We start from the raw sequence: 144,179 nt of genomic DNA, 5'->3' as shown, positions 1-144,179 counted from the left end.
TGGCTGCTTGCTAGCGATTAAGACCCCAGACGCCATTCTCCAAAGTGAGATGCAGAATGTTTTCTTAATTTTATTATGCCAGTTGACTTAGATGTCCCCTGAAACCATGGTCTCCAAACCCCCGCCCCTGTTATGCTGGCCTTCAAAGGGTTCAGTTTATTCAGGGTCCTTCTTTTCTTTTGGTTTAGTTCAGTTGTGCTGACCTCACCTGTATTGTGTGTTGTCTTTCCCTTCACCTAAAATAGTTCTTATCTACTACCTAATTAATGAAAAATCCTCTACCTCTCTCCCTCCCCACTCTCATAACCATCAAAGAATATTTTCTTCTCTGTTTAAACTATTTTTTGATTTCTTATAATTGTGGACTCATGCAATATTTGTCCTTTTGCAACTGACTAATTGCACTCAGAATAGTGCCTTCCAGATTCCTCCATGTTATGAAATGTTTCACGGATTCCTCACTGTTCTTTATCAGTGCGTAGTATTCCATTGTGTGAATATACCATAATTTATTTATCCATTCATCTGTTGATGGGCACCTTGGTTGCTTCCATGTTTTTGCTATTGTAAACATTGCTGCAATGAACATGGGTGTGCATATATCTGTTCGTGTAAAGGCTCTTATTTCTCAAGGATGTATTCCAAAGAGTGGGATTGCTGGATCATATGGTAGTTCTATTTCTGGTTTTTTAAGGAAGTACCAAATCGATTTCCAAAGTGGTTGTATCATTTTATATTCCCACCAGCAGTGTATAAGCGTTCCAGTCTCTCCACAACCTCTCCAATATTTACTATTTTGTGTTTTTTGGATTAATGCCAGCCTTGTTGGAGTGAGATGGAATCTCATTGTAGTTTTGATTTGCATTTCTCTAATGGCTAATGATCGTGAGCATTTCCTCATGTTAGCTACCTGAATGCCTTCTTTAGTGAAGTGCCTGTTCGTAACCTTTGCCCATTTTTAAATTTGGTTATTGTCTTTTTGTTGTTGAGTTTTTGCAGTATCATGTAGATTTTAGAGATCACATGCTGATCAGAAATGTCATAGCTAAAAACTTTTTCCCAGTCTGTAGGTGGTCTTTTTACTCTTTTGGTGAAGTCTTTGGATGAGCATAGGTGTTTGATTTTTAGGAGTTCCCAGTTATCTACTTTTGCTTCTGCATTGTTAGTAACGTTTTGTATACTGTTTATGCCGTGTATTAGGGCTCCTAGCATTGCCTCTATGTTTTCTTCCATGATCTTTATCATTTTAGATTTTATATTTAGGTCTTTGATCCAGTTTGAGTTTGTTTTGTGCATGGTGTGAGGTATGGGTCTTGTTTCATTTTTTTGCAGACGGATGTCCAGTTATGCCAGCACCATTTGTTAGACTCTCTTTTCCCCATTTAACTGACTTTGGGCCTTTGTCAAATATCAGCTGTTCATATGTGGATGGATTTATGTCTGGATTCTCAATTCTGTTCCATTGGTCTATGTATCTATTGTTGTACCAGTACCAGGCTGTTTTGACTACTGTGGCGATATAATAGGTTCTAAAATTAGGTAGAACGAGGCCTCCCACTTTGTTCTTCTTTTTCAGTAGTGCTTTACTTATCCGGGGCCTCTTTCCCTTCCATATGAAGTTGGTGATTTGTTTCTCCATCTCATTAAAAAGTCATTGGAATTTGGATCGGAATTGCATTGTATCTATAGACGGCTTTTGGTAGAACAGACATTTTTACAATGTTAAGTCTTCCTATCCATGAGCGAGGTATATTTATCCACTTATGTAGTTCTGTAGTTCTCTTTTGGTTTCTTGCAGTAGTGTCTTGTAGTTTTCTTTGTATAGGTCTTTTACAGCCCTGGTAAGATTTATTTCTAAGTATTTGATCTTCTTGGGGGCTTCTGTAAATGGCATTGATTTGGTGATTTCCTCTTCAACGTTACTTTTGTTGGTATAGAGGAATACAACTAATTTTTGTATGTTTATCTTGTATCCTGATATTCTGCTGAACTCTTCTATTAGTTTCAGTAGTTTTCTTGAGGATTCTTTAGGGTTTTCTGTGTATAAGATCATGTCATCTGCAAATAGAGATACTTTTACTTCCTCCTTATAAATCTGGATGCCCTTTATTTCTTTATCTAGCCTAATTGCTCTGGTTAGGATCTCCAGCACAACATTGAATAAGAGTGGTGATAAAGGGCATCCTTGTCTGGTTCTGGATCTCAGTGGGAATGATTTCAGGCTCTCTCCATTTAGGATGATGTTGGCTGTTGGCTTTGTATAAGTGCCCTTGTTGAGGAATTTTCCTTCTATTCCTATTTTGCTGAGAGTTTTTATCATGAATGGGTGTTGAACTTTGTCAAATGCCTTTTCTGCATCAATTGATATGATCATGTGATTCTTGTCTTTTGTTTTATTTATATGGTGGATTACATTCATTGTTTTTCTAAGCAGGAACCATCCCTGCATCCTTGTTATGAATCCCACTTGGTCATGGTGAATTATTTTTTTGATATGTTGTTGAATTCTGTTGGCTAGAATTTTGTTGAGGATTTTTGTGTCTATGTTCATGAGGGATATAGGTCTGTAATTTTCTTTTTTGTGGTGTCTTTACCTGGTTTTGGTTTCAGGGATATGCTGGCTTCATAAAATGAGTTTGAGGGCATTCCATCCTTTTCTATGCTCTGAGATACCTTTAGTAGTAGTGATGTTAACTCTTTTCTGAAAGTTTGGTAGAACTCTGCAGTGAAGCCGTCCGGGCCAGGGCTTCTTTTTGTTGGGAGTTTTTTGATTACCTTTTGAATCTCTTCTTTTGTTATGGGGCTATTTATTTGTTCTACCTCTGTTTGTGTTAGTTTAGGTAGGTAGTGTGTTTCTAGGAATTCATTCACTTCTTCTAGGTTTTCAAATTTGTTAGAGTACAATTTTTCATGGTAATCTGACATGTTTCTTTTCATTTCAGTTGGATCTGTTGTAATATCACCCATCTCATTTCTTATTTGGGTTATTTGCTTTCTCTCCTGTTTTTCTTTTGTCAGTTTGGCCAATGGTTTATCAATTTTGTTAATTTTTTCAAAGAGCCAGCTTTTGGTCTTGTGAATTCTTTCAATTGTTTTTCTGTTTTCTATTCATTTAATTCTGCTCTGGTTTTTATTCTTTACTTTCTTCTGGTGCCTGAGGGTTTCTTTTGTTGCTCTTTTTCTATTTGTTTAAGTTGTAGGGATAATTCTTTTATTTTGGCCCTTTCTTCTTTTTGTATGTGTGCATTTATTGATATAAATTGACATCTGATCACTGCTTTCGCTACGTCCCAAAGGTTCTGATAGTAAGTGTTTTCATTCTCATTGGATTCTATGAATTTCTTTATTCCATCCTTGATGTTTTCTATAACCCAGTCATATTTGAGGAAGGTATTGTTCAGTTTCCAAATGTTTGATTTCTTTTCCCCGCTTTTTCTGTTATTGATTCCTACTTTTATGGCCTTGTGGTCAGAGAATTTGCTTTGTAATATTTCAGTGTTTTGGATTCTGCTATAGCTTGCTTTATGACCTAATATGTGGTCTATTTTAGAGAATGTTCCATGTGCACCAAAAAAGAAATTATACTTGGCTGCTGTTTGGTGGAGTATTCTGTATATGTCTCTGAGGTCAAGTTGGTTGATTGTGGCATTTAGATCTTCCGTGTCTTTATTGAGCTTCTTTCTGAGTGTTCTATCCTTCACCGAAAGTGGTATGTTGAAGTGTCCTACTCTAATTGTGGAGCTATCTCACTTTTCAATGCTGTTAGAGTTTGTTTTACATATCGTGCAGCCCCGTCATTGGGTGCACAAATATTTAATATGGTTATATCCTCATGTTATATTGTCCCTTTAATCATTATATAGTGTCCTTCCTTGTCCTTTTTGGTGGATTTAACTTTAAAGTCTATTTTGTCAGAAATTAATATTGCCACTCCTGCTCTTTTTTGATTGTTTGCTTGATATATTTTTTCCATCCTGTGAGTTGTAGTTTGTTTGTGTCTCTAAGTCTAAGGCGTGTCTCTTGTAGACAGCATACAGATGGATCTTGTTTTTTTAATCCATTCTGCCACTCTCTGTCTTTTTCTTGGTGCATTTAGTCCATTTACATTCAATGTAATTATGGATAGGTATGAGTTTAGTGCTGTCATTCTGATGTCTTTTTTGTGTGTTGTTTACAGTTTCTTTTTCCCACTTAATTTTTTGTGCTGAATAGTTTATCTTTATATATTGTCTTTTCCTTTTATTTGTTCTTGTTTTGTTTCTGCTGAGTCTCAATTTTTTTTCTTGTATTTTATTTTGATGAGTAGGATTGTTAGCCTCCTTTGTGGTTACCTTGCTATTTATCCCTATTTTTCTATGTCTAAAAATCACTTTATTTCTTTATATTGCCTTGTCTTGCTCTCCATATGAAAGATCTATAACTACATGTCTTAGTCCCTCTTTATTGTTTTAATGTTATCTTCTTTTACATAATGACATCGCTGTTTCCCTGTTTTGAGAGTTTTTTTCGTCTTGATTTATTTTTGTGACTTGCACGTCCGCGTTGACATCTGAGTGCTCTGTCTAGTGTTCAAGTCTTGAGTTGCTATCTGATATTATTGATTTTCTAACCGGAGAACTCTCTTTACTTTTTCTTCTTTTTTTTTTTTTTGGTTTTTACGAATTCCCTAAACTTTTGTTTATCTGGAAATGTCCTAGTTTCGTCTTACTATCTGAGAGACAGTTTTACTGGATATATGAATTTTGGCTGGCAATATTTTTTCCTTCAATGCTTTGTATAAGTCATCCCATTGCCTTCTTGCCTTCATGGTTTCTGCTGAGTAGTCTGAGCTTATTCTTATTGACTCTCCTTTGTAGGTGACTTTTCATTTATCCCTAGCTGCTCTTAAAATTCTCTCTTTATCTTTGGTTTTGGCAAGTTTGTTTATAATATGTCTTGGTGACTTTCTTTTAAGATCTACCTTATGTGGTGTTCAATGAGCATCTTGGATAGATAACTTCACATCTTTCATGATGTCAGGGAAGTTTTCTGCCAATAAATCTTCAACAATTCTCTCTGTATTTTCTGTCATCCGTTTCTGTTCTTGTACTCCAATCACTTGTAGGTTATTTCTCTTGATAGAGTCCCACATGATTCTTAGGGTTTCTTCAATTTTTTAAGTTCTTTTGTATGATTTTTCTTCAAATATATTGGTGCCAAGTCCTTTATCTTCAATCTCATCAATACTGCCTTCCACTTGCTCAATTCTGCTCCTCTGACTTTCTATTGAGTTGTCTAATTCCATCATTTTATTGTTAATCTTCTGAATTTCTGATTGCTGTCTCTCTATGTATTCTTGAAGCTTATTAAATTTTTCATTATATTCTTGAATAACCTTTTTAATTTCTTCAACTGCTTTATCTGTGTGTTCCTTGGCTTGGTCTGCGTATTGCCTGATCTCCTTCCTGATCTCATTCCTGATGTCTTGAAGTGTTCTGTATATTAATCTTTTGTATTCTGCATCTGGTAATTCCAGGAAAGCACCTTCATCCAGAAGATCCCTTGATTCTTTGTTTTCAGATCTTGTTGAAGTAATCATGGTCTGCTTCTTTATGTGATTTGATATTGATTGTTGTCTCCGAGCCATCTATAAGTTATTGTATTAGTTTATTTTATGTTTGCTTACTGTATCCTAGCTTCTTGCTTTATTTTGTTTTGATATGCCCGGATAGTCTGCTTGAGTGAGCTAGCTTGATTATATTCATCTTTGATGCTCTAACATCCTGTCACCAGATGGCTAGAGCTCTTATCAGGTATATCAGCCTAGAAGTCCATTCACTTTTCTTGTATGGATTCAGCTCATGTGTCCAGGTAGTTGGTCATCAAGTGTGTGGTACAGGCTGTGTCTTACAGTCTTAGAGGGGTGGGGCAATTGGTGTAGGTACCTGTATCTGGTTGCAGCAGGGGGTCACACTTTGAATAAGGCGGGGGTCTGAGAACCACTTCTCAAGTGTCTGTGAGGACAGCACATCCGTATTCCCCAGAGCGCAGAGGTGGGTGGGTTCTGCAGACAGATCATGGGCACAAAATGCTTTTGGTTTTAAGGACTTGGAGATACCAGTTATCCTTGGACCCCTGTCACGGGTGGCTGGGTGACCTGAGTGGAGCCACCAATTCTTAGGCCCCTGTTGTGGGTATTTGAGGACCCTATTAATAGCAAAGCGGTGTCAAACCTCAAATGCCCACCTCTTCACCACGCAGCTGGGGTAGTTGCAGTCTTCCAGCAAGTGTTTATTCTCCTGAAATAGGCCCACACATATCCATGCAGGGGGGAAAGTTATTCAAAATCTATGGACCGTTTATGCCTGGACATAAACAGTCTTCTGTCCTGAGATCCCCAGGTTAGTGGAGTGGGCAGATTATCTTTCCCCCCAATTGTGAATTTGTTCCTTCTCCAAGGCTGGGAGAATGGCTCAGAGCATGCAGCAGGACTATCTTGAAAAAAAAATTTATCTCAGGCCCAGGAAAATCAACAGCCACTGAAGCTGGCTTGGGGGCTGGGGGTGCAGTAAAATATATGCAAGTACTTAGCTTTTGCCGAGAGCACTGTTCTTCTCTGGTTCTGGAGGTGTGAGTAGGCTGTGCTGCTGGCTGTTTCTCCCTGAGGAAACTGCGACCAAACGCTACCACCAGCCCACCACAGCTGCTCCCAAGAATGGTGCCTGAGGGTTCCCTGCAATTCAGGTCCAGCAACTCCTCTCCAATTCTGAACCATCTCTCCCTCCCCCTGCTGCTCAGTCTGTTTTCTAACTTTGCCTTTGATGTTCAGGGCTCTGAGCTTGTCATAAATATAATTGTTTTGCTTGTTTTTTTGGATCTTTGTTGTAAGAGGGTTCACCGGAAGTGTCTGGCTACTCCACCATCTTGGCCCCTCTTCTTCTTTATTTTGACTGGTAGGTTTGTTAACTTTCTTTGTTGTTACCTTGAAATATGCCTTTATCTTCCTAAGTTTGAACTAGTGCATTTTTACTTAGTATCGCCTTGCCTTCCTCTCAGTTAGAAAGTTCTATACCTACACCATTTATTCCCTCTTTTATTGTTCTGTCATTGTTGTTATTTACAGATTAATCTCTCTGCTTCCCTGTTACAATTTTTATGGTTTTGGATAGTCCTTGAGAGTTTATTTCCTAGGTTAGTATCTTGTGTCCTAGATTCAGGCTGTGGTCTGATGTTGTTTGTTCTCAGACCAAAGGACTCACTTTAATAATTCTTGTAAGTTTGATTTGGTTTTTACATATTCCCTTAATTTCTGTTTATCTGGAAATGTCCTAATTTCACCATCATATTTGAATGAAAGTTTTGCAAGATATATTATTCGTGGATGGCAATTTTTTTCTTTCAATGTTTTATATATGTCATTCCATTGCCTTCTTGCCTGCATGGTTTCTGCTGCATAATCAGATCTTAGACTTATTGTTTCGTCTCTGTATGTGACTTTTTGTTTCTCTCGAGCTGCTCTTAGGATTTTTTCTTCATCTTTGGTTTTAGCAAGTGTGATTATGATATGCCTTGGTGTTTTTCTTTTGCGGTCTATTCTATATGGGGTTCGTTGAGCTTCTTGGATGTTCAGCTTTTCATCATTCATGATATTAGGGAAGTTTTCTGTCAGCAATTCTTCAATGATCCTCTCTGTGTTTTCTGTTTTCTCTCCCTGTTCTGGAAGTCTGATCACTCACAAATTTTTGCTTTTTGATTGTATCCCAAATAATTCTCAGGGTTTCCTCATTTTTCTTTGTTCTTTTTTTCTGATTTTTCCTAAAAATGTATTGAATCCAAGTGTTTGTATTGAATTTTGCTGATCCTGTCTTCCATTGGGAAACCCTGGTGGCATAGTGATTAAGTGCTACGGCTGCTAACCAAGAGGTCGGCAGTTCGAATCCGCCAGGCACTCCTTGGAAACTCTATGGGGCAGCTCTACTCTGTCCTATGGGGTTGCTATGAGTCAGAATTGACTCAACAGCAGTGGGTTTGGTTTGATTTTTGGTCTTCCATTGTTTCAAACTTGCTCCTCAGCCCTTCTATGATGCTGTCCATTTCTGAAATCCTGTTGTTTATCTTTTGGATTTCTAATTGTTTTTTAATGATTTCTTGTTGTGAATTTATTTTAGCATTTTGTTCCTGTATTATTTTCCTGAATTCTTCTATTTTTTGTCTGTATTTTCCATGAATTTTTCTGTCTCTTCCATGAGTTTGTCTATTTTTTCTTCTTTTTTGTCTGCTGCTTGTTTCAACTCTTGGATAGCTCTGAATATTAGAGATTTGAATTCCCTGTCAGGTAGTTCTAGTGCCTTTTCTTCTACTGATAAGTCATTTGGTGTTTTATTTTGGATGCCTACTGGAACCATTCTGCCCTTTTTTTAAAATATATTTTGATATTGTTTGCTATCTTTGGGATATTCAGTAGTTATTTTCTTCATTTCTTGATCATAGATTTGTTTGTTTCATCTTGCTTTTTTGTTTTATTTGGTTGCGTCTGAGCAGGTGGGTTGTGCATTCTTTGTTGTTTGCTTCTCTGTAGTCACAATAGTTTTCACCTCCTTGTCCAATGGATGGGGCTGGCCATTTAGCTATGGTGCGTCAGGGCAGTTCCAGCTGAAAGGGAGGAGCTGGGATGGGTTATTTGTGGCATGTAGTAGGGCCAACAGGGCAGGCCAGGAATCAGTGCCAGGCAGGTTCTGGTAGGCCATGCCTGTGCTGCCCGGGGGTGTGATGTTCAGCGCACAGTGCAGGTAGGCAGGAACGCGGGGGGGGAGGTAGTGATGTGTGGACCTAATATGGGTATGGGAAAGAGGAGAGAGATACAGGAGCCAAAGACCAACAAACAAAGGAAGAAAAAAAAGATTGCTAAGGGAGCTTGCAATTGGAGTGGAGAGATGAGAAACAGAAATGGAGAAAAGCAAAAAGGAGAAAAAGGGAAAAAAATAACTAGATAAAAATTTGGAATAGAAAAGAAAAGCCCTAGGGGTCCCACCAGTGCAGCTGTGAAGACTGGGGAAGTGGATCCCTGACTGTACAGTATAACCTTGCTAGAATGGGTATAGATGTCACATAACATCAGGTATTCAGGAGACAGGTAAAGAAGGTAAGTATAGACAGACGAGAACTGAGAAATGAAGAAAGAAAGGGGAAATGAGAGAAAGAAAGAAAAAAAGAAACGCCCCAGGGATCCCACCTACACAGCTGCAGAGATTGGGAGTGCAGTGCAGTGCAGCCTGACTAGAAGGGCCTCCCATGTGTGAAAAGATAAAGAAAACAAACAAAACAGAACAAAGCAAAACAAGCCAAAAAAAAAAAAAAAAGCCCCAGGGATCCCTCCAGCATGGTGTCACAGGCCAGGGGAGTTGTTCCCCAGTCGAGCCAGGCTTCACAGCCTTCCAAGAAGAAGCAAAGATGGCACGTGGAGCCAGGTGTTCGAGAGAAAGGAGAGAGAGGTAGTGGAAGGCGTCGAAGAAAGTCTAGAATTGGAAAAAGGCAACACCAGCTCAGGGTCCCGGTCAGTGTGGGCGAGGTGAATCCATGCAGCCTGGGCGGAAGCAGTTGCCTCCCGGCCAAGAGACTGCGGCTGTCAGGAAGCAGAAGAGTCCGAAGGGGGGGAGGGGGAAGAAATCTTTGGCAGGCCCCTATTGGTGAATCACAGTGCAGACCCTTAGGGTTTTGGAGCAAAGCCCTGCCATCCCCTGCAGATAACTACTCTCCTTTTGAGAAACAGCTTTTGGCTTGTTACTGGGCCTTAATAGAGACTGAACGCTTAACCATGGGCCACCAAGTCACCATGCAGTCTGAGCTGCCCATCATGAACTGGGTGTTGTCTGACCCACAAAGTCTTAAAATTGGACATGCACAGCAGCACTCCATCACTAAGTGGAAGTGGTATATACAAGATCGGGCCTGAGCAGGACCTGAAGGCACAAGTAGGTTGCATGAGGAAGTGGCCCAAATGCCCATGGTTTCCATTCCTGTCACATTACCTTCCATCTCCCAGTCTGCACCTATGGCCTCATGGGAGTTCCTTATGATCAGTTGACTGAGGAAGAGAAAACTCATGCCTAGTTTATAGGTGGCTGTGTGCAATATACAGGCACCACTCGAAAGTAGACAGCAGCTGCACTACAGCCCCTTTCTGGGACCTCCCTGAAGGACAGTGGTGGAGGGAAATTGTCCCAATGGGCAGAGCTTTGAGCAGTGCACCTGGTTGTTCACTTTGCTTGGAAGGTGAAATGGCCAGATGTGCGACTATATACTGATTCGTGGGCTGTGACCAATGGTTTGGCTGGATGGTCAGGGTCTTGGAAGGAACATGATTGGAAAATCCGAGATTAGGATTTATGGGGAAGAGGTATGTGGATAAAAAAAAAATAGACCTCTCTAAATGGGCCACAGAAGTGAAGATATTTGTGTCTCATGTGAGTACTCACCAAAGGGTGACCTCAGCAGAGGATGATTTTAACAATCAAGTGGATAGGATGATGCATTCTGTGGAAACCAGTCATCTCCTTTCCCCAACCACTCCCATCATTGCCCAATGGGCTCGTGAACAAAGTGGCCGTGGTGGCAGGGATGGAGGTTATGCATGGGTTCAGCAACACGGACTTCCACTTACCGAGGCCAACTTGGCTACAGCCACGGCTGAGTGCCCAATCTGCCAGCAGCAGAGACCAACACTGAGTTGATCAGCCATCAACCTGGTGGAAGGTTGATTACGTTGGACTGCGTCCATCATAGAAAGGGCAGTGTTTTGTTCTTACTAGAATAGACACTTAATTTGGATATGGATTTGCCTTCCCTGCATGCATGCTTCTGTCAAAACTACCATCTGTGGACTTACAGAATGCCTTACCCACCATCATGGTATTCCTCACAGCATCGCCTTGGATCAAGGGACTCACTTCATAGCAAACAAAGTATAGCAATGGGCCTATGCTCATGGAATTCACTGGTCTTGCCATGTTCCCCCTCATCCTGAAGCAGCTGGCTTGATAGAGTGATGGAATGACCTTCTAAAAACACAGTTACGGTGCCAGCTAGGTGGCAATACCTTGCAGGGTTGGGGCAATGTTCTCCAAGAGGGTGTATATGCTCTAAACCAGCGTCCAATATATGGTGCTGTTTCTCCCATAGCCAGGATTCATGGGTCCAGGAATCAAGGGGTGCAAATGGGAGTGCCGCCACTCCCTATTACCCCTAGTGACCCACTGGTCACATTTTTGCCTCCTGTCCCCGTGACCTTATGCTGTACGTGTCTAGAGGTCTTAGTTCCAAAGAGAAGAATGCTCCTGCCTAGAGGCACGTCATGGATTCCATTGAACTGGAAGTTAAGAATGCCACCTGGCCACTTTGGGCTCCTTATGTCTCTGGATCAACAGGCAAAGAAGGGAGTTACCATATTGGCTGGTGTGATTGATCCTGATTACCAAGAGGAAATCGGATTGATATTACATAATGGAGGTAAAGAAGAGTATGTCTGGAATGCATGAGATCCCTTAGGGCATCTCTTAGTACTACCATGCCCTGTGATTATAGACAATGGAAAACTACAGCAACCCAATTGTGACAAGACTACTAATGGCCCAAACCCTTCAGGAATGTGAGTTTGGTCACCCTACCAGGCAAAGAACCAAGACCAGCTGAGGGCAAAGGGAATATGGAATGGGTGGTGGAAGAATGTAGTTCTATATACCAGTTAGAACCATGTGACCAGTTGCAGAAATGAGGACTGTAATTGTTATGAGTATTTCTGCCTTGTATGTGTGCATCAGGTATTTTTGTTTTCTTCGCTTATAAAATATAAGATGTAAATAGGGCTAGTGCATTTTAGGTTGTATGCATGTTAGTTGCATCATGTTAGGTGCATGTATAACTTTATAATTGTCTTTATTCAGAGATTCTGTATGATTTAAGGACATGTATACTGGTCCCAAGTTGACAAGGGATGGACTGTGGTGGTTAAGGTTGTGTGTCAACTTGGGTGGGCCAGGATTCTCAGTGGTTTGGTAGTCAAGATGTAGTTTTGCAGTTGTATAATGATGTAATCACTTCCATGATGAGATCTGACATAATGTGATCACTTCCATGATGCGATCTGCTGTGAATAGCCAATCAGTTGAAAGTGAGTTTCCTTGGGAGTGTAGCCTGCATTCAATATATGTGGACTTTCTGGCAAAACTTTCTGGCTTTTGCCCTGCTCTGGATCCTACATTTGGCTCATCAGCATCTGATCGCCAGTTCTTGGGACTTGGGGCAGCAGCCTACCATCTTACCTGCCTGTCTTGGATTCATTGGCCTTCGTAGCCGTGACCCAAGTCTGTCCTCATAACCTCCAGACACTAAATTGCTGACCATAGAATCCTCTGGATGGATAGGCCTAATGCTTGTCCCTGCTGTAGGTCCAACCTTAGTTCAGAGGTCAGCCACCAGGGAGCGTGGCTTCTTCTGTTAATGAACACCAGTTGGATTGCTGGGGACTTTTGAGAACTGGCCGTTCCCTCCCAGGGGTGCAAGATTTCCCAAAGAAACCACAGCCTGACTCCAACCAGATCTTGGGCTTTCCCTTAGCCCCTTTTAAGTCACATTTTTTCCCTGGCCACAGGTTTCTCCAATGTATGGGTACAGAAGTACTTTTGCACGATAGTTTACATACTTCCCTTCCCTGTAGGATGCAGGAGGCTAGGGGGAGCTGCTTGCCATGCCCAACTCTCAGGGCTTCCTGGGGGAATGAGTAGGAGGGTAGGAGGAGTCTAGTAGTTAAGAGCCAAACTCTGTAGTTACACTGTTTGAGTTCTTTTCCCAGCTTCCTTAGTTACTGGCTGTGTGATCTTTAACAGGTTAACAGACCTTCACCTTACCTCTCTGAGCCCCAGTTTCCTATCTGTAAACATGAAGGTCCCACCCCCTACCCTGCTGAGATTTCACAAGGCTCGATCGGGATAAAGCATGTGCCGTGCCTAGCACAGTGTCTGGCACATCACATGAGAACTCAGCAGTTTCTCCCACTGGGCCCAAACTTTCCAGCCAGAACAAAGCACTCCCAGCCAGGGCCTAATCCATCAGCCTTGCCCCTGGTAGCTCCATGCCTGTAGCCCAGGTTCTGTGAAAGCCTGCCACTGCCTGGCAGAAGGCCCCCAAACGCCCCTTCCTCTGTGACACTTTTCAGCGGTCCTCAGCTCTTCCTGGCCAATAGTTCTTCCTAACCTGACTCATTTTCCTCTAGTCAGAACAGAAATCCTTTCTCCCACAGACTTAATCCTTTACTGAGCCCTGTTGATTCCACCTCCAGAAAGCACAGGACTCTGGAATCAGACCGGAATTCTGGCTCCACCGCTCACCATTGGTATAACCTTGAACAAGTACTATAACCTCTCAAATCTTGGCTCAGCCATATATTGATTGCGTGACATTGAGCAGATTCCTTGACCTCTCTGAACCTCAGTTTTCTCATCTATAAAATGAGGATAATAATAGTACTTATGTTTTAGGGTTGTTGTAAGGATTAAATGAGTTAATATGTGTAAAGTGCCTGGCACTTAGAAGGTGCCAAGGATTATAAAATGTATGGTTTTTGGGCAAGATTTTTAACCACTCTAAGCTTCGGTTTCCCTAACTGTACCTATCCCTCAGGGTTGTTGTGTTAAAGATGTTAACCCATGCATGGTTCCTAGCCAAGCACAGGTCCATAGTAAGAATTTGATAGTTATCAGCTGTTATAGCTATTATCTTCCTAGTCACTCAGTTGCCTAGTCGCCTCTGAACAGGGAAAGCCCCCTATCCCACCCCAGTGGGTGTTAGCATTCCCCATGCATCATCCCCTTCCTTCAACTACGCCTTTGCCTGGGCAGCTAATGAGCATTTTGTCTTCTTTCCTCCTTAGTCCCTTGCTGTAAAATGGTGGCCTAAGTTCACTGTTTTGACCTGTCAGTGGCCTCATGTTGGTTACTGTATTTCTGGTTTACCCCCAGCTGGCAGGGCCTGTAGCAACCTCTATACAAGCAGACAAATCCAGGTGCAAAAACTCAGCAACGAGTGAGTGCTCAGTAAGCGGTAGTGACAATACTCACTCTTTGCCAGGCACTTGTTTGTTATTCATCTAACATGCTTTATCTAATATGGCAATCACAACAATCCTATCCTCATTATCCCTGTTTGTGGATGAGAAAACTGAGAGTTAGCAAGGCTTTAGCGCCTAGATTTGAGTATGTGCACTGAGGTTGCTACAAGCCCTGGCAACTAGGGGTACACAAAAACTACACTAACCAACATGAGGCCAGTGACAGGTCAAAATAGTGAACTCAGGCCACCTAACGAATTTGTTTGGTGAGAAGGATTAGCAACCATTTTACAACAGGGGACTGAGGGAAAAAGGAGACGAAATGCCCAATACATAACTGGGTGGTGGGGGTGAGGGTGGCGGTAATACCCACTGAGGTGAGGAAAGAAGCTTTCTCTGCCCAAAGACAGAGGAGAATAGGCAACTACTTTAATGAGCATGGAGGGGAGGGCTATGCGTGTCTCTCTGTGTGTGTGTGTGTGTGTGTGTGTGTGTGTGTGTGTATAAGGAGCAGTGAGAGGGCTGAGGGAGCAGAGAGCCAGCTTTAACACAGGAGGTGAGTGGGCCTATAGATACAGCCAGTATGTAGCAGATATGGGATTTGAACCCAGGTACATGCCTTTTACACATCTGCCTGCAAAGCCTAGCTATTAATCATTACAATATTAATGCCTGGCACACAGTATGATTCATACTGCTGCCTTTTTCTGGACAGTTTTCTCCATCTATCTCTACCTGTCTTGGAAGAAGTACAACCAGAATGCTCATTGGAAACAAAGATGGCAAGACTGCATCTCACAAACTTTGGACATGTTAGCAGGAGAGACCAGTCTCTGGAGAAGTACATCATGTTTGGTAAGGTAGAGGGTCAAAGAAAAAGAGTACGACCCTCAATGAGGTGGATTGACACAGTGGCTGCAACAACGGGCTCAAGCATAACAATTGTGAGGATGGTGCAGGTGCTGGCAGTGTTTCGTTCTGTTGTACATGGGGTTGCCATCAGTTGGAACCAACTCTGTGGCACCTAGCAACGACATCTCTACCTGTGCCTCTACCTCAAGGCCCAGCTCAAATGCAGCCTCGCCCTCAACAGATGCGCTCACTCCCTGTTACTATGGGGTGGGGGACATGTGGGACATCAGTGCTGGGGTGGAGCTAGAAGAAGGACTCTGAGTTTTGCAGAGATTTGCTCCTAAGTTTGTGCACTGGAGTTGAATTTGCTACAAGGGCAAAACATAACAAATTTGCTATAAGGCAAAACATAACAAAACAACTCATAATGGGCTCTGATTAGTCAGAACAGTGAATTCCAATCACTTAGCAACAGTGTTTGGGGAGGAGGACTGCAAGCCATTTCAGGGCAGGAGACTGGGAGGAAAGAGAGACAAAATGTCTGCCCACTAAACAACTGTACGTGTGAATTAAGGGGTGGTTGGGAGTTTGGGAAGTGAGAAGAGTTCATTCTGAGTTAAGAGTTTTAGGGCCTTTAAACCTCTGGGGATTTAGGGTTTGTAAATCTGTACCATATGATGCCCTAAAAACAAAGATATTGGGATTCCAAGGATTTTAAGCCCTGTGTTTTTTAACCTATGGTATTTTTATAAGGACTTAAGCAATTTTTGAGCTTTGAAATGCTGGGAGCCTAGGACCCCAAGCCAAGGATTTTAAATAGGACACTGGACATGTTAAAATACTAAGCTCCCTTTGACTTCAAATACATCTACATTTAACCCTTGAGATAGTAGTTTCCAAATTGTCTTTCCCTCAACCTGAGGATCTCTAAAGGTGCCTCACAGAAGGGGGTGGAGAGAGTTTGCAAGATAGAGGACACCAGGGTAGGAATTCTGGGGTCCTCATTATGGCTTCCACCAGAGAAACTCCATTTTTATTTGATTTATATATTGAGCTTCTGTATTCAAATTAATTCAAAAGAAAAGTTTTCCTACCAAAGCACAAAAAAAATAAGTTGTAACGGTTCTGTCCTAGAGAAAAGGGACATGAAGCCTATGAATGTAGAGTGGTCCAGGAAGCCACACTCGGCCTCTTTTTTGTTTGTTTTGATTTGTTTCGAATGGGGACAAACACCAATAAAGATACTTTGACTGGTAAACCCTCAAATGATGTCAGAGAAATCAGGTGGAGATAGCTGAGTAAATCAGTCATTTAGTTGACTGTAGCCTACAAGCTCATTTCTGCTATAAAATCAAAAACTGCAGCTACTATTACTACTACTACGACTATGATTATGACTACTACCATTTATCAAGTGATTTTACTATGTCCCAGGGGCTGTGCTAAGTACTTTACACTTTTTTTATTGACTCCTCGCAACCCTGAAAGGAGATATCATTATTATCCACATTTTACAGACAAAAAGACTGGGGTTCAGATAGGATAAGTAACTTGCACAAGGCCATACAGCTAGCAAATGATAGATCCCACTTTACTTGCAAGCAGAGCCACAGACTGAAATAAAGGAATGAAAATGGTCACAGGTCAACTGCCTGGCAGCCTTAGTTTAGGAACAATCTTAAATTTGACCAATAGATGGCACCAGTGAGTTTGGTGGCCCCCTCAAGGCTGTGTCCCAGTTCATGGAAGTCCCAACTAGGGCTCAGAACTGAAGCAGCCCTTCTTAAGTTGAGGGAACAAGGAAAGAAAGAAAGCCATCATTTTGCTCCTGAATAATATGACGTTGCCCTGCCCTGTTGGTAGTTGAGGAAAGATACATGAAAGCCAGCAGGTAGGGGGATAGAGGTGGTTCTGCCAAGAACTGCTTTAAGAAGACTTGGGAATCTTTTTCTTTCAGTATTTACTGAGCACCTCCTCTGTGCTAGGCAGTCTGCTGTGCGATGAAGACACGCAGGTGTATCAGACACAGCCCCCATCTTACTGCTTAAGAAAGGAGGTAGATGGGAGATAGGGGAAGCACTGGATGTATGAGGGCACCTAACCTGAACTTAAGGAGCCCTGGTGGTGCAATGATTACACACTCGGCTGCTAACTTAACAGTCGGAGATTTGAATGCACCAGCAACTCCTCCAGAGAAAAGAACTAACAATCTGCTCTCTTAAAGATTTTAGCCTGGAAAACTCTATGGGGCAGTTCTACTCTGTCACATGGGGTGGCTATGAGTCTGAATAGACTCGACATCACCTAACAAAAACAACAAACCTGCACTTGGGGGTCTAGGGAGGCTTCCCATTGGAGAGGTGTCTGAACTAGTTCAATTGGATAAAAGAGAGTTTACTAGGCATGCAAAAGTGGAAAGGCATTCCAGACAGAGGTAATAGCATGTTCAAAGACATGCAGGTATAAGACAGCATGACACATTCAAGGACAGGCAGCATAGATTTCAAGTGTTGAGAGATGAGTCTGAAGAGACGGACAAGAACCAGATGATTGGAAGGCCTATAATACCAATTTAAGGACTTGATTTTATGGATATATAACACTTTATATGTCTGTATACATATGTATTTTTCTGAGGAGAAGAGTCATAGATTCTCAAGAGGATCTGTGACCAATTAAAAAAAAAAGTTAAGTACAACCATAGGTGAGGGAAAGTTATGGTTGGGCACTAAGCAGGGGCAGCACATTGTCTGATCTGGTGGCCAGTGTGGAAGGTTAATTACGAAGGGACATGCTGGACGCAAGAAAAATTAGTCGAGGTGTAATTGGGTCAGGGGTAGGTATGAGGGCCTGAGCTGGGGTAGGTGCAATGGGCGCTGAGGAGGTAAAATTGATAGGACTTAGTAGTCTCCCAGCCTCCCTCCCCACATACACACACTCATCTCCAAGGTTCAGCCGAGGCTGCACCTCTCACCATCACCTTATGTCCCCTATCCCAGCTCTCAGCTTTCAAGCTGCCCTTTGGGGGCCTTTTCGTTCCCTTCCCATGCTGTCCTTGAAGTTTAGTCAAGCCTGATTTCACAAGTTGACAGAGAGGGCCTGGCCCCATGCTGGCCCCTCAGCCCTACATCTCCACGGAGAAAACTATCAACTGACCTCAAGTAGAACAATAAATTGGCCTTGAGCTGGGCTCTGACCTTCTGCTCATGGCTTCACAACATGGGCAGAGTTAAGAAATCAGTGCAGTTCCAGGAAAAAGGTGAACACCATCCAGTTTATTTTTCTCCTGATTCATCTCATGCCAACACACAGGCCTCAGAGGATAGCAGGAAATATGGGGGGGTCCCCAGAGCAGGCTGATTCACTAGATGTCCCCTTCCTTTCCTATAAGGCTCATCAGAAAGGCACCACAATTGTGCACAGATCTGGTGTTTGTACCCCCGGAGACAAAGCCAGACATCTGGCTTTCCATGGGGAGACAGGATTATGTGCTGCCTGGAAAGCTGGGGAGTCAAAGGGCTGTAAAGAGTGACTGCTTCCCTCTCCACAAGATTGCCCTATCCTGCTCTGCCTCCTGGGGGCTTTGGAAAACAGCTCTTTCTTCCACCAAAGTTCCTAGGACCCTCCCATTGTCAACACAACAGTAGCCTAGGCAATGAGATATCCAGAGGCCTGGACTCAGTACAGTAGGGTAAAGCCAGGGTGAGCTGGCAGCTCAAAGACCCAACTTTCAGTCCAGGGAGCTGTGCCTGGAGACTCCTGCCTAATCAAAGCTCATGGAGCCTTGCCAGGGGTATTGAACCCCATCAGACTCTGACCAGTTCAGTTTAGACAGGTCGGAGGTGAGGAAAGGGGATGAGCTGTTGCCCTGCAAGGTACTGACGCTAGCACTCTCACACACTCTTCTGCCTTCTCTTTCTCCTCCTCTTCTTCATCCTCTTCTTCTTCCTCCTCCTTCTCATCTTCACTGTCTGAATCCTCATACAGGTTGATGGTTGCCTGGACAGGGAAGTTCTGCAGTAGAATCTCCCCATCACTGTACAGGTAGTCAAAGGAGCGAGACTTAGGCCAGAAGAGCCTGTGGACAGAGAAGAAAAATGGCCCCGAACTTAGGTCTTATCTGTGCAAAGAGGCTAATAGGGCCAAGAAGGATGCCAGCCCCTGAATTCCTTCTCTTAGCTGCAGGAATGAAGTCCAAGGAGAAGGAAGACAGAGAGAGCTTTGTAACTAACAGCCTTCTAAATTGTTACAAAATGGCCCTCGGCAGAAAAATAGCCCCCAGTAAGCCTACCTTTGTGGGAGGCCTCAGCCCCCCAGCATCCATCAAGTCTGGCACTGACACCGCCCCCCGACCCCAGGAGGCCTCTGGCCAAGAACTCTCTAGTGCTGTGTCCCATCTCCTTTTTCTACTAAGGCTTCCTTCACTGACCTCTCCATAGAGGCTCATTCTTAGGGGTCCTTGACAATGCCCCCAGGGAAGGCAAACTTGGTCAAGTTACTTAACCCCTCTGGGCTTCAGTTTCCTAGGCTATAAAACAATGGATCATAGCAGTGCCTCCCTCTTCCTGCTTCGCAGGACTATTCTGAGGATTAAAAGAACTAATGGGTCTGTGTCAAGTTCTGAGCTTGGTGCCAGAAGCTTACCTGACGGGGTGATGGAATTTGGAGTCAGCCTTGGTGACCTCAGCAGCTGTTGCCCCACCAGTGTGCTGCCCAAAGCAAAAGATAGCATGTTGGCTCAAAGTACATGGCCAGATAATTACCTCCACCATATCAGAGATCAGAAACCTGCCGGTAAGATGATCTAGAAGAGACCTTAGACATTGCTGGGGTTCAGCCCCTCCGTGCCCCAACAATGGGGCGTCTTTCTTCGTTCTGATTGAAAAATAAGTAGAGTCCTGGGGGTTGTTTGTTTTCTTCCCCCTGTCCCAACATCTTTTTGGAGGCTGTCCGAGGCACAGAGTTCTACTAGAGCAGCAAAGATTCAGGAGAAAGAATATTGGGGCTGAGCACCAGGAGACTAGGGTTCTAGCACCAGATTCACCACAGACTGGCTGTGAGACCTGTCCAAATCCCTTTCCTACTGAGTCTAAGCCTCTTCCTCTTTCAAATTGCCTCAGAAACTTGGGCCTGCCCTCCTCCAAGAAATGTTGTGAAAATCAAAAATGAGCAAGGCTGTGAAGCTGCTTTCCCACATCTGCAGCTCTGGATCGAGGCCAGGACCTCTCTGGGAAGAGACATGGTTAGTGGGAATGCCTGCAGTTGTGTGTGCACCTGAACACATGCAATGGGGGCTCAAACTCACCAACTCCATCAGTTTCCTCACCTGCCTTGGGAGGTCACTTGTGGGGAACAGCCAAGGCCTCCAAAGACAAGTTCCTCTAGGACAAAGAGGAAAGACCAGTCAGTGGAAGAAGAGACTGGAACTTGAGCTTCCTGAGATAACAAAAGAGTCCTCCAGGAAGTGTGGCTCAAGTGCTATCTACTCCAAGAAGCCTTTTCTCATGCCCCTGAGCCCAGATGGGGCAAGTGCCCCTCCTCTCTTCTTCAACAATCATACCATTGTTCTGTCCTTATCACACTGCTTTGTAACTGTCTGTTTACTTCTCTTTAAGCTTCTTAAGGCAGGGAGTTATGTTTGATCATATCTGAATTCCCAACACCTAGCACATTGCCTGGTATACTGTAGTTGTTCAGTAAATGTTTAATGAATCAATGGGGTTTAGGTAGATAAATATCTTGTCCCCTAACTCCTCCCACACAGAGCAGAGCTCAGAGCCTTACCATCTTCCTGGGCCAGAAAGATTCCTGATCCCACTGCTTCCCCACTAGACTTCCAGAGGTCAAAAAATGCAAATGGAAATCTTCTAGTGTGGTCAGAAAAGAGAAAATGGCCCAGTCAAAGCCTCTTTGGACTTTGGCCCTCTTCTACCCCCCTACCCCCACCCTGACCTTTTGGTTAGCAGCCATAGCACTTAACCACTATGCCACCAGGGCTCCCCTCTGAAGTCTAGGTAGCGTTCAACTCAAGTACCACAGCTACCTCCCCTGTGCCCCTCAGAGGATAAGCAACCTGGCACAAGAGGGCCTGGCTTCTTGGCCTTCAGCTTTGGTAGTGCTCCCCAAGTCCCTTCCTGCCACACAGAAAGATTTGTGAGGTGAAAGCCAGGTGAGATATTCTAGCCAGACATGTAGAGGGGGGCACTCTCTGTGGGCTATGAGGCCTCGGCTTTCCCCCTTCATAGAGAACAGGGGTACCCTGAACACCTCGTTTTCCTTCCTCTCCAAAGTACTCCACTAAGCCTGAGTTCATGTTATCAAAGGCCAGGTTCCACTTACCTTTCACTCTTGTGTACTTCTTGTCCAGAGAGCAGAAGGGGCAATGGGCTTAACAGGCCAGGAAATGCCAGGGGGTCCTGTGCTGGGGCCTTAGCTAGGGCCAAGGCTGGGGCAGAGGCAGCAGCAACAGGAGTAGCAGGGTCCATCCTTAGGGTGCTAAGGCTAGGCAGGCTGTGGGGTCTCCTATTTCTCAGAGCCTTCTGTAATCTTTTAGCCTTTCCTGGGAGACCCTTTTATAAGCCTTGACTGGACTCATAAATTATTCAGGGGAGGAGGGGGCTGGGAGAGGGATGAAGATTTAGGGAAGGAGCTCAGGGAGGGGTAGCTAGGTTCCTGGGTGTGAAATCTCTCCCAGTTGAATAAACAGGGTATCAGTGGGGGGTGAGGGGCTTTCTTTACCTCCAAGTCAGAAAGGAAAACACAGAAGGGACAAATCAGACACCATTTGTGCAAATTCCCCAAGCAGTAGCAAGGCCAGAGTAGGGAGAGGAGGGAAGCTCATTAGTACCCAAAACCACAGAAAGTTGTCAGGGACACAGGACTGGATAGATAGGCCTCAGAAGGGACAGCTGCCCCAATGTCTGAGGAGAGAGAGGGACTCACATGTTATTTCAGCTCAAGCCCCAAATAGATTTGCCAGGTGGACTTGATGCTGGGCGACTGCCATTAAGCACATCACTTGGGCTAGGAAAAAAGAAAGTTCTTGGGTAGATCGGGCCAGTTGCCTGTTGGGTAAACCTCAAGTCTTCTTTCCAACCCCCCACCTCCCTTACTGGTCAGTTCATTTGCAAAAGTACTGAAACCCCTCTCCAGCCTCAGCAGTTGAGTGGTCCAGAGAAGGAGGGCAGGAAGGGTTTCACAGGGCCTCCAAGTCAGACTTCAAACCTGAGGGCTTGGCTTCAAATCCAGGAAACAGGGTGCTCAGGGGAGGAGGAGTTCTGCCCAGCCACTAAGCTGCTGGGGACTGTCCCTGGCCCCAGGGCCTCAGTTCCCTCATGTGTGAGATGAGGGTGCTGGCCCAGTGATCCCAAAGGGCCCTGCCAGCCTGAACACTCTGTAACTGGGGCTGGGTAAATGGGTACTGACCCCAGGCAAGACTAGAGGCTTGAGCACAGCCCTCGGCCTTAGCCAGTCTACTGGGCCTTTGCCAAAAAAGCTTCTAGTTACAACTACTGGCAGGCTCCTTATGCTTCAGAGGTCTTGAAAATATTCCTCCTGACCTCAGCTTCCAGCACCAGCACAGATTTAGCTTCTTGGATATTTATCGCGGCCTGGTTTGTAATCGTCAAAAACTAGAAATAACCTCGATGTCCAATCATAGGAGACTAGTTACATTATTAATTAGAGTACATCCTTACAACCAAATACTAAGCAAGCACTCACAATCATCTTCTAAAACCAAACCAAACCTGTTTCGATCGAGTGGATTCCGACTCATAGTGACCCTATAGGACAGAGTAGAACGGCTCCATAGGGTTTCCAAGGCTATAATCTTTATGGAAGCAGACTGCCACATCTTTCTCCCACGAAGCAGCTGGTGGGTTCGAACCAGGCAACCTTTCGGTTACCAGCTGAGCGCTTAACCACTGTGCCACCAGGTTTCCTTAATTACGTTCTAGGAAGTATAAATATCAACACAGAAACTGGAAAAAAAATCAGATGGTCAAATAGTATGAATAATTTGATTTAAGGGCTCCTCTTTTCTCTCTTTGCCTATCTTCCACTTCCACCACGCTTCAAAATCCAGTCCTACTGTGGTTTTTTGTAGCAAAGAAAAAATGAAACAACCTAAATGTCTCACTTTAAAAGGATGATTAAATAAATCATTGAAAGGTTATAAATTTTCAGTTAAAATTGGCATGGTCAAAGAATGGGAAAACTTGATATATTGAAGAGTTAAAAAAAGAAAAAGAAGCAGCAGCCTCTAAAATATTACTTTATTATTTACGGGATGATCCAATTTTTGATAAGAAAAAAAAAAGTGTAGAATATAGAGTACACAAAAGAAAGAAAGGTTGTCTAGAAGTAACGAGAATGTTACAGTGATTGGTTCTGGGAGCAGGAGTATGGTGGATTTTTATTTCTTTGTGTTTTCTAAATTTTCTAGAAATTTCCACAATGAACTGACATTATTTGGGTAATAAAAAGTAAAGACACACACAGACACAAGCAAAGACACATAAAAACAAAAAGAAAGAAAGATATGCTTATCCATGGAGAACAGAAGACTCTTGGGGCAACTGACAGTCATTTTCAGATTTGAGAGTTAGACTCAACGAGGTTTTACTAGTTCTGTGTGACTTCAAAGTGCAGGACTGGGGTCCATGGGTAGAAGCTATGAGGAGACACATTTTGGCTCAGTTAAAGAAAAACATTCTAACAGCCTGCCACCACCTAACCAACGGCCTGGCTCTATACTGGCCCTCAATAAACAGAGGTTTATTATATGCAGTGAAATGAACCCAGTGAAATGTGGTGCCTTGGGACGGGAGTGAGCTCTCTGTCCCTGAATTGTGTAAGTGCAGGTGGATCCTGGATCCTGAAGAAGGAAATCCTGAGGAGGGGGGGAAAGAGGGGGCTGCTGAGGTGTGTGAGCTTCTATCAGCCTCTGAGGCTACATTTACCCCCAGGAGATGAAAGTTTGTTTACACTGCAACGTTGGCTAAAATGAGGAATGAGGCTGAAAGAAAGGAGCCAGGCTGAAGACATTGGGCTGGAAGGAGATGGGATTTGAAAGAAGAGACACTTTAGGGTTGGCAGCAGACTTATTTTCACACTCTTTTATTTTAGGATCTTTGTGACCTCTAGGTGGTCATGGTCTGTGAAAATAGGCCGGAGGGAAGAGGGAAAACAAGGAAGAGGGAAACACTCCTCCTGACGCCAGGGCTCATGCCCAATTAGACTTGGCCATGCCAGACATCATGCCACCTCTCACTTTGGACTTGTGTTCATTCGGCCACAGCCCTTCATCTTTAGGGTTGTTCAGTCCTTTGACTGCCCTGAGCAGCAGGCCTCAGGATTCTCCTTACACCCAGTTCCCAGCAGGTTCTCCTAGAGCCCAGGAATCCTTTAGTCCTCGCTCTACGGCTCTTTGTTCTGGCTACACACCTGATCTTTCTTGCTGCCTCCTCAGAATTGTCTCAGCCTCATTCAGCTTGTGGCACATGAAGCCATTAGCCCTTCTTGTGGGCCACCCCACCCCCAGCCTGCAGGATTTAAGGCCTGCAAGTGTTTATTTTTTTTTTTTTTAGGTGTTGCTAGGCAAAAGTGGGAGTCTGGCTATTTTCCTCTGCACTTAGCACAGAACAGGAAGAAAGTAGACAGCACGGTAGCAGGAAAGGTCTGGGTCAATCAAAATGAAGAACTTCCTGTTAGGGTAAATATGATCCTGCCTCTGTTTCCCTAACAACTCTATAGTGCTTTTTGCATTTTGTCAGTCACTGCTTCGCCAGACCCTTGCGTGCCTCTTCTGGTCCACTTTGCTTGGCATTGCCTAGTAAGGGCATGGGCTAGAAAGAGGAAAGTGCTGTGGGTACTGCCTCAAGGTGCTGACAGCCTAATGAGGGTGACAAGACTTGCACAGGGGAAGACAGATTCAGTCAACTTCAGCTGGGCCCTGGTGCCCCTCAGTCATCCTTGAGCATGTTCCTTTGTCAAGTGCCCAGCTCCAGCCTCCACATTTCCCTGGGCCACGTTCCAAACTTCCTTCAGCTCCCTACCAGGTCCCTGCCCCACCCCTCTCTCTGCACGGAACAACCTCTCCCCCTATTTCCCTGAGAAAACAGAGGCCTTCAAGCATGAATTACCTCAGTGCCCTGCCCCACCCCCCAAAATTGGCCTGCGTCTCCAACTTCCTTCCCCTCCAGCCCTCCCTTCTCAGGGGACAAGGTGCCCCTCTGTTAAAGGCTAATCGCTTTGCCTGGGCCTTGGCCTCATCCACCCTCCTTCTCTGAGCCCTTCCTCTTCCCTTCAGGAAAGTTCGGCTTCTCGATACCAGTTCTTTATTTTCAGCTTATAAAATGCCTGCTTCTGTTATCCAAAACAACAACAACAACAACAATAACAACAAGCACACTCCCTCCCTAAATGTGTTCTCTTATGCTCCTAACTTGCCCGCTCTCTCTCAACCTCTTTTTCTCTTTCTCTCCCTCCCTCCTTCCCTCTCTCTTGTCTTTCCTTTACCCTCAAATTTATTGAAAGTAGAGTCTACACTCTAGACTTTTCCCAACTTCCCATTCATATCTCAACCAACTGCAACTTGGCCCCAGCCCCATCATTCCAGTGAAAGGGCACTGCCATAGGTCACCAATGACTTCCTAATTGCCAAATTCAATGATCTCTTTGAACTCTGGGTGGCAAAAGACACTGTCGGCCAAGTTCTCATTTCTGAAACTCATTGGCCTCCATGATCTCTCTCTCCTGGTTGTCTTCCTACTTCTGGAACCACTCCTCTTGGCCTCTTTTGCCGACCTCTTCCTCTGCCCATTCCTAAAATCAGTGGTTCTCAAGTTACATTCTACAAATCAGGCTGATCTACAGTGATATTTTCAGTGGTTCAAGCAAAATGAGAAAAACATCAATAGTAGAGTTTTTCAATAAATTCTTCCTTCAGATTATGCCTTTCAGTCTTTTTGGTGGTAAAATATTCTCTCTTTCTTCAATGATGGTGTTGATGTTATTTTGTTTCTTTAATGTTCTTACTTGGTAAAATAAAATGTTATCTCCTCTATGTCAGTCCCACAAATGTTTATTGAATGCATGAGATAATGGGAGCTATATTTTCAACCTAGAATTTTTCCAATAGGTATCTCAAAGACATCCCCAAACTGAATTGTTTTTCTTCCTCACAAACTTCTCCTGTACCTACCTCGATAACAGCATCATGTTGAGCTAGTCACTCAAGCTGGAAACTTCAGCCACCAAATCCTATTGATTTTAGTCTTCACCATTTCTCACATTTGTCTCCTCCATCCTCCCCACTCTCCCAGCTATTTCTTCATTTATGACCTCATCCATCCTCTTACCTGGATGCCTGAAGCAGGCTCCTGGCAGGTTTCTCTGTCCTTGACTTGACTTTTCCAATCTACCCTTCTTAGAGCTGTCTTGTTGATCTTTCTAAAATACAGAACTGAGCATGATCCTCCTCTACTGAAAGACTTCCAGTTGCCAATAAAAACTCCTTTACGTGGCAGTCAAAGCCCTTTGCTGCCTGGGCCCAGCCTGCCTCTCCAGGCTTATGCCCCCAGTGGCCCTCCACATGCCCGCCGTTACAGGCCCTCTTGACTCCATCTTCGTTCTGAAAGCCTTTCACCCCAATCTTCTCAGGGTTTAGGGCCTCTGAAGGTCTTAATCCCACCCTGCATTGGGTTTATCAAAAGGAGGGAAGACTCAGGATCATTCTTGACACAGCATTTTTCAAGCTGTGGGTCACAACCATTGGAGGGCTTGAAATAAATTTAGTGGGTTGCAAGAAGCATTTAACAAAATGAATAGCAAATATAAGAGTGAATTACTTACAGTAAGGGTATGTATTGTTCTGTGAAACTTATGCTATCTACGTATCTATGACTAGACGGCAGTGAGTAGTGGATATAGATAGATACATGAATGTACTGGGCCATGCTGTAAAATATATTTCTTACTGTGGACTGCAGTCAAAACATTTGAAACCCACTGCACTAAGGGGGCTAGATGTTACTCTAACTCACTTAGTCAGTGCTTTTTTTTTTTTATCCATGTCACAGTTCTTGCTCTCAAAATGGTTCTGGTCTCACTGGTGGGTGTAATATAGATCAGGAGAAAGGGTAATACTCAGAAGACTTCATGGAGGAGGTGGAGATTGAGCTTGGCTGGGTTTAAGTAGGTAGAGAAAAGGGGGAAATGTGATCCTGGCAGGGAGAACTGGCACAGAAGCAGATAATAAGAGCAGAGAACATTTGTTAAACATTTATGTGCCAAGCACTGTTCTAAGTACTTTGCATGTATTAATTTAAGTCTTCCATAAACAACCCTATGAGAAAGGTACTATTACCAGTCTCATCTTGTAGATGGGAAACTGAGATACAAACAGATCAAAGAACTTGCCCCAAGGTCACAGAGCTAAAAGTGACAAGGCTGGGATGTTTTTTTTTTTTAATTTTCATTTTGGTGAAAATATACACAGCAGAACATACACCCACTCATCAGTTTCTACATGTAAAATTCAACACTGGTTACATTCTTCACATTGTGTCACCATTCTCGCTATCTCTACCCATATTGTTTTTCCACCATTGACTTAGACTTCCAAACCAAATCTGTTGCTGTTGAGTCCATTCTGACTCATAGTGACCCTATAGGACAGAGTAGAATTGCCCCATAGGGTTTCTAAGAAATCGCTGGTGGATTCGAACTGCCAACCTCTTGGTTAGCAGCTGTAGCTCTTAACCACTGTGCAACCAGGGCTCCAACTTAGACATAATACCCCCTAAACTTCTCACCTATGCTTTAGAGATACGGTTGACAATTTGATCTCGTATACAGATAGTCCCTGACTTATCCGTTCCCTTTCCAATGACTCTGTCATAAGTCGATTCTGACGTAAGTTGAATACCTCTTTTTTTTTTTTCCAGTTTTCATTATTATTGCCTTTTATTAACCGTGTCTTTATAAATCATATTGTTGTTTGTCTTTAGGGTTGGAAACTTTACATATAAACTTACCAATATATTTTAATATTGTATGCAGTACATGTTACTAATAATAAGATGTACAAAAAAAAGGATGGACGTAAATGCAGTTTATCATAACTTAAATATGTCATAAGTTGAGCACTACCTGTAGATAGTTCTTTATAAGAGAGCAATGCCCATAGAGAGCATTCTTTATTAATTTAGCTAAACAGTCATTTAGCTTAAAAATGACTTCAAGGGATAGTTTCAGTTGGTTCATGGTTTGAAGATTTTCTCCAAGTGATAGATTTGGGGGTTCCTTCAGTCTCAGTAGATCCAGTAAGTCTGGATTCTGTAGAAATTTGAAATTCTGTTCCGCATTTGTCCCCTTTTGAGCAGGATCCATCTATTGATTCTTTGATCAGAACATTCAGTAAAAGTAGCTGGGCACCATCCAGGTCTTCTGGTCTCATGGCTAAGGAGGCAGTAGTTCATGGGGCAGTTAGACCTGCAATCCAGTTCCTTCTTTGATTCCTGGGTCTCTTTCTTCCTTTGCTGTTCCAGGTGAACAGAGACCAATTGTTGTATTTGGGATGGCTGCTTGCAAGATTTTAAGACTCCAGATACTTCCCGCTGAACTAGGGAGTAGAATAGTAACTCTAAAAACAGTATTAGGCCAATTGCCTGGACAGTTCTACAAAGCCATGACCCTAAACCTTCAAACCAACAGAACTAATTCCATGAGGTGTTTGGATGTACTTAAGTAGTATCAGCAACTTTAGCCTCCCCCCCTTTTTTTGTTTGGTTGTTGTTGTAAAATTATATATAGCATTTTGCCCTTTTTCTGGTGTACAACTTAGTGACATCAGTTACAGTCATCAAGTTTTGCAACCATCACCCTTAATCAATGCCAATTTTCCCATCACTCTTTTTTTATAAGCATAAACCCACTACTTCCCAGAGAATAATTCCCTCTCTCTTTCACCCCTCCCGCCCCAGATAAATACTAATAGCCATTGGTCTTTATATATTTACTTATTCTTGTCTTTTCATATAAGTGATGTCATACAGTACTTGTCCTTTTGTGATTGACTTATTTCACTCAGCATAGTGTCTTCGAGATCCATCCATGTTGTAACATGCATCAGTACTTCATTGCTCTTTACGGCTGAGTAGCACTCCATTGTATGTATATACCATATTTTGCTTATCCATTCATCTGTTGATGGGCACTTAGGTTGTTTCCACCTTTTTGGTATTGTGACTAGTGCTGCAGTGAACGTAAGTGTGCATGTTTGTTCATGTCACTACTTTAATGTCCCTAGGAGTCATATGTGGTTCTATCTTTAGTTTTTTGAGGAATCGACAAGGCTGGGATTTGAACTAAAGTAGTCTCTGTGCTCTCAACCACTGCACTGCCCTGCACTACCACTGGTGGCCAGTGAGGAAAGTGGGCCCTCCAGGGAACAGTGAGAGCCTAGGCCATAGAGAAACTGATGAAGAAGGATCTTGAATGCCAGACTGAAAGCCGCTGGAATAGCTTCTGCTCTCACCTCCTGAAAGGAGATCTTACTCTTTCCCTCCAGCCTCTAGCTCTCCAGCCAGGGCCCCTAAGGTTGGGGACAGGAAACCTAGAATCCCAGTAAGGGTGCCAGGTGAAAGCAAGAAGTAAGGCAGAGTCTGCTCTGAGGAGGAAAAGGGAAGGTTCTCTCTCCCACCCAAGCCTGTCCCGAAAGCAAAAATAGCAAATGGTGACCGGGGCCTCCATCCTCTAGTCCAAATGTCCCAAATGTGCCAAATCTTGGATCCAGCCCTTTGGATTCCTGGGACAGGGGATCTCCACTGGAGAACAGTTTGTTGCTGGGCCAGCTCTCCTCCTGCACCCTCTGCCTCTTGGCCAGCCATTTGAGCCAAGGCTGTGGCCCATGTGGTGCAGGCTCTCTTGGCAGAGCCTCTCGCAGCTCCCCATTTGCTCCTCATTTGGACTGCAGAGACCTAAAAAAACAAAGCTCTGAGGGAGGAGGGGCAGGAGGGAGGGTATTTGGGAAGGTCACTCTCAGCTGGGCTCCTTCCCTCTTCCATGCAGTCCATCCCTGGCTACTCAGGCCTCTCCAGGCCCTTTTCCTGAGACAACTTCCTTTCCCAGCCTGGCCTGAGACCTTGGGAAGTGACAGTGATGCTGTATTTTCAGTAGTGTATTCTATTCTCTTTTCTTGGTGGTCTTGATGGCATACTGATCCTACCTAAGTAAGCAACAGATACTGGTAACTAGTGGCAGATGCCTTCCTGGGAGGTAGACCCTGATATGCCAATAATAATAATAACAACAACAATAATAATAAAAAATAATAGCTAATATTTATTGCATGCTTACTACATGCCAGGCACTGGGCTAAGCACTTTATTGATTATTTCATTTACTTCTCAGAAAAATCCTATGAGGTAAAAAAAAATAAATAAATAAATTAAAAAAAAAACCACGTACTATTATTGCTACCATTTAAAGATGAGTGGGAAACTGAGGCACAGAGAGATAAAGTGATTTATCCAGGATTAAGCAGCTAGTGAGTAGCAGATCTGAAATTGGAATTCAGGTCTGCTTTGTTCCAGAAGAGCCCTGGTGATGTAGTGGTTAAGAGCTTAGCTGCTAACCAAAAGGTCAGCAGTTCGAATCTACCAGCTGCTCTTTGGAAACACTATGGAGCAGTTCTACTCTGTCCTGTAGGGTTGCTGTGAGTCGGAATCAACTTGACAGCAACAGGTTTGTTCCAGAACCCTATGAGATTTTAGAATAAAGTCGTGTGGAATAATTCCACTTGGCAATTGTCCCAGGTAACCCGCTTAGGGGTCTATGTGCTGCTGTGCAGCTAGGAATCTGGCAGAAGTGACAAATGGAAGTGGGTGACTGGTGTCCCAACCTGAGCAAATCTTCACCAAGGTCATCACCAGTGCTCTGGGCTTGGGCCTGATCTGTTAATGGCACCACCTCCTGGACTGCAAAATGGGGTAGCTGACAGCCCCGTCAATGCTTCCTTCATGACAGCCCTTGACTCAGACCTCACAAACTATTGCTGTAGAGTGGTATGGCTACTTCTCTCCTTCAAGTCCTTATCACCTCATGTCTTTATTTCTGCACTAGGCTTTAAAGTGGAAAAGTTTAGCCTCTAGAGTTAAACAGACAGGGGCTTGACTCCCAGCTCTAGCACTCAGGACTTGGGCAAGTGACTTCAAGTCTCAAGTCTCAGTTTCCCAATCTGTGAAATGGGATAATAATGGTCCCTACCTTCACAGGGTTGTAGTGAAGATTTAACGAAATGGTGTATGGATTTTGCTTAGAGCCTGACAAGTATTAGGCACTCAGCATATGTTGGCCATTATCAATACTATGATCATTCTTTTTTTTCCTTCCATCACTGAGTATATTGTGGTTGTTCCAAGCATTGGCTTTGGAACTAGGCCTTGGTTGGAATCCCTCCTCAGCAGTATACCATCCAGGTGACCTTGGGTAACTCCATAGACGAATCTGAGCCTCAGTTTCCTGGGAATGAGAACAACAGTGCCCAGCTCACAGGGCTGGAGTGAGAATAAAATGAAATACTGTAAGTAAGTTGGTGTTAGTTCTTTCTGTCCCACAAGCCTTCAGGCATTTTCTACATACTTGGCCAGATTGAGCATCTTGAAAACATAGCTTCCGTTCTGATCACACATTCTGCTTCCGTTCTGCATTAGCAAATCATGTCTGACAGGAATAAGCTGAGCGTTCACAAATTTTCCCAATATTTTAAGTCTTACCTCCAACTCCACCCAGCTTTCTCCCTCACTTCCAGCAGGCTGGTCACTACACTTCCCTGCCATTCTTGTCTCCACCCCTCTTGCAAGTATAGAATGCCTTCTCTCTCTCCCATGACCCAAACTCTATCTCTCCCTTCCAGATCCTTCTCAGACCCACACTCACGCCAGGAAGCCTCCAAGCCATGCTAATATCTCCCTCCCTCCGGAGACCTCTCATCTGAACCCCTTCCCAAAAGTAGGGAGTGCTAGCCTTCTTTTTAGTCACTTTTTCAGATGTGAGCCAAGCCTCTTTATCAAGGTCATCAGGGAAGGGGCTATGACGTCATCATCTTTCCTCCCTCCTATCAGTACCTGGCACAAGACTGAGTACACAGCAGGCACTCATTCCATGTGCATGAAATGGCATTTGACTCAGGGTAGTTGGTCCAAGAAGACTGTAAAAATGGTGTGGGAGTGGTGTCCGACCTCTTCTAACTTCACAAGAAGGAAGGAGAATCAAGATCAACAGCGCAAGGCTGATTCCTATGAGGCGGAGGTCAGACATGCCTCAACCCTCCACACTTTTAACCAACTCTTATACCAACCATTCCTCCCATGGCACTCTCTACTTCTCTGCTGGGTTTGGTAATTCATTGCAATGGCCACACAGAACTCACAGACCATACTTAAGTTATGGTGTTTATTGGGGAAGTAAAGGGTTACAGTTCAGATTCAGGAACACTCAGGATACAATTCTTCGATCAGGACAGCCTCTTCTCGGCCATGCCCACAGACAGGTCTCTCTCTAGCGCTCAGCCTGGTCTCTGCCCTGCTCGGGCAAGTGCTACAAAGCTCTTTTAGCTCTGCCAATAAGTGCCCTGAGGCACCACACTTGGCCAGTAAACCTTGTCCTGAAGGCGCTCAGCTCTAACTCCGTGGGTAGGCAAACGTAGCTCTACCAAGTGTCTGGAGGCTCTCAGCTTTCTCGCTCCATGGGCTGGGAAGCCCAATGCGCCATCTCCTCCTGGTCTCCTGCCAGTCTCCTCCCTCTGCTGCCATCGCTTTTCTGCCACTGCTTCTTGTCGTCTTCCATGTTACAGCTCTCTCTCTCTCTCCGTCTCCTGGTTCCAAGAACTTCTCAGCACAGTGATCCCGGGGTAAAAGGACATGCTCCACTACAGACTCGTCTTTCTTGGTGGTGGTATGATCCTCCCTTTCTGCCCCTGGGATGGCTCATTTCAAGCCTAGCGAGATGGCAAAACTGACCAGTCCCCTCATTAGGGTTCCATACACTTTATTTGCATGGTACCCCCACAAGGGTGCCATGAACCTTATTTATATTATTAGCAAGCTCTCCAATCCCCTTGGTGGGCCACAAGCTCTCCACTTTCATAGTCCCACCCAGTCATTTGGTAGGAGTTACAATACCATGGCAAGAAAGGTCATATAAAAGCAATCCATTGCACTGCAAAGACAAACAAATTCAGCCTAGCAGAGTCTTGGGATTCCACGAAGGGGTGGCAAACAGCTATTATAGGTTCATGGGCCAGGATGGAATTCTCTGTTAGAATTTTGGGTTTTCAAAACATGGAATCCAAGACCACAAGAGGAAGGGATGAGGACAGATTTAGAGGAGAGTTAGTGTCTTGGTAGGACAGCTCAGGAGCAAGGCAAGTCAGCAGCGGAAGGTGTGCAGCAAAGGTACTTGGGTGCAAAGAACCTAGAAATTCTTTCCTCCTCTTCATTCTCAGTTGCCTCCTCTACTGATTGGGCCTTTCTAAGTAGGATTAAGGTTTTTTTTTTTTTTAATATCAAAAGGTGCTTTCATCTCCACCATCCCCAGGCCTCTTCCTCTTCCCAGCATCAGCCTAGATGAGCAGCCCTAAAACTGTGGTCCAAAGACCCCGGAGGGTCTAAGATCCTTTCAGGGGAACCAATTCTAGGGTTCCCTGAGACACTTTGAGGGGGTCATATTAAAACTATTTCCATGATAATACTAACAAATTACTTGTCTTTTTCACTGTGTTAACATTTGTACTAATAAAGCAAAAGTAATGGTGGGTACAAGTGCTTGCACCTTCACATGGATCAAGGCACTGGCATTAAACTATACTCATGCTATTCTGCATCACCATGTATTAATTTCATTTAAGAAAGCCCTTGATGAAACAGTAAAAATGATGAACTTTCATTGAATCTCAACCCTTTAGTAAATGTCTTTTTAATATTCTGTGTGACAAAATGAAAAGAATGCTGTCGTGAATTGAATTGTGTCCCCCCAAAATATGTGTATCAATTTGGCTATGCCATGATTCCCAGTATTGTGTGATTGTCCACCATTTTGCCATCTGATGTGATTTTCCTGTGTGTTATAAGCCCTATCACTATGATGTTAATAAGATGGATTAGTGGCAGTTATCTTGATGAGATCTACAAGATTAGATTGTGTCTTAAGCCAATCTCTTTTGATATATAAAAGACAGAAGCGAGCAGAGAGACATGGGGACCTCACCAAGAAAGCAGGGCCAGGAGCACAGTGCATCCTTTGGACCTGAGGTTCCTGCATGGAGAAGCTCCTAGACCAAGAGAAGATTGATGACAAGGACCTTCCTCCAGAGCTGACAGAGAAAGCCTTTCCCTGGAGCTGACACCCTGAATTTGGACTTGTAGCCTACTGGCCTGTGAGAGAATAAACTTCTGTTTGTTGAAACCATCCACTTGTGATATTTCTGTTATAGCAGCACTAGATAACCAAGACAGATGCATAAAGCACTTATACTGCGTATTGAAATATGATGGTTGTCATGAGGAAAATAACTTGTTCAATTGAGTTGCAAACTAAACTAGCTAATTCTTCATAGAGCACTTTTTTTTAAAAAAAAACTTTAAAGAACAATTGACAAACTATGGTTATTCGTACTTGTGTATTTGGCCAGAATTTTCATGAAAATGAACAAAGTGATCCTGTCATCTCAAGGAAAACAACTGATAGTATTTGTTGCCAATTCTAAAACTTAAGTTTTCAAGTAAAAGGTAGAATTTTGGAAAACTGTATCTGCCACTGTGAGCTTGGCAGGTTCGCAATATCCTAAAGACATTACTGATAAGATTGGTGGTAATATTTATGAATGTTCAGAGAATGATATTATAGGATCATGAAATGAGCCAACATTTGGAAGATCTGTATAACTGGGTGAACCAGTATTTTCCAAATGACTAATATACAACATTACAAAATCATGTGTGGATAAAACATCCATTCAAAGTGCAAGATAAACCAATGGATTTTAATTTAACAGGGTATAAAACGTTCATGGATATGGTTTCAGATTCCAAACAAACCTTAAGAAACTACCTCTTGTCAAGTTTAGGTGTAGTGTCAAAGAAGAATATCCACAATGTATTCGTTTTCTGTTAAAAAATTGCCACAAACTTAGCAGCTCAATTAATATAACACTCATTTATTATCTCACATTTCTGTATATCCGAAGTCCAGCTTACCTGAGTTCTCTGCTTAGGGTCTCACAAGGCTGGACTCCATCTGGAGGCTGTGGGGAAAGATCTACTTCCAAACTTATTTAAGTTGGTAGCAGAATGCAGTTTCTTGGTGTTCTTGGTTTTAGGTCCCTGTTGTTCTGCTGGCTGTGAGTCAAAGTTCACTCTTTGCTCCTGGAGACTGCGTACATTCCTTTTCACATGGCCCTCTTAATCTTCAAACCAGCAATGATTAGCATGTCAAGTACTTCTCACACTTTGAATCTCTCTGACTTCCTCCTCTGCCACTAGCTGGAGAAAACCACCTGCTCTTGCCAAGGGTTCATATGATTAGATTAGGCCCATCAGGGTAATCATGGGAGTGATAGCTCATCATAGCTCATCATAAACACCCACACCCAAAGGGGAGAGAATTATGCATGCGTGAGGGTCATTTGGGAGTCATTTTTAGAATTCTGCCTTCCACATGTTGTTGTTGGCCGCCATCTAGTCAGCCCCCGACTCATGGCAACCTCATATGTTACAGAGTAGAACTTCTCCACAGGGTTTTCTTGGCTGTAATATTTATGGAAGCAGAGCATCAGGCCTTCTTCCATGAAGCTCTGGGGGCTTAAAACCACTAACCTTTCAGTTAGCAGCTGATTGCAAACTGCATCACCCAGAGTCCACCTACAATTTCTAAAAAAAAAAGGGCTATTAAATACTTCCCCTTTCTCTAAGTACAGATCTTTCTGAAGCTAGGTTTTCTTCACATACCCCTTAACCAAAACAACATATTCCAACAAATTGAATACAAGATTAAGCCACTCTTTAAAGACATTTGCAAAAACGTAATTTTTCTTCTAATTTTTTGAAATATATATTATTTATTTTAATACATGATGGGTTTATAATTGTGATTTTCAATTCATAAATAAATAGTTTTTAAAATGTTGACTTGGGAAATGTTGTGTTATATATATGTTTACAACAATAAAAAACACATATATGTAATAAATAAATAGCTTTTAAATTTATCAGTTTTAGTTTCTAAATGGTATATATCAACGGATATAACCCATAAAAATGAAAGTCCTTTGGTGTCCTCGATATTTTATAACTATTATATTTTATTTGTTTTTTAAATTTACATACACGTCTTTTTAATATTCTTTGTGACAAAATGGCAAGGATGAATGAAATTCATTCTTTTGGTGTACAGTTCTATGACTTTGGACAAATGCATGGAGTCGGCTGTCATGTATTGAACTGTGTCCCCCAAAAATATGTGTATCAATTTGGCTAGGCCATGATTCCCATCATTGTGGGATTGTCCACCATTTTGTCATCTGATGTGATTTTCCTGTGTGTTGTAAATCTTATCACTATGATGTTAGTGAGATGGATTACCGGCAGTTATGTTGTTGAGATCTACAAGATTAGATTGTGTCTTAAGCCAATCTCTTTTAAGATATAAAAAAGAGAAGCGAGCAGGGAGTGGGGGACCTCATACCACCAAGAAGGCAGCACCGGGAGCAGAGCTCGTCCTTTGGACCCCGGGGTCCCTGCACCTGAGAAGCTCCTCGACCAGGGGAAGGTTGATGACAAGAGTTGGCAGAAAGAGAAAGCCTTCCCCTGGAGCTGATGCCTGGAATTTGGACTTGTAACCTACTAGCCTGTGAGAGAATGAACTTTTCTTTGTTAAAGCCATTCTCTTGTGGTTATTTCTGTCAGAGTAACATTAGACGACTAAGACATCTGGTAACAACCATCACAGTTCCATCACCTCTGACATTCTCGTCTTCCCCCTTCCCCTACTCCCATCCCCTCGCAGCTACTAATTTGTTCTGTATCCTTACAGTTTTATCATTTTGAGAATATCAAATAAATGGAATCATACACTACCATATTTTTATGTAAATAATGTGTTCATTCTATTTTTTTTTTTTTTTTTTGTCAACTGCGCCTCCCCACCCCAGGTATTTTGGTAAGCTCACTATGCCAATATTTTTTACGTGCTGCTGTAAAAAATGAACATAGTACTCACAAAAATATCTCGGGGGGCCAGGGAGGAGGGTGCAGTTGGCAAAAAAAAAAAAAAAAACAACATGCATGTTATTTGCATAAAAGTACAGCAAGTAGCCTTTTGAATATGTCTTCTTTCACTCACCGTAATACATTTGAGATTCATCCGTGTAGATGCACGTGTAAATAGCCCAGTTCTTTTTATTGCTGAGTAGTATTCCCCGTATGAGCATATCACAGTTTATCCATTAACTAGTTGAAGGACATTTAGGTTGTTTCCTAATAATTTTTAGGAATGTAAAGTGGTACTGAGACCAAAAATTTTGAGATCCATTACCTATAATGTTCTCTTCCCAGTTATTTCCATTTTAGGATTTCATGGACCAGAGCAATTTCAAAATTAAAAAAATGGAGGGGATTGACAGGTGATTGCCAACTTTTATTCCTATAAATGAGGGCATTAAAAATATTATCATCTCATATTTTATATTAAAAAGCTTTAATACCAACTATTAAAAAATAAAAATCTTAGAATTATAGACAGTCCAATAAGTTGAAAAAGCTGTAATTAATTTTTAAAAATTTTACTACATTGTCCTTAATTTCCTCTTTTTGGTGATTCCTCCATCACCCACCTCCTTCCTTCATAAAAGTCTGGCATTTGTGTTTGGGACCCACTGTTCCATTCCTTTCTTCCTAGATCTTCATATATATTTCCTCCCAAACTTTTTTTTTTTACTTGCTCTTGCCTCTCAGGTGCGTCTTCACAGACCCTTCTCATCTCTCTCCTCCCAGAGATACTCTTCTTCCCTGACATTTACATTCCAGACTTATTCTGCCTCTTCTTCCTCTGCTGCCAAAATCTTCACCTCCCTGATCAATCCACGGCTTCCCTTTCACTACACTCTTTTATCAGTGCAATTCCATCAATTCTGTGGTGCATCTGTTGTTGTTAGGTGCTGTGGAGTCAGTTCTGACTCACAGTGACCCTATGTACAACAGAACGAAACACTGCCCGGTCCTGTGCCATCCTCACAATCCTCGATATGTTTTAGCCCATTGTTGCAGGCACTGCGTCAATTCATCTCACTGAGGGTCTTCCTCTTCTTCTCTGATCCTCTACTTTACCAAGCATGATGTCCTTCTCCAGGGACTGGTCCCTCCTGATAACATGCATTCAGTTTGATCACCTGTCTTGGGAATAGGCATAAATATAGATCTCTTCCGGTCAGTTGGCCAGGTAGCTGTCTTCCAAATTTCTTGGCATAGACGAGTGAACACTTCCAGTGCTGCATCCATTTGTTGAAACATCCCAGTTGGTATTCTGTCAATTCCTGGAGCCTTGTTTTTCACTATTGCCTTCAGTGCAGCTTGGAATTCTTCCTTTAATACCAGTAGTTCTTTATCATATGGTACCTCCTGAAATGGTTGAATGTTGACCAGTTCTCTTTTGGTACAGTGACTGCGTATTCCTCCCATCCTCTTTTAATGCTTCCTGCATCATTCAGTGTTTTGCCCATAGAATCCTTCAAAATTACAACTCGAGGTTTCAGTTCTTTCAGCTTGAGTATGTCCTTCCCTTTTGGTTTTTTAACTCCAGGTTTCTGCACATTTCATTACAATATTTTTACTTTGTCTTCTTGAGCTGCATTTTGAAATATTCTGTTCAGCCCTTTCACTTCATCATTTCTTCCTTTCACTGTAGCTACTCTATGTTCAAGAGCAAGTTTCAGAATCTCTTCTGACATACATTTTGGTCTTTTCTTTCTTCCCAGGCTTTTTAACGATCAATCCACAGCTTCCCTTTCACCACGCTTTCTTCGCGTAATTGTTCTTGATGTCTTCCCACAACTCATCTTGTCTTCGGTCATTAGTGTCAAATGTGTCAAATCTATTCTTGAGATGGTCTCCAAATTCAGGTGGGATATACTCAAAGTCATACTTTGGCTCTTGTGGACTTGTTCTAATTTTCTTCAGCTTCAACTTGAACCTCCATGTGAGCAATTGATGGTCTGCTCCACAGTCATTCCCTGGCCTTGTTCTGACTGATGATATTGAGCTTTTCCATCGTCTCTTTCCATAGATATAGTCGATTTGATTCCTGTGTATTCCATCTGGTGAGGTCCACGTGTATAGTCGCAATTTATGATGTTGAAAAAAGGTATTTGCAATGAAGAAGTCATTGGTCTTGCAAAATCTCTGGCATCATTTCTATGACCAAGGCCATATTTTCCAACTACCAATCCTTCTTCGTCTCCAACTTTTGCATTCCAATCACCAGTAATTATCAGTGCATCTTGACTGCATGTTTGATCAATTTCAGACTGCAGAAGTTGGTAAAAATCTTAATTTCCTCACCTTTGGCATTAGTGGTTGGTACATAAATTTGAATAATAGTCGTATTAACTGATCTTCCTTGTAGGTGTATGAATATTATCCTATCACTGACAGCGTTGTACTTCAGCATAGATTTTGAAGTAGTCTTTTTGACGATGAACGCAACACCATTCCTCTTCGGTTTGTCATTCCCGGCATAGTAGACCATATGATTGTCTGATTCAAAATGGCCAATACTTTGTAGAGGCAGCTCTCTCCAGTCGTCAACCTAAGGGGCTCATCTTCCAGCACTATATCAGATGTTTCGCTGCTATTAGTAACGTTTCCCTGGCCATTGTTTCCTTTGTGTGTGTGTGTGTGTGTTGTTGTTGACGGTTTCTTTTACCCACTTAATTTTATGTGCTAAGAAGATTATCTTTATATATTGTCCTTTCCTCATATTTGTTGTTGTTGATTTCGTTTCTGCTGAGTCTCTATTTTTTTCTTGTATTTTATTTTGAGGTGTAGGATAGTTTGTCTCCTTTGTGGTTACCTTATTATTTACCCCTATTTTTCTAAATTTAAACCTAACTTTTAGTCTTTGTATCACCTTATCTTCCTCTCCATATGGAAGATCTATGACTACATTTCTTAGTGCGTCTTTATTGTTTTAATGTTGTCTTCTTTTACATAATGACATTGCTGTTACCTTGTTTTGAGCATTTTTTTATCTTGATTTATTTTTTTGATTTCCCTGTCTGGGTTGACTTCTGATTGCTCTGCCCAGTGTTCTAGTCTTGGGCTGATACCTGATACTATTAATTTTCTAACAAAAGAACTCCCTTTAGTACTTCTTGTAGTTTTGGTTTGGTTTTTACAAATTCCCTAAACTTCTGTTTATCTGGAAATGTCCTAATTTCACCTTCATATTTGAGAGACGGTTTTGCTGGATGTATGATTCTTGGCTGACAATTTTTTTCTTTCAATTTTTTATATAAGTCATCCCATTGCCTCCTTGCCTGCATGGTTTCTGCTGAGTCATTCGAGCTTATTCTTATTGGCTCTCCTTTGTAGGTGACTTTTCATTTATCCCTAGCTGTTCTTAAAATTCTCTCTTATCTTTGGTTTTGGCAAATTTGATTATGATATGTTTTGGTAACTTTCTTTTAACATCTACCTTATGTGGAGTTCGATGAGCATCTTGGATAGATATCTTCTCATCTTTCACAATATCAGGGAAGTTTTCTGCCAACAAATCTTCAACACTTCTCTCTGCATTTTCTGTTATCCCTCCCTGTTCTGGTAGTCCAATCACTCGTAGGTTATTTCTCTTGATAGAGTCCCACATGATTCTTAAGGTTTCTTCATTTTTTTAAATTCTTTTATCTGATTTTTCTTCAAATATATTAGTGCCAAGTGCTTTATCTTCAAGTTTACAAATTGTACCTTCCACTTGCTCAATTCTGCTTCTGTGACTTTCTATTGCATTGTCTACTTCTGTGATTTTATTGTTAATCTTCTGAATTTCTGATTGCTGTCTGTCTATGGATTTTCCCAGCTTATTAAATTTTTCATTATGTTCCTGAATAATCTTTTTAATTTCTTCAATTGCTTTGTCTGTGTGTTCCTTGGCTTGTTCTGCGTATTGCCTCATTTCCTTTCTGATGTCCTGAAGGGTTCTGTATATTAATCTTTTATATTCTGCCTCTGGTAATTCCAAGAATGCACTTTCATCTAGAAGATCCCTGGATTCTTTGTTTTGAGAGGTTGTTGAGGCGATCATGGTCTGTTTCTTTATGTGACTTGATATGGACTGTTGTCTCTGAGCCATCTATAAGTTATTGTATTCGTTTATTTTATGTTTGCTTACTGTGTCGTAGCTTCTTGCTTTGTTTTGTTTTGATATGCCCAAATGGGTTGCTTAAGTGAGCTAGCTTGATTGTTTTCACCTTTGGAGCTCTGATGTCCTGTCCCCAGATGGCTAGAGCTGTTATCAGCTATATCAGTCTAGGAGTCCATCCACTTTTCTCATATGAGTTCCTCTCAGGTGCCCAGGTAGCTGATCATCAAGTGCGTGGTACAGGCTCTGCCCTACAGTCTTAGAGGAGCAGGGGTGATTGGTGTAGGCACCAGTATCTGGTTGCAGCAGGGGGTCACACTCTGAACAAGGCAATGGGCTGAGAATCATTCCCCATGTGTCTCTGAGGAAAAAGTGTCCCTGTTCCCTAGAGTGTACAGGTGGGTGTGTTCTGCAGATGGACCACGGGCATCCAATGTTTTTGGTTGTAAGGACTGGGAGATACCAGTTATCCTTGGACCCCTGTTGCAGGTGGCTGGGTGAACAGAGTGGAGCTACCAGTCCTTAGGCCCCTGATGTGGGTATGTGAGGACCCTGTTTAATAGGCAAAGCAATGTCAAACATCAAACACCCACCTCTCCACCAAACAGCTGAAACCATTGGAGTCCGCCAACAAGGGCCTATTCTCCTGAAATAGGACCACACAGGCCCATGCAGAGGGGAAAGGTACTCAAAGTCCATGGACCGTTTATGCCTGGACAGGAGCTGCTTCTGTCCTGAGCTCCCCCAGTTAGTGGAGCTGGCAAATTATCTTTTCCCCCAGTTGCAAATTTATTCCTTCTCCCAGGCCCGGAGGACGGCTCTAGGTGCTCAACAGTGCCTATCTCAGGCCCAGGGAAGCCAGCCACTGAAGCCAGCTTGGGAGCAAGGGTGGGGGGGCGGTCAGGGAGAGACGGTAAAATAAACGCAAGTACTTAGCTTTTGCCAAGAGCACAGTTTTTCTCTGGTTCCGGGGGTGTGAGTAGGCTGTGTGGCTGGCTGCTTCTCCCTGAGGAAACTGTGGCCGAACGCAAGTACCAGCCTGCCACCACTGCTCCCAGGAATGGTGCCTGAGGGCTCCCTGAGATTCAGGTCCGGTAACTCCTCTCCGCTTCTGAACCATCTCTTCCTCTCCCTGCCCCTCAGTTTGTTTTCCAAGCTTGCCTTTCATGTTCAGGGCTCCTAGCTTGTCATAATTATACTCATTTCACTTGTTTTTTCGGGTCTTTGTTGTAAAGAGGGCTCGGCGGAAGTGTCTGTCCATTCTGCCATCTTGGTTCTGCCTCCCTCCATTTTTTCTTTAATGTGCTGATCACTGTATTAGATTGTAGAATAGAGTGATGAATATGGCAAAATTAAAGCCAAATCATCCAGGCATTCACAGTAAAGTAGTGGAGACAGAAAAGAAATAGCAAATACAACCCAGGATGATAAGGGTGGGATAGCAAGGTGTTTGGGGAGCACAGAGGAGGAACACCAAACTAAGACTGCAGATGGAGCTGGGTTCAGGGCAGATTTCCTATAAGAAGCAATGCCTAAGCTGGGACCTGAAGGATCCATTTTTCAGACAATACCAGCTGAACGTGGGGTGAAATAAGGTCCCGAAAATGTTACAGGCAGAAGTAACAGAACTTGTAAAGGCCTAGAGGTGAGGGAAGGCACGGCAAGTTTGAGAAACTGAAAGGAGGCCAGTGGGGAGTGTAATGAGTGAGGAGAAGAAAATTTGAAGAGTTGGTGGGAGGCCACATCATGCAGAGTTGCCGTGTGGAGAATGGACCATAGAAAGCCAAGAGTGGAAGCAGAAGAATCAGTTAGGAGGCTATTGCAGTGTGCAGGTGAGAGATGATGCTGGTGGAGTTAGAGGTGGAAACCAGTGGATAGATGAGAGAGCTAATTTGGAGGTAGAATTTGAAGGACTTAAAGATGAGATGCGACAGGGTGTGATGGGTCAGAGAAAGAGAAAAGCGAAATTAAGGCTAATGCCAAGGTTTCTGGCTTAAACACTTGGCTTTCTCAAATGAAGAAAACTAAGGGAGGATTAGTTGTAATTTGAAGTGGAATCAAAGATACAATTTTGGACATGTAGAGTTTGAGATGCCATTGATATATCCAAATGGAGATGTCAGTATATACAGGTCTGAAGCTCACAGGGGGGTGTCTGGGCTGAAAATAGAGATTTGAAAGTCATCAGAGTATATATAATTGAAACCATAGGGAATAAATGAGACTTCTTGAGAGTGGGAAAGCAGACTGAGAAGAGGTCCTAGGTCAGGGTCCTGAGGAACACCCATAAGTATAGATCTGGTAGAGGGGTAGCCAATGAAGAAGTAGCCAGAGAGATAGGAGGACAACCATGGAAGTGCTGTATCACAATGGCTGAAGAGAAGAAAGTGTTTCAAGAACAGGAAAGTGATCAGGGGCATTGAATGCTCAATAGAAGTCAAGGAAGTTAGAGACTGAAAAGTGGCCATTGGATTTAGTGACATGGAGGCCACTGGTAACCTTGACAAGAACATCTTGGTTTGATGGAGCGGTAGGGATGGAATGTCCCCAAACCTCTTTCTGCTAGACCCTAACTTCCTTCCCCAGATACCGCTCCTCCATATCACTTTACCCCTTGTTGTTGTTGTTAGATGCCGTCGAGTCAGTTCCGACTCATAGCAACCCTATGCACAACAGAACGAAACACTGCCCAGTCCTGAGCCATCCTTACAATCGTTGTTATGCTTGAGCCCGTTGTTGCAGCCACTGTGTCAATCCACCTCCCTGAGGGTCTTCCTCGTTTCCGCTGACCCTGTACTCTGCCAAGCATGATGTCCTTCTCCAGGGACTGATCCTTCCTGATGACATGTCCAAAGTATGTAAGACGCAGTCTCGCCGTCCTTGCTTCTAAGGAGCATTCTGGTTGTACTTCTTCTAAGACAGATTTGTTTGTTCTTTTGACAGTCCATGGTATATTCAATATTCTTCGCCAACGCCACAATTCAAAGGCATCAACTCTTCTTCAGTCTTCCTTATTCATTGTCCAGCTTTCACATGCATATGCTCTGATTGAAAATACCATGGCTTGGGTCAGGTGCACCTTAGTCTTCAGGGTGACATCTTTGCTCTTCAACACTTTGAAGAGGTCCTTTGCAGCAGATTTGCCCAATGCAATGCGTCTTTTGATTTCTTGACTGCTGCTTCCATGGCTGTTGATTGTGGATCCAAGTAAAATGAAATCCTTGACAACTTCAAGCTTTTCTCCGTTTATCATGATGTTGCTCATTGGTCGAGTTGTGAGGATTTTTGTTTTCTTTCTGTTGAGGTGTAATCCATACTGAAGGCTGTGGTCTTTGATCTTCATTAGTAAGTGCTTCAAGTCCTCTTCACTTTCAGAAAGCAAGGTTGTGTCATCTGCATAATGCAGGGTTGTTAATGAGTCTTCCTCCAATCTTGATGCCCCGTTCTTCTTCATATAGTCCAGCTTCTCGGATTATTTGTTCAGCATACAGATTAAATAGGTATGGTGAAAGAATACAACCCTGATGCACACCTTTCCTGACTTGAAACAGATCAGTATCCCCTTGTTCCATCTGAACAACCGCCTCTTGATACATGTAAAGGTTCCTCATGAGCACAATTAAGTGTTCTGGAATTCCCATGCTTCACAGTGTTATCCATAGTTTGTGATGATCCAAACAGTCAAATGCCTTTGCATAGTCAATAAAACACAGGTAAACATCCTTCTGGTATTCTCTGCTTTCGGCCAGGATCCATCTGACATCATCAATGATATCCCTGGTTCCACATCCTCTTCTGAAACTGGCCTGAATTTCTGGCAGTTCCCTGTCGATATACTGCTGCAGCCGTTTTTGAATGATCTTCAGCAGAATTTTGCTTGCGGGTGATATTAATGATATTGTTCTATAATTTCCACATTCAGTTGGATCACCTTTCTTGGGAATAGGCATAAATATGGATCTCTTCCAGTCAGTTGGCCAGGAAGCTGTCTTCCATATTTCTTGGCATAGACGAGTGAGCACCTCCAGCGCTGCATCTATTTGTTGAAACATCTCAATTGACATTCCATCAATTCCTGGAGCCTTGTTTTTCGCCAAAGCCTTCAGAGCAGCTTGGACTTCCTCCTTCAGTACCATCGGTTCCTGATCATATGCCACCTCTTGAAATGGTTGAATATTGGCTAATTCTTTTTGGTATAATGTCTCTGTGTATTCCTTCCATCTTCTTTTGATGCTTCCTGCATCGTTTAATATTTTCTTCATGGAATCCTTCACTATTGCAATTCGAGGCTTGAATTTTTTCTTCCGTTCTTTCGGCTTGAGAAACGCCGAACATGTTCTTCCATTTTGGTTTTCTATCTCCAGCTCTTTGCACATGTCATTATAATACTTGATTTTGTTTTCTCGAGAGGCCCTTTGAAATCTTCTGTTCAGTTCTTCTACTTCATGAATTCTTCCTTTTGCTTTAGCTGCTCGACGCTCAAGAGCAAGTTTCAGAGTCTCCTCTGACATCCACCTTGGTCTTTTCTTTCTTTCCTGTCTTTTCAGTGACCTCTTGCTTTCTTCATGGATGATGTCTTTGATGTCGTTCCACAACTCGTCTGGTCTTTGGTCACTAGTGTTCAACGCGTCAAATCTATTCTTCAGATGGTCTCTAAATTCAGGTGGGATATATTCAAGGTCATATTTTGGCTCTCGTGGACTTGCTCTGATTTTCTTCAGTTTCCGCTTGAACTTGCATATGAGCAATTGATGGTCCATTCCACAGTCGGCCCCTGGTCTTGTTCTGACTGATGATATTGAGCTTTTCCATCGTCTCTTTCCACAGATGTAGTCAATTTGATTTCTGTGTGTTCCATCTGGTGAGGTCCATGAGTATAGTCACCGTTTCTGTTGGTGAAAGAAGGTATTTGTAATGAAGAAGTCATTGGTCTTGCAAAATTCTATCTTTCGATCTCCGGCATTGTTTCTATCACCAAGGCCATATTTTCCAACTACTGGTCCTTCTTTGTTTCCAACTTTCACATTCCAATCGCCAGTAATTATCAGTGCATCTTGATTGCATGTTGGATCAATTTCAGACTGCAGCAGCTGATAAAAATCTTCTATTTCTTCATCTTTGGCCCTAGTGGTTGGTGCGTAAATTTGAATAATAGTCGTATTAACTGGTCTTCCTTGTAGGCGTATGGATATTATCCTATCACTGACAGTGTTGCACTTCAGGATAGATCTTGATAAGTTTTTTTTGACGATGAATGCAACACCATTCCTCTTTGAGTTGTCATTCCCAGCATAGTAGACTATACGATTGTCCGATTCCAAATGGCCCATACCAGTCCATTTCAGCTCACTAATGCCTAGGATATCGATGTTTATGTGTTCCATTTCATTTTTGACCATTTCCAATTTTCCCATATTCATCCCTCGTACATTCCAGGTTCTGATTATTAATGGATGTTTGCAGCTGTTTCTTCTCATTTTGAGTCATGCCACATCAGCAAATGAAGGTCCCAAAAGCTTTACTCCAGCCACGTCATTAAGATCGACTCTACTTTGAGGAGGCAGCTCTTCCCCAGTCATCTTTTGAGTGCCTTCCAACCTGGGGGGCTCATCTTCCAGCACTATATCAGACAATGTTCCGCTGCTATTCTTAAGGTTTTCACTGGCTAATGTTTTTCAGAAGTAGACTGCCGGGCCATTCTTCCTAGTCTGTCTTAGTCTGGAAGCTCAGCTGAAACCTGTCCTCCATGGGTGACCCTGCTGGTATCTGAACACCGGTGGCATAGCTTCCAGCATCACAGCAACACACGAGCCCCCACAGTATGACAAACTGACAGACACGTGGGGGACTTTACCCCTAGAATCCCTCTTATTTCTCCTTCCAGACTCTTTTCATAGCCCTACCTCCTCACTCTCCCTTGAGACCTTGCTTTAAACAGACCTCTCCTAAGATTTTCTTCCTCAAAGATCCCTCTCCTCCCTCTTCTCTTCCCAGGCCCTTACTCTTCTCCCTTCATTCTCTCACTGCTCACTCCTCTCCTCAACCATATATTGACTTTCTCAGACTGCTATTCTCTCCTCTCTTCTTTCAGACCTTTCTCAATGCCCCCACCTACATAGGCTCTCTGGCTTTCAGCAGGGGTCTTGACAGAGTGATTACCAAGGAGCCTCCAAGGCTGAACCCTGAGGAGTCCATAGTCTTTGGCATGATTCCACAAGGATCTGATGGTGCCAACCTTTAGGAAACATAGTGTTAGAACCTAGTCCTTGAATTATTGCCAACCTGGTAACCACATCCTGCCAACACGGTGCCCTCATCCGCCCTGGCACTCCTCCCAAATATTCTGCTTTTTCCTATTCTCAATTTCACAGAGTCATTGTGGGCTTATAAGGTGTCCCTTTATACCTCTCCTACCAACTCTAATACCTTGCATTCACTCAGCATTTCCCACTTGTCTAAATACTTTCACATTCATTATTCCAGTCTTGGGGTGGGGGGCGGCTGAGTGAAGCCTGGAGAAGGAAAATGGAGAGATTTGACACAGCTGCTTAGAGGATTAGCCTGGTGTCTTAGTTATCTAGTACTGCCATAGCAGAAATACCACAAGTGGATGGCTTTAACAAATAGAAATTTATTTTCTCACAGTTTGGAAGGCTAGAAGTCCAGATTCAGGGTGTGGCTCTAGGGGAAGGCTTTCTCTTTCGGCTCTGGAAGAAGGTCTTTTCCTCTTTTAGCTTCTGTTCCTGGGTGATCTTCATGTAGTGTGGAATCTCTCTTCCCCCGTCTCTGCTTCTCTTGCTTGCTTGTTTAATCTCTTGTATCTCCAAAGAGATTATCTCAAGATTCATCCTACACTCATCCTACCTCATTAACATAACAAAGACAACACATTCCCAAATGGGATCATAACCGTAGGCATAGACCTTAGGATTTACAACACATTTTGGGGGACACAATTCAATCCATAACATTCCACCCTTTGGCTCCCCTGAATTCATGTCCTTGCCACATGCAAAACACATTCACCCCATCACATCATCTCAAAAGTCTTAAATCAACTCCAAAATCTCATCCTCTGAATTGTCTAAATCAAATATGGGTGAGACTTCAGGTGTATTCCATGTGGGGCAAAATTCCTTTTCATCTGTGAACCTATGAAATCTAGACTACAAGTTATCTGTTTCCAAAGTACAGTGGTGGAACAGGCACAAAGTAGACATCCCCATTACAAACGGGAGAAATTGCAGGAAAATAAGGGATAACGGGCACCAAGCAAGTTCAAAACCAAGCAGAGCACTTTATATTAGCTCTCAAGGCCTGAAAAGAATCCTGTGTTCTCTAGACCATCTGGGCAATGGCCCTGCCCTCCAGACTCTGAGTATTGGTCACACTCTCTGGATTCTGGATGGAGACATCTTGGCTCTGGGCTTTAGACCCTCTCCAGGCCCACTAGGATGGCAACTCTGCTCCATTAGCTCTGGGTGGCCCCATTATCCTACACTATCTGAGTGGCAACCCCATCCCCTTGGTGCCAGCAGGCCCTGTTCTTCTGCCACTTGGGCTTGGCAGCCCTGTCCCTCAGCCTTGGGCTGCAGCCTCATCCCCCTGGCACACCTTAATGGTAGCCTCACCTCACACTACAGAACTGAGTTGGTGGAACCCAGTTGGCGAAGATCTGACTCTTGAAAACCTAGGAGGCTGTGGTCCCACACTTGGAGATCCAGGAAACCGTGGCCCTACCCTTTGAAACCAAGAAGGCCTTGCTTTCCATGCTCCTTCCAACAGTTCTGCTGATCGCTGAGATGCTCCAGGGATGGTCCTTTTCTTGGAGGACAACAGATGTAACTCCTTTGACTTGTTTCCTGCATGTAGAATTCCAAGAGGCAGACAGTTTCCTTTCCTTTTGTCCTATCTCTATCCCCTTCATTCTAAGCTGATGGGTGTTCTGCTGTGGCAGTTGGTTAGATCCATCAGTCACAGGATTAATCTCCTTAACAAAAGATTGAGTCACCAAGTCTTTGGTGATCATTTTAGGGCACATGTCCTTAGTTTGTCCAAAAGAATTTTCCAAATCTTTAAGTTTTGTTTTCATTTTGCACAGTTCATTTTTAAGTCCATCTCTTTCCTCTGGCATTTTACTATAAGCAGCAAGGAGAAACCACACAGCCCCTTTAAAATCTTGCTTAGAGATCTTCTCAGCCAGATATCCAAGTTCACCACTTACAAGTTCTACCTTCCACCAAATATTTGAACAGAATTCAGACAAGTTCTTTGCCACTGCATAAAAAGCATTGCCCTTCCTCCATTGTCCAATCACATGTTCATCATTTTATTTCAAAGCCTCACAAGAAGCATATTTAATATCCACATTTCTGGCAACATTCCGTTCTCTAAGAAGACAGAGACTTTCTCTATAGCTCTTCTCACTTCCTTCTGAGCCCTCACCTGAATTGCCTTTGACATCCACAATTCTACCAACAGTCTCTTCAAGGCAATCTAGGCTTTAACCATTAGGCACCTTAAAACTCTTCCAGCCTCTACCCATTACCCATTTCCAAAACGGCTTCCACCTTTTGGGTATCTGTTAGAGCAGCACATCACTCTTCCGGTACCAAATTCTGTCTTGGTTATCAAAAAGTGCTGCTATACCTGAAATACTACAAGTGAATGGCTTTAACAAACAGAAATTTATTTTCTTACAGTTCAGGAGGTTAAAAGTCTGAATTCATGGTGTCGGCTCTAGGGGAAGGCTTTCTTTCTCTGTTGGCTCTGGAAGAAGGTCTTTGTCTCTTTTAGCTTCTGCTCCTGGGCAATCTTCATGTGGCTTGGCATCTCTCTTCCGCCATCTCTGCTTTTCTTGCTTGCTTGTTTATTCTCTTTTATATCTCAAAAGAAATTGGCTCAAGACAAGATTCACCCTACACTCGTCTTACCTCATTAACTTAACAAAGACAATCCATTCTGAAATGGGGTTATAATCACAGGCATAGAGGTTAGGATTTACAACGCAAATTTTGGGGGGGTGGTATTCAATCTATAACACTTGGTATCCTTCCCATCCAGTTCAGCTTTTCTTGCTTTCATAACTAAAGACTCCCCAGGCCTGACCTCAGACATGGCTTCTCTTTTTGCTTGTGACTGCTTGTCAAGGGGAAGCACCCTGGGAAGATCCCTACTGAGGAGCACTGCCATGTGGTCAGTGCCCCACTGACACCTACAAAAGCAGAGATGAGCCACCTTGGAAAGAAGGACGATTTCTGATTTGAATCACTGAATTCACCCCAGGCAACGAATTTGAATATTTGCTTTTCTATTACTCACAAAAGGGAGTAGAACATAATAATTAAGAACCAAGTGCCAAAGTTGGTCAGGGTTGGTGCCCAAACCTGGCTCTGCTCTGCACTTGCTCAGTGAGACAATGTATATGAAAACCCTCAGCACGGTGTATATGGAAACCCTCAGCACAGTGTCTGGCATCTAGAAAGTGTTAGATGAATAGTAGCCATTATCCTTAGCACTTTATGTGGGAATTCTTGGGAGAGAGTCAATGTGGTACATAGAAAAGTTTATTGAACTAGACATGTAGAGACCTGCATTTCATATCTAACTATTACTGCTTGAGACGCTGGGTAATTAATTCATTTCATCTCTTTGGGCCTAGGTTTCCTTATTTGGAAATCATAATGGCTGCCCTAATTTTTAATATGTCGTATTTATTAGCCTTTACTCTTCGACTTTACAATATTCTTTGCATACTGTTTGAACTAGCAATTCTATTCGAGGCAATTTGTCAGTATTGTGTGCAAAGATTCTAGGTTATAATAGTGAAAAAATGGAAATAACAAAAAATGTCTAACCATTAATGATTAAATCGATTGTATTGCTATACAATACAATACAATGCAGCCATACGGAATGATGCAGATCTGTTTCTTACTGATATGGAAACAGGCCCGTGACATATTATTTGGAAATCATAGGTTACAGAATTATAGGTATATTGTAATTCAGTTTTGTAAAAAAAAAAAAAGTTCTATTGATATATTCCACAGTACATCAAAATGTTACAAGTAGTTATCTCTGTCTGGTGGTATTATGAGGACCTCTAGTCTCTTCTGTGGAGCCCTGGTGGTGCAGTGGTTAAGAGCTATGGTGAACTACGGCTGCTAATGAAAAGGTCAGCAGTTCGAATCCACCCAGCCACTTCTTGGAAACTCTATACAGCAGTTCTACTCTGTCCTACAGGGTCACAATGAGTTGGAATCGACTTGACGGCAATGGATTCGGTTTTTTTTTTGTTTCATTTAGTCTCTTCTTTATACTTTATTTTCTGAATTCTTTGCAATTGTTGTTGCAATAGCATCTAGTATTTTTCTAGTCAGAAAAAACAAGAAAGTTTTTTCCCCCCCATTTGAAGAGAAACCCAGACATTGTGCTATACCCCATAGAACTTTTGGGAGACTCAAATAAAATAAAATATGGTGCTGCTGTGTGCAGTACAAAGGAGAGGCTCACCATTATCATGGCTGCCTTACTCTCACTTTGTAGGAATCTGTTCTTTGACCCACCATAGTGTGAGGCTACAGTACACATGTTTGCCCTTGTGCCTTGGGTCAATCTGGAGGCAGAGAATAAGGCACGGAGCTTCTTGGAGAATACGGCTTGGAGAAAGAGGCCTAGGGGCTGTACGCAGTTCAGGGCTGCAGTGCAGGACTGCTCCTGCACTTGCTCACCAGGGCTGTGTTTATGAGGCTTACTCCCTGCTGGGCCTCAGGGCCAATAGCCAGGGACACCTAGTGGGCATAACAGAGCCCCCTCCTCTCACTAACCCCAAAGCTGGAATGTTCCGAATTCCTCCCTGGGCCAAAATCCCTCCCAAAGGCCTCTCCTGGGCTCACAGAGGTCACAACACAAAAGCCCAGCTGGAGTTTTTGACAAGAAAAACACAAAACCCACCAAACCTTTTTTTTTTTTTTAAATTACCTCAATCTTCCACAGCCTCCAGGAGTTTAGTTCTGATCTATAATAAGTCTCTGACCCAAGGCTCAGATTTGCAGATGGATTTTGCAAAGCTCTGGTTAACAATTAGAAATCCTTTATCACCTCAGCCTGGAGCCCTTCCCAACTCGCTCCATTCCCTCAGCATCCCTTCCTCCTTCTCAAGGGGCATCTCCTCCACCAAAGCTCTATGAAAGAACTGCTTTGTAAGTATGTCAATACTGATTTATTTGCTGCTTTTTAAGTTAACCTAGGCGGGCCCTTCCTCCTTAGTTGCTATCAATTTGGCCTATGGTGAAGTCAGGCTGGGCCACCATGGGTTTCTGAGTGAAGGCACAAGAGAGGATATTGAGGCAGCACTTGGGTTGGTGGTATTTGCTTCATCAAACTATCACAACAGTTCCAGTCTTTGAAACTACAGGGCCAGAGAAAGCACCCTCCAAATCAGAAGAAAATTCCTGGCTGGAGCTGTATGGGGCAAAAGGGTTGAGGTAAAAGGATAGGAGGGAAGGAGCTACAGTTTACCCCTCTGCCTAGCTGTGAGGGGCCCAGGAGGACTAGAAGGTGTGCTCCCTTACAGCCAACTCCAGCACCTTCCTCAACTCAGGGAGTGAGCAGAAGGTGTATTTTTGAGGGAGGTCATAAAGTCTCCTCTTCAAGTTCTTAAATAACTCTTCTTCACTAGTTTGTCAGTCTGTCATTAGAAATTCCTTCTTTGGATTGAGACGTTATTATCTTTGGAAAATAGAGGTAGAACTAAAACAACAGCAGTTCTAGCTGGGGAGATTGTAGGCGGTTTTTGTTTTCTAAATTCTTTTCTGTGATTTCCAGTGTTCTAATGTGAATGTGCTTTACTTTGATGACCAAGACAGAAATAAACTTCTTTTTATAGCAATTAGGAAATCTTGAAATCCAGTTGCAAGCCCCTGAGCTGTCATTAATCAACTGACGCAGAAGGAAAGGTGAACTGCTCCAAGGACAAACTTTCCAGAAAGTAGGGCTTTGCCAGTTACTAGAGGCCTTAGTAGCTGGGGGTAAGGTGCCGGGAGGGGAGCAATTTTCTTATATTCCTCTGAGGGGCTGTGAGAGCAAGGAATGGAGAAATGAAGCTGACAGGACCGTGGTGGTCTCCATCACCCCTAGGAGGCCATATCAGGTCATACTTTGGGCCTGAGAGCTCATGTGTCCTGCCTCAATCACTCTTTTGAGGATGCCCCCCCAAAAGGGGTACCATGCACAAAACTCTTGGTGCAAGAGATGGGGAGAATAACAAGGCAAGTGCCCAGATGTGAGGGAGTTAATTCAGGAGCTGCTGTTAGTCTTTGACCCTCTTAATCCTCTCCTGCCATTCCAATCCCTCCCTTAAGGAAGATTAGGTAAGGATCCTAAGTCGGGCCTTCTTGCCCAGCCCTTGGACCATGGAGTTTGTTGGCCCCATGCCCAGAAGACAAATTCAGCTGGCATGGCCAAGTTTCTGTATTCCTCCAAAGCAGCCAGGGCTTGGCTTCTAGGAGGATCCTTTAAAAAAGAAGAGTTTCGTTAAAAGCTGCCTGCTTCTAATAATAGTTGCTCAGTCTTCTATATTTGTCAAAGTTGCTTCATGCCCCCATTATGTTAAGACTCAAAAGCTTGGAGATGAGCAAGGGCCTGGATGGAGAAGTTATGGGACTTCCTCAACAGGTTAGAGGCAGAATTGGGACAAAAAACTAGGTCTTTTGATTCTCAGGTCAGGAGCCTTTACCTAAACCCTGTCTGCCCTCATGTCTACTGCTCATCAGACAAAAGCAGAATCTATCTAGTCTGACCCACCACCCAACCATTTGCTATTTTGCCTACCCCTCTGCCTTCCTAATCCTGGCTGAAAGCTGACCCCATGGGCCGTTTCTCTTAACGAATAAACTCAAACAACTTGTTCTTTCTGCTAGGCTCTGACAAGTCAGATTTTTTAGAGATTCTAGGCCTCAGTGATGGAGTTTTCTTGACCCTGCCCCTCTCTGCCCCAAAATACTTCTCTGCTTAGAAGGAACACATGAATCAAGACTGTCTCCAGAGAGACACTCTCCTCTAGGGGCCACTGTTGATTCCATGAAACTCAAGCTGGGCTCTTCTTCTGCCATTCCAAGAAGGCTGGGACAGAAGTTGTGTCTCTAGGAGACAGGAGATCTTTCCCTTGAAAACATCATGGTAGCTCACTAACTCTCACTGAAAGCCCAAATATCGATAGAAAGTAGAAAGGAAAAATATTTAACCCAGTCTAAGTGGTAAGTGGTGTCCAAGGAAGGTTTAAAGGAGAGGGTGAGTCCTGAAGGATAACTAGAAATTAGTCAAGCAAATGGTGAATGATAGAATACCGTGCTTAAGGACTTGGAGACAGAGAGAAAGTCAAATTCAGAAAAATTAAAGTGCCTAAAGGTGGCTACAGCATATGAGTGTATAAGAGCACAGAGCCTGGAGGTGGAGGTTAATAGTGAGAGATGAGCATGGGAAGATAATTGGAGGCTAGACAGTAGAGGCCTTTCTTGGTTTCCTGTGCTCCAGAATTTGAACTTTATCCTGAAATAAAGAACTCCTTAAGTCTTTTAATCATGGCAACAGGGTGGGGTGGAAGTTATCATTTGATTTCCATTTTAGAAAGATCCTTGACTACTGGGTAGATAATTGATTGAAGGGTGGGCCAAGTGTAGAATTAGAGAGGCATAGTTGAGGTGACCATAAGATTTCCACCTAGAAAAGAGATAATGCTTGCATAGTTTGAATTAAGGTTTGGACAGAAGAGGCAGCAAGAAGTGGATGGATTGAAGGTAGATCTTCATAATTGATCATATGTGGGGAGGGAAGTCAAGAAGATGACTGGCTTGGGTTATTGTATAGATGATGATATCACTGAGATAGGGAACATTGTATGAGGTGTAGTTTGGGGGTAGGGAGAGGAGTAGACAGAAGATTTCAGCTTCGCAAATGTTGAGTTTAAGGTGCCATGAAAACATGCAGGTGGAGCCATTCCAAATGCTCTTGAGTATACAAATCTTGAGTTTAGGGGATAGATCTGTGCCAGAGATATGGATTCAGGAGTCATTGGCATAGAGATGGAGTGGATGGGATCACCTATGGAGAATGTGAAGAGTAAGAAGAAAAGTCTAGCTGAAACCCTGGAGGGAAGCGCGCACACACACACACAAACAAAAAAATCCATTGTCATCAAGTCAATTCCAACTCAGAGTGATCCTGTAGGACAGAGTAGAACTTCCCCATAGGGTTTCCAAGGCTGTAAATCTTTACAGAAGCAGACTGCCAGATTTTTCTCCCACGGGGTGCCTAGTGGGTTTGAACCATTGACCTTTAGGGTAGCAGCCAAGTGCTTTAACCACTGTGCCACCAGAGGTCCTTCCTGGATGGAATAGTCAGATTTAAAGGGTGGGCAGAAGAAGCGGAACTTACAAAGGAGATCTAGAAGAATCATTTTGAGGAGCAGGGAAAACTTCAAGTGGTGTTACAGAAAACAAGGAGAAGGCCATTTTGTGAAGGAGAGTGACAAGGTGAGATGACAGAAATATGGCCATTGGGATTTATTACAAGAAAATTGTTGACGGCCTTGGTGAGAACCTTTTCAGTTGTGCGCTAATGGCAGAAATTAGACTGCAGAGAACTGAGCAGAGCAGTGACTGGAAGGCTAAAGAAGTAGAGACATCAATATCAAATGGCTTGTTTCAGAATCTTGGCTGCAAAGAGAATGATCAAGATAGGGTAATAGCTAGATAGGGAGGAGGTAGAGTAGGGAGGTCAAAAAAGAGTGGTGAATACTTGAAGCAGTCACCAGGGGCATGCTCACCAGGAAGAAGTAGCAGAATTGGCAAACAGCACTGAAGAACCTGCTGAGATGCACAGTCACGAGGTATTCAGGATAGGTATAGTTGTGCCTAGTTTAGTGACAAGAAAACCGATGCCCAGAAGGGATTTGCTCAGTGTCATAACTGGTAAATGACAGAGCTGATATTCAAACTAAGTCTCCTTCCCACTCCCCCCCCACCCCCCCACCCCCGTCAAATGTTTATTGGCTCTCACTCCATACTGCTTTGCATCAACATTGGCATTGTCATATCCATCGCTGGTGAATAAAAACCAAAAATCCATCACCAGCCAGTTGATTCCAACTCATAGCGACCCTGTAGGACAGGATAGAACTGCTTCGTAGGGTTTCCAAGGAGCGGCTGGTGGATTCGAACCACCAACCTTTTGGTTAACAGCCAAATGCTTAACCACTGCGCCACCAGGGTGACCATCAAACATGTGCCCATTGCTGCAGAGGCACAACAAAAGTTTTAATATACGGTTTCCATCCTCAAATTACTTAGAATCTGGTTGGAGAGACAAATGCATATACATGTAAATTGGTGAAACTCTCACTCTTTCTCTGATTGTCTCTCTCTCTCCTTATTTTCCCGCCTTTTCCTCTGATTCCTCCACCCCTCTCTCAATATTCTTTCCCAACATTGACTAGCTCTGGTCCCTTACACTGAAGTGTAATTGACTCATTTAGAAAGTCCACATCTTGTAGCTATATTCAGACCTCTTGGCCACTTTTATTCATTCATTAAGAATACATTTTGAATACCTGCTCTGGGTAAAGCACCATTCAAGGCATGTGAGATAAAGAGATGAATAAGATAGTCCCTGTCTTCAATGAGCTCACAGACTAACAGAGAAGAATAAGAATTTAAATACATAATTGCAATATAGTCCAATAAGGGACTTATAGTAACTATCACAAAGGGATGGATCAGTCCCTGGAGAAGGACATCATGCTTGGCAGAGTACAGGGTCAGCGGAAAAGAGGAAGACCCTCAACGAGGTGGATTGACACAGTAGCTGCAACAATGAGCTCAAGTGTAACAACGATTGTAAGGATGGCTCAGGATCGGACAGTGTTTCGTTCTGTTGTGCATAGGGTCGCTGTGAGTCGGAACCGACTGGACGGCACCTAACGTCAACAACGACAACATCACAAAGAATGCCGTGATGATTAAATGAGTTTACATGTGCAAAGAGCTTGTAATGCTTCCATGCCAATACCAGTACCAGTTGCCGTTAAGTAGTTTCCTACTCATGGCAACCCCATGTGTGTCAGAGTAGAACTGTGCTCCATAGGGTTTTCAATGGCTGATTTTATGGAAGTAGATCACCAGACCTTTTTTCTGAGGTGCTCTGGGTAGATTCAAACCAGCAACCTTTCAGTTAGCAACTGAGCACAGTAACAGTTTACACCACCACAGACTCCAATGGTTACATAGGAAGCACTATATAAGTAGTTGCTATTATTATTGTAAGTTACTATGGCAGAGACAAGTAAACACAAGATACCATGGGAACACACAGAGGGGTATCTGACTCAGGCTAGAGTAAGGAGCATCTGCGCTGAGCCTTAAAGGATAAGAAAGATTTAACCAGAGGAAGAAATGGAGGCAGGGAATTCTGCATAGAAGGAACAGCCTGCATTCATGGTTGTAAGCGAAAGGTAACATGACATGACTGAGGAAATAAAATTAACTAAGTTCTGCAAGAGTAAGGGAGGAGGAGGATGGCAAGAGATGAAGCTTGAGAAATCATGGGAGTGCAAACAAGTTAGAATTTTATCCTTTAGGTGATGGGGAGCCACTGGAGTGTTTCATGTAGAGAAGTGATTTGATCAGAGTAATGTGTCGAAACATAACCTTGGCAACAGTGTGGAGGATGAATTGGAGGAGGGAAGATTGGGAGCAAGACCCGTAGGAAGCTGTTGCTCTAGTCCAGGTGAGAGAGGATGGTGAAGCCCTGAACTAGGGAAATTGTTATGGGGATGGGGAGAAGGGAGTAAGAGATTAGAGCTCTATTCAAGAGGCAGAATTGGTGGGACGTAGGTTGTGAGGGGTAAGGGAGAGAGAGGTGTCAGGGGCCGCTTCCAGGATTTTTGGTCCAGCACAGTAGAATGGGTAGAGGTATCATTCAGTGACACAGGGAGCCCAGGGAAGAACTGTTTGGGGAGGGTGGCAATGGGGAGGTGATGCGTTCTCTTGTGAACATGTCGAATTTGAGAATTCTAAGTAGATATTTTTTTTTAGTAGATATTTTTAATAGATAATTGATCTATCAGTCTTGAAGCTCAGGAGGAAGGTCTATACTAGAAATACAGATTTGGAAACGTCAGTGGGTGGGTGGCAGATTAAGTCATAGTAGCAGATGAGACCACTCAGGGACAGTGCCGATTGAGAAAGGGATGGACTTCTGAGGAATACTCATATTTAAGAGATGCACAGGGAAAGAGAAATCTTGAGGAAGGCTAAAACGGAAGAGCTGGATTGTGGTGGAATGAAGAATTAGTGGGTTGGTGGGTCTTGTAAAGGGTAGGGACAAGGATGTGCCCTTGGCCCTTTGTGTCCTGAACCTTGGCAAGAATGGCAGGAGTGCAAACTCCCTGAACACTGCAAAATCCAGGACAGCTTTGATTCCAAATGATTGGCTCGAATGCTTGCCTCTCACAAAGCCCTCTGTTCTAGGGGTTTCCTTTCCTCTGTCTGCCCTAATGCCTCTGATAGATGGCCCAGGTAATTGCAGGACTCTCTCCAGGCTCTAGAACAACCTTTGCTCCAGAATCCTCCCACATCATCTGAGAGGCCTAGGGCTAGTGGGGACTAAACAGGAAATGTCTGGGTATGTTATGCATACAGAAAGCCTTAGGCTAGCCTGGGGGCGGGGGCATTTGGGTAAGATTGGGAGGAACTGAACTCTCAGAGCTGTGGACAAAAGGCTTTGTTGCCCATCCCAGACTTCCCTGGAGTAGATTTCTATTATGGCAGACTGACCCAGCTTTAGGCCAGTGCTATCTAGGCCCTTGGAGATGTAAGAGGCTTCTAACAAGCTGGAGTCCAAAGTAGTATCCTAGGACCTGTTCCTCCTGACCCAATGCTCTGGAATTTTGCCTCAGTCTGCTCTGGAGGGGCCCTGTAGCACTGTTCTTGGGCAATGTGTTAAGCAACAGGTTTTGGAGATACAGCTGGTGCCAGACCTGGAGTTAGCACAGCTACCACAACCGCAACCGCCACTGCCATCACCACCTTCTGGGAAACCAGCCACTTGTCTGGCCCCTGGTTTTGTCTGACTGCCAACCTAAGGCATGTGCCTACGCAGGAGGCGATGACATTTTGGCTCCACTTTCAAAGTTTTTTTTTTTTTTCTTTCTCGTGTTATTTTTTAAAGATAACAAAGGTCAAAAGGCATCCAGCATTTTCTGGTTTCTCATAAGCTTCTGGTCAATATTTAATCCGGTTTATGGATTTTTTTTTTTTAGGTCTTCTAGATGCCTTCTTGAGCCTGTTTGTGGCCACCCACAGACACTTGTAAGGAGGAGAGAAGTCAGCCTGGGGAGACACTCTGAAATGAGGGATTAGAGGCTGGGATCCAAGGAGTAAGACGCTTCAGCCAGAAGACGAGCGAGCAGGCCCTGAAGATACTTCTATTAAGACGTCTGCCATGGCCTCTCTTGGCCTCCAACTTGTGGGCTACATCTTGGGTCTTCTGGGACTGTTGGGCACCTTGATTGCCATGCTGCTCCCCAGCTGGCGAACAAGTTCTTACGTCGGTGCCAGCATTGTGACAGCAGTTGGCTTCTCCAAGGGCCTCTGGATGGAATGTGCCACTCACAGCACAGGCATCACCCAGTGTGACATCTACAGCACTCTTCTAGGCCTACCGTCTGACATCCAGGCCGCCCAGGCTATGATGGTAACCTCCAGTGCAATCTCTTCGCTGGCCTGCATTATCTCTGTGGTGGGCATGAGATGCACAGTGTTCTGCCAGGACTCCCGAGCCAAAGACAGAGTGGCGGTAGTGGGTGGAGTCTTCTTTATCCTTGGAGGCCTCCTGGGCTTCATCCCTGTTGTGTGGAATCTTCATGGGATCCTGCGGGACTTCTACTCCCCACTGGTGCCTGACAGCATGAAATTTGAGATTGGAGAAGCACTCTACTTGGGCATTATTTCCTCCCTGTTCTCCTTGGTAGCTGGAATCATCCTCTGCTTTTCTTGCTCATCCCAGGGAAACCGTTCCAACTACTACGATGCCTACCAGGCCCAGCCCCTTGCCACCAGGAGCTCTCCAAGACCTGGTCAACCACCCAAAATCAAGAGTGAATTCAACTCCTACAGCCTGACAGGGTATGTGTGAAGAGACAGGGGCCAGAGCTGGGGGGTGGCTGGGTCTGTGAAAGCCAATGGACAGTCCCCCAGAGCCACAGGTGAGGGACATTGCTGCTGGATCATGTCAGAAGGTGCTGCTGAGGATAGACTGACTGTGGTCATCGGATCAAGCGAAGGCAGAAAAGGGAGCTGGTGTGGCAGCATGCAGGTTGAATTGTCAAGGATGACTGCCAAGCCAGGCTTTCTGTTTTTCTCATCTTGCCCCTCACCTCCCGCCCTGAACCCCCAACCCTCAACTCCAAACCCTACCCCTTTACCTTAGGTCAGGCCTCCAGAGACTGCCCTCTGCCCTTTTTGTTTACATGGGAATGCATCCAAAAACCCACTAATTACGTTCCACTGACTGACCTTCTCTGTGATCAAAGACCCTCCCTCTGGCTGAAGTTAGCTCTTAGCCATTGCTGAGGGTGGGGAGAAGGAGGAGTGGTGGCTTTATAGGCACTGTTCTAACCTCCTTCTCAAGCCTCCCTCCAAAGAAACTGATTGGGCCCTGGAGCCTTCATTCCACTCTATTACGACTCCAGTGTCCAGACTAGTTCGTGCTTGAACTGAAATAAAGTCATCCCACGGCATCCAGGAAACAGAGAGGAACTGGGTGCATGATGAGAGGGAGGGAAGGCAGCCTGGAGCCAAAAAAGACCAGAACCACTGTCCAGGACATTTCCCAGAATTCTCTCACACTCCCAGGTCAGGGATCAGACTCCACCGAGGGCTAGAGGAAAGCACAAGGAAAGAAGATATGGTGGAAAGCTAAAGACTCTGATTCCACTGAGGAACGGCCTCAGAAGCTGCAGCCCCAACTTTCACTGAAGCTCTTTCCTCCCTCTGGGGCACTTAACCTTTTCTCCCGCCTAAATGACAAACTAAGAGCCCTAGACAATGGTTTCTTTAAGGACAGGAAACCAGTTTTTCTAGAAATGGTCCTTGAGCTGGGGGACGACAGCACAGAAGCTGGTGGAGACTGAGGAAGATACCACTTCTTCTTGACGTGGGCTGAGAAAGAATAAGAACTTTGGTATCTAAGAAGCTGGGTAGACATGTGTGGTGGCTCCAGTGGGTGCTTCTGTTGAACCAGAAAGAGGCAGCCCCTCAGAGAGCCTGGAAGCCTAATGGAAAATCAGCCCAAAGGCTGAGATCAGGCCACCCGGTGTCTACCCACAGAGCACTACAGAGCCTCTGAAAGACCACAGCACTAGGTGGGTCCCCTGTCACACATCACACTCCTCCACCATATCTTCACAAGACCTTTTAGCATCCAAGAGTTCCAGCGTAAGATACTCATGCTCAAGGTGCTGTGCCCATGATCTGAGTGATAGTTGGGCTGCTGCCTGGAATTGCAGTTGAGGTAGGAGAGTAGAGAACGGTTCCCAGGCAGACAGTTCCAGCTCTAAAGTCTGAAAATGCTCCAATTCCTCTGGGTGAGGGGGTCATAAACAAGCCAAGGGCATTTTTCCCTCACTAGCCTGAGCATGACTAGCTTTTAAACAAACTCCAGTACCCCTCCCAATATCTCATGCCAGCAGAAGGGGCCGATTCATTGTTGCTAACATGACTTTCACATTTCCACCTCTTACCTATGCTCAAGCTATTCTCCCAACCACCTGTCAGTCCTCCTCATGTTTGGAGAATTTGCTCAGCACCACCTTCAAGAAGCTTTCTCTGACCACTCCATCCTTTCCCTACCCCTCTCTTCTCCTGCCCTCAACGTATAAATCACTTATTTGATGCTTATCATTCACAATTTTTGATTGATAGTTATTTTTCCTGTGTGTCTATCTGATCTAATAAGTAGATTGTAAATTTCTGGAGGGCAGGGGACATATCTTAGACCTGTCTGTATCCTCTAGACTGTCTGTAAGAGTGCTGAGCATACATAGGTGATCAATAAACAATTGTTGATTGAGTAAACTGTTTCATTGATTCAAAGGGTTCCAGACAGGGTAGGTGTGACTGGAGGGAATTGGGCTAAGGGGAGAGTAGGATGAAAGATGGAATTTCTCTCCACTGGGTGGATAGAAGGAGCCCTGGTGGTACAGTGGTTAAGAGGAATGGCTGCTAACCAAAAGGTAGGCAGTTCAAATTCACCAGGCACTCCTTGGAAACCCTATGGGGCAGTCCTACTCTGTCCTATAGGATCACTATGAGTCGGAATTGACTCGATAGCAATGGGTTTGGTTTGGTTTTTGTTTTGGGGTGGATAGAAAATCCCAACCTTTACTGGAAAACATTAAGAAAGCAAGCTGTCCACCTTCCTTCTGGAAACTCTAACCATCTCATCTTGCCCAGGACGCCCGCCTTTTCACAATAATTGCTTGATTAAATTTATTTACTAAATCTGTATTCATTTATTTCTTTCATCCTCTGAAACACCGTTATAAGGAAGGTGAAATAGATCTGATTCCCCACTTGGCAGATGGGGAAATTAAGGCCCATAAAAGTAAAGGGATTTTCCCAGGGCCACACAGCGGGTATTAGTGCCCCAGTCCCCTGGCTCCCAAAATAGGACCTTGCTGATGCAACCATATTCACAGGCAATAGGAAGAGCCTGTCAGAGTGCCCCAAGCTCCCGAGGAAAACAATAACTTATGACTAGCAAAGCAACAATGGGTACACACAGGTTATCCTGGTCTCTCATGAGGAGGATCTAGGGAAGTAGGAACAACTTGCCAAATGTACCACTTGGAACTGTCCCTCTTGCCATACTAACTAGCTTGTCAATCTGGACCCAGCCAGCTGGCCAACCAGGAGGGCTGCCAGGCTTACATTCTAATAAGACACATTTCACTTCCAATTCCTCTAACTCTGGAGGTGTGGGAATTTGGAAGACTGATGATTTGGCCCTGGTGTAACCTCACTGGGAATTGACAAAACTTAATTCCTAAAGAGGAGCCCTGGTAACACAGTGGTTAAGCACTAAGTTGCTGACTGAAAGGTCAGGAATTCAAACTTACCAGCTGGTCTGCAGGAGAAAGATGTGGCAGCCTGCTTCCATAAAGATTACAGCCTTGGAAACCCTATGGGGCAGTTATGCTCTGTCATATAGGGTTGCTATGAGTCAGAATCAACTCGATGGTAATGGGTTTGGTTTTTGGTTTTGGTTTAATTCCTAAAGGTGTTGACTGTGGCAACAGTAACTATCATGGTGTCGTATAAGATTTGGCTCCACCTGGCCCTGGACCCAGAGGGCCCACTGAGGTTCACTGTCCTGAGGGTGTTCAGGCACGTAGGAGGTGGTTATCAGACACCCCTGTCATACCAGACAGTCCCTTTGCCCTTCTGAAGTGGGCCTTCTTTAGTGCAAAGGCTAGGGCCCAACATCCAAGCTCATTTAGAGGGCGTGGCAGCTGACAGGAATAAGGGTGGAGGGAAACGGTTCTCTGCACAGGAGCTTAACAAGAGGCCATGTCTCTGGTCTGGCACCCCAGAACCCTTGCTTGAGGAACACTGGTGGTTGGAAGATGAGGTTGCCTTGCTGACTCTGCTGTGCTTAGTGGGCAGCAGTATGGTATGGGCTTTGATGACCCACCACAGGGCAGCCAATGTACTTTCAGATCCACCAATTTCACTGCATCCTCCAAATACTCCAGGGAAGGAGGTCTTCTACTGGAGACAAAATGGAGGCCCAGAGAGGTGAGTAAATTCCCTAAGGTCACAAAGTGTCAGAGTCTGAACATAAGTTTGAGGCTCTTCCCACAGAAATATAGGTCTGGGATTCTAGTCTCGGGGGATGTGTGAGGGGCTGTTTTTCTTCAGACTCCTCCAGTCCTCCTATCTGTCTCCCACTAGAATGAATAACTTCGAGGGAACAGTTGTTGTTGGGTGCTGTTGAGTCAATTCTGACTCATAGCACCCCATGTGACAGAGTAGAACTGCCCCCATAAGGTTTTCTTGGCTGTAATCATTAAGGAAACAGATCACCAGGTCTTCTTCTGGCAGAGCGGCTGGGTGGGTTCGAACCACCAACCTTTTGGTTAGCACCCAATCAGTTAATATTTGTGCCACCAAGGCTCTTTTGAGGGAAATAGGGCCCTTCATTTTATGATGAGGCTGGCCTGAGGGGGTTCACCTCCCTTTGCTTATCCGGGAAGATTCTATGGAAGGAGTCAGAAGCTCATCCTCAACTAGAAAAATCAGGGTGCATCTGACAAAGAGTAACTGTTTTCTTTGGCTGGTTGATCAAGGAAAACCATATTCTAAGCAGTTTCCTAGAACCTCCCCCCCCCGCCCCAAGTATGGGTGCAAGCCGAGCTGCTTTCGGTTCACCCCAATGCCTTCCATCATAAAGTAATTTAGATTAGCTACGGACCAAGGGGATAGTGAGGTCATTGTGTTTGTGCCCCAGCGTCATAGCTCTGACCCTTGCACAATGAGAGAGGTACTTGCCCTCCCTCATTCCTCTGATAATAATAAAAAAAAATAGTGTGACTCATATCCTTCCCCCACTCCTTGGAGCCCCAGTGACCTACTGCTATGTGATCATTAGTGGGGGGAAAGGCTGCAAATGGCTTCTTAGTGGAAAGGCAGGCTCCCACTTTCTGAAAGACCATCCAGTAAATCAACCAATCATCTGACCAATCATCTAACCAGCCATCCTATACTAACTGAGCTCTTACTCTGTGTCAGGCAGTGTGCTAAGGACTTTGATGGTGAAAGTGGTGAACAAGGTAAGTCTGTGCCTTGTAGGAGTTGACAGTTGATCAGGAGAGATAAGACATGCAAACCTAATTGTGGTACATGGCAGCATATGGTCTGTGCTGTGAGATAGGAGTAAAGTGATACAGGAGGGCAGGGGCATCAGGAGCTGATGAAAAGTTATATACATGCCCTCAATTCTCAATCCATGTGAAATGAGAGCCTGACATTACTTGAGCTGCTGGGGGAAGGATGATCAAAAGAAACAGCTTCCTTTAGCAGAGAAACTATGGGAAATAGAGGAATAGGGTGGGGAGCAGTGCTCAGGAGAAAAGAAGGATAATTAAACTAAGCCTGGTACTGTACAGTTACCAGAACCCCTTTGCGTTTGCCTCACAGGATCCCTAAGTGGCTCTAAAGGAGCAAGTGATCCTAGGGCTCAGTCTCTCTTCTCTCATCTCCTTCCTTTAGGCAGGTCTCTGGAAATTGCTGGGGGGCAGCAGAAGCAGTGCCCATCAAGGTAGCCTGTGGCCTTTTGGCTCTGGACCAAAGGAGAAACACAGGCATGGTAGAAAGAGAGGAGAGAGTAAAGGCAGAGTGCTAAAGGGTGGCATATGAGGCCTTGGAGGGTCAACTGTTCCCTCCCACTCAGCCCTGGGCCCATGGACAGGGGATTCTTTAGTGTCTGCAGCTGCCCACTCTAGGACACAGAGGCCCCCGACTGGGAAGTGCCTGTGCTCCTCCTCAGCTGGCTGAAGCCTGGCCTTCACCCAGCCTGGCCTCCCTGCCCAAGCGGCTCCTGGCTTTGATGAGAAAATCTGTTATCTCAAGAGGGTAAAAAACCTCAAACAGGAAGTCCAGTAGGTTATCTCCTCTTTTGCCCTAAGTGGTGGCTCACTAAATGCTGCGATGTGATCACTGATAAAATATTAACAGGCTGTTATCAGACATGGAGATACAGAGGTTGTAATCTGACCACCCCATCCACCCCACACAACCCACACACTTCCTGGGAACTGCAGCTCAGGAATTCTTAGTTAACCCTCACCTATTAAACGGTGTGCCTGCCCCTTCCAGCCAGAAATTTTGGGGACAGAAATTTGAGGTTTCTAGTTCTAGCTTGTTCCCACGTGAGCTGTGTAACATAGAGCAAGTCAATTCCCTACTCTAGACTTCATTTCTCCATGTGACAAGCAGGCGTGTCTCAGAGGTTGACAAAGCAGGAAGCCACCATACAAGGGCAAAGGTCCTTTTTAAGAGAAGGCTACTGCTTTCCTTGCATCTCTGGTTCCTCCAGGATAATGCCCTCTTCACCTCACAAGTCACTTCCTAGGAGGGCTTTGAAGAACTTTGTTTGCAAACTCCCATGGCCTTGTGGAGATAACATTGAGAAAACTGACATGCTTTTAAAAGATAGTAGAGAGTATGATAAACTTGTTGTGGTCAAGTCAGTTCCGACTCATAGTGACCCTATAGGACAGAGTAGAACTCTCCCACAGAGTTTCCAAGGAGCGCCTGGTGGATTTGAACTGCCAACCTTTTGGTTAGCGGCCATAGCACTTAACCACTACGCCACCAGGGTTTCCAGAGAGTATGATGGGATTTGGTGTCTAATTTCACAAATTATATGATGGGATGTGAAATTAGACACCAAATAAGTACAGGCAGTGTGGCAGGCAAACCAGCATTTGAGTGGTAGCTCCCTTTCTCCAATAGTACTTTCAGACTCTGTGATATTTGACAGAAAGTTCTGTGCGGGTTGCTCAAGAGAAAGACCAAAAGTACAAAGAGGAGATGTTCCTTGCAGCCTCTTCATCTGAATGTATTTCTGGAATTACCCAAAGGGACGCAGAAGGGTGGGTCAGAATCCCACACAAGGGATATTTGGTGATATTGTGAAGACCCTACTCTCTAGGGCTAAAAAACACTGAATGCCTTGATTAAAAAGCAAGTATATTTTCTGGGAAGAGAAACACATTCAGTCACAGATCAGCCATTAACACCAGAATTTTCACTAGTTTCTCAATTTAGCACTAATGGGAGCCAGAATGAGAAGATGAGTTCACTGGGTTTAAAAATTAGAACAGTAATTCAATGAACACTGGAATTTGGGCGGGCGGTGGGTTCTTTAAGTACCACATGCATCCTTCAACTAAATGATACTTCGACAGCTTCTAAAATAGAGACAAGGTAGAAATCAAGAAAAGGACAGAGATGGGAAAGGCAGTGCCATCCTCCCATTGGGGATTCCAGAGGCACCTCATATGGTTAATTTTACTCCTCTGTGTGTAATAATAAACCAGCATGTTCTCAAGTGTTACTTTCTCACTCCCCAAGAGACTTGCCCAACTCAGCACTGTCTGGGTCAGGGGTGGGGGGAGTAATGCAAAGGAGCCAGTGAGAAGGCCCATGTGCAGAGGCCAACAAGTCCAAGACCTCCTGGAGTGAAAGAATAGGATCTCGAAGGATGTTTTGATAACAGGAAAGCTGCCAAGTGACAGCCCTGAATGAAAAACTCAGTCAAGAGGAAATGAATTTCTATGTTTGTTGTAAGGATACGAGTTACGTAAGTGAAAAATTTCCTAATCATGAGGGCAGTTAAACATTATGTGGGATTACGGAACTTTTTTCCTTGGAAATTCTTATTAATGTGGGCTAGCTTTAGCATTATGCTGTCTAAGGAAGGCTAGACTAACCATTTCCAAGATGGGCAACATGGTGTAGTAGAAAAAGAGCCTAGGCTCTAGAGTCAGACAAACCTGGGTTTGAGTTTTGTCTCTGCACTTTCTAGCTGTGTGACCTTGGAAAAGTCACTTAAATGTTCTAAACTTCAGTTTCCTCAACTGTAAAATGGGGACGATAAGTTCCTCTCAGCATGGTTATGGTATTTATTAGGAAATGGCAATTGTTACCTAGGCGTACTGGTGATCTAAAGAGTAATGTCAAAGTCACGCCAAAATGTGTATGTTTGGAGGTGGGGGCAGATGATGAAGTATATTTTCTGCAACAGATCTGAATCTACATTAGCAAAGGAATATTCTTTCCAACACCAAAATTTCTCAAGATTCTTCCAAGAATTCTGAATACCTTCAAGACCTTGGATAGGCTACTGCTCACAAGATTCTACAGACAGAAGCTAGTAGAAAAGCAGACATGGAACGGTAGAGAGGGAAGGGATGACCACAGCTCTTTTACCTTCATTCAAGCCAAAAAAACCCAAACCCATTTCATCGAGTCGAATCCAACTCATAGTGACCCTACAGGACAGAATAGAACTGCCCCATAGGGTTTCCAAGGAGCACCTGGTGGATTCAAACTGCTGACCTTTTGGTTAGCAGCAGAACTCTCAACCACTATGCCACGAGGGTTTCCAGATCTGTGAAAATCTGAGATGGAACAGAACCGTGATCAATCAAGTCGCACTGCTAGGGAAAAGCGCATTCCAAGGGAACTGCAGACTTGGGTTAACTTCCCCAAATTAAGAAAAATTGAGGAAGCTTCAACAGCCATTTTACTGCTTCAGTGCCTTTGAAAGCTCCTCATCGTTAAGCAGATTTAGCACAGTCCCCCTCTTGCTCGCATTCCCAAGCACTTAGCCCATTCTGTTCTTTATGCTTCAGTAAATTGGATAATTCGTTCTTCCTTAGATTCCCTTGAGTGTTATTGTATTCACCTCCCCCATTCAGTCCTGTGACTTTGCTCATACTGTTCCCTACACCTGCAAAATCCTCTCAATACACTTCCACCTTTCCAATCATTTCAGATCTCTGGGGTCCATCTGGAAGATCAGGTTCTTTGGGAACACTTTCCTGAGTTTCTGCATGGTGTCATCTTCTGTGGCCCTGAGAACTCAATAGGTAGATGTATGGAATGTGTTTGGCCCATAGAAGACACCCAAAACATTTTAACTATTCTTATCTAAATGTGGGTTGGGGATTGTTATGGATTGAATTGTGACCCTTGAAAATGTGTGTCAACTTGGCTAGGCCCTGATCCCCAGTACTGAGTGGTTGTCCTCCATTTTGTGATCTGATGTAATTATTCTGTGTTGTAAATACTAACCTCTATGATGTTAATGAGGCAAGATTAGAGGCAGTTATGTTAATGATGCAGGACACTACAGGAATAGGTAGCATCTTGAGTTGATCTCTTTTAGAGAGGTGAGCAGAGAGGAAAGGGACCTCAGTACCCCCAAGCAAGAGGAGCCAGGAGTGGAACACATCTTTTGGACCTCAGGTCCCTGCACTGAGAAGCTCCTAGACCAGGGGAAGATTGATGACAAGGACCTTACCCCTGAGACGACAGAGAGACAGAAAGCCTTCCCCTGGAGCTGGTGCCCTGAATTCAGACTTCTAGCCTCCTAAACTATTAAAGAATAAACTTCTGTTTATTAAAGCCATCCACTTGTTGTATTTCTGTTATAGCAGCACTAGATAACTAAGACAGAATTTGGTACCGGGAGTGGGGTCCTGTTCTAACAGATATGTACAATGTGGAAGCAGTTTTGGAATTGGGTAATGGGTAGAGGCTGGAAGAGTTTTAAAGTGCCTAATAGTGAAAGCCTAGATTGCCTTGAAGAAACCGTTGGTGGAATTATGGACATCAAAGACAATTCTGGAGCACTGGTGACACAGTGGTTAAGAGCCATGGCTGCTAACCAATAAGTCGGCAGTTTGAATTCACCAGCTGCTCCTTGGAAACCCCATGGGGCAGTTCTACTTTGTCCTACAGGTTCGCTATGTGTTGGAACTGACTCAATGGCATCTAACAACAATAGTAAAAGCCTAGATTACCTTGAGGAGATGGTGGAATTATGGACATCAAAGACAATTCTGGTGAGGGCTCAGAAAGAAGTGAGGAGAGTTTTAACACCAGAGATGGTGCAGATGGTGAGAGGCAACAGCAGAGAAACAGCAGCAGCAGAACCAGGAGACAGCCAACCCATGGAGCAAGAGAGCTGAGTGCTTTTGGGCAGGAGGCTACCTGACAGAGTGGGGTGCCTCCAGGCATTTATAGGTAGAGCTAAAGAGCCTTGGAACGCCTGCCTGGGCAGGGCAGACGCTGGACCAACCCAAAAGGCCTGTTGGGCTGAGGCCCTGAGGGGCTTGAGAGGCCAAAGAACCAGGAAGCAGAAGCTGAAGAGACAAGGAACATAAGAAACAGAGCTGCCTCAGTCTCAAAGGGTAAGGCCATAACCTCTGGGGTCTCAAAGGTTGGAACCACGACCTGCTGGGTGTCAAAGGGTGGAGCCATGGCCTCCTAGGTTTCCAAGAGTCAGATCTTCACCAATTCGGTTCTGGAGTGTGGGGCTGCTGTTCACAAGTGCCAGGGGGATGTGGCCGGCTCTGCTGCCCAAACCTGAGGGGGTGGAGCTGCCATGCTCAAGGAGCAGAAGAATGAGGTCGCCACTTAGACGGTATAGGAGAATGGGGCTGCCCAAATCCAAGGGAGCAGAGTTGCTGTCCCAGTGGGCCTGGGAGGTGGAGCTGAAGCCCAGGGCCCAGGGGCCTCCAGCCAGAATCCAGAGAGTGTGGCCAACATCCAGGGTCTAGAAGGCAGGGCTATTATCTAGATGGTCTCGGAGAACAAAGGATTATTTTCAAGACTTGAGAGCTAATGTAATTTGCTCTGCTGAGTTTTTTGACTTGGTTGATGCCTGTTATCCCTTCTTTCATTCCGATTTCTCCCACTTGTAATGGAAATGTCTACCCTGTGCCTGTTTCACAATTGTACTTTGGAACCACGTAAGTTGTATTCTAGATGTCACAGATGAAGAGGAACTTTGCCCCAGGATGGAATTTGCACTTAGACTTAAGACTTTTGGGATTTTATCATGGGGCGAATGTGTTTTACATGTGGCACGGACATGAATTTTGTGGGGCCAAAGGGTGGAATGTTATCTGGAAAATCATTTCCTTTGGGAACACTTTCATGAGCTCCTGCCTAGTGTCATCTTCTCTGGCCCTGAGGACTCAGTAGGTGGATGTATGGAATGTGTCTGACACAGAGAAGACAACCAAAACATTTTCACTATTCTTATCTACAGGATTAGGTAGCATCTTGAGTCAATCTCCTTTGAGGTATAAAAGAGAAGTGAGCAGAGACGGGCCTCAGTAACCCCAAGCAAGAGGAGCCAGGAGTGGAGCCACATCCCTTGGACACGGGGTCCCTATGCTGAGAAGCTCCTAGGCCAGGGAAAGATTGATGACAATGGCCTTCCCCCAGAACTGATAGAGACAACCTTCCCCTGGAAATGGCACCCTGAATTTGGACTTCTAGCCTCCAAGACTGTGAGAGAATAAACTTCTGTTTGTTAAAGTCATTCACTTGTGGTGTTTCTGTTATAGCAACACTAGATAACTAAGACAGGGATTTTTGGTGATTCACAATTCACATCACTAGAAATGGAGAAAAAATGAACAAATTTCCTTGCAGATTTTATTTTCCATTAGAAAATGAATGCTATCTATGTTTCAATAACTAAAGCTTTCATATACCCCATAAGGTCCAAGTCAGCTCTTATCCAAACTGTCTAGTTTGTTATCATCTTACTTTTTTTTTTTTTTTAACATTTCATTGCTGTTTAGGTGAAAATTTACACAGCAAATTCGTTTCCCAATCAACAATTTATACATAGCTTGTTTTGTGACATTTGTTGCAAACCCCTGAATGTGTCATCACTCTCCCTCGCTTCCTCCCTGGGTTCCCCGTGTCCATTTGCCCAGCTTTCCTGCCCCTACCTTCCTCCTGAAGTTTGCTTTTGGGCAAATGCTGCCCTTTGGGTCTCATATAGCTGATTGCTCTGCAGTGTACATTCCTCACTGGGGTTATTGTTCGTTTTATAGGACTATCTATTGTATGGCTATAATGTGATCTCTGTGAGTGATTTCAGTTCCAAGTTTGAAGGGTGTCTGAGGGCCGTAGTCTTGGGAGTTTCGCCAGTCTCTATCAGACCAGTGGTACCCTGATTTTTAGTTCAGAAATTTTGGTGCCTGTATTTCCTCTCTGCCTAATATAAGTCATGAGTTAGGTATGTCCTTGTCACCAAGCACAAGTTCTTCTTTTGGGGGAATTACACTTGACCGGCCTGAGCTCACACCCAGCATTTTTTTAACAGACCTCATGTTTCATTCCTAATACCCATCAAAAACCAAACCCGTTGCCATTGAGTCGATTCCAACTCACAGCGACCCTATACACTGCTACAGAAAGAGGTTTTAATTCATAGCACAGAACACCAGAAGATGTTCTAGCTGAAGACTGCCCTTGGGAATGAAGAGTCTGCTAATTAAGCCTCTGTAAATTTTTAACCCAGATTATTTGCTATCACTGGACATGAGCCAGCAAATATTCCTATCCCTTAGGGCCATGAGGTCTCTGGCCTAGTTTCTGCCAGATGCCCATTTGTTCATCTAACAAGTCTGTACTGACCTCCTACTATGTGCCAGGAACATTCTTCCTAGAAACTCCTCTCTGTTCTTTGCTTGTAAATAGCTCCTCTTTCTTCTCTTGAAAAAATAAACTACCACCACCCTTGGAAAAGGTGAACAGTAGCCTGGTTTCTCCTCTTAGTCTCACTCTCAAGATCTGTTCTCTACAGCCTTTTCCTAGTTACATTCTGCAATCATCAGTATTTTATAATTGCATGCTAGGGAGCCTGCTTTTGATCATTTTCAGAATGTTTGGGCTAAAGAGCACCTACATTCATTCATTTTCTCCTTTGGTAGTTTTCCAGATGATCCAATTCAACGACCAGCGAAGGAGAAACACTAGGCTGCTCCAGCTCACACTGACTGCTCCCCCTAACCTGTAGCACTTATCCTCCATCTTTCAGAATTTTGTGTACAGGAATGTTATCTACCTCACACATACTGTATTTATTTAACCCCTACTATGGAAACCCTGGTGGCACAGTGGTTAAGTGCTACAGCTGCTAACCAAGAGGTCAGCAGCTTGAATCCGCCAGGCTCTCCTTGGAAACTATGGGGCAGTTCTACTCTGTCCTATAGGGTTGCTATGAGTCAGAATCGACTCGACGGCAATTGGTTTGGTTTTTGGTTTTATGAAAGGGCCTTGGTGGCACAGTGGTTAAGAGCTTGCCTGGTAACCAAAAGATTGGCAGTTCAAATCAACCAGCGGCTCCTTGGAAACTCTGTGGGATAGTTCTACTGTCCTAAAGGGCGGCCGAGTTGGAATGGACTCAGTGGCAACGGGTTTGGGGCTCCTTTTGTATGAAAAACGCAAGGAGCTCTGGTGGACCAGTGGTTAAAGTGCTCAGCTACTAAGTGAAAGGTTGGTGGTTCAAACCTACCAGCTGCTCTGTGGGAGAAAGATGTGGCAGTCTGCTTCCGTAAAGATTACCGCCTTGGAAACTATGGGGCAGTTCTACTCTGTCCTATAGGGTTGCTGAGTCGAAATTGACTCCACAATTGCTTTCTTTTTTTAATGAATGAGACACTATTCTAGGCCCCTTAAGGGATGGAGATATGAACAAAGCGTAGTTCCCATTATTAACTCATTCATTAAACAACTTTTTTTTCTAACTCCCCATCCCCCCTCTTCCCAGCCCCTGGTAACCATTAATCTTTTGTCTCAATGGGTTTGCCTATCCTAGACATTTCATCTAAGTGGGATGAAAACAGTATTTGTTCTTTTGTGTCTCACTTATTTCACTGAGCATACTGTTTTCAAGATTATCAGAACTTCATTTGTTTATGGCTGAATAATGCCCCACTGAATATATATACTACATTTTGCTTATGTATTCATCTCCTGATGGACACTTGTGTGTTTTCCACCTTTTGGCTATTGTGAATAGCACTGCAATGCACATTGGTAAACATATGTCTGTCTGAGTCTCAGCTTTCAAGTCTTTTCGATATAGACCCAGGAGTGGAATTGCTGGGTCATATCGTAATTCTATTTTTAACTTTTTTAGGAACTGCCAAACTGTTTTCCACAGTGGCTGAATGATTTTACACTCCTACCAGCAATGTATGTGTTCCAAAAAACATTTATTGATTACCTATTGTATCCCGGGTTATTATGATAAGCTCTGGGATAGCAAAAACAGACATGGCCCTTGAACTTATTGGTGAAGGAGGCAGACAGGGACCACATGTGTTGTATTCACCACTGTGTATCACACAGCACATAGTAGGTATCCAATAAATACCTGTTGAATGAGTGAAAGTAAACAACCAAATACATAACTACAAATTGTCAGAAGTGCTATGAATTAAAATAGGATGCAGTAATAGAGAATAGGGTAGAGAGAGAAAAAGGCTGTCAGGGAAGGCCCATCCGGGGAAGTGATACTTAAACACTAAAACCTGAAGGATGAGGAATAGCCAACCATGCCAAGGCTGGGGATAAGAATATTCCAGAGAGGGAACAGCATGGGTAAAGGCTCTAAGAGTTTGAAGTTTCAGGAAGAGAAAGGCCACAGTTGAGTCAGAAGAGTGCCACATGATAAAGAGAAGCATGAGGCAAAGTAGGAGAAGTAGGCAGAGTCTTGTAGGATGTTGTAAGGAGTTTGGATTTTAAGTGAAATGAGAAGTCCTGAAGAGTTTTAAGCAGGGGAGTCACATGAACTGATTTGCATTTTTTAAAAAATCACTGCAGCTGAGGTGATAAGACAATTGTGGGGTAAGACAGGAGTGGAAACAGGGAGACTAGTTAGGAGGTGCTGTAAGTCCATGGGAAACGATGGTAGTTTGGACTAAGGTGGCTGTGGTAAAAGTAAGTGGATTCAGGATATACTTTGGAAGTAGAATTGACAGACTTGACAGACAGGATGCGTGGAATAAGAGGAGAAAATGAAGGATGACTTCCAGGTTTGCGGCGTAAGCAGCTCAATGAGTGGAGCTGTCATTTCCTAAGATGAGGAAAACTGGGGAGAGAACAGTGCTAGAGAGGCTATTTTTAACACATTTTATTTGAATGCCTGTGAGATGTGTAACTGTAAAGTGGGCAGCTGAATATTTGGATATGGAACTTTCTAATAGGGGAGACAGGACAAGACAATTTGTGGTAAGAACCTTTTAAGTGGCACAACAGGACTTAAATGTTCAAATAGAAATGTCACAGCTGCCCGCATTAATCAGAGGAAGCTTCAGGAAAAAAAAAATAGTTGACGTTTCAGCCAAAGGAAAGATGATGAGGGAGAACATTCCAGGTGAAGGGAATTATATAGCATAGGTGGAGGCGGCATGTCCACAAACCAAAGGAGAGTTCAGTGTGAATGGTATGTGATTTTCATTTGGAATATTGGAAGATGTATTTAGAGAAGATGGTTGAAGCCGGATCACAAAGGGCTTTGAGCACCATGCTAAGGATTTGTATTATGTTTTGTGGGCAATTGGGAGCACTAGCAAGTCTTTGAGCAGAAGTGTAATGTGATGAGGTCTTTAAGAGCAATTTAGCGACAGTGAGTAGGGTGGACTGAAGGAGTGAGAACAGGAGGCAAGGGAGGCCAGTTAAGAATCTATTTCGGTTATTAAGGCATAAAGTAACAAGGACCTAAATACTGATAGTGGAAATGAAAAGTAAAGGGGAAATGTGAGAGACATTTGAAAGGAGAATTATGATTATGTTAATCTAACAGGAAAGCCAGGAGAAAACCCCCACTTTTTTTCTGAATGTCTTTCATTTCCACACTAGATCATAAATTCTGGTAAGGCTGGGGGACACTTCTCAATCTCCCCACAGTGGCATGTAACACTCGTTAAATTAAAGGGACCTCATGCTGGTATGGTTTTATAGCAGATAGCTAACAAACAGGTAGCTCTAGTGTAATGGACTCACACAGGGAACTACTGCTGAACAATGACTGTGGGGTTGGGGCCATGGACTAGGCATTGCAGTGAAAGCTAGCACTAGTAAAAAAAAAAATTTAAAAGATGAGTTAAATTTTTCTACCTTTTGCTTGCCCTCCTTACTCTGCCCTTGCCCACGCACAGGCTGAGCCTCAATGCTCTCAATTTTTCCTCTACTAGACTTCTATCCATATTGTCCATATCTGCACAAGGTCCCACCCATTGGAGCTCCCATCTGGTGAACAAGCATCACTGAGAGAATGGCTTAACGGGTTCCTTCTCCCTCAGTAGCATTTCTATTTAGACAATTGGGGGCCTTCAATGTCATAATTCAAACGTCTAACATGAAAATTCGTCCTGTGGTATGCTAGCGTTCTGGGGAGCTGGAGGGTAAGGGGACAGGGATACCTTTAAGTACTCATTCTAATGGTGATACCTGCTCTGGCCTCCCCCCATTCCTTGCAGTCTCACTGGAGTATTTATGATGGGCCCCCTTTCAAAGGACATATAATAAGCTGGGAAATGTCTTCTGAAGTAACTCTGCTGAGGGGAAACGGAATGAATATCCAAAACATTCCACTGGACTAATCTTTTGCCATTGCTTGATACCACCTCCCTCTTACTGTTTCTCCTGCACTTCCTATTTTTCAACTGTTGGTATATTTTTATGTGTTAATTGTTCAACGTTTCTCGAAGAGTACCTTGAACTCTTTGGAGTGTTATATGCTATATAAATATAATAAAGCAATGATAAATAAAATGTCTACTTTTACAAGAGTGTAAGTTTTATTATTTCTGATACTACGAGATTCACCCCTCATTCAGCACTAGCCTGAAGAGTAGATCGGTGTATTCTGAAGAATATCAGATAGGTATCCCTGTTCTAAAATATCTTCGCCACTACCTGAGATTCCACAACTTGGTGATACATTTTATAAATTTGAGCCTTGAAGGTTTGTTTTCAAAAAATTTCTTATTAAAATGCAAACGCGTGGGGGGAGGTGTGTTGGTAGGTGGGTCATGACTTAACCTTGGTCCACTTTACATTAACTCAGTACTCCTACCAAACACATTTTTCACATTCCAGTTTTTTTGTGCCTTTGTTCATGCTATTCTTCCAGAGGTAATGTTAAACGTAAAATAAACTATAAATATAACATTACCTTATATTTTCACATAATCTCTATTGAATATCTAAATCCAAGCCTACTCATTCTTTTTTAAAACAATTTATTTTTTCCAATGTAAGAAGAATAACAGGTTTATTATAGAAAATTTGAAAAAGGTAGGAAGATAGGAAGAAGAAAAAACATCAACCATAGTCCTGCTGCCTAAAAAACAACCATTGTTAACAGTATGCTCATGCTCATTCTTTAAACCTTAGTTTAGGTCCCATTTCTGATGTGACTGATGCCTTCCTTGACCTTCCCCAGATCTTCTGTATCATGTTTGCACCACTCACTTGTACGAACCACACACTTCTGTGTACAGTTAGTTAACTTGGTATGTGTCTTGTGTTTCCAACTAGATTGTTAGATTCTTGAAGTCCGGAACCAAGAGTTATACTTCTTAGTTTTGGCCAAAACATCTGGTACATTGGCCCCAATATCTGATGACTGATTAAACTTAAATGAATACAAACTGTTTGAGAAAGGATATGAAATAGGCCAAGTATTTAGGTCATATGAAAGTTAAAGCTTTCAGGTCACCTATCTTGGTGACTACTGCTTTTCTGCTCCTGGACTCTTGAAAGCCTATTTAACTGGCCTCTTTCCCCACACCAAATCTGAGTAAGAAGCAGACTGATTAAGAGCCAGGATTTACTCAAAGATTCTCTATAGTGCATAAAGGTGTGAGAGAGAAAGAGAGTTAAGAGGGAGAAGAGAGGGAGAGAGGAGGAAGAGAGGGAGCGAGGAGGAAGAGAGAGAGAGAGGGAGGGAGGGATGGATGGAGAGAGAGAGAAAGAATTGGAGGGAGGAAGAAGGAAAAAAGAGATGAGAAAAGAAGAGTAGACTATATAGTTTGGTGCTCAATCCAGTATGTGATTTGCCTCCAGCACTGTGTACAGGATCCCATCCACTTGTTCTGAGTCATACCCGATCTCACGAAGCTCCAAGTGAGGGAGGACAGAAGTAAGGAGATAGCTGACGTGGATACGCAGCTGCGTAAGCTTTGCCAAAGCCCTGTATGATGGAGTGAGGGGGCAGGAGAAGAGATGACATTGAAGTCATTAGCCAACAGAAAAAAATGAAGCTCGTTAAAAATGGGCCTATATTTCTCAACAATTATGTTTCCATTAGCTAGAAAGAAAGAAAAAAGCACAATGCCACCAAGAACAGAGAGATTGGCTGCAGCTTTCTAAGAATAACTCAATCATTGGTGGCCTATGAATTAAAGCTTCCTCCCTTATCTATGACAGTAACTGGGAGTCCTAAGGGATGCTTCCCATTACAAGCTGATAACTAAACCCTGGTAATTAACCTTTCTAGGTCATCTCCCTCTGGGGTCCGGTAGGTGACCTGAGCCTTCTGCAGCACCTCCAGGTGTGTCTCTGTCTCCTTCAGTTTCTCCTTTAGTTCTTGCTTTTCCTCTTTGGTTCTTTCCAGCTCAGCTTTTAGAATCTGGAATTCAGCTTGGCGATAACCCATGTGTTTCTTGCTCCAATACAAGCCTTCTGTCTCCTGGGTACTGTAGGTCACCAATTCATGTTGGACTTTCTTGAATTCTGAATGCCAGTGATTCCTCTCCTGTTCCAGCTCCTCCACCTGCAGTCCAAGAAACAGAAATTCAATGACTCCACATACTACTGAAAGCTAAAAAGACTGTTGAAATTGTCCCTAATATATTTGCCTTGCGATTTCACTATACAGATTGCTCTACTTATGGACCCTTTCAATCTCAAACATGGAAGGGAAGCCATCTGTTTCACTCAACCTGAAATATACCACAGAATGACTCAATGACATATTTTCTGTTTAAAGGCCTGAAGACATAAAATTATCCCAGCACCAATTCCCTGGTCCCTTGGTTACAATGATTTCTTCTGGGGTTACTGGTAAGGTGTTGATCTAACCTTTTGCTGGAACAAATTTCTTTCAGCCAAAACACGTTCAAGTTTTTCTGTGGTTCTCTTCAATTCTTCCAGCTCTCTCTGGTTCTTAAGTTTTGGTGTATTACGACCTCCACTCTCCTCATAGCTCCTTCCTTTCTCCCCAATGGCTGTGGCAGAAGTCACAGAAGAATAAGGCACTGGATTCCAGGATTCAACTGCTTTTCTTCGCTCAGCAAGCTCCTCTCTGTGAAAAGGAATCAGCTGAATGGGAGCTCCTGAATCTCTAACACCTTTTGCAACACCAACAACCGCTACAAAAGGCCCCTTGTTCACTTCTTCTTTGTTTACGCTCATGCTACCTCTGTTGGACTCTTCTGCTACCAATCTTGGCATCTGATCTTCTAATTCTTCAGGGAGCAGGGACTCCTGGCGTTGGCCTTGGGCCTCTGAATACAGAACTGAAACCTCCCTACCCTGACTGGTATTCTTGCTTGCTTCTGGGTATTCTGGGAAAAGGTATGGTGGTGTGCTTCTCTCAACACTGGATTTATCATGGCTGTTCTCCCCTTCTGGGTAGGCAACAGCTGCCTCTACCCTCTTGTAAGATCCAGGCATGGAATAATCTAGAGGAGGTGTTGTCATCTCGTTCTGCAGCCTTCTTCGTTTCTCTACAGGTTCCTCACCTAGGATCCATTTGTACTTACTGCAAGAAGAAGAAATTAAATTTTAAGCTGTCACAATACAGGCTAAGTGTATTCTTATTCTATGGAGTCCCTCCTCAAATTTCCCACATTAAAACTGTGTTTAGCTGTTATTCACAGATCATTTCAGATTAGAAATAACAGCTGTACCCCAAAATCCCAAGCCCTTCATTCACGCAACTAGCTGAAATAGCAACTGATGTTAAGAGAGAAATGAAGTTGAAAGGTACAAAGAGTACTGGGATACAACAGGACCAGGTTGACCTTGGTAAGAATTCTAAAAATAGAATTGAAACCAGCTTGACTTACAAGTTTCCTAAATGCAAATAAAGGAAGAAAACAAGAAGTACACACATAAAATCCCCTAACACCAGAATGGAAAAATTAAAAAAAAAGGTCATAAAAGGCCTCGTGGAACATGTGGAGAATAGCGCCAGCTAGTTAATTTTAAAGTGTCACAAAATCTTTCCAGTATCAAAGACTTAGCACACATTTTTTTATATTGCAGAACACCATACAATTCCTTTGCCAGGTAACTGGATTGTGACTATTGCCCATTATTCACTTGTAAAAGTTAATTAAACCACAGGGCTCTAGTCAGAAACAAATAAAATGAATTGGACAATTCAAGTTATTTCCCCCTTACGGAAAAGAATTTTCCTGTCAGGTACAAGCAGGTACTCCCTCAGTTCCAAGGAAACACAATTCAGGAAAGCCCAGGACGACGGCCTCAAATCACCTTCCAATTCTGGCTGCTATATGCACTAATGAAGGAACTAACAAAATAACTGGTGCTGGAGACATCCTTTGGCAATTTTATATTATGAAGCAGGACAGGAACCCCATTTTTACCCTTATAACTACTCTTCCTTCTCACTGATAGCCACGGAATTTCAAGGCAAAAATCAACTTTAAAAGTTTCAATGAAAAAGAGTCAGACATGTTGTTGGCCACCTAATAGTACCTCAAGGCTGCCCATATTTTGCTGCAATTTTTGAGGATATCTGTAAGACATCTCTCAAATCATAGCTTTCTATTGAGCCACATATGTTCTTCAAAACTAGTATTCACCCAGAAATATAACTAGTCTGCCATCTTAATAGATCTTGTCATATTAGCCTTAGGGGAAAAGCAAAAGGATTTATGGGCTGTGTGAGAATAAAGGTAGTATCCATCTTAAAGCATCTGCAAGGGGCATTACAGACTGGTCCATTTACCTGTGGTAATTAGGAAGATGGTAAAACAATCAGTTTAAGGTATGAAGAAAGGGTATATGCTAACAGGTAGCAACAACAAATTTTATAAAAGGTAATTAAAGTCATATTATCTGCCTTCTCTTCATTTTTCCACTTGCAAACGGTTTGCACTTCACTGCTAATCAAAAAGTTGGCAGTTTGAATCCATCCAGTGGTACTGAAGAAGAAAGGTCTGGCAACCTGCTTCCACAGAGATTACAGCCAAGAAAACCCTATGGAGCTCTGTTCTACTCTGTAACACATGGGGTCGCCATGAGTAGAAATTGAGTTGATGGCAATGGGTAAAGTTCTGTTGTTAGCTATCTTCTCTTCTCTCCCTACATTTTTTTCCTTGATAATCTCATACAACCTCTTGCCTATAACCTCTGGGCAGTAACTCTCAAGTCATTCCCCCAAGCCCTGATCTCCAGTATTGCATTTCATACTGTCTGGTATTTCAACTCAGCATGTACAAAATGGACTTTTCATTTTCATCCTCAAACTCGTTGTCTCTAGTGTTCCCTATTTGTGTTACAACATAACCAACCTCTCAGTAATTTTATACAGATCTATGACTGTTAACACCCAAGTTCGAGCTCTCATTTCCTTTCTTGGGCTACTGCAAAAGCTTCCTCTGGTCCCCTTTTCTCTCACCTCCAGATGACCACTGCCAAGTTAATCTTCCTAAGGCATTGCTCTGATGATGCTACGCCCCTATTTGAACTCTTTAGTTATGGCTCTCCACAACACAATGAGCTCAAACATAGGAACAATTGTCAGGATGGCGCAGGAGCAGGCAGTGTGTTTCATTCTGTTGTACATAGGGTCGCTAAGAGTCAGAACCAACTCAACAACACCTAACAACAACAAGGCAACACAAAAGCCCAGCCAGATGTCTTATCCTGGCATTCAAGGTTTTCCCTGAGAAAACATATGAAACATTTATTGAGCACTTGCTGTGTGTCAGTGTGAGAAGTGCTTTACGTGTATTATCTCACTTAATTTTCCAGTAACTCCAAGGTAGATGATATTATCTCTATTTTTTAAGAGGACGCTGAGGCCTAGAGAGGTTAAGTAACTTTTCCATGGTTATGTAGCTAGCTAGTAGATGACAGAGCTGGGACATAAAAGAGCCATGGTGGCAAAGTGGTTAAGTGCTTGCCTGCTAACCAAGAGATCAGTGGTTAGAACCCACCAGGCACTCTGCAGGAGAAAGATGCGGCAATCTGCTTCTGTAAAGATTACAGCCTTGGAAACCCTATGGGGCAGTTCTACCCTGTCCTGTAGGGTAGCTATGAGTCAGAATTGACTTGACGACAATGGGTTTGGTTTTTATTTTGGTAAAACTGAATACCCTTCTCCTCCCCAACACTGCATGTCTAAATCCAGCTCAAATGCTATTTCTGAATTTCTCTAGCATTTTTAGCAATCTATTATAACACTTACCGTTTTCTACTGTGTGTGTATATATGTGTGTATATCCTAGGTTCTCTACTAAATTGTAAGCTCCTTGGCCGAAGAGCCCATGTTTTAATTAGCTGACTGGATGGGGGATGAGAGAACAAAACTTGCACAATAAGAGGCAGTAAAAAATGTACCATTAAAGGACTGAGAGAAAAATAAGCAGATTCTATGTATTGGTTCTATGCTTCCTCTCTAGAAGGTCTGGTTCGTCCCTCTGGCAATTGATTCTCTTACCAGACCTTTATTCACTAATTCACACACCAGGAATTCTTCTCTAACTATAAAGTTTCCTTTCATTATCTTTCTTTTTTCTGTCATAGTCCTCCATTGTCCGTTGCCTCACAGGTGCATTTTGAGTTATTATCTCTTTTAAATACAGGGTTTTACATTTTCTAACAAAGACACACATATGCCATGCTTCTGCTCATTCACAATGATTTCTGAGAGGTTTCTATATTTTATCACTGTTAGTCCAGTATTTCACTAAGATAGGAAATGCTATATTCTATTAAGATTTTTTTAAATCACTCATTTCACAGATATTTCCTACTACGTTTAAGGCACTTTGACAAGCAAAGATATGGACCAAAAACATGGGCCCTTAACAGTGCATATGTACTCCTTCCAGATCATATATTTTTAACATCTTTATCGAGATACATCTGACATAAATTCACTCAAAGTCTACAATTCAATGATTTTAGCACTTAACCACTACACCACCAGGGTTTCCCCACCTAGCCCTAGGCAATCACTAATCTACTTTTGTTTCTATAGATTTGCCTATACTGGGTATTTCATATAAAAGGAAGCATACGATATGTAACTTTTTGTGTCTGGCTTCTTTCACCTAGAACAATGTTTTCAAGGTTCATCCACGTTGTAGCATGTATCAGTACTTCATTCCTTTTTACTGCTTAATAATATTCCATTGTATGGATACACCATTTTTCTATCAGTTGATGGACATTTGAGTTGTTTCTACTTTTTGGCTATTATGAATAATGCTATTATGTGCACAAGTTTTTGTGTGGACATATGCTTTCAATTTTATCGAGTATACACCTAGGAGTGGAAACCCTGGCGGCGCAGTGGTTAACAGCTACAGCTGGCGGCAGTTTGAATCCACCAGGCGCTCCTTGGAAACCCTCCGGGGCAGTTCTACTCTGTCCTACAGGGTCATTATGAGTCGGAATCGGCTCAACGGCAATGGGTTTTTTTTTTATACCTAGAAGTGGAATTGCTTGGTCATATGTAACGGTGTCTGACATTTTGAGGAACTGTCAGACCATTTTCCAAAGAAGCTACAACATTTTACATTTATACCAGCAGTACATGAAGATTCCAATTTTGCCACATTCTTACCAACACTTGTTATTGTCTATCTTTTTGATAACAGTCATCCTAGTGGGTGTGAAGTGGTGTCTCATTGTAGTTTCGATTTGCATTTTCTTGCTGTCTAAAGATGTTGAGCATCTTTTCATATGCTTAGTGGTCATTTGTGTATCTTTTTTGGAAGAATGCCTATTCAGATCCTTTGCCCATTTTTAATTGGGTTATGTATCTTTTTATTATTCAAGTAATAATTTCTATGTTTTCTGGATACCAACCCTTTATCAAATATAATAACCCCCACTCCGTGGATGGTCTTTCCACCTTATCGATAATGCCCTTCAATACCTGAAGTTCAATTTAAGTATTAAAGGCAGTTCTTTCCCTCATTGAATTTTCTAAACATCTTTGTTGAAAATACGAATGTAGGGCATTATTTCTTAACTCTAAGTTCTGTTCCATATGTCTATTCTTATACCAGTATCACACTGTCTTGACTACTGTGGCTTTACTACAGACTACCAAAGGGAAACGTGATTCCTCCAACTTTGTTCTTTTTCCAAATTGTTTCGATTATTCTGTGTCCCTAGCATTTCTATATGAATTTTAGGGCAAGATGGCCAATTTCTGCAAAAAAGCCAGCTGATATTTTGATAGGGATTGCACTGAATCTGAAGGACAATTTGGGGATTACTGCCATCTTAACAATATTAAACTTTCTGATTCAAAAACATGTAATTTCTTCCCATTTATTTAGCTCTTCTTTAATCTCTTTCAATAATATTTTGTAGATTCAGTATACAAAATCTTGTACTTCTGCTAAATTTACTTTTCATTTTTCTAAGTTACTATAAATGGAATTGCTTTCTTAATTTCATTTTCATGCAGTTTATTGCTAATATATAGAAATAGAACTACTGTATTTTTATGCAAATAACGCACACCTCCTACGTTTGTTTGCCAACTACTCACTCCTCCCTTGAGGAATTTTCCTAAGTGCGCTATGCTAATTTTTTTTAGGACAACATGTAAAAAAAGTTTGTACCATGGTGATTATGAAAGTATCTCAGGGGGGAGGGCGTGGTTAACAAACAAACATCGAAGGTGCCCTTCCCAGTAAAGTATTTTCAGAAGTGCTGCTATGTTAATTTTTTACGTGTTATTTGCACAAAATACAGTAACTTTTGCATATTAATCTTGCTCCTACAACCTTGCTGAACTGGTTTTTTAATTCTAAAACTTTTAGTGGATTCCTTAGGACTTTCTACATATAAAATGTTATCTGCAAATAGAGATTATTTTACTTCTTCCTTTCCAATTTGGATGCTTTTTACTTCTTTTTCTTGCCTATATTCTCTCTCTAGAACCTCCAGTACAATGTTGACTAAAAGTGGTGAAAGAACGCATCCTTGATTTGTTCCTGTTCTTCTGGGGAAAGTGTTCAGTCTTACAGCATTATGTGATGTTAGCTGTGGATTTTTTTCTAGATGCCCTTTATCAGGTTGAGGGAGTTCCCTTTTATTCTTAGTTTGTTAAGACTTACTTTTATCATCAACGGTTGTAATATTTTGTCAAATGCTTTTTCTGTATCTATTGAGATGACGGAAACCCTGGTGGCGTAGTGGATAAGTGCTACAGCTGCTAACCAAAGGGTCGGCAGTTCGAATCCACCAGGCGGTCCTTGGAAACTCTATGGGGCAGTTCTACTCTGTCCTATAGGGTCGCTATGAGTAAGAAGCGACTCGACGGCACTGGGTTTGGTTTTTTGGTTTTAATGAGATGACCGTGTGGCTTTTGTCCTTTTTTTCCTATTGATATGGTGCATTACATTGATTTTCTTATGTTAAACCACCCTTGCATTCCTGGGATAAATCCCACTTGGTTATGGTGTATGTTGCTTTTTATATTGCTGTATCCAGTTTGCTTTTTTGGAAGACTTTTGCATCTATTTTCATATGGGGTGATAATCTGCAGTTCTGTTCTTGTAATGTCTTCATCTAGTTTTGGTATCAGGGTAATACTGACCTCATACAATGAGTTGGGAAGTGATCCCTCCTCCACTACTTTTTGGAAGAGTTTCTGAAGGGTTGCTATTAATTCTTTAAATGTTTGGTAGAATTCACTAATGAAGCCACCTGAGCCTGAGGATTTCTTTGTGTAAAAAACCAAAGAACCAAACCCACTGCTGTCGAGTCAATTCCAACTCATAGTGACCCTATAGTACAGAGTAGAACTGCCCCATAGAGTTTCCAGAGAGCACCTGGTGGGTGTGAACTGCCTTAACCACTATGCCACCACGGTTTTCTCTTTGTGTAAAGTTTTTGTTTTTAGTGAATAATTCAATCTCTTTATTTCTTGTTGATCTATTCAGGTTTTCTATTTCTTCTTGAGTTAGTTTGGTAGTTTGTGTTTTTATAGGAATGTATCTATTTCAACCAAGTTATCTAAATTGTTGACACAGCTGTTCATAGTATTCCCTTACAATCCTCTTTATTTCTGAAGGTCAGCAGTGATGTCCCATTTTTCATTTCTGATTTTAGTAATTTGAGATGCTCTTTCTCTCTCTCCTCGTTCAGTCTAGCTGAAGTTTTGTCAATTCTGTTGTTCTTTTTAAAGAAATCACTTTTGGGTTCAACGATTTTGTTTTTCTATTCTCTATTTCATTTGTTTCTGCTCTAATCTTTATTATTTCCTTCTTTGCTTGATTTAGGTTTAGGTTTACCTTGTAGCTTCTTAAGGTGAAAAGTTAGGTCACTGATTTGAAATATCTGCTCAATTTTAACATAAGCATTTTCAAACATAAGTTTCCCTGTGAGTACTCCTTTAGCTTCATCCCATAAGTTACAGTATGTTGTGTTTTCACTTTCATCTTCTCAAGATATTTTCTAGTTTCTCTTGTGCTTTTATCTTTGACCCACTGGTTATTTAGGAGCATTGGTCAGAGGTTGTACTTAAGCCCCAAATGCCAGTGAAGCTCTGTCCTCTGATTTGTGTATGGCTTGGAAAATGCTTTCAAGTCTATCTTATGTCCTGTTCTGATTGCTCCTTAGTGGGTGCATCTAGTACATGTATACAACCTTCCTGATCCTAGGACTGACTATGATTCCAGGAGGGCTCTTCTTGGCTGTCGTTTTTGCTCTGCCATTTTGCCTGTTGCTACTTGTATCCTGTAGCTAAAAGTGCTTTCTTAACTGCTCTCCACCAAGATCTCCATTGTTTTTGGCAATACCCGTAGAGTTGGAATTTACCATGCTTTGTTCCAAATAAAGTCAGCTTCCTTGGGTAGAGCTGTGGAGTTCTTCATCCTGAAAGCCTGCCTCTCTCCCTGGGCAGAACTTCTGTCACTGCACAAGAACTGGAGGCAGGGAGAGAGGCCTATTTCTGGAGTGAAACCTCTGCTATATGAGTTGCTACTGAAGTGGTGGGTGGTGGCCCCTAGTCTTCTTGGCTTGCCCTTCCCAATGTGGAACCTCTGCCCTATGAGCAAGCTGGGATGAGAGCAAGAGGGGACCAGCAGTCTCGGTTTGCTGCACCTGGGGTAGTGCTTCCACCCTACTAGCAGGGGCTAGGTGGGGAAAAAGTGAGCTAGGTTGGGAAACAGAGACCCAGTCTTCTCAGGTCTGCCTGGAATAGAGCTTCTGCAACTGTACTGGGAGGGACTGGGCAAGACAAGAAACACTGGAAGCCTGCCTCTCCAGGGGTGAAGCTATAGCTTTAGACTGGGAGCTAGGGGAAGAGGGAACTCCCATCTTATTGACTGCACCTGCCTAATTAGAGCTCTTTAAGTTGTTTTCATAAGACAGAGCTTGGTGGCAGGGGGAGCAGGTTGTGTTTCAATGCCACAGACTCTTGCTGTTCTTTTTTAAGTTTTAGTAGGTTTTCTTGCATGTATTCTCCATTTGCTCTATGCCCTGAAACAATATCCAGAAACTTTAAATGCTTTTTATTTTATGTATATTTATACACACACACACACACACACATATATACATATATGATTTTCTTTAGTTAAATGGTTATTTGCTGCAGAGAGTCCACCATGTTCGCTTCTCCATTTTGGAAACTTGTCTCCCATATCATATTTTAAAATGTTAATAAAAAAAATGTTAATTCTGGCCCCTAAATCAATCTTATTCATTAATAAAATTATTCTTCTATTTCTACTCCTTGTTGTTTCAAATATTTATTTAAACATAATTAAAATGTCCCTGCTCCTCTCCTTCCACCGCTACAGTGCAATTCAGATTTTTCTTTTTGTTTATCCTTTTAAAACATCAATTAATTAGTCATTGGTATATACATTACTCAAAAGTTCTCTTAAATACCTAAATAAATTACATCCACTAATTTTCCCCTTTGTCCACATGCTTATGGCTATTTTAGACCGTATTGTTTACCACCCATATACGATCTGTCATGTATTGGAGATACTTATATATGAAACTATAGACTATTATAAACCCCTTCATTGTTTCCCTCACTGCTCTAGAACAGTGCCTTTTATATAGTAAACACTCAAATATACGTAGAATGAATGAATAGCAAGGGATTATTTCCTTTAACAAAAATAAGCTGTCTTCCCCTAACAGGTTATGTCTGGTTACATACTGGCCCAAAATATTATTTACTGCAGCTTCCCTCCTTCCTACATTTGTGAGGATCAAAGTTATTTCCAATGACACCTCTGAAGCTCCTGCTAGGTCATACAATCTGCACCAACAGAACCTTTAAAAACTCTCTTGGATAGTATATGCTTATTTTACCTAGAGATAGAGAGCTGTACTACATGACCCAAGGGTTCTTACCAGCTTCAGGTTTTGATAACGAAAAAGGAGATCTCTGTAACTCTTGATGAAACATATTATTCTATTAACACTGTCTTACCAGAAACTATATATATTTTACTGAGCTCTTCAGCGCATTTCTACCCACACCCCCACCAACAGAAAATGCAGACTCTACCCAATCAATCTGAATCCCCCATAGATGTAGCTTTAAATGACATAATCATAATCATTATCTCAACCTACATAACATGTGACATCAGTAGCCTCTAGTATCACGTATCTCTTTTTCTTGTCGTAATCTTTTTTCAACAGATTAAAACCACATCTGAACAGTCAAAATACTTTCCTTTACCTGTCTCCTACAGCAAAAACTCCACTCTGGATACAGCAGTTTCATAAAGACACATACAAAAATTCCAATACCAAAAAACCCACTGCCGTCGAGTTGATTCCGGCTGTAGGAAATTCCAAGAGACTGATAAAGTATGCCACCCAATGGATGCACAGTATACTGCACTCATAAAATACACACAAATAAATTGGCGCTTATAATCCACTTAAGGTTACGGAAAACCACTGAGTTACAAAAGAAACACTGAAAAAGAAAAAGTGACCACAGCAGGAAAGGATGGCCTTCAAAGAGCAATGCCATCTGATGCTGCAGTGGCAATGGTGAAACGGGCATCTCCAGGAGATACACACGCTAGCAAGGTAACAATGTGGTCCAAAATCACATAGCACTTATTCTACACCCCTTCCAACCTATAACAGGAATTGGAAAAGGAAGGATGGGTACAGGGTAGGATTAGGTTCAAGCTCCCGAGAGTAAGGCTGGACTATGTTTCTTACTCCCTTGCTGCATAGTTCAATCTTAGAAATTGCTCCTTCAATATGATTCAGATTCAACCACTAATTACTGAGCACCTACTATATGCAAGGAGCCTGGTGGTGCAGTAGTTAAGAGCTCGGCTGCTAACCAAAAAGCCAGCCGCTCCTTAGAAATCCTATGGGGCAGTTCTAGTCTGTCCTGTAGGGTCTCTATGAGCTGGAATCGACTCGACAGCAACGTATTTGGTTTGGTTTTGGTTACTATATTCAAGGCACTGTTCTAGATGCTTTCATACATATTCTCATTTAACTCCTTCAGTTTTATTAGTTTTGCTCCTACAAGCTTACTTCCTCTCTTGAAGCTGTCTGTTCCTGTTCAGGGGGTCATGGTGCCTTCCAATATCTGCTGGGATTAATTGTGGAAGAATCACTATGCAGATATAACTACTCACACCTGTAGAGATATCTGTCTAGGCAAAAAGCTGAAAAGATTTGCCTAAGAAGCAAAAAATAGGGAAGAGAATCAGTAATGTTGGAGGGGGAGGAGGGATGCCAGGAATAATTTTTACGCTATCATGGGTTTCATTGCCTTTATCCTACAATATGCTTAGAAGATACACAAACTGAAAAGGGTCATTGAAAAGTTCACATCCCACTATATAAGAGTCACATTATCAATAACGATAGATGTTTTTACTATTAGAGAGCAACTCTGTGCTAGCCCTATGGCACAGCCCTGCCAGAAGTGAGAAGCATAGTAGAGAGGAGAAAGCAAGGAGTCACAATTAGGAGTCTTGAGTTCCAGTCTCATGGCAGTATCGGGCAGCCATATCTTTCCATGCTTGAAATACTCCTGATATCTAAGAAAAAAATTATGCTCATTCCTGTTATAAAGACTAACAAAATAATATTGATGAGGTACTTAACAATGACCAAGTAAAGCCCAAGACTAAACTTATATTAGTAATTTACTTCAGAAAACAATGAACTGAAAGGCTTACCTAATGGCACAGATAAACTTCTAACAGTTGTTTTTATACATGGCCAATATCTGCTAAGCCTATGAGGCCCCAAGAAGACTTCAACATCCATAAACTTAAGGAAAGCATTTTTTATGCTTGTCAAAGAGTTTTCACATTCATTATTTCACTTGCACAATTTCCAACATAATGTGAAAACATAACCACACAAAAAGCATTCAGCAAATGATCACCTCGAAAAAGTAAAAAAATAAAAATATACTTGACATAGCTGCTAGTTGGAATTTTGGAAGAATTGGGGGTACATGCGACACACAATTCTATCAGCCCCAAATGGTGTTTATCCTTCTGAACTCCATGCTAGGCATTAGTAAAAACAAACATGATAAAACATATCAACTTGCTCTACTGGAAAATGGACCCTGAGGCTTACTATTGAAGACACACTATGCTTTCACCTACCTGGAACACTGGAATACACCAGAGTCCAGAGGCTTCAGTTGAAGAGGAGGAGTTCTGCTTTCTTCTTCAACGGATGGAGGCGGGTGAGGGCTATCAATTTCCTCATATCCAATTGTCTTGTTATTAAATCCAGCCATATCCTGAACTGTAGGGATCTTCGGTATATTAGTGAATACCTAGCAAAGAAAGAAATGATTCATAAAAATCTCAATTTCAAACCAAGTACCAAAGATGAGTCAATCCTTCTGATGCTGGGAAAAAACACTTGACCAAATAAAAAGAACCTGTTTTGTATACAAAACAAACAGTGCGCGGTAAGGTACACTAGAACACTGAACCCAGGCAAGTTCATTTAACGACCTTATCAGATGGAGACCAACAGATCTCCCCCAACTTGCTTATTGGCTCCTAGAGTTATCCCACCCACAACATAGGCCCAGGCACCCTAATCACCATCTTATTCTCTCTTGTGACCCAGTTTGAGGCTGGGTTTTCAGTCCTCTAAGATATCTGATGAGGGTAGGAGTAGAGGGAAAAAGCCTTGCAGCAAGAATGTCTGTGCCGTCTTTGGAGAAATGCATGCAAGAGACTAACATATATTCATAGTACACACACAGACATGCACCTGGGGTCTTGTGGGAGAGACAGCTTATGAAGATAGTATGAATGATTAAAATGAAGGAATACAAAGGGAAGGTAAACTGAATGAGGACAGAGCCATCCCAGAAAATCTCTCAATCTCTAGATTAGACTATTAAACCAAGACATTAGAATATGAAGCCTGCTTATTCATATGCCTGGTCTTGGCAGCATATCAAAAGAAGAACTACTATTAAATTGCCTCTATCCTCACCAGTGCGACCTACCCTGATAAAGTAGGCGGAAGGTGAATCTAACATGCAACTAGTGGGTCTCTCTGGGAAAGAGGGTCAAGAGAAAAATCATGCAGAAAGACAAGGTTGGGTCAGGAAGATATATGGGTGCTATGGCGGCTGTCAGGAAAGGAGTGTCCCTGAAAGGACGGCCAACCTTACTGCACCCTTCAGCGTCCGGAGCTGGGCAACCATGTCCGAGAGACAGTGCTCCTGAAAATTCAAAACAGCAGAGTCTTTATAAAGCCAGCCAGCCTGAAAGCAAGGATGAGGGAGGGGCACAAAGAACCACCCCTTCTTCCTAAGAGGAAGGAGGAAGGAATCACCCCTGAATCCTGGCATCCTAAGAAAGGAGACTGGGAAAAACCAGACACTCAACAGGAGCAGCCTGTATGAGGATGGAACACAATTCTGAATATTCTGTGTCACTGAATGTGTCATTCACACTGTCCAGAATCAGCACTGAATCCAAGTCTAGGAAATAAACGTTGGTTCTTTGAGTTTCCCTGAAAGTTATTTAATGATCTGAGCATAGGACCTCAGTAACAGTAGATCAAAGTCAAACCAAAAAAAGCTCCGATGAAAAAAAGATCACCAGAAGAAATGGTTCATTCTTCCTATGCAGCTTTCAAGATTGCTGCTGCTTCCTTCAACCTATGTCCACTGTTGGGGAAAATTTTGAGTGAGTAAAGGAAGGGGATGGTCTGTTTCTCACCTGGTGGTTCTCATTTTCCATAGGCACCTTCTTCTCAACAGTCTGATCTCTAGAAGATAAAACTGTTATTTAGTTCACTCCTGAAATTTCTCAGTTTGAAATGGATTACCGATCATAGATTTAGATTATAGTGTCCCTTCAAAATTAGAAATACTATCAGCTCCATTGAGTAACTAAGGTTCCTTCCTGAACCATGCTACTGAAGAGAGATTTAGAATGCCCCACCAAATAAAAAGGGACTAAAGACTAATTGGGGTTAAAAAAAAAAAAAAAGACAAAAACCACGTACTGTGGTGGCTTGCGTGTTGTGATGCTGGAAGCTATGTCACCGGTATTTCAAATACCAGCAGGATCACTCATGGTGGACAGGTTTCAGCAGAGCTTCCAGACTAAGACAGACTAGAAGAAAGGCCTGGCAATCTACTTCAAAAAATTAGCCAATGAAAACCTTATGGATCAATGGATCACAACAGAACACTGTCCGAGACTCGCTTGCTTTGGACACGTCATCAGGAAGGATCAATCGCTGGAGGAGGACATCATGTTTGGTGAAGTAGAGGGCCAGTGAGGGCGAGGGAGACCCTCGGTGAGATGGACTGGCACAATAGCCTCAACGATGGACTCGATCATGCCGGCAACTGTGAGGATGACGCAGGACCGCACAGCGTTTCGTTCTGTTGTACATAAGGTTGCCATGAGTTGGAGTCGACTCGACGGCAGCTATCTATCTATCTATGTAAATACTAGTTGAGACATTCAGAAGATGGTAAGAAAAAAATAAAGAATTGGAATAGCAGAGATGTGAGGAGGGAAATCATTAAGAACTAAAATCATCATCATCATCATCTGTCTTCTCACAAGTCCCCCATCCTATTAGGAAGGCTCAGGCTTCCCTACTCTATGATATAGAACACCATCTTCAGGAATACTCAACTGTTTCTTAGCTTTGCTCAAGTACAGGTCTTCATCAATGAGTTCTTGTTCCTCTGGAACAGAGCATCTCCTGCAGCAGAGAGAAGAAATCATCTATTTGAAACAGAATATGCCCCTTTACCTTTACTTTCTTTACACACAGACGAGGCAGGTTAACAATTCTCTCATGTTATCGAGTTCAGATACCACCCACATCACAACACCTGCGTGCAGGCTAGCATGTAGCACCTCTTTATTTCAAAGAATAACATCATATAATTATTTTGGTGTATATATATATCACCTTTCTCCCAAGATTTTCCAAAGTATTTGACAGCTACAAAATTCATATTATGGTAGACAGAAAAAAAGCATAATCTCTATTTTTACACAGTAAAGTTGAGGTGTAAGAGAGACTTGCTTGAGGTTCCACACCAAGGGAATATTGCTGAGACTACAACCCAGGTCTTTTGTCTCTCATCTACTAAGAAATTAATTCCCGCAAGCCACAGTCTAGAAGCATGAAGATCCCTAAGAGTAGGTAATGATTTCCTGAAGAAGAAAAATCAGAAGCTATGATAAATGGAGGGCACCAAGAAGGGACTAGAAGATTATACTGTCAAAAGAACAGAGACTAGGAAAGAAGAGGAAAAGAAAGATCCTACAAATCAATCAATCAACACTTGATCTATGTAAAGCATGAGGAAGAAAATTTTAGGAGTAAAAACGAAAAGTACTAGAAAACTTACTCAATGGCCAAAAGTAATCTTAGAAGCAAATACAAAGTAATAAGAGTTTTATTATTATTAACCTATGTCATACCTATTTTATAAGGGGGCAAAGTGGCCTGGAAGGCTACATCTCCCCGACTAGGTGTAAACTGACAGAGGAGATACAGCATTCAAAAATGAGACTTCTAAGCACTCAGTCCCATATTCTAATCACACTATCCCATTTACGCTCCGTGGAGAGGCGTTTAGGCACATCTAGAAACTATGGAAAAATGCTTACACATTACAGATCTAGACTTCATTTATTTAATTTCCTCCATTTTCAGACTTTTATTTCTAAAAAAACATACTCCATTTTAGTACCTATCCTGCAAAAAAAAGTTTTTAAGAAAGTCACAGCTGAATTGACACGAATTGACTCTTTATTATGAACCTATGTAACCACTAAGTCAACTGAATAAGTATTTGTTAAATTAAAGTTTGCAATTCAATAGATATGCCAAGCACTACATTAGATGTTAGATGCTGCAAGGGGCAGAGTAAAAAAAACAACATTCAATGTACAACAGGTACTATAACAGAGATTCAAGCATAATAGGCATAGGAAGAAAATCATTGACTCAACCTGGAATGTAAGGCCCTTGCTCTCAAAATGTGTAAAATCTCTTGAAGGGCCAAAGCACAGACATACAAAAAACATCCAAAACCGTACGTGAAAAAAACGTCAAGAAGGAGATAACAGGAAATCCAAGAGGAAGATCACTAAACTACTGTCAACAGGAAAAGGGTTGCAAAGAAGACTTAAGCTCCCAAGATGGACGTGATTTGGATAGGCAGTTGGAATACCCCAACATAAGCAAAAGGAACGACACTATCAAAAAGTCATGGAGGAGTAAATAAGCACGGCACATGTGGGAACTGTGAAACCATAGGCCTGGCTAAAGCGCAGGGTTTGTGTTAAGGTACAGTGGAAAATAAGGCTGGATAAGTAGGGTAGAATCGGTTGTCACTGGTGCTTAAATGTCAGGGTGAAGAGTGTGGACTTGAGAGGAAAAGTATTTTAGAATACAGAGACAAATTAGAGGTTATCTCAGAAATAATATAGAGTCTTAGAACTTTACCTGTATTTTGGATGGGAATTATAGTAACAAAACCATCTTGCAGGTAATGTAGATGGATCAACCTTGCCAGGAAGCTTCCTCCATTTAAGACACTCATCACATTGTACCCACGTCTGGTCGGGAATCTTCCTGAATGGGGAAAAGTAAAAGGGTGACTGTGTATATCCTAGCTCTGAGCTTTAGCTTACATTAGAAAGACATACCCTAAAAGCGAAAAACATAATTTTATATATGAAATGTGTTAGAATCGTTACAGTCTACCTGTTGCCATCGAGTTGATTTGATCCCGACTCTTAGTGACCCGACAGGACAGAGTAGAACTGCCCCACAGGGTTTCCCAGGAGTGGTTGGTGAATTTGAACTTCCAGCTTTTTGGTTAGCAGCCCACAGATCTTAACTACTGCGCCACCAAGACTCCTGTTATAGTCTAGTTGCCTAAAATGTATATATTTTGTACTTCACAGACAATGATAGAACTATACCAGATATGGATATGAAAAATTACATGGTGAGCTACCATTACTTATGAAAGTCATAATATTATCCAGAATCTCTTGCTTTAAGTAAACAACAGAATAATTTTAACTCTAAAATGTACTAAATAGAAAACAAATTTTATATATATGATAATATTTCCAAGGATTAAAACCCAGAGAATCCTTGTTTGCTTCCATCCAATCCCATGACAGGTTTAAAATCCATTTATGAGGGTCAATGAAGTATTGTCGTCAAAACATCTCCCCCAGTTCCTGCAAAGACTGACTAATCCTTTTTTTTTCCATTCAAAAAAGCTTTTGTCTAATCACTCTAAGGTATAAGTGACTGTGTTATGCTAGGGGAGAGGGACAGGGAAGTAAGAGTTTTACGAGTAGAACCCTGGAAGTGTTTTATCTTCATAATTTAACAAAAATTGTTGGTCTGGAGCCAGCATTTCTAGTTATAAAATTTAATCAAATTTCTATTAATTTCTTAGATTAATTTTGGCAATATCAATCTAATAAAACTTTGATCGGTGTATTAAAAACCCACTGCTCTCGAGACGTTTCTGACTCATAGCTACTCCAATCTAAATTTTATTACATTGATATTGCCAAAGTTAATCTAAAAAATTAATAGAAATTTGATTAAATTTTATAATTAGAAATGCTGGCTCTAGACCAACAACTGGATTAAATTATGAAGATAAAACACGTCCAGAGTTCTACTCTTAAAATTCATGGCTCCCTCCCCCTCCCCCAGCACAACACAGTCACCTACACCTTAGAAGGATTTTGTTTCCTTGTGAAAGGAGGTGGCCCATATACAACAGGAGTAGTCAGTACTTAAGGTATAAAAGGTAAACTGGAGTAGAAAGGGAGAAAACTGGAGAAAGGACAAAGAAAGAAGGTAGAGGGGGTACCTCAGGCCAATTTAACTAACATGTAATTAAGCCTAGGGGGGTTTTGCGTATTTTACATTTATATTGGTCTTATAGTGACCTATATAGTATAGGGTCGCTATGAGTTGGAATCAACTCAACGGCACTGGGTTTTTGGTATAGTAGACCTTTTAATAGAGTGGCGTAGTTCTCTTATCTTAGTTTGATATTTTTCTATCTTTTTAAATAGTGTTTTCTTTTTAGTTATAAAAGTAATATAAGCTCATTAGAGAGAAACCAGAAAATACAGAAAGACATAAACATCAAAGTTTTAACTCATAATTCTACCGCTCAAAAAAAAATGTCCTCCTCTTTTTTTAAAACTCAGTTTTAACAAAGAAAGCTTGTACACATTTTTGGATATATAGCTTTCCATTTCCCAGCTCCAGGCTGCTCCAGCTTTGAAACCTCTAAGGTCAGGCCTGACCTCTGGTGTCTGTATATTTTCATATGGCCTCTGTTTCAGTTAGAGCCAGAGCCAGCCAAAACACAGATGCAGTACAACTATTTCAGCAGTAATGGGAGAGGAGAGGAAAGGTCCTATTAGCTTTGGTTCTACAGAGGCATTTGCACAGAAGACTCTCTTGCTACTATTACTCTCTGGGGGATAAGTTTATTTAGAGGCAGCAACTCCCTGCTCTGAGTTACATGCCAACCATGGTAGATCCTTCCATCCAGGCAGATAAGAGAGGCTTTTAAGCTTACACTTGCCTTGTGTAGGTAGTTGAGAAGACTGTACCATATTCCCTTCACTGCATCCCGCCAGAAGAGCAAATCAGTTAAGAACTTAGGGTTGGGGGCCCAACTGCTAATATTTGAAACTTGGCTCTACCACTTAATACTTGTATAACCTTGGGCACATTACTTACGCTCTCAGTGTTTCAGACTCTACATCTGTAAAGTAATAATATCTGTCTATCTCACAGGGTCGTTGTGGTGATTAAATACATTATTACAGGAAAGAACTTAGAACAGCGCCTGGCATGGAAGTAAGCACTCAATAGATAATAGACTGTACTCAATAGTGAGTAAGTATTCAATAAATAATAGATCACACTAAAAAAATATTTGTTGAATAAGTACTCAATAAATAATAGCTATTACAATTCTGCCATCAGAAAGGTTGTATACATACACACACACCAGCAGCATATGGTTTCACTGCATTAATGGCGGCTAATTTGAAACGAAAAATAATGGCATCTCATCTTGATTTCATTTATTTGAAAACCAAGGAGACTGGAAATGAGCTGAGATCTTTACAATAAGATGGCCATATACTTACAGGAGTCATTTAACTTGCATTTGGAACAAAATTTCATATGATGCATTTGTCTGATGATTCCCATTAAAAAAAACAAAACAAAACATGTGCTTAGCCCCAAACACACTTTGAACCTTATAATCTTTGTCTTGATGGTGGCGTAACTGTGTATGTATTTACTCATCCTGTGCTCTCTGTTATGCTCCTTCCCTGGCCTACTGAGGCATTTCGTCCTGACCCATAGTTCTGTGTGTCTTGGATTCAATAAATTCTACCTTTTCTCTGATATGCTGGATTCTAGTTCTACTGTCAAATACCTTGGTCCAGTTCTAACAATGTGTACCAGAAATAAAGAAGGGAAAGTTTGCTAACATTTCTGAACACCTACTATATGTCAGCCACCGTGGTAAGAATTTTCTCTCACCTCATTTAATACACTCAGAGGTGAAGCAACTTACTGTCGTGGAATGAACTGTCCCCCGATCCCCCAAAATAATATGTTAAAGTCCTCATTTCCAGTACCTGTGAATGTGACCTTATTTAGAAATAGCATATTTACAGTTTTAATTAGTTAACACGAAGCCATACTGGAGTACGGCAGGCCCTAATTCAATATGACCGATGTCCTTATAAGAAAGAAAGACACACAAACAGGGAGGCACACGGAGGGAAGACAAAGGCAGAGATTGGAGTTATGCTGCCACAATCCAAGGAAAATCTGGGGTTATGAGAAGTTGAAAGAGACAAGGAGAGATCTTCCCCTAGTGGCTTTGGAGAGAGCATGACCCTGCTGACGCCCCAAATTTGGACTTGCAGCCTCCAGAACTAATACAATAAATTTCTGTTGTTTTTAGCCACCTATTTTGTGAAACTTTATTACAGCAACCCTAAGACTCCAATACACTTACTTACCCAAGCTCACGCCAACTATTAAGAAGCAGATCCAGATTTTCAACTCAAGAGTGTCTGATTTAAACGCCCATCACCTTCCACTACATCACACTGACTGTAGGAGAGACTGGCAGTTCTAAACTTGTCATATTTATGACCCAAACCCCACAAGTTTTAAACCACAATGAAGAGGTTTAGAGAATGATGCAATTACTACCTGTGATTTCCTATTTTCAGTTCGTTAAACCTCCTGATGTGAAAAGCACCATCTTATCCTAGTTCCTTCGATTTCCTCTATGAATGTGACATCTAATGCTTTCCTAGTCTATATTTATTACTCACGGTCTTGACCTGGCTATGGCTGAGCATTCAAAATTCTCTTGAGATGTCTTTTCCTTCCAATAAGCATTAAGCTTCTGAGCAAGGGCATTTATTGTCAACCTGAAAGAAAAAGCAAAAAGAATAAGCATGTCAAGGTTCAGTGCTTGTAAAACAAATTTGGGATTTTTGAGAGGCTCCCATTTAATAGAAGCTGACAATTCAGAATATTCAGCATACTTCTGAACATCTGCCCTTTCAGAAACTAAGATGGGAATCCACTGTCTTTGCAAATTGCTTGTCAAAATGACCAAGTTGTAATGTTGAATAATGACTTTGGTTGAAAAAGTAAAATGGCCACGAGAAGCTGAAACAGAGGCAAGAAAGGATCATTCCACAGAAGCTTCAGAAAGAGCATGGCCCTGCCACACCCTGAATTCAGACATCTAGCCTCCGGAACAGCCCAGGAAACCCTAATGCGGCAGCTCTACTCTGCCCTATAGGGTCAACTATGAGTCGAGATCGACTTGATGACACACAATAGCCTTCACCACTGTGAGAGAATGAACTTCTGTTGTTTTAAGCCACCCACTTTGTGGAACTTTGTTACAACAGCCCTAGTAAGCTAATATACTTATTCTCCCACAACCTACCAATGTGCCTTCCATCAAGTCACAAATAAAGAGCTATTCCATTTCCTCTTTAAAAACCAACCTTTGATGGAAAATAGATTGGTAGTTGCCAGGGGCTGGGGGGAGGAAGAAATGGGGAGCAACTGCTAAAGGACATTTAGTTTGTTTTCAGAGTGATGAAAATGTTCTGGAAATTAGATAATAGCGATGGTTGCACAACTTTGTGAATACACTAAAGACCACTGAATTGTATACTTTAAAATGGTATATTTTATGGTATGTGCATTTTATCTCAAATCAATCTCTGTTCTCATGTATTTTTTTAAGTCAGGTTTATTGACGTAAAACTTATATACAGTAAAATTTACCCCTTTTAGTATACAGGTCTATCAGTTTTGAAAAATGCATACAATAATGTTTTCTTAGGCTGGGTTCTCTAGAGAAGCAAAACCAATAAACCGTAGAAATATATAGAGAGATTTATATCAAGGAACTGGCTCATGCGGTTGTAGAGACTGGAATGTCCCAAGTCTGTGGATCAGGATAGAGGCTTCTCCCGATTACGTAGCCACACGGGGCGGCAAACCCAATATTGGCAGGTCTTAGAGCAGGGCTCTTGCTGTGAGGCTGTGAAGATCGATAAATCCCCAAACTGGCAGGCAAGACCACAGGTAAGCTGCTAGCTCAACTCCCAAGAACCGGAGGTCAGACGAACAGGAGCCAGCTGCAGGATCCAGAGTAAGTTAAAGCCCCCGAGCCTTGCCAGAATGTCCACTTATATTCAATGCAGGCCACACGCCAAAGGAAACTACCTTCCAACTGTCTGGCTACTCACTGCAGATCCCATCATGGAAATAACCACATTATATCAAATCTCATCATGGAAGTGATCATAACATCATATGACTACCAAACCACTGAGAATCACGGCCCAGCCAAGTTGACACATGACCTTAACCATCATACACGTAATCACCACCTCAGTAAAAACACTGTTCTCATGTATTATGAAACCCATTTCTTCTCAGGTTTGTGGACATTTTCCCCACAGTTAACCCTTCTCTCCCCCCACGTGTCCGTCAGTTTGACATACTGTGGGGGTTTGCGTGTTGCTGTGATGCTGGAAGCTATGCCACCAGTATTCAGATACCAGCAGGGTCACCCATGGAGGACAGGTTTCAGCTGAGATTCCAGACTAAGACAGACTAGGAAGGACCCCGCAGCCTACTCCTGAAAAGCATCAGCCAGTGAAAACCTTATGAACAGCAGTGGAACGTTGTCTGATATAGTGCTGGAAGATGAGCCCCCCAGGCAATGACATCAAGGACATCATACATGAAGAAAGCAAGAGGTCATTGAAAAGACAGGAAAAAAGGAAAGGACCAAGAATGGATGTCAGAGGAGACTCTGAAACTTTCTCATGAATGTGAAGCAGCTAAAGCAAAAGGAAGAAATGATGAAGTAGAAGAACTGAACAGAAGATTTCAAAGACAAAGTAAAGTATTATAATGACATGTGCAAAGAGCTGGAGATAGAAAACCAAAAGGGAAGAACATGCTCAGTGTTTCTCAAGCTGAAAGAACTGAAGAAAAAATTCAAGCCTTGAGTTGCAATAGTGGAGGATTCCATGGGGAAAGTATTAAATGATGCAGGAAGCATCAAAAGAAGATGGAAGGAATACACAGTCATTATATCAAAAAGAATTAGTCGATGTTCAACCATTTCAAGAGGTAGCATATGATCAGGAACTGATGGTACTGAAGGAAGAAGTTCAAGCTCTTCTGAAGGCACTGGTGGAAAACAAGACTCCAGGAATTGACGAAATATCAATGGAGATGTTTCAACAAACGGATGCAGCGTTGGAGGTGCTCACTCATCTATGCCAAGAAATATGGAAGACTTCCTGGCCAATTGCCTGGAAGGGATCCATATTTATGCCTCTTCCCAAGAAAAGTGATCCAACCGAATGTGGAAATTATAGAAATTATAATATCACACGCAGGCAAAATTTTGCTGAAGATCATTGAAAAGTGGCTGCAGCACTATAACAACAGGGAACTGCCAGAAATTCAGGCCAGATTCACAAGAGGACATGGAACCAGGGATATCGCTGCTGATGTCAGATGGATCCTGGCAGAAAGCAGAGACTACCAGAAGGATGTCTATCTGTGTTTTATTGACTATGCAAAGGCATTCGACTGTGTGGATCATAACAAGTTATGCATAACATTGGGAAGAATGGGAATTCCAGAACACTTAATTGTGCTCATGAGGAACCTGTACATAAATCAAGAGGCAGTTGTTTGGACGGAACAAGGAGATACTGATTGGTTTCAAGTCAGGAAAGGAGTGCGTCAGGGTTGTATTCTTTCACCATACCTATTTAATCTGTATGCTGAACAAATAACACGAGAAGCTGGACTATATGAAGAAGAACAGGGCATGAGGATTGGAGGAAGACTCATTAACAACCTGCGTTATGCAGATGATACAACCTTGCTTGCTGAAAGTGAAAAGGACTTGAAGCACTTACTAATGAAGATCAAAGACTACAGCCTTCAGCGTGGATTGCACCTCCACATAAAGAAAACAAAAATCTTCACAACTGGACCAATGTGAAACATCAAGATAAACAGAGAAAAGATTGAAGTTGTCAAGGATTTCATTTTACTTGGATCCACAATCAACACCTATGGAAGCAGCAGTCAAGAAATCAAAAGACGCACTGCATTGGGCAAATCTGCTGTAAAGGACGTCTTTAAAGTGTAGAAAAGCAAAGATGTCACCCTGAAGACTAAGGTGCGCCTGACCCAAGCCATGGTGTTTTCAATTGCATGTTATGCATGTGAAAGCTGGACAATGAATAAGGAAGCCCGAAGAAGAACTGACGCCTTTGAATTGTGGTATTGGCAAAGAATATTGAATATGAATATACCACAGACTGCCAAAAGAACAAAAAAATGTGTCTTGAAAGAAGTACAACTAGAATGCTCCTTAGAAGCAAGGATGGGGAGACTGCATCTCACATACTTCGGACATGTTTGTCAGGAAGGATCAGTCCCCTGAGGAGGACATCATGCTTGGCAAAGTACAGGGTCAGCAGAAAAGAGGTAGATCCTCAATGAAGTGGATTGACACAGTTGCTCCAACAATGAGCTCAAACATAACAACAATTTTAAGGATGGTGCAGGACCGGGCAGTGTTTCATTCTATTGTGCATAGGATCGCTATGGGTCGGAACCAACTCAATGGCACCTAACAACAACATCCCTTCTCTCTGGCATCTCAACTTTCTTCTTTTCTACATGTTTCTTTCCTTCTGCTTTCAAAACACGTATACTGCATCCCTGTCCTAATAAACAACATCACAAAAACCTTGGCTTGACTCTGCTGTTCTATTACTCTCCTTCCTTTTACTCCCCCAAATCCTGGTATATGTGGTCTATACCCACTACCTCCTCTTTCTTCTGTCTTATCTCCTACAATCTAGCTTCCACCAATGCCTCTCCACAACTGTCCCAACTTCATTATTCTATCAATGATCTTGCCGTTATCCTAGTCTACTAAATTTGAAACGTGAAAGTAATCTTTGATCCGACCCTCTCCTTAATCTCCCTGATCCCTTTTATCAATATGTGATTGAATTCTACTGATTCTTCTTTCATAGTATCTGTCATATACTTCCTTTTTCACAGCTACTCTTATTTCAGATCTTCACCTCACACCTACTTTATCTCCAAAAGCCTTCAATCCTTCCTCCAACCCATCCTGTACCCTATTTCCAGAATTATCAAATGATGTAATTTATGTAAAACACCTTCTAAACCATAAAGTGGCATACAAATATAATATTCTATTATTAATATTCTTAAGATACAGTTTTTTCAAGTCACTCACTATTCAAGAATATACAATGAATTCTCATGGTCTAATGAATCAACCACTCTGCTCAAAGTCTCCTAAGACAGAAATTCCCAAACTGTCATGGTTCATGGCACTCTTCATGTCTCAAATTTTTCATGATGTCCCTAGGTAATATGTAAAAAAAAAAAAATAAGTGGTTAGGCCCAGACAACTTAATAAGTATTTATATTCTAAAACTTAGTATCTGTTTGAAAAAATAATACACACAAGTAGAAAGAAAAATATTTCTATTTTATTCCTGTTGTTGTTGTTATTAGGTGCTGTTGCGTCAGTTCCAACTCACAGCGAACCTATGTACAACAAAATGAAATGCTGCCCAGTCCTGCACCATCCTCACAATTGTTGCTATGTTTGAATCCATTGTTGCACCCACTGTGTCAATCCATCTCATTGAGGGTCTTCCTCTCTTTCAGTGACCCTCTGCTTTACCAAGCATGATGTCCTCCAGAGACTGGTCCCTCCTGATAGCATGTGCAAAGTATGTGAGACTAAGTCTTGTCATCCTTGCTTCTAAGGAGCATTCTGGTTGTACTTCTTCCAAGACAGATTTGTTTGTTCTTCTGGCAGTCTGTGCTATATTCAATATTCTTCTCTAACACCACCATAATTCTAAGGCATCAATTCTTCTTAGGTCTTCCTTATTCATTGCTCAGCTTTCACATGCATATGAGGTGACTAAAAATACCAGGGCTTGGGTCAGGTACACCTTAGTCCTCAAAGCGACATCTTTGCTTTTTAACACTTTAAAGAGGTCTTTTGCAGCACATCTGTCCAATGTAATACATCATTTGATTTCCTGACTGCTGCTTCCATGGGCGTTGATTGTGGATCCAAGTAAAATGAAATCCTTGACAACTTCGGTATCTTCTCTGTTTACTACGATGTTGCTTATTTGTCCTTTAAATTATACAGCAAGGTGGTATTAAGGATGTAGATTGAATTAACGTTGCAGATTGAATTAAGGTTACCAAGGAGCTGACCTTAAAGTAGGGAGATTTCCTGGATTATCCAATAAAATCACAAAGGCCTTTAAAAGTAGAAGATGGAGGCAGAAGAGTCAGAGTCAAAGAAGGAGATGCGACCAACAATAAAGCAAGAACACTGGAGTGTGTAATATAAGGACTCAACCTGCTGTTGCTGATTTTGATGAAGGATAGGGTCCATGGGTCAAAGAATGCAAACAGCTTCAAGAACCTGGAAAGGCAAGGAAACAGATTCTCCCCTAAAGCCTCCAGAAAGAAATGCAGCCCTGCTGACACCTTGATTTTAGCCTACTAAGACCCACAGCAGACTTCTAACCTACAGAACAGTAAAATACTAAATTTGGATTGCTTTAAGGCACTAAGTTTGTGGTAATTTGTAATGAAAGCAATAGAAAACTAACAAAGAGGCTGAGTTATCTATTCCCCTCAAAAATTTAAAATACCCTGTGGCTCCTCTTTGAGTTCACTATGAGCATCTTGGCACAGTTGGGAACCATGACTCTAGGACAGGGGTCGGCAAACTACAGCTGGTGGGCCAAATCCAGCCCACTGCCTGATTTTGTAAACAAAATTTTACTAGATACAGCCATGCTCATTCCTTATATATCTATGACTGCTTTCAGACTACAGCATAGCTGAGTAGTTGTGACCAAGACAGTATGGTCTGCAAGACTAAAATATTTACTATCTGGCCCTTTACAGAAAAAAATTTGTCAAACCCTACCCTAGGATATGGCTTTACTTCCCTATCCATCTAACTTTATTTTCCTTCACTCCAGTGACATCCCCTTAGCTACATTCCCCATATGCTTATTGTTCTGAGTTCCTGTTACCACCTTAGCTCATGCTACAATTCCATCTTAAAATTCCCTTTCCTTCCTTTTCTAAATCTCCTATCTTTTAAGGTACATCTTAAGTCATACCTTCTGCTTAAATCCTTCCCAAACTATTCTATCAGGGCATTCTTCCTACACTACAGCACTTAGGTTTTGATAGACCAAACAACTATTTTATTGCTCTCTAAATTGTTACATGTAAGTGACAGCCTGTCCTTAAAAACAGACTGTAAGCTCCTTAAGGACAGCAACCATATCTTGAATGTCTCAGGAAAATTCCACAAAGCCCAGCCATTGTTCTATGCACCAATGGGGTGCTCAGGTAATGTGTTGATAGCATTTCTTAACCTGAAATTCAATCTGAAATGTTTTAAGTTTGAGCCCTGATAGCTGAAGCTGTAATCTGATCTCCACAACTGTTAAAAGCGATATTACAGATGATATATTTGTAGCCATTCCAATAGTATGATGGCTGGTATCTCTTTTGGCATTTATGGTTTTGAAATTTATAATATTCTTAGGATAAATTTGTGAAAACAACAACCTTCTCTAATCCCTCTCTCAAATTTTTATTTCTTTCAAAAAACTTATTTTGTTGTGGTTGTTGAGAACATACACAGCAAAACATACACCAATTCAACACTTTCTACATTTATAATTCAGTGACACTGATTACATTCTTCGAGTTGTGCAACCATTCCCTCGCCCTCCTTTTCCGAGTTGGTCGTCCCTGTCAGGGTCGAACTGTGATCCCCCAAAATATGGGCTGTAAATCCTAACTCTATGCCTGTGCTTATAATCCCGTTGCGGAATTGTCTTTGTTATGTTAATGGGGCAGGATTCACATAAGGTATGTCTCAGGTCAATCTCTTTAGAGATATAAAAAAGATTAAATAAGCAAGCAAGCAAGCAGAGATGGGAGAAGACTGATGCCAAGCCAGATGGAGATCTCCAAAGAACCAGCAAACAAGCTGAAGAGACAAGGACCTTCCTTCAGAGCCGACAGACAGAGAAAGCCTTCCCCCTAGAGCCAGGGCCCTGAATTCGGATGTCTAGTCTCCTAAAGAAAACCCTGGTGGCGTACTGGATAAGTGCTATGGCTGCTAACCAAAGGGTCAGCAGTTCAAATCCACCAGGCGCTCCTTGGAAACTCTACGGGGCAGTACTACTCTGGTCTGTAAGGTCGTTATGAGTTGGAATCGACTTGATGGCACTAGGTTTTGGTTTTGGTTTAGTCTCCTAAACTGTGAGAAAATAAATTCCTGTTTATTAAAGCCATTCATTTGTGGTATTTGTTATAGCAGCACTAGATAACTAAGATACTCCCCCAGTTAACATGAACTTACTACTCCCTAAGGTTCCCATCTAATCTTTCTAGTTGCTGTTGTCATTTTGATCCCAATATAGTTCTTAGACGAGCATAATGCACACACACAAAAAAAAACCCATTGCCATCGAGTCAATTCTGACTCATAGCAACCCTACAGGACAGAGTAGAACTGCCCCATAGAGCTTCCATGGAATGCCTAGTGGATTCGAACTGCCGACCTTTTGATTAGCAGCCATAGCTCTTAACCACTACGCCACCAGGGTGTCCTATAATGCACAAGGCAGACATATTTTACTAGTTTAGCTAAACTACTGTTTGGTTTTACGAAGACTTCAGGGCATATTTTTGGTTTAAGGTTTCAAGATTATTTCAGGGCAATAGTTTCAGCAGTTCATCCAGCATCCATGGCTCCAGGAAGTCTGGAATCCATGAGAATTTGAAATTCTGTGCTACATTTTTCCCCTATTGATCTTGAGTCTTCTGTAGAATCTTTGATCAAAATGTTCAGTAATGGTAGCTGGGCACCATCCAGTTCTTCTGGTCTCAAGGCAAAGGAGGCAGTTGTTCATGGAGGCAATTGGCCGTACATTTCATATCCTCCCTTCTATTTCTGACTTTCCTGCTTCCTCTGTTGCTCCAGACAAATACACACCAAGTGTTGTGCTTTGGGATGGCCACTTGCAAGCTCTGAAGACCCCAGGCACTACACAATGAACTAGGAGGTAGAGCAGAAGCACTGTAACTTTATTACTCCAGTTAACCATATGTCTCACGAAACTATGACCCTAAACCTCCAAACCAAGGAACAAAATCTCATGAGGTTTCTGGTTGTACATGAGCAATCTCAGCAGCTACTCTTTTTTGTGTATGTGCGCACATTGTTGTTGTTGTAAATATACCTATCACACAATTTTTGCCAGTTCCATTTTTTACAGGTGTACAACTTATTGACATCGATTACAATAATCGGCTGTGCAATCCTATCTTTGATCAACATGAATTCTCTTATATTTTGACTGAGCACATTTTCATTTTATATAAGGTAAATTGAGTAAAAAGGATAATGATGCCAGAAATGGGATAAGAGTTCTTCAACAAATTTATTACCCTTAAAAGACTTCACGTAGACGACAGTATACTATTTTCCTGTTTCTAATAAAATGTGTAGCAAGTATTAAGGTACTTAAGCCAGAAATCCTACATGTTTAACTGAATAAATCTACTGGCTGTGGGATATCTCTATTTGGATGTCATACAATCACCTCAAACTCATCATACGATAAAACTAGTTATCATAAGCAAACAGTTCAACATTTTTTAAAATCTAAACGGTAGCCTTTTTTTTTTTTTGGAGGAGTGGCAAAGATGATGTACAAAGACATTAATTTCTAAAACCTAAGAGCTGAATTTCACAAATCCTTACCAGAGTTAATCATTAGAAATTCCTATTCCTTTCACTCAAGAGCAACAGCATGACTTGGCTCTGAAACATTTGTGAAATTGATGTCACTCCTAAATCACTCTTAGGCATTAAGTCCTGACCAAAGATAACCATTATGAGCCAGACTTGTATTTAAAAGACAATTTCATATAAACTGAGGGCAGGTAGATACCATAACCACTGAGTAGCCCAAGGGACTAAGAATCAATTGCTCCGCATTAACTTGGGATTCCCATCCAAACAGCTGGCTCTTTCACAAGTATTAAGCCTAAAACTCTTCTGAGTCTCAATAAATTAAGGTGTAACATTTAACTAACTTTATTACAGTTTTGATGGAAAAATAAGAGAAAATAGATTTGAGTAGTTATTTTTTCCCCATTCCAAGGAAAATGACACCAAATATGTCTTTATTTCTCATGCCTTCTTTCTCTATACTCCCAGGACACACCTTGCCCTTTCTTGCCCTTGCATATACTTCCGTTTGCTTAAAATGTTCTTCCCCTATTTGTCCACCGAGCAAACTTCTACTTTTCCTTCAAGTTTAAGCTCAAATGTAATCTGCTTTGTGAAACTTCCCCTGACTTCCTTAAGCACTTCTACAGGTTCTTCCCACTCAACATACATCCCCCATTAAAACAATTACTTTATACGTATTTAAGTCTTTTATATACGTATCTCATTCCATGTGTTCACAGGAGACAAGGATTCCTAACTTTTCATCCTTATGTCCCTAAACCAAAAACCAAACCAAACTCACTGTTGTCGAATCGATTTTGACTCACAGCAACCTTATAGGTCAGAGTAGAAGCCCCATAGGGTTTTAAGACTGTGATCTGTACAGAAACAGACTACCGTATCATTCTCCTGCAGAGCAGCTGGTGAGTTCAAACCGCTGACCTTTTGATTAGCAGCCAAACACTTAACCACTGGGCCAGCAGGGTTCCCCTTATGTACCTAAAACCAAAAAAACCAAACCCGTTGCCGCCGAGTGAATTCTGACTCATAGTGAGCCTATGGGGCAGAGCAGAACGGCCCCACAGGGTTTCCAAGGAGCAGCTGGTGGCTCCAAACTGCCTGCTGACCTTTTGGTTAGCAGCCAAGCTCTTATAGGGGCTGTACGCGTTGGAATCCACTCACCAACAATGGGTTTTTAATGGGTTTACCTTAGTACCTGGCAAATAGGAAGTATCTCATAATACTTCATAAAAAAAAAGAAATAAATATCTACTCCTCCCCGAAAAGTTTTTAAAACACACTGTTCTATTCTGGCTTTAACAACTGTTTTTCTTTGCCTTCTAAAAATATCCCCACTGGCTCAGCCTCAATGCCAAGCTCCTTTCTAAATTCTTACCTGTTTGTCTACCCTATTAAATTCTAGAGGCTTTCCATGAAAGCACACATCTTTCATACTGCACCAATACTTTCCTCTAAATCTGTTCACTGACTCCAAGACATTTTTTAAAATAAGCTTCAAACTGCTACTTTTTTCTCAATGTACTCAACAACTTGAGATCCACTTATCTTTTATTATTAAAATCAATTCTGAGGTTCTTTGTTTCACTAGAAATATTTTATGAGATGAATCCTATGCTCTTTTCCTTCCATGGTTTCCAAGGGTTTATCTCAACTGGGTTCCATATGTCACGTATCAGTAAGCCTTAATTTAAAAATAAAATCATTTTATCTCTAATCTAGGAAAATATATTTGAAGGAATTCTCAGTTAACTTATCTGGCTGGTTTTAGAGACCATTTCCCCCTAAAAGTTAGAGAATGGATTCATATCTGAAGAAATTATCAGAAACACATCAGGTTGGGTGTAACTCACCGGTACTCCTTTGTATACTCAAAGTCTTGTTTGTTGTAGGCAGGTTTTAAGAAGTTGCATTCAATGACTCCAATTACTCCCACACCTTCTCCATGAGTTGGCTTAGATGAAAAATAATAATTTCAACACTTGCATTACTATTGACTATCTGAAGGCGTTTTCTTTTGATTCCAAACAATAACAGAAAGGTTACATGATATTCATGGGCAAAGAAAGGCCATCAAGATCTAGCTAAACACACAGAATGTACTAGACTGCAAGTATTACACTGTACTGGAACCTCTGGCAAATTTTAGGGCAGAGGTTTTCAAACTATGATCCATAGATCCCTAGGATCCTTCAAGGATTAACAGCCATCTTTACTTTACCTACACTACACCTCTACTTTCATCTCTTTTACATTCTAGGATTGTTGTAAGATTTTATTTGAACAAAGAGTTACACTGGTAAAAAATCAAGTTTATAAACTATTGTTCTAGGGAACTGAAACCAAAGTTCAACTGAAAAAAATTTTAAAGGATGTATGTGATGATCACACTCCATTAAAATAAACAATTTTTCATATATATGCAGACCACCAAACCACTATTTAAGAGTCAGGCTTTCAGTGATCATTAATTACAAGTTGATGCAAAAGGTTTGTGGGCCTAAAATCATTTCTTATTCTTTAATGGGAAGGAAATGAGTCAAGGAGTTGTATAAAGATGATATAACAAGGAAAAGCAAGCTAGGCTGAACACTAGCTATCTTAGGTCTCATATAACTCAGTCCTACTATGTAACACAAAGCAATTTATCATTCTTTGTGCTTTAGCAATCTTTTCTGTAAAATAAGAATGAACGGGATACTGGTAAAAATTACTGCTTTAAATTATCACTAAAAAATTAAAGATGATAGTAACATTTGTATAGTGATTTTCAGTTTCTAGCATATTTTCACATAAATTGTTCAATTTAAACCTCTCAACCCTGTAACACGTGAGGTAGGCAAAGCAAATTACTATTGTTGTTTCTCTTTTACAAATAAGAAAATTGTGTCTCAAAAAATTAAATGATTTATGCAAGGCCACACAGTTTACAAAAGGAAAAATCAGGACCCAAATCCTAGTCTTCAACCACAAACTTTTATGCTGTTTCTACTATGCCTTATTGCTCCACCCTAAAATGGAAAGAGCTACCTTGAACACCAATAAACTGATACACATGGTAAGGTTGCTGGTGCTGTAATTCTACCTCTTATTAACAGTTACCTAGAAATGCATTCAGTAAAGTTCCTGGGTTGATTAACATTTATGAAAAATGAGAGGCAGAAAAAGGTTTTCAACACAAGATGGCTCCCTGGTAACACAGAATTCCAGATCAGATTTCACAACCATCCTAAGACGCGAGTAAAAGCTATTAAGGAGTCTATCCCCTTTTCGAATTTTAAATTCTCTTCCTACTCTCCTCAGCCCTCTATGACAAAGAAACATTAACCACTCACCTTCACCTGGCATCCCACCTTCTCAAAGGACTTTATGAGTCGGTTGTTATGATACATCATTACTCCAAACTGGTTATTATTCTTGCAAGAGAACCCAAAAGTGATTCTCACCTGCTTATTCTGAGAAGAAAATTATTAAGGAGGCAAACAAATACCAGGGGCTTTAGAAGACAAAATTTTGCTCTATATTATAGCAAAAGGCATTAAACACCACTGGATGTAAATTGGTAACAACCTTTCTGGAGGGCAATTTAAACTCTGTAGCAATAGCTTTAAACGTGTTCCTAAACTTTGATCAAATAATTCTCTTTTTAGAATCTATCCTACAGAAACAACCAAGGGAAGCACACAAAACTTATGAGTTATAGAAGTTTATCAATTATAGTTATAATGGTAGGAAAATATAAATAATTTAAATGTTCACCAATAAGGGAATGATTAAATCAATGTCAGTACGTCCACATGATGGTCTAGGATGCAGCCCTCACAAATTATGTTCCTCGAACACGGTTCCAAACATTAGGAAACGTTCCGAACGTAAAAAGCCACGTACGTTATCTACAAATACATACATGTGAATATATACACGGTAAAAACCGAGAAGAGGTACGCCAAAATATCATCACTGATTAAAAAATACATAGTCACAAAGCATTTCTTAACCCTTGCTAGGAATTCAATTTGCCGCTAGGTGTCACAGGTTCTGGTAAGAGCTGTAAATGCGACAACACAAATCCACACAATTATAAGCAATAAGGTAAGTCTTGCTAATGATACAAAACACAATGAAAGTAGAAGCACCAAGAACAAAATCAGGCAAAGGACAATGAATAGTCCTGTAGTAAAATATATTTCATGGGAAGTTAACAAACATGGATAGATGAAATTAAGAAAACTAACTGTTATAAGTAAAACATGAATAAGGATGAGTTTTTAACAAGTCCTACTCAATTTAAAAATCAATGATAAAGGGGAGATTCTCATTAAAACAAATACTAAGAAATCTTCAAGTCTAAATGAGTTGAATAAAAATTTATTTTTGCTCTTTATTAAAAAAAAAGATCACTATTGTCTCTTCTGACAAGCTATTTGCATCAAAACTACGGGACGAATGGTTTTGACTGTCAATTACTTTCCTTCTGTACTACATTTTTAAGTTTCTCATTTATGGGGTGGGAGTGCAGCAGAGGAGGAGATTTCCCAAATGGGTCAGGGATGATACAAAGACATGCAACAAGTGGGTATACAACACTGTAATGTTTAGCACAGAACACATAATGTTCTGGGCTCCAGATGCTCAAATTAAACCTCAAATAAGACCCTATTGCAATGCAAAAACAAGACAAAACTCCCTGAAACAAACAAGCCAAAATCCCACGCCATAAAATTAACATTTTAAAATAAAGATTGCCAAATCCTGTCCTTCTGTCATATACTTCTAAATTTCTAAATTATGGGGTGGGACTGCAGCAGGGTAGGAGGTTCCCCAAACTAGTGTAGGGAGGCAGAATGAAGAGTGAGAAAAAGCCTTGGATAAATAAAGAATAAAGAAGTTAGCATCAGTGACCTCATTCCTCGTGACCTAGGGGACAGTTTACTACGAATTTCATTTTATATTCATGCCTAAGTGAATTTATTTAGCCCAAATTCTAATATGAGAAGGAAAATGGTTTAATGGGAAAGGGGGCTGAGCAGAATTGAGGTATGCGTAGAACGCATACATCGGAATTTCCCTGATAGAAACCCACAAAAGAAGAGACTGAAAACAGAAATGTGGAGAAAAGTTGTGACACATTAGTGAGATCTTAAGAATACACAGACACGTCCTGACTCAGCAGCTGGACAGCACTTTTCTAGACTGGCTCTGTTAAACCTACAGTAGCGCTAAGATCCTAGCCTATATATGGTGATAAATTTATGTACAGACTCTAACAATGTTGGCTCAGGCTTTGTTAAGCTGGGTTTGTTTAGGACTTAAAAAAAAAGTTTCCTGGTAGGCAACATAGGTGTTCCCCAAAAAAGAGAAAATTGATCTATTTCGTCAAAAGAGAAGGACAATTTCTAAGTTTTGGTCAGGGAAAGAAAAGACAAAGCAAGCTAGATAATGCCTACAATAAAGCAAATAGAATGTGAACATGTTCCTTGGCCAAGAACTGTGCTTAGTCACTAGAAAATAAATTACATGAGCAATTCATAACTGCTTATGGGTTCTCACCTTTTCAAAGACTTTTTTTTGCCCAAAAAGCCATTAACAAATATGGTACCACCTCATTTCCATAGTTCACCTTAAGATAAGCTCTAGTACCTGAAATCTGTTTCCAATTCAATGGGGAAGTGAAAACAAGTGTTCCTCTGAGTGGCTCCCATTATAAAAACTGCCAGGAAATTCATGTCAAACCTGTTAAAGACTCATCTTACCCTAAAAAATCTACCTTTAATTTCCTCTCTCCTAACTTCCATCAATACAAATCTGGACCTGCTAACAACAAAAATCTCACTATAACCAAAAGATGAACAAGTCCTGGTCAACATTTTGCTTATTTCAATCAGTGTAATATACAAGAAAATTTCATTACAAACCAAACAATATGGGTTAGTGCTTATAGCTTTTGTTGCTGTTAGGTGCCATCAGGTTGGTTCCGACTCATAGCAACCTGTAGCAGAGATTCTCAAATATGGCTACCCATTAGAATCAGCTGAGGAGCTTTTTAAAAAAACAAAACTCTCTTAAAAAAAAAAAAGATCTCAGAATCTACTGAACCAGAATCTCCAAAATCTCAAGAATTTGTATATTTAACAATTTTCTAGGTGATGTCTGATACAACTGGTGCATAGATTGGCATTTAAGAAATACCTCCTTAGAATACACTATAGTAAGATTTGTACTATATAACACATCTTTTTTTAAATCAGAAAAAGAAAGCTTTTTGTTTTTCTGCACCAACCTGGAAATCTAATCCTGAAATGAAGAGGTCAACCTCCTGTAGTTGTAAGGATACTGTGAAGGTAGGTTTATATACACCATATTCTACATTGGCCAGGCTCTTGGCAATCATCTGGGTAGTCACCTTCTTTTGACGTAGAAAAATTTTCATTCGTGGCTTCATATATAGAATGCCACAAAATGCCTACGAACAATGAAGGAAAAGTTATTATGAGATATTGCCAATTCTAGTGACACCCCATAAAACATTGCTAGCAACTGAATTCTATTCTGGGCAAAGATACGGCTCTGTTTCTGTGCTTTGTTATAGTATGTTAACTAACACACTAAAGTGCTGCTGACTATATTAGCTTAAACTATTTCAGTGGATACAGTGAAAAAGAATCCTAGTAGAGGGCTAAAATGTTGTCGCCTTTATATCATTCAAATGAGATCTTGTTCTGTAATATTTTCATGTTACAGGAAATCTTACCTCTCAATTGTTAAGAAAAAACACTTACCCGTAAAGAATACTCTGTTTCTGGCAGCTCAGAGGTAACACCACCAGTCCCTTTTTCTTCTGTGTCAAAGTCTGATACCAGGATGTCATATTGATCTGTATCAAAGTCCAACTCAGACTTTCCATCTTTATTTCTGGGTAAAAGAGACAAGTACCAATCTAACAAAAACTGGCTCCAAAGGACAAAAATGCACTAGGAACCCAAGAGAAAAGAGACAATATGAGCCAAAAACTCAGGCATTTATTTCTTTCTCTAACTACCAGCACAAAGGAATTACAAACTACTTAGTTTGAGGATCACACACTATTTTAAGGCTATTTTCAGTCTAAAAAAATTTACTATGTTTCACAGGGGTGGTGCTGCCAAATTCATAAGGAAAGGAAAGGCAATGTGGGAATGGCTGTGATCTGATAAATCAAATGAACGTCAGCTATCTTTGAAGCTGGATCTCAAAATAGATCTCAACTTTCTGGGTATTGTTGGGTAAGTCACTCAGCATCACTTTTCCCAACTGAACAAACAGATGAATCAAGACCTATTTCTATTTACTTTAATGAAAAGTATAAGGACTAATAAGATAAAGATTTCCCCAGATCTAACTCTATTCCTTAGAAGGAAAAAAAAGATTATAGAAACAGCATATATTTGGTAGTTCTCAAGATACCATTTATGGATTATCATTTAAGTATAATAGTACTAATATTCCTTTCATAAGAACCTTTCTTCTTCCCACAATCCTTTTCAGCCACTTTGCTTTGGTCCATTCCAAGACCCTGGGCTACATCACTAACTACTGCCAGGGAAAAAAGGCAAGACACATCTTTATTCCTGGAAAAACTCAAAGCAAATGATGGGTTATAAAGAAAATATATATTAGAACAATGTTGTTGCTGTTAATTGCTGTCGAGTCAAATTTTGACTCGTAAAGACCCCATGTGACAGAGCAGAACTGCCCCATAGGGTTTTGTAGGCTGTAATCTTTAAGGGAGCAGGTTGCCAGGTCCTTCCCCTGTGGAGCCACTGGGTGGGTGGGTTCAAACCACTAACCTTTCAGTTAGCAGCCAAGTGCTTAACTGTTGTATCACCAGGGCTCCTTAACAGAACAATAGTTCCCAAAATTTGTTCTGTGGAACAGTAGTCCCTGAAGATGTATGTGTGTGTGTGAGTAAGTAAATGTTTTATTATCAAATAAAATCGAGAAGCAGTTTCTAGCCCTCTGAGCCTCCTCAAAATCCAAGGAGGAGGCTTTCGGCTCCACAAGCTCAGAGCTGCTGTGTTAAAAATATAGTTCCTTCTTCAGGACTGCCCAGAGCTACTACTGTGTGTAGCTTGAATAAAGCTCATGTCACTGTAATAGAATGTTCTAGAATTTTCCAGGACAATGCTGATTCTTACTATCCCTCATCACTCTAACACATAAACTCTAAAGAGGTTCCTTCCTGCCCATCACCGTTCACCAGTCAAGAAAAAGAGGTCTGAAGAAAAAACTGAGACTGCGTACTATATTGCTCTCTTAAAAACTCTCAACACACATTAACATATTAACACCTCTGAGAAGTCCTGCAGCAAAGTAATATGGTAAGTTTTGTTTAAGCCAGCTTTTCCTAACCTTATTTGGCCATTGAATCCTTTATTCACATGACATCTAATACCGTAAAAGAGAGAAACAACGTGCAGAAAAAGGCTGTTCAATGTGTGTATATCACTAGAAGTACTTGGGAAAATGATCCTTCCGATACAAATTATATTCCTTGAAGTTTTCCCAGTACTGACACAGGAAGATCTAAATTACCAGTGTGTGAGCCCTCATTACTTTTTTCTTTTCAATTGAAAGTAGTCTTTACATAAACCATCAGGGTTTTCATTATCAGTTTTACCCAGCTAAGAAATAAGACTAAACTAAGGAGACTTGAACTAAGGAGAAAAGGAAGAGTGAATATAGCTTAATAGTCTGTTTTATTAAACATACCAATAACACCTCTATTTTATACTAAAGGCTTTCAGTGTTTAGTGGCCACTGTTAAAAGTATTCCATCTGACATTGCAATATTAAACAAGTAATCTATCCTAGAACGTTTCTAGATTGTTTTTAGCTCTAAAGGCATGACCATATCCAGGCTCATTATACTTTAAACTCATCCGCTTTAGAGATTTTTCTGCTTCTAATCCGGCTACTCTGAAAGCGCCAAAATAGAGATCCTTCTTTTTTAAAGACCATGTTGTACTTTGTTGCCTTCATTTCTGTTCCTCACACTTCATTTTCATCGTTAAATTGAAAAAACAGCTATCGTTTGTCTATTGCAAAACAAGGAAGCCCTGGTGGCACAGTGGTTAAAGTGACTGACTGCTAAACGAAGGCCAGCAGTTTGAAACCACCAGCAGCTCTGCGGGAGAAAGATGTGGCGATCTGCTTCTGCAGAGATTTACAGCCTTTAAAACCCTATGGTGTCGCTATGAGTCAGAATCAACTTGATGGCAGTGGGTTTTTATCTGAAAACAATGTTCAGGAATATGAAGTAGGTATCTATAAAAGATTTTGAAGATCTTAGAATAATGTTGGTCTAGACTATTTGTGGCAAGAGCCTCAGGACAGGTATACTCCCCCCCCTGCCAAGTTCCACATTTTATCAACAAGACCCATTATCTCAAAGAAAACTGCGGTTCTAACAAAAAGTAAAGATATGTGGTGAGTACAAATATGTATCAAAAGTTATCCACTCTGCCTTTTTAGAGAGATTTATTAAATGTGCTTCATCATACTTTTTTTGTTTTCACACTTTTTTTGCTTATTAAAATCTACCACCCTTGGAATACTGTACCTGCGGATGTTCCAAATGAGAACACGAGTGCCTTTTTTGCCTGGGATGGCATCAAACTGGGACAGCAGATCATTTTCACTGTTGAAAATTGAATAGTTCAAGATGGCTTCTAGGCTGGGCAAGGAATCCTCTGTAATAATCATTTTTTGTAGAACCAGTCAAAGAAAAATTAATATCTTAAGAGGATGCTATCAAGAAGAAAGGTCAGCCTTTTGGGTTGTATGTTTTGAAAAAAATACAGACATCAAGCATGGGCATTACTGCTATAGAAGAAAAGAAAGGGGGAAAATGGGGAAAGGCTGTAAAGACAAACACTGAAATTAGTTATCCCCACAGAATATAGCTTAAAAGATAGAATGTAAACAAAGGTGGTCCTGTATTTGAGAAATACATTAAAGTTGAATTTTTAGACCCTTTGGGATCAATGAGTTCAAGCCTTACTGCTATACTGCTGGGGTCAAGACACTTAGTGTCTAACAGAAAATACAGCTTGTCCAGGTGTAGAGATATGAGATATTCTATCAGATATGCTGATGGATAGTACGTTTCTAGGAGCATGAACACAAATGTAGTTACCCTTAGGAAAAAAAAAAACAGAGGACTCTGGGAACTTTACCATGACAGGAGGCGGAGATGGGGGATATACTACATGTAGAGCAAAGCACATAAAAATTATAATTTCAGTATAGCAAAAACATTTCTAAGTCTCTGTCAATGATCCACTTTATTCTAGAAAAGTATTTAATATGGGGAAATTCCAGCTAAACTAAGTCATGCAAATACCTCTTTAAAGATGAATTTAAAAAAATAATTTTATTATGATAAAATATATATAAAAATGTTACCATTTTGAGCATTTTTAAATGCACAATTGAGTGACATTAATTATATTCACCATATTGTGCAACCATCACCACTAAAGATGAAAACTTTTGATAGCTGGATTTGACCTGAAAAAATCAGATTAGACTAAATTTTAACCAACATTCTCCATTTCCAGAAAGGATATTGGTTTGCTGGCTGAATGGAACAATTGGTACAATAACTGCCTGGGCCTGGACACATTCCAGATAGGTCTGTGATAGGAGTCCAACAGTGAGCGTACCCCCATTCTTGGTGAAGACAAGAGCATCTTTTCCTAGCCGCATAGAGCCTGACTTGAAGCCATTACCAAAGACCCCGATGGGACACTGGCTCTTCTTAATTACTTTATCTGTAAAGCCAAAGCTGTAATTACACAAGAAAAAAGAAATCAGAAAAATGAAAAGCATCCTAAGATAGGTAACGGGCAGAATGTTTGGCTTCCAAATGAAGTACACTTGTGAATGTCCCTACTTTTTTTATTCCTTTTGGTATTTCTGGGCAAAATTATTACGTTAAGAACATACGAAATTACTATAAGGTACCAGGACTGTTTTTCCTGTGCAGTTTGTGTGTATGTAAATAGTCCCGATACATTAGAGTCATGGTTTATGAAAGTAAAGAATGTCCCTTATCATTGACTAACAGAGATAGCTGGAGAAGGCCTAGCTAGGCAGCCACCTTTCTTATCAAATAGCTCTGATTGCCAGAAATAAAGTTTGGGTAAGATAAAAAGGTAGTTATCTCAGAGGATACCCAAAGAGGCTAAAAAAAGAACCAGGTAGTGGCACTGGTCAGAGGTACTAGATTAGGCATTGTCTAACCTGGTAATATCAACCTCTAGAAATCTGAAAGCCAGAGGTTGTACTTCTTGACAATTTCAACCCTCCAACCAAAAGATAACCCAATTCTTACCCCTTGCTCCATCTATAGGGACAGTTCATTGGAATGTGGCCAAGGGATAAAAAAAGGTAGTTCTGCCTCTGAATATCAGCAAACAGCTGCGGCACAAAGTCTCTCTTGTCCTGTTAAGGACCTTTCACTGAGTTACCTCAACAAGTATCTGTAGCCACTTACGATCACGGCTTAATCTGGGAACCAGGCCTTTTCCCTTTCTTATATTCTCCATCCAGACATGCACCAGAATAATAGAACCAAAGGGATTAAAGATATGAAATCTAGAAAGTGGTGATTATCTTCCTTATATTTCTCCCCTCATCACAAGTAAAACTAATTTTAAGGATTGTTTCTATCCATATTGACTAATTTTACAATGTTTTACACTACCATCCATTCAATAAATATTTACTGAGTGCTTCCTATGTGCCAGGCACTGTACTAAGCACTGGAGACACAACTGTTAATAAGAGAGGAAGTGTAAGGGGAGATTTCGTATATTACAGATCCTTCAACATCGATAAGACAGACACTGTATTCCACAGCGGAGTAGCCTGGCCTTGGCTTTTACTTTTTGAGCAAAGAGGCCTGAGATGCCTGGTTTCCCCTTCCTGAAGGCTGTGGTTTTGTGTTTACTCCCTAAGAAAGGGAGCCACTTTTTTAATTTTCTTTTTCAAAGTATTATACAATAATGCTATTATGTCATTCTAGAGCAGATGCTTTGGAGCTCTGTGTACCCTACAAATAAATCTAACCACAGAGAAAAGTAACTTCTAGGGTTGTAGTTCCTTCGAAAAAATGAAGAGAGCATTGAGTTTTGCTGTCTGTGGGCCTTGGTATTCCAGGAAACAGACTTATAGAAGTTGATAAGATTTAGGTATTCCTAGTTCTTTTGTGGAACAATTAGCTAGAAAAAATGGGTTTCATTACAAGGATTAAATACTATATGCCAGATATATTATAAAATAGTATGCAAACTTTAAACTAATTCTAGAAGTCATTCTGAGAATGGTCATGTGCTATCCCCTACCCTTACTTCAGATCTAATGTCGTATCTACAACTCAGGGCTCTTCTAAATCATCTCGGCTATGGCATCAAATACAGCCGTATGGTCGTTTGGAGTTAAATCTTCTCTAATACCACAAAGCTTCGATTAGGTGGTAAAAGGAAACTGGGGAGAACAGGGCAACTATATATTACTCCCTTAACTTTCTAGCAATCGCTGCCTCTTCTGTAATCTATCATCTCTTTTTCCCTTTGTAAGTATAAACTCTCATTGTGTTACTTTGTTTTGGGAGATCAAATGACATCAGTTGGCTATACAGAGTTGAGAAGATAAGTAACATTGTCAGGCCGGAACTAGAAAGGAAAAGGATAAGAATGATGAGGAGACGACTAGAAGCTGTTTTTTGTTTGTTTTGTTTTTTGCTATGTTCCGCTTAACTTTTCCCATGTGTTCTTATAGCCCCATGTCAAGTATTATATTTAAATGTAAATTTTCAGAATGGATGCTGATACCAATCAAATAACTACCTACTATAAAAGCTATTCCAATACTTAATAATAGAACTTTAGGAATGAATTTTATACAGTTCGGTACAGCTCAGTAATTTTCCAGAGATTTCTTGGCTTACACAAGTGGTTTCTTTTAGCTAATTAAGTCTTGTTCTATCATCTCGAGTAAGACACAACATTGTTTATACACCAAGGGGGCTTGGATACCAGCTCTTTGAGTGGAATCCCAGAATACAGCAGTATGTTCCCAAGTACCTTAAACTGTCAAGGATCTAAAATCTAGAAATGTAAATTTAAATTGGGACTTTGATCAATGAAAACACCTTAAAGCAAGATCCAGGGACACACAAAGGCAAAACTGTTACTTCCTAGATACACTGGTGTATGATACATAATATAAAAGAATCTAGGACTGCTAATCACACTTGTTATTCTCTGGCTTTTTAAAGAACACAGACCTACTAAGCATAGGTAGTAAATACGGACAATCTGTGGTTATTTTTAATCCTTGACCTTTGAAAGAGGTTTTCTACCTTGCTACAAAGGGAGATGAATATAGAGACTAGTTGGTTCACACACTATTCCCATAAGCTAAAGGAACTTTAAAGAATTTAATGATAGGCTTTTCCTTTTTAATTTTAATTTCATGGGAATTCTGTACTTGTGGGAGACACTGTGCTGCAGTTACATAACTATTTTATTAGCCTGAAAATAGGAATAGTATAAAGAGTTGAAAAATGTGGATAGGATTACAACATGCTAGAGATCATAAAGAATTTCTGTAGGCTTAATAATTTTGCACAATTACCTTTATGATTTTTTTAAAATAAAAGTAATGTGCCCCCCAAAACCTATATATATACATATACACACACACATACATACTTAATAATAATATTTATAGCTACCTCTAAATTTTAATTTAAAAAGAAATTCTAAGTAAAATCCTTAGAAGTTAGGATTTGACTAAACGATCTCTTCCAAATAAATGGTATCTTCTAGCTGATTCAATTTTAATATATGAATAACATCCATGTTATACGATATTAAATCATAATGAATTCTTTAAAATTAATTTTGGCATATGATGAACAATTGCTCAGTTTAAATTAGTGAGAAACATGTATGACATGGTAAGGAAAAATGCTACAGCAAACAAAGTTTCTGCCTGTTTCACTCTTTGAGAAAGGTACAGAATTTTGAATGGATGATACTCATCCTTTATATAGACTTTGATTCCCCAGAATAGATTCCTCCGTTTTATGGGCTCACAGAAACTGTACTCTCCCTTCATAGCACTTATCTCTGGGTGGAATAACCCTACTTAGGTGTGCTACTATTCAATTAGCTTCTGTCTTTCTCACTAAACTGTCAGGCCCTTGAGAGCAAGGGTCGTGTTTGTCTGGATCACCACTGTATCTCCAGTGTCTTAGCATGGTGCCTCACACATAGGTGCTCGGTAAATATTTGTTGAATCAATAAATGGATGAATCTGAAACAAAAATTGTTGCAATTATTTCGAAACCATGCTCTTCCTTGCTCCTGCCTTATAACTGACTTTCACAGATGTAGTTCCACAGACAAAATGGAAGGCAATCAGATCTGCTGGGCCTACTATTTGACATCCACGTCACCAGGATAAGGTGTGGTGGTAAGGAGTCATTAAGAAGATAGGAATTTTTAGAAAAGAAAAAAAAAACCTAGCATACAAAGAATTGGGCATATAAATATTTTGGTTCCATCCTATCTAAAGCTGTATTTTTAAAATATGTAATATAAACTTTAGGAGATAAAAGTGATGCTCTAAGTTAAAGGAAAGGGCCAACTCCAAACCTTCGCCAACATATTGACCACTCGAGATTCTTGTCTCACTTCTAGAAATTTTCCTCAAATATTCTTCTACTTACAAGGGTTTGAGACACAAGGGATACAGGCTCCTGAGTGGTAAAATGTAACCACTCACTTTGCCCAAATTTCATTTTTGTTTCTTTTATGGATCAAAAGGATTTCCTTACAAATAGGATTACAGATTTAGAATACCTTCAAAAAAAAAAAAAAAACTACAACCAATGAATTCGTTTTCCATATTTATGGTTCTGAGCCCTTTCCCTCCTCAATGCCTCTCCATTGTTACTTGTGCTTCACACACTCCAGTTCAGGAAATCACATGGAGAGTAATTAACCTCATCTGCTAAAAAGGAACAGAAAAAGAAGGAGTTGAGGGAACTCTGTATCTTTCACTTAGCGATATGGGAAGATAATAAAAGTACACATACATTCTCAACCGTATTTTTTTTTTAAACTCTTTCCTTAATTTTTGTTTTTGGTGAAAATATATACAATAAAATCTATACCCTTTCAACAGTTTTTACATGTACAGTTCAATGGCAAAGGTTACATGCTTCACATTGTGTTACTCTTATATTTCTACCCATATTGTTTCATCACCATTAACTTTGACTCTCTGTCTCTTAAAGTTCTCATCTGTGCTTTAGGGTTACTGCTGTCAATTTGATCTCACATAGATAATTCTTTAAAAGAGTGCAATGCTCAGGGCAAACATTCTTCATTAATTGAGCTAACTGTTTAGTTTAAAAATGACTTCAAAGTTTAAAAGCTGTTTCCAGGTAACAGATCCAGGGGTTCACCTGGTCTCAATGGATCTAGTAAGTCACGTTTCCATGAGAATCTGAAGTTCTGTTCCACAGTTTTCCTCCTTTTCATCAGGATTCATCAACTGAGTCCTTGATCAAAACACTTAGTAATGGTAGCCAAGTACCATCCATTTCTTCTGTCAACTATAAACCTTTTAAAGTAAATGGAGGGTGGCAATAGAAATCTCTCACCAGCTTCAGTGGTCACAAAAGAGAATTTCCTAACTTTTCAATTCTACTGCAAACCCTTCAAAGATTATGCATGTGAACGCCTTCTACTTATCTTTTATGGGGCTTGATTATACCCGGGCACGGTTCTAATCCAGAAATCATTCCAACTCCGATAGTTCTGATTTAAGAGTGAAACTAGGTTAATATAGAGATCAGTAAAAGCCTTCAGGTCTTTACCCTTACTCTTCTCTCTGCTTGAACTGTCATCCTTGTCCCCTGCTCCTTTACCTAGCTAAGTTCTATTCACCTTTAGACCTCAGCTTAAATATCACTTCATCCGAGTGGCTTGCCCTGACCTCCTGAACCAGATCAGGGTCGCTGCTGACTGATGCCATTGCATTCCGTACTTATTACTCATTATTATGCTTACTGCTTAATCATCTAAATTGCCAGATAGACCATAAGTTCTGTGAGAGCAAGAACAGTGTCTGTTTCATAACCAGTGCCCTGGGACATAACAGATACTCAATAAATATTTGTTGAATGAATAAAGGGAAAGTGAAATATTAAAGAAAATTATTAAGCCTTAACTAAATTTCATGAACTCAAGAGAAGGAAGACATTTTTACCTGAGCATTCGGTGTAGTTTATGAGGTGTCATTCCACATCCGTCATCAGTAAAGGTCAAACAAGATTTACCCTTGACCTCCTCAACATCTATGAAGACCGTCCTGGCGGATACATCTGGATCTACAGCATTATCTGCAAAAGGCAGAAATCTGTGATAGTAGATCTCTTCTTAAAATATTCTATCAAAATCTCTAGTTCAGTGCCTCCAAAACGTGGAAACCATCCTTTATTCCTCTCACATGTGTGCCCCAGAAGATGAGCAGGGAGCATTAACGGTAGTGCACTTACTGAGTTTCGAGAACAATACGTATGAGGGCAGACAGGGTTATGTCGATTTCTAGATTACATATAATGACTGATCTGCAACCTGCCTTCCTTAACTGCAGGGACTGTGGGAAAAGTAACTACCTTCTACATTTCAAGAGTTTTGCTCCTTTTTCTTCTTGTCTTTTAGCCACTTTACTGCTCATGCACACATACAGTAAAAGGTGGCTAAGGAGAAAAGTCAAACCTGCAATTTTGCTACAAATAGATGCACATTACACACGTTAACAGTTTATTTGGGATAATTTTATTTTCTACTTTCAGGACATCACCTCCTGTTAAAAAACGGGTTTATAGTCTAAAAAGAGGCACTGAAGAGTAGGAGGTTAAAATCAAAACATTTCAATGCCTCCCAGTGAAGGTAGCAAGCATGCTTAGAGAGGAGTGACTGTTTAGGTACTCTATAATAGTCTTAAAGGTGAGGCTGCCCATCCCTTCTATAAAATAGAAAAAAGAAAAAAAAACTTTTTTTTTTTCACGATTCCTCCTGAGTCAAGTCTTCACAATGGGTTAATTATTTAAGACTCCAAGGATATCAAACATAGCCATATTCTAACAAATCACCATGTCCAAAACCTCAAGTGGGAGGAGGGGAGTGCCACTGACTAGTAGCCAACCTTTTGCCACAGGGTCCAGTCTACAGAATTTTCAGTCACTGACATGTGTTGCTCAAAAGGCTCATTAGGGCTGACCAGCCCCAGTGGAAGGGCCATCTGTACAGTCTGTTGGATAGCACTCTTCTTTCTATAACTCTTTAATCAAGACAGTGATTTTCCCTTCCACCTCCTTCCCTTTCCCTGGTATCCTATACTGCTCTACTGATACCACGTGGCTAGGGTGAGAGAGCTGAGGAGGGTCCTGGCTGTAGACTTGTCCCACTATCACTCTTCTAATCATGACATATCTCCATTGGAAAACATCCCTTTCAGTCAAGAGTAGCACTAAAACCAAAAACCAAACCTGTTACCATTGAGTCAAATCCAACTCATAATGGCCCTATAAGACAGAGTAGAACTGCCCCATAGGGTTTTTCAAATCATCAATTTGTATAATACAATCAACAGTGACAACTACTTGAATGTGTGTAATTTCCATCAAATAAAACAAGACACAGATTAATTTCAAGGGCCACAAGGGTGTTACTAAAGTCCCTGATAAGACCATGATTGATAGGACTGAAACAGCAATACTGTAACCTGAAAAAGTCTTAACAGCCATGAGGCATCACCAATAGGCCCAGAAGGTGGGCAAGGGTCAATTTTTTAGGACCAACTGGGACCAAAGCCTCGTGCAATGTGGCCTCTTTACTGCAAGGCAAACGGACCAACTTTTGGTGGTGACTTTATCAGAAATATAGTTTTTTTAAGAGGTAGCAGTTCTATTTTGTTCTATAAGGTCGCTGAGTCGGAATTGACTCAACCGCAACGGCTTTTTTTTTTTTTTTAAGACATAGCTTTTTAAGAGGTAGCAGTTTTTTTCTTCAACTGCCAGAGGGATTTAGCACTGTGAGGCAGCCTACTATGCCGCCGATTGAAGAAACTTTACTTGGCAAACAGGCTCTAAATTGTGCTGGGACTTATCAGTCACTCCTGCTGGCAGGCAGCCAAGCCTATTGAGACTGATACCTTTAACATGTCAACTGCAGGGCATCATTTCTACATTGAAAACTTCAGACACAGAGCAATTTTTTTCTAATGCTTTATAAACATTCTCAATTCACACATATATAACATGTATCAATTCCAATTACACATTTTTACAACAGAGCATTCAATGACTCAGCTCGCAAGCCTCTCACTCACAAAATCACTATCTTTTTTTGCCTCTTTACTGCAAGTTTTGCCCAAACTTTACTAAGTGCTTTTTTTTTTTTTTTTCCTACAGGAAAACAGACCAAAGAGTTTTAACACAGGTACTTCAGGAGTTAGTTGCCAGGAGTAGCTACAGATATTTTATCTCCTTGGCTGGAAGCTCAGGGAGTACAGAGAGGAGGGGCTGTGCAAGAGGCCAGGATCAGCTGGAGCAGCAGGGAGGGAGACATGGGGAGCGGGGGCATCACTGGTAAACACTACTTGCCCTTCCTTTCTGTTTTAAGTGGCCTCCCACTTGGCCCCAACAAATGAACTTATAATAATGAGGTACCAATCTGGGGGCTGGTTTCAATTCTCTCTCTTGCTGCTTAACCCTCCAAACGTTTATCAACATGTAGCATATGCTATCTGGATCCTGGAAAATCTATCTTATCCCCTAACTCAACCCTCACAGCCAGTGGGCGGATCCTTACTCCTTCCCCATGCCCACCACTTAGGTGAGAGCTGCAAGACCAGATCCTGGGGCATCTTTATCCCCTAACCTGGCCTGTACAACCTTATGTGCTACCAGATTCCAGGAAGTCTTATCTCTCCCACCTTAGCCCACGCAATCCCTTAGTGGGAGGACCCTATTCCCACCTCCCCCTTGCCCACCACTTAAGACAAAAACGATGAGGTACCAGATTTGGGGGAAATACCAGATTTTGGGGGAATCTATCTTATTCACTATAGGGTCACTATGAGTCAGAACTGACTCGACGGCAATGGGTTTGGGTTTTGTTTTATCTTATTCACTAACTTGGCCCACCTGACCCCTTGTCTCCTAAAAAGGCATTGTAACTGAAGCCTCCTACCTCATCAGAACCTGGGAAGCAATGAGAATTGTCTCAAGACAGTCTCCCAGGGGAAACAGCAAGACACATGGGAGATGGCTTTGAGGTAGCACTTCACAAGCCTCCCATTCTTTCCTGTTCCAAGAGGATCACAGCCTCCCATCCTTTCCTGTTCTGGAATGATGGCCTATGTGGACACTTGAAAGTTCACCAGGCCTGAGTCATTTCCCTACAGATGTCCTGCAAGTTATCTAAAAGTATTCTTGTCTAAAAGTAAGCTCATTACCTGTCCCAAGCCCATTTTTCCTGTTACACATACACAGAATCCACATCCAAATAACCTGCAAGGTTGAAATTCAAAGTCATTTGTTCTCTGTCTCTCTTCCTTGCCCTATACATCCTTAGACTCTTGCATCTTGCTTTTTCCATTCCCACTGTCACTCTTTTAGTTTACAGAGTTTACTCCCTCTCATCTGGATGACTGTGATAAACTGCTAACTAGTCTTTCAAAGTTGTCTTTCTCTCTTCTTCAGTCCATTTATACACTGCTGCAAGATTCACTTTTCTGAAGCCCACTTCTGATCATGACATTCCCCTGCTCAGAAAACTTCACATTAAAAGTTTAAATACCTGAGTCTCCCAGTCACATCCTGGTCCCAATCCACCTTGCCAACCTTCTTCCCTACTTGGTACTTAAGAGTAAAAACACCTGTGTTTGAGTGCTGGCTCTGCCACTGACTAGATATATAACCTTGGACAAGTCAATTGAATTCTGAGCCTCCGTTTCCTTACGTGCAGAATGAGAATAATAATACTACCATTTACCTCAAAGGGTAAAAGTTAAAAATAGGTATTTGTGAGAGTTCTTTTTAAACTAAGGACCTATAGTTCTTACTATTTGTGAACTCCATGCTCTAATTAAGTTGAACTACTCAGTATTTTTCATGTCTTTGTTCACACAGTTGTTTCTTTTGCCTAGGATGCCCTCCCACTCACACACTCATATCTACATGTCCCAATTCTTCAAATCTCAGCTCAAATGTCACCTCCTCTATAAAGCTTCCCTAACCCTCCACTTTCCAATAAGCTGGAAGTCATCTCTCCTTCCTCTGAACCTCCAAAGCGCTTCATGTGTGTATCTTTGCTGATGTATCACTTCCATTTTGTTGTTATACAAAGCATAGGCCTTCTGTACATGTTCATGTCCCCTGCTAAAAGAGTGAACCTGTGTTGTATTCATTTTTGCACACACCACCGTGCCTTTGCACATAGTGGGTACTCAATAAATATTTACTGCATGATTCACTAGAAAGTTAATGCATACATGGAGGAGAAAACAATTGAAGGAAAACCTAAACTGAAAGTTTTGGATTACCAGTTAACACTTTGCTCTCTGTTTTCCCTGTTACCCTGTTAGAAACATTATCACAAATAATTGTGATTTGGTTTTAAAATCCGTGTGTTCGTATGCGTGTATGTATATAATACACATATACACTCACATCTTTATTGAACTTCTTAAGCTATGCTTTTAGGTTTTTTAAGTTAATGCTTAAGACATAAATAATTTATATTTAAAAATACAAATTGAAAACTCTTTAAATCACTATAAAGTTCAGTATGCCCATTACAGCATAGGTACATATGGTTTTGCACACGCAGCTCTGAGGGAACAATACATTTCTGTCTCTCATCTCCCACTATGTAACTTACTTTTTCCTCTTTTTTTTTTTGCCCTGTCCTGCATATAACGGACTTGTAAATGACACGCAGAAAGATCTCATTCCACCGCACAGTTTCACTCAAAGCAGTGCAAAACTTTATAAGATACAGTCCTTGTTCTCTAAGATTCAAAATGTGTTAATGCCACCTTATTTCTTGCACCTTCTAACTAACGGTCATGCATATCATAAAGTAAGTATCTTGTGTTAGAGTCAAGCTTTAATCATCCAAGTTCTCTATCACTCTTCCAAATGACTCTCCTGACCATCTCCTTCTGCTGCCCACCAACTTCTAGTCCAAGACAACTCTCACAGCATGGCCACAGCGATTGTTTAAGTAGGAACTGGGGCTCGCGAGGGGAACTTTGAAACCATTTTCAAGATTTTGTTCTGTGCTACCTTGCCTTAAGGATCTCTCCCTTCTTTCCATTTTCGAAGCATTTAAAATGGGCTCTGTATGCAGCTGCTTTTGCCCAGGGCTGTTTTTCTTCTTTGCTTTCCACACAGCGTTTAGCACACTACTGCAAATGCTGGCGTACTTGGCTTCAAGGGATCAACTAAAAACGCTTTAAAAGCAAACACTGGTGGAGCGAGAGGTTAAGTCCTCAGTATTCATTCCAGCGGTGTGAGGGCGCTCGTGGACCACGGACGCAGCCCTGCGCAGTCACAGGGAGCCAAATGCACTCGTGTCATCTCTTAAGAGATGTCCCATCATTCCCAGACTTTCTCGTCCCCAAAGTTAAAGACCTACGTTTTCCAGACCTTTCCTCCCGGCCCTACTCCCTCCTCTGTCAGGCGTCTTTGCCAGCTCGGCGACCTCCGTTGTCCGCCAGTCCCTGTGGGGCCCTGCCGCCTCGGGGCCCGATATTTTACGCATTGCCTTTTGACTATAGACTAAGCTATCCTAACGTGCCCTGAATATCAGAAGCCAGAGAGAAAAACCACACAGGACGGCCAACTTTTCGGACACACCTTGTTTCCTTAGCTTTGTTCGCCGAACCTCGCCCATGGCAAGGTAGTGGACCCCGCCTCCGCCAGCGGAGCCGGGCGGGTCTCGATGCCCCCGCCCCGATCCCGACCCCGGCCCCGGCCCCCGCGCGGCTCCGCACTCTCCTCCCGCATCCGCAGCACCACGCTGGCACAGCTGCCTCGGGCTCTCCCGGCCGGGCCGCCCTCGCCACTCACCTAGCAGCTCCGCGATGGCACTGAAGGGTCGCGTGTGGCTGCTGGAGTTGCTCTGTAGGTAGCGGGGGCTCATCTGGAGGCGAGAGAAGGTCCCGTCCCGCGTGAGGCCTCGGCCCGCCGGACCCTCCCCACGCGCCTCCCGCAGCCCCGGGGCCCGCGCGCACGTCCGCCCCCTCGGCCCCCGACCTACCGTGCTCAGGCGGATCCCGAAGGCCTGCGGGCCGCCGCCCGGCCGGGCAAGCCCATAGCCCGGCACGCCAGGGCCTGCGGGGGCCCCTCGGTACAGGAGCATTTTTTTGGCCGCCACGGTACCCGTTTGCTGCTGCAGGACTCCTCGCCCCGCCGTCCCGGACGAGCCCTCTCTGACTCGCACTCGCAGCTGGCGGCGGCGGTCCTGGACGGGCCCTCCCTCACTCCCACTCGCAGCTGGCGGAGGCGGGGCGCGCTCCAACCACCTGTCCCGAGCGGGAGGGGTGAAGCCGGCGGAGCCCAGCGGGCGGCTCCGCCCTGTCAGCACCTCTCCCGACCCACCGAGTGCCTGGGCTGCGTCGGGGGCCGTACAGAAATATGGCGACCTCCTGACGGCCGCTCCTTGAACCCCGCCCCTAATTAATTCTTGGCGTTTGCCATAGGCCAGGACTCCGGGCGGGAAAGCAAGGGGGGGGAGGGAGGGAGGGGACCGCGAGGGGAGAGGCGGGAATGAGGCAAGAGTAGGAGGAGAGTGTAGGGATTTCTGGAACGTAGTCCCAGCTAGGCTGCATGACTAACGGGCAGGATAAGACAAGTCTTTCAAGTTCTGAACACTACAGTTTTTGCTATCTGGGAAGATAGCAGACTTGCGTGATGGGAAAGTATTCTGACTACGCTGGTTCAAATGCCTCCAGAAGCACCCAGAATTTTCTAGAAGGCAATTGGCAAATCATCTCTAAAGCCCTGCAACTGTGCAGAAAGGGTGATTATAAAATGAGAAATTGGAATTCACTTGAATATTCCAGAACAAGGAATTGGTTAAAGTACGGAGTATCCATAAATTGAAATACTGTGCAGTTCTTAAAAGCCGTGTTTGTAGATGAGTAGTTACTGATGTGGAAAAATATTGATGAGAGAATTATGAAAAAAAGAGGCAGTTGTTGTTTGTTGTCATCAAGTCAATTCTGACTCATGGGGACCCGTGTGTGCAGAGTAGAATTGCTCCACAGGGTTTTCAAGGTTATGACCTTTCGAAGCAGATCACCAGACCTGGTTCAGAGGCCTCTCTGGGTGTGCTGTAACCACCAACCTTTTGACAAGTAGTCCAGAGCTTAACCGTTTGTGCCATGACATATAAAGTGTGGTACCATTTTCATCGGTAAAACAAGCATATATACATACACATATACGTAAATAACTATGCATATATGAATATGTACGTACACAAGAGAAAGACTTAGAATGAGCTATTACCTAGATGATACCTCTGGGTCTGGGCTTATGGATTTTTCCCTATTTAAAATCTTATCTGTATTTTCTATGTTTTGCGCTATAACGTATGGATTTTTAGTTTTTTAAAAAAATCATAACATTCCCTTGTTTGAATGAAGTATAATTTATTTGACCATTTCACTATGGCTGTTTGGGTTTTTCCTGGCTGTTGTTTCGGTTTGGGTTTTTTTTTTTTTGGACAATATAAATAGTGCTGTCTCAGACATCCTCATATAGAGATTAATTTCTGGTGCTCTTACTTCTGTTCAACGAAATGGATTGACACAGTGGCCTCAAGCATAACGATTGTAAGGATGGTGCAGGACCAGGCAGTGTTTTGTTCTGTGGTACATAGGGTCACCATGAGTCGGAACCAACTCGACGGCACCTAACAACAACTTATTTCTGTAGAATATATTCAAAAAGTGACATTGCATATATGTGGTTTACTCTTAATAAATACTCCAGGATGGAGGCAATTTACCCTCCCAGCAACAGAGTCAGCCATTTTGCTACATTCATAGAACTGGATGGCTTGGATCTTTTTACTTTTTGCCAATCTTTTGGCATTTCCCTGACTACCAGCAAGGCTGAGTATTTTTTCAAAAGTGTATTGTACATTCGCATTTCCTCTTCAAAAAACACCTGTTTAAAGCCTTCGATCATAATTTTTTTTCCATTAAGTCCTTTGCATTTGTCTCTTTTTTAAAAAAAAATTTAATAATACACAAAAGGATGGAGAAAGTTTGAGAGCTTTCTCACTGAGATCAGGAACAAGACAGGGATGCCCACTCTCACCACTACTAGTCAACATCGTTCTGGAAGTCCTAGCCAGAACAATCAGGCTAGAAAAAAATAATAAAAGCTATGCAAATCGGGCAGGAGCAAGTAAAACTGTCCCTTTTGCCTATGACATGATTCTATACAAACAAAACACCATAGAATCTACAAGAAAGCTATTAAAGCTAATTAATGAATTCAGCAAAGTGGCAGGGTCCAAGGTCAACACACAGCAATCAGTCGAGTTTCTGTACATCAGCAATGAGCAAATGGAAAAGGAAATTAAGGAAACATCATTTACAATAGCATCTAAAAGAATAAAGTACTTAGGACTAAATTTAACAAGAAGGTGAAAGACTTGCACACAGAAAACTACAAAACATTAAAAGAAATTAAAGAAGACCTAAATAAATGGAAGGATAATCCATGTTTGTGGATTGGAAGGCTTAATATAGTTAAGATATCAATACTACCCAAAGCAATCTATAAATTCGATGCAATCCCCATCAAAATTCTTTGCCTAAATGGAAAGCCAATCCCCAGATTTATGTGGAATTAAAAAAAAAAAAACAAAACTCATTGCCATAGAGTCCATTCTGACTCATAGCGACCTTACAGGACAGAGTAGGTGACTGAACTACTGGCCTTTCAGTGAGCACCTGAGCAGTTCACCACTGTGCCACCAGGCCTCTGAAATAGCTAAACCAATCTCGAAGAAGAATAAGGTAGGAGGATTCACACTTCCTGACTTTAAAACATACTATAAAGCTGCAGTGATTAAAACAACCTGGTTGTTGTTTTTGTTGTTGTTAGGTACCATTGAGTCGGTTCCGACTCATAGCAACCCTATGTACAACACAACTAAACACTGCCTGGTCCTGCGCCGTCCCCATAGTCATTGCTATGCTTGAGTCCGTTGTTGCAGCCACTGCATCAATCCATCTCATTGAAGGTCTTCCTCTTTTCGTGCTGACCCTCAACTTTACCAAGCATGATGTCCTTCTCCAGGGACTGGCTGCACTTCTTCCAAGGCAGATTTCTTTGTTCTTCTGACAGTCCATGGTATATTCAATATTCTTTGCCAATACCATAATTCAAAGACGTCAATTCTTTTCCAGTCTTCCTTATTCATTGTCCAGCTTTCACATGTAGATGAGGTGATTGAAAATAGCTTGGGTCAGGCTCACCTTAGTCTACAAAGTGACATCTTCACTTTTTAACACTTGGAAGAGGTCTTTTGCAGCAGATTTGCCCAAAGCAATACGTTGTTTGATTTCTTGACTGCTGCTCCTATGGGCATTGATTGTGGATCCAAGTAAAATGAAATTCTTGACAACTTCAATCTTTTCTCCGTTTATGACAATGTGGTTTATTGGTCCAGTTGTGAGGATTTTTGTTTTCTTTATGTTGAGGTGCAATCCATGCTGAAGGCTGTAGTCTTTGATCTTCATCAGTAAATGCTTCAAGTCCTCTTAACTTTCATCAAACAAGATTGTGTCATCTGCATATCGTGGGTTGTTAATGAGTCTTCCTCCAATTCAGCGTCTCAGATCATTTGCTTAACAAACAGATTGAATAAATATGGTGAAAGGATACAAGCCCGATGCACGCCTTTCCTGACTTTAAACTATGCAATATCCCCTTGTTCTGTTTGAATGACTTCCTCTTGGTCTATGTACAGGTTCCTCATGAGCACAATTAAGTATTCTGGAATTCTCATTCTTTGCAACGTTATCCATAATTATGATCCACACAGCCTAATACCTTGCATAGTCAATAAAACACAGGTAAACATCCTTCTGGTATTCTCTGCTTTCAGCCAGGATCCATCTGACATCAGCAATGATATCCCGTTCCACATCCTCTCCTAAATCCAGCTTGAGCTTCTGGCAGTTCCCTGTGGGTGTACTGTTGCGGCTGCTTTTGAATGATCTTCAGCAGAATTTTGCTTGCATGTGATATTAATGACATCATTTGATAATTTTTGCATTCGGCTGGATCACCTTTCTTGGGAATTGGCATAAATATGGATCCCTTCCAGTCAGTTGGCCAGGAAGCTATCTTCCAAGTATCTTGGCATAGATGAATGAGCACTTGCTGCACAGGACAGAGAATAATATAATTATTACTCAAATTAAAAAATTATCAAGACTTTACCATAACTGCTTTATATATCCTTTTTTTCCTTTTTCTTTTATTTCTGTCAGCATTTTAAAGTGAATCTCAAACATCATATCATTTTACCCTATGTACCCCAGTGTTCTTATCTAAAAACATGGACTTTTTCTAACATTTGTAACACCATTTACACACAAAACAAAGTTTATAATAATTACCTGGTATCTTCTAGTACACAGTCCGTATTCTGATTTCCCCAACTGTCTCCAAAATATCTTTTTACAGTTGGTCTGTTTAAATATAGGCCCACGCAAGAGGTACACATTCCACCTAAACATATTTTAATCTGAAACAATCTTCTCTCTCTGTTTTTCTTTATGTTATTGACAGAGTAGAACTGCGCCATAGAGTTTCCAAGGAACGCCTTGTGGATTCAAACTGCTGACCTTTTGGTTAGTAGCCATAGAGCTCAACAACTATGCTGCCAGGGTTTCTTAGAATGGCTCCATAGGGTTTCCAAGGAGTGGCTTGTGGATCCAAACTGCCAACCTTCTAGTTAGCACCCAAGCTCTTAACCAAGATTTATATTGAGGAAATTGCTCATGTGAGTGTAGAGACTGGAACATCCGAAGTCCGTGGATCAGTGTAGAGGCTCATCCTGATTCACGTAGCTGCAGGGGCTTGTGAACCCAAGATTGGCAGGTCAGAGAGCCGGGCACTTGTTCACAGGCTGTGAAGATCGACAAATCCCAAGATCAGCAGGTAAGACCACAAGGCTTCTCCTGATTCACATAGCTGCAGGGGCTGGCAAACCCAAGATGGGCAGGTCTGAGAGCAGGGCTCTTGCTCACAGGCTGTGAAGATCGACAAATCCCAAGATTTGCAGGTAAGCTGCTAGCTCAAGTCCGAAGAACCAAAGGTCAGATGAACAGGACCTAGCTGCAGGATCCAGAGCAGGCAAAAGCCAGAACATCTGCTCATATTCAGATGCAGGCCACATGCCCGAGGAAACTCCCTTTCAACTGATTGGCTACTCACAGCATATTTCCATCATGGGGGTGATCACATACAAACACTGAGAATCATGGCCCAGCCAAGTTGACACACAATCTTAACCATCACAGTGGTGTCGTATGTTTCCTATTGCATCACATCAGGAGGGACATACTGTTTGACACTTAGTGATGCTCAGACTGACCAATAGGTTCAGGTGAGAGTAGCCTGAATCTTCTACAATAAAGTTCCCCGTTAACTTTTCTCTTTATAATTTTATCAATTGATGTTCATTGTCTGAAAAAAATTATTGTATCAGGACTGAAGAATGATGATAATCTAATCTCATCATTTTCTTCTAATATATTAACTGGATCCTTCTGTGTATAAAATCTTATCCTCATCAACTACGGCTATTAGTTGTTGTTGTTAGCTGCAGTCAAGTTGGTTCCCGACTCATGGAGACCCATACACAATGAAACTAAATGCTATCTGGTTCTGAGCTATCCACATGATCAGTTTGGGATCAAATCATTGTGATTCATACGGTTTTTATTGGTTGATTTTCTGAAGCAGATCACCAGGGCTTTCTTCCTAGTCCATATTAGTCTGCAAACTCCACTGAAACCTGTCCAGCATCATAGTGACACAGAAGGAGTGGTGGCCACGCATGAGGTGCATTGGTGGGGAATCAAACCGGGGTCTCCCACATGGATGACAAGAATTCTACCACTGAACCACTAATGCCCCTCAATCCAATTCCATCATTTCCTCTAATTTATTAACTGGATTCTTCGGTACAGAAAACCTTATACTCGTCAACCATGGCAATTTAGGTACTCTGAAATACAATTCCTATAGGAAGGGAAACCCTGGTGATGTAGTGATTAAGTGCTACGGCTGCTAACCAAGAGGTCTGCAGTTTGCATCTGCCAGGTGCTCCTTGGAAACTCTATGGGGCAGTTCTACTCTGTCCTATAGGGTCGCTATGAGTCGGAATCCACTCGACAGCAGTGGTTTATAGGAAGGGCAGAATAAATGCTCGATTCTTTACTTTTAATTGACAATTTTTAAAGAGCTGGTGACTGTGGTGGATACTGTGATAAGCCAGCCTATCTCCTATTTCAATTAAGGACTTGTTGGCTGAGGTCCTGGGAGAGTTGTCGGCAAGCTGCCTTCAACTGTTAGCCCCTTTCGGGATTGCCTAAGACACAAAGAGCTGCCCACCAAAGGTCAGACCCTTTCCTAGGGCAGCCCACAGACAGCGACTGACCACAGAAGGGGTATAAAGGTCTGACCACCTCAGCCGAACTTGGGACAATTCTTCAGGGTCATTCTACTTCCAAATCTCCCTGTGAGATTGGCCAAGTCTGTTCTTGGGCCTGCACTGCAGCTCAGTTTCCTCCTCTGCCCACGCCTGCTTCCTTCCACAGGTGTTAATCCCAAGAACACTTCTTAATAAGCATCCTGCTCACTAAACTCTGTCTTGGAGTCTGCTTCTGGGGAACTCAAACTGTGACACATAGAATTGGAAGTGATCCAAGAAAATAGCCCCTAAGATGGGATTTTGGAACTAGCTCACTTGCCTGCTTGTCAATGAGGACATCACTGGTGGCAGGTGGAGCACAGGTAGGTCTCTGTCACAAAGAGGTAGGCAGTCCTATTATTGCTAAGACTTTCTCCAGGTAGTGAATTTAAATGATACACTGGTAGAAGGAATGCGTTATCTTGTGGTATGTATCAAGTATTTGAGACATATGGGAGAAATAGTAGATATAACGCCAATGGAATTTGTTTATTACCAAATTCTATTGATGCTGTGGGCAACTAACTGCCCAGTTAAAGTTACCCAAAGAGCCTCTTTCTGGGGTTCAGTTTCCTCATTTAAAAAATGAGGTTATTGATGTCTTCTTCATGTGGTGGTTGTGAGAAGCAAGAGAGATGTAAAGGGCCTAGCACAAAGCCTAATTAAGCTCAATAAATGTTAGCTCTCTTCCCTCCTCTTCCTTTGTTGAAAATAGCTGAACTTAAGAGCAACATTCAATGATTAGTTTCAGAAATATTTTAGAATGAATAAATGTTGTATGTAATTTGGACCCTTTTCACTAATCCTTAACTCTTTTTTTTAACTCTAGAAAAATCAAGTCACTCAGAAGTTTTACCCTGGAGCCAAAGTCCTTAGTGGAAATAAGTCCCCAATATATGTTCAGGATGCTCCCTGGTCTGTGTCTCTCCCAGTGGCCAAAGCCTTTGTTTCATCCGTAAGAAGTTTTTATGTTTCCTTTGCCTAGCACTACCACCAGTACCTGGAAAATTGTTAGAAATGCAAATCTTGGCCCCTCCTGAAGACCTACTTCTCAGAAATAATGGAATTGGGGCCCTGCAATCTGTGATTTAACAAGTGCTCCCTGCCCCAGGTGATTCCAATGATGCTCAAAGCCACCAGTTCCCTACAGCATGGGCTCGTCTCGGGCATAGGCTGTGCTCTTCAGCAACTGTAGGAGCCCCAGGAGCAGGTTGCCAAAGTCTGTCCAAGGGCCAGGCCTCATTGAAGTAGAACCTCCTCCAGGTCACAAAGGTATAGTCCTTGCCTCAGGGACCAGAGATTCTAGCTCTTTAAACTTACTCAACACAACCCCTGAAGCAGTGGTTCTCAAAGCACAGACCACAGTATCAGTTTCATCTGGGAATGTGTTAGAAAATGCAAACTCTCCGGCCCCACCCCAGGCCTACTGCAAGGGATTCTGATACAGACTCAAGCTTGAGAGCCAGAGGCCTAGACCTGTGCAAACTAGTTTAATGACACTGCATGACCTTAAATTGCTTTTTCAGCCTTCCCCTTCTCTGGCTACTTGTTCCTTATTTACAGAAGATAAAAACAAAAACAAAATATCCAAAAAAACACATGAAAGATGCTCTAACACCACTAGACATTAAAAAAAATTTTTTTTTAGACATTAGGGAGATTCAAATCAAAACTACAATGACTGCTGATTATTGTTGTTGTTGTTAGGTGTCATCAAGTGGGTTCTGACCCATAGTGACCCATATACAACAGACAGAAACACTGCCCAGTCCTGTGCCATCCTCACAATCATTGTTAGGGTTGAGCCCATTGTTGTAACCACTGTGTCAATCCATCTTGTTGAGGCTCTTCCTCTTTTTCACTGACCCTCTACCAAGCATGATGTCCTTCTCCAGGAACTGGCCCCTCCTGATAACATGTCCAAAGTCTGTGAGACGAAGTCTCACCATCCTTACTTCTAAGGAGCATTCTGGCTGTGCTTCTTCTAAGACAGATTTGTTTGTTCTTCTGGCAATCCATGGTATACTCAATATGCTTCACCAGCACCATAATTCAAAGGCATCAATTCTTCTGTCTTCCTCACTCATCATCCATTATTGTAATTGCTGTCAATAAGTTGAACACCTGTAAAAATTTAAATAGAGGCAAAAGTTGTATGATGGATATACATAACCGAACAACTCAGGGAATTGGTTCCTAGGTGTGGGGGTTTAGGGTCAAGGTTTCATGGGATATCCCAGTAAACTGGCCTAATAGTATATTTAGTGCTTCTGTTCTACCTCCTAGTTCATTGTGTACTGCCTGGGGTCTTCAAAGTTTGCAAGCAGCCATTTAAGGCACAACAATTGGTGTCTGTTCACCTGAAGCAACAGGGGAAGGAGAGTCAGGAATAGGAGGAAGATTTGGAATATATGGCTAATTGCCTCCACAAACAACTGCCTTTCTTGCCATGAGACCAGAAGAACTGAATAGTGCCTGGCTACCATTACAGAACATTTTGATCAAAGATTCTGTAGAAGAATCCTGATTAGGGAAAAAATGTAGAACGGAATTTCAAATTCTTATGGACTCCAGACTTTCTGGAGGCATGGGGGCCGGATGAATCCCTGAAACTATTGCCCCGAGATAATTTTGAAATCTTAAACCAAAAATGTACCCTGAAGTTTTCTTAAAACCAAACAACGGTTTAGCTTAACTGGTAAAAAATGTCTGCCTTGAGCATTATGCTCTTGTAAGAACTATCTACAAGGGATCAAAGTGACAACAGCAACTTGAAAGATTAGATAGGAACCTTAGGGGGTAGTGAGTTTATGTTAATGTGGGAGGAATAACTCAGAAAGGGAGGATGAGAATGGTTGCACAACTCGAAGAATGTAATCAATGTCACTGAATTGTACATGTAGAAACTGTTCAATTTGTGTATGTTTTGCTGTGTATATTCTCAACAACATCAACGAAATAAATAAAAATTTTAAAAAACTACAATGAGATACCATTATACACCTATTAGAGTGGCAATGATCAAAAAAGCTGAAAATACTAGGTGTTGGCGAGGTTGTGAAGAAACTGGAATCCAATTGCTGGTGGGAATGTAAAATGGTGTAACCGCTGTGGAAAAAACAGTTCAGTGGTTCCTCAAAAAGTTGAACATAGAACTACCATAAAAACCCTTTGCTGTCCAGTCGATTTTGACTCAAAACTACCGTAGGACCCAACAATTCCACTTCTAGGCAGGGGCAGATTATCCAATATGGAAGGTAAGTACCACGTTTACCTTGCTTACCAGATCATCTGTAGTGAACAATTTCACATTTTTTCACTGCATCAAAGACTCCACTTCTAGGAGTGGCTGGCATCTGTCTCTCTCCCAATCCAACAGCCCCTTCCTACAAAATCAAAGCCTTTTCAAATTTACTATCCCTGAAGGGGCAGATGACCCAGTAAGAAAGGTAAGCGTGGGCTTACTTACGCTTACTTAGTAATCTTTAGGGAACAATTTCACATGTGGTGAAATCCTTGTGAAATTGTTCACTACAGATGATCTGGTAAGCAAGGTAAGCATCGTGCTTACCTTGTCTATTGGATAATCTGCCCCTGCTCCTAGGCATAAATCCAAAAGACTTGAAAGCAGGAACACAGATACTTGATCACCAATGTTCATTGTAGCATTTTTCACAATAGCCAAAGGTGGAAACAACCTAAATATCCATTAACAGATAAATGGATAAACAAAATGTGGTATATGCACACAATGGAATAGTACTCAGCCATAAAGAGAACTGAAGTCCTGATGCATGCTTCAGCACAGATGGACCTCAAAGACATTATGCTGAGTGAAATTAAGTGAGTCACAAAAAGACAAATATTATATGATCTCACTCACATGAAATGAGAAAATATATAGAAACCAAAGTTTATTAGTGGTTACCAGGAATGGGATGAAGGGGGAAATGGGGAATTTTTGCTTAGGAGCCACTGAAGTTATGTTAATGGTGGTGGAATGATTTGGAAAAAGATAATGAGAATGGTTGTACCACTTGAAGAATGTAATCAATGTTACTGAATGGTACATGTAGAAATTGTTGAAATGGCATATGTTTTGTTATGTATATTTTCACCACAATGAATTTTTTTTAAGGAAAGCAAAAACGTACTGATGGAGAGAGTATATAAAGCCCTGGCACCTAATTAGAAGGAACTCCCTTTCCACTTTATTCTTCGGACTTACCTTTTCTGACTAATCATTCTAGTGGGACCCAAAAAAAAAAAAAAAAGCTGGTCTAAATACATTTGCATTTCATACTTACTTCTCCAGGGGCCTCTGCACCCCAGAGGGAATATTTAGAATACAATATGAACCAGCATCTTGAACAGAGATTTAAATGAGTTTCATTACAGCCACAGGCTTAGTGTGTGTTTTGCAACTCTGATTTCAATTCCAGTTGTGAAGACTCAGGAAAGGCAAACATTTCAGAAAATAAATAAAGAAGATAAAGGGCGAGTGGTGGGGAGATACACTCCCCAACTGGCAGATAAGGCCAGAGGGCTAAATTAGTCAGGCAGTTTTATAGCATAGAGAACAGGAACGCCAGTTCTTTGGCATAATTAAGCTCTGGAGCCCCGGCTGGGGAAGGAGGGAACTGGGCAGGGTGGGCTGAGGGCTGGATAGGAGAAACTCGGGCGAGAGGGAGCTCGGTGGAGGAAGCCCAGAGGGGGATATCAGGGCCAGGGCTCAGGCCTAAGGGCAGGTGGTGTGGACTAATAGACTTCCTTCCCAGCCAGAGATGGCTCACTGGGAGATGGGCAAAGGCAGCCCTGGAAATGGAGGCCAAAGACTTCCTGGGAGAGGAATGGGCACTCACCCCAGGTACCTGCCAGTCCCAGGAAGGTGACAGGAACCAAGTGTTAAATGAACCTCCTTCTTCTCTGTCCAGTGCCCCCACCCCTTCCCGACACCCCAGGAGGCCTGTGCACAGTGCCTTCCCTTTTCCCAGCTAGCAGGAACACTGTGCAGTGGCCAAGCTGAGCAACAGGGGCTCCACACCACTTTCCCCCAGCTCAATGCCAGGGGAAAGACCTTCCTCCAGAAAGCCCCTCTCCTTCTGGTTTGTGTTGGTTTTTAAATTCCTAGAGTCTTATCGGGCCGAAGTGTACCTGCCCCGGGACCTGTGTCTTGGCTCAGCACAGAGCACGTGCTCAGTGATGGTCTGTTTTCCTGCCTTAACAAATCTGGGCAGACTGTCTCCTGGCTCCTACCTGACAAGGAGCCTAGGGCATCTCAGAGAGAAGGACTCGGAGGCTCCAACTACTTCAAGAGAGGGCAAGGGGGCAGCTATGGCTGGGCTAGGGGAGAGGCGGCTCCAGACCAGGCAGGAGTGTGCTGTTAATCTCACCAAAAGCTGGGAGCCTATGGTACACCGTATTTCTCCCTGGGAAGAAAGCACTTGTTTAACCTATGCTCAAAGGGCTATATGTGTAATCAGTGCCAGGTGTGCATGTGTGTGTGTGTTGGGGCACACTAAAATGGTATGATACAAGGATCATATGTATGCATTTGTGAAAAGTCATCAGATGGTACACTTAAGATTTGTGCATTTCAGTGCAGGAAAATTTTCCCTAAAAACAAGAAATGTAAACAAATATTGAACTCTACATACGCTGAAGTGTTTCAAGGGAAGTGTCCCAATGTCTGCAAGTTATTTTGAAATGCAGCAAAAAAATAAGAATAATAATAAGATGGATTGATGGATGAACAGAAGAATGGATAAATATATGATAAGGCAAATATAATAAAATGTAAAATTTAGAATCCAAGTAGTGTGTATAATGATGTTCACTTTACAATTCTTTCAATTTTTTTAAGTTTGAAAATTTTTCATAATGAAAAGTTGGGGGGAAATAATATTGTAGAGGGTGCAGAAATTAGTGCCGTTCTTAAAGGCTCTAAGCAACGCAGGGGTGTGAGACCCTGTCATATCTATATTTAATTCACCAATCTGAGCCCTGGAGGGGGTGGACAGGTCTTGGAAAATGACAGAAGACTACTGTAAACTCAACCAAGTAGCAGACCAATGTCAGTCACTGTACTGGATATGATATATTTGCTAGAGCAGATTAACATAACCTCAGGTACAAAATACGCAGCCATTAATTTGGTGAATGCATTCTTTCACATTCCATTCAAGATAGAGGAACATCACATTCCATTCAAGACAGAGGAACAGAAAAAGTTCAGAGTTCCATAGAATGGACAATAATATACATCTGCAATTTTAATACAGGGCTATGTTAACTCTTTTGCCCTCTGTCATAATATAGTCTGAAGAGATCTGGATATGCCACAGAACATCATATTGATCCACTATATCAAAGAAATCATGCTAATCTGGCTGGATGAGTAAGCAATGACTAGCACATTGGTGGTCCTGGGAATACACATTTACTTCACAATATGGGAGATAAAGTCTGAGGATTCTGGAGCCTGGCATATCAATACATTTTTTTAGGTGTTCATTTGCTAAGGGGGTGCCAACCAATCCCGTCCAAGGTAAAAGACAAACTATTGCACATTGCACCTCTTACCACAAAGAAGGAAGCACCACGTTTGGTAAGGCTCTTCAGGGTCTGGACTCAGCATATTCTTCACTTGGGAATACAGCTCTGACCCACGTACTAGATGACATGTATGACTGACAGCTTTAAATGGGGTCCAAAACACAAAAGCCCTCTGTAACAGGTCTACACTGTAATGCAAGCAGCCCCACTGCTTGGGCCACATGACCAGAATATAGAATTAAAGGCAGTAGTGGTGGGGAAAGATGCTATGTGGAGTTTACTGCAAACACTATGGGATAATTACAATGTAGACCCCTGGGGTTTTGGAGCAAGGCAATGACATCTGCATTGAAGAATTACATGCCTTTGAAAAACTCCCAGCATGCTAGTGGATCCTGGTAGAAATGGAGCAACCTGACCATGGGACATCAAATGACCATGTGGCCAGAACTAGTCATCATGAGCTGAGTTCTGGCAGCCCCAGCTCATCCAATGGGCCCAACAATAAACTATCATAAGGGAGCGATACATCCAGGATCAAG

At 41.9% G+C, this 144,179-nt stretch overlaps 3 protein-coding genes across 6 annotated transcripts; 1 reads left to right on the top strand and 2 right to left on the bottom strand.

The window, feature by feature from the left end:
• Positions 1-18,198: 18,198 nt before the first annotated feature.
• RIPPLY1 (ripply transcriptional repressor 1) lies at positions 18,199-35,471 on the bottom strand. Of its 2 annotated transcripts, none has more exons than XM_049873162.1 (6): positions 35,194-35,471; positions 21,875-21,955; positions 21,272-21,491; positions 20,259-20,313; positions 19,577-19,641; positions 18,199-19,010 (listed from the first exon to the last, which is right to left on the bottom strand). In XM_049873162.1, the coding sequence occupies exons 3-6, from the start codon at positions 21,415-21,417 to the stop codon at positions 18,755-18,757; spliced, it is 522 nt and encodes a 173-aa protein (XP_049729119.1). In that variant the 5' UTR covers positions 21,418-21,491; positions 21,875-21,955; positions 35,194-35,471; the 3' UTR covers positions 18,199-18,754. The 2 variants fall into 2 exon arrangements, with proteins under 2 accessions (XP_049729119.1, XP_049729121.1); XM_049873164.1 differs by lacking the exon at positions 35,194-35,471 and adding an exon at positions 22,045-22,130.
• A 16,908-nt stretch (positions 35,472-52,379) lies between these two features.
• On the top strand, positions 52,380-62,446 carry CLDN2 (claudin 2). The gene is made up of 2 exons (XM_049873161.1): positions 52,380-52,551; positions 59,667-62,446. The coding sequence occupies exon 2, from the start codon at positions 59,849-59,851 to the stop codon at positions 60,539-60,541; it is 693 nt and encodes a 230-aa protein (XP_049729118.1). The 5' UTR covers positions 52,380-52,551; positions 59,667-59,848; the 3' UTR covers positions 60,542-62,446.
• Positions 62,447-71,722: 9,276 nt separating this feature from the next.
• Positions 71,723-131,009, bottom strand: MORC4 (MORC family CW-type zinc finger 4). Of its 3 annotated transcripts, none has more exons than XM_049873153.1 (17): positions 130,615-131,009; positions 130,425-130,497; positions 124,550-124,682; positions 118,831-119,048; positions 117,822-117,969; positions 115,003-115,135; positions 114,558-114,686; positions 111,559-111,678; positions 110,077-110,177; positions 99,129-99,227; positions 95,215-95,343; positions 93,385-93,453; positions 92,451-92,499; positions 90,864-91,039; positions 79,096-79,777; positions 78,542-78,787; positions 71,723-78,205 (listed from the first exon to the last, which is right to left on the bottom strand). In XM_049873153.1, exons 1-17 carry the CDS (start codon positions 130,714-130,716, stop codon positions 78,125-78,127), a joined length of 2,688 nt encoding a protein of 895 aa, XP_049729110.1. In that variant the 5' UTR covers positions 130,717-131,009; the 3' UTR covers positions 71,723-78,124. The 3 variants fall into 3 exon arrangements, with proteins under 3 accessions (XP_049729110.1, XP_049729108.1, XP_049729109.1); XM_049873151.1 differs by having other exon boundaries at positions 71,724-78,205; positions 78,504-78,787; XM_049873152.1 differs by having other exon boundaries at positions 71,724-78,205; positions 78,504-78,787; positions 99,138-99,227.
• Between the last annotated feature and the right edge of the window lie 13,170 nt (positions 131,010-144,179).

The sequence above is a fragment of the Elephas maximus genome, chromosome X, assembly GCF_024166365.1.
Source record: "Elephas maximus indicus isolate mEleMax1 chromosome X, mEleMax1 primary haplotype, whole genome shotgun sequence".
NCBI classification, from domain to species: Eukaryota; Metazoa; Chordata; class Mammalia; order Proboscidea; family Elephantidae; genus Elephas; species Elephas maximus.
The sequence above is the reverse complement of the archived record's forward strand: the minus strand, read 5'-3'. Positions and strand labels throughout refer to the sequence as shown.

Bases quoted from the DNA above. Each gene is read 5' to 3' on its own strand.
- RIPPLY1 (XM_049873162.1), bottom strand. From the start codon at position 21,417: ATGGACCCTGCTACTCCTGTTGCTGCTGCCTCTGCCCCAGCCTTGGCC. The intron at 20,314-21,271 runs GTAAGTGGAACC...TCTTTGTCCTAG, and splicing joins GAAGTACACAAGAGTGAAAG to AGGAACTTGTCTTTGGAGGC. The intron at 19,642-20,258 runs GTGAGGAAACTG...TGCTTTGGGCAG, and splicing joins CAAGTGACCTCCCAAGGCAG to CACACTGGTGGGGCAACAGC.
- CLDN2 (XM_049873161.1), top strand. From the start codon at position 59,849: ATGGCCTCTCTTGGCCTCCAACTTGTGGGCTACATCTTGGGTCTTCTG.
- MORC4 (XM_049873151.1), bottom strand. From the start codon at position 130,716: ATGCTCCTGTACCGAGGGGCCCCCGCAGGCCCTGGCGTGCCGGGCTAT. The intron at 124,683-130,424 runs GTGAGTGGCGAG...TGCCTTTTGCAG, and splicing joins TGCCATCGCGGAGCTGCTAG to ATAATGCTGTAGATCCAGAT. The intron at 119,049-124,549 runs GTAAAAATGTCT...GTGTAATTACAG, and splicing joins AAACTACACCGAATGCTCAG to CTTTGGCTTTACAGATAAAG.